Genomic DNA, 129,950 nt, shown 5'->3' on the forward strand with positions numbered 1-129,950 from the left:
TACACGTCTGAAGAACACCAGAGCGAAGGGGGTTGATGGATTGCCGGCCGAGCTATTCAAACACGGCGGCGAATAACTAATAAGGAATATGGATCAACTTCTTTGTAAAATATGGTCGGACGATAGTATGCCCGACGGTTTGAATTTAAGTGTACTCTGCCTAATCCACAAAAAGGGAGACCTCACAATCTGCGCTAACTACCATGCCATAAGTCTCTTAAACATCGCATATAAGTTTCTATCGAGCGTATTGCGTGAAAGATTAAAGTCCACCGTCAACCAACTGAATGGACCTTATTAGTATGGCTTTAGGGCTGGAAGTTCAACAACTGACCAGATATTCACTATGCGCCAAATCGTGGAAAAGACACGTAAAAAGAGAATCGGCACACACGATTTTAAAGTTGCTTTTGACAGCACGAAAAGGAGCTGCCTTTATGCCGTGATGTCTGAATTTGGTATCCCCGCAAAACTAATAAGGGTGTGTAAACTGACATTGAGCAATACCAAAAGTTCCGTCAAGATCGGAAAGGACCTCTCCGAGCCGTTCGATACCAAACGAGGTTTCAGACAAGGCGACTCCCTATCGTGCGACTTCTTCCATCTGCTGCTGGAAGAAATAGTTCCGTCTGCAGAACTTAATCGAGCAGGTACAATCTTTTATAAGAGTGTACAATTGCTGGCATATACCGATGATATTGATATCATGGGCCTCAACACCCGCGCCGTTAGTTCTGCTTTCTCCAGACTGGACAAGGAAGCAAAACAAATGGGTCTGGCAGTGAACTAGAGCAAGACGAAATATCTCCTGTCATCAAACAAACAGTCGTCACACTCGCGACTTGGCACTCACGTCACTGTTGACAGTCATAATTTTGAAGTTGTAGATAATTTCGTCTATCTTGGAACTAGCGTAAACACCACCAATAATGTCAGCCTAGAAATCCAACGCAGGATAACTCTTGCCAACAGGTGCTACTTCGAACTGAGTAGGCAACTGAGAAGTAAAGTCCTCTCTCGACGAACAAAAACCAAACTCTATAACTCACTCATAATTCCCGTTATGGGCTTCTTTCTAGCTAAATGTGAAAGCTTGTCCTCTGTAGGACCACGATGTTGCCTTATCACGTCTGCACATTTTTTGCCTTCGGGCTTATCTTTCTAATTGTTTCTCTGTATGATTGTAGTGACCTCACTATATGTTGGCTGCTCTTTATAACTCAGGTTTTTGGGTTTCTTCGTTGGTGGCAGATATCCATTTTTATCGTTTTCAGTAGAGGATACCTGCGACGCTCTCCCCTCTTTTTGACGGATACTCTGGAATTTCAGCATTGTCGTACAAGCTTATGATACAGCTTACAATATCACGCATAGCTTGATTTCTGCTTGATTTCTATTTCTCTGACCAGTCGTGATGCTTTCGAGTTTGCAAGAAATATTAGCAGATTCACTATTCTGTAGCTTCTCAGATTTGCCGTCTTTGCCTGAGTTAACGACATAGCCTCGCCCCCGGTCACACACACATACTCACATGCATCTTATCTGTAAATACGAGTATATATATCCTAAACAAAGACGAACTATGTACATAGATAGAATATAATAGAACTTGTTTTGACATGCACTATCAGTCGAACAATAGAAATGAACCAACCAAACATGCATTATCTAGAAATGCATTTTCGACATATAAAATACAGACATCTGGCAATGGAATAATCCACTGCAATAACCACCTCCGCATCTCAACAATAACAAACAAGTGATAGCAAGATAACAGATATCGAATTACAACAAATAAGTTGCAAGCAGATAACAGCAGCCGCATTCCACAAGTATAAATAGCGCTAAGACTATAAAATGTAGTCAGTGAGAAATTATGAATAAAAAAGGCAACACGTATGTAAATAAGCCCAAATAAATATAATTTCTTTTACTAGCGACAAACAGTTTGTTAACTCCTGTTTGGTTGGCATTTTCACATCTGGTCCAACAGCGGTGCATTTCTCATATTTGCCTTTTCGAGATGTCCTCCAAATTTTTGAGCTTCTCCGGCATAACAAAACTTTTACGGGATGAAGCCTTACACCTGTGCTCGCTTTTAGAGAAGTCACGTTCAATGGAGAAAGGTGCGGGACGATTTGTGCCACGTGTGGGACTACACATTCGGCCCAAAAATTTTTAATATTAATGACATATTATTGTACAACTTTTGAAGTACATTAAAAAAAATGTTCAATGATAAATATTAATAAATAAGCCGGTGACGTTTAATCTCCAGAAGCGCCTTGAAAAAAAGTGGTGAACATTATAACTCGTTACCGGATCATTTGAAACAATAAAATTGATAAGCGTTTTAAAGGTTTTACACACAAGTCATAAATTTACAAATGTACACTTGAATGCTTCAATACATACAAATATTTACACATACCCATATATTTAGTTATTTAAGATAGTTTCCTAAAATAGTATATAAGCAATGAAAATATGAAAAATTAGAATGAATAAATTCTCCCTCGATATACTATCATTGCCCCCCACCAGCGATAAGGTTTGTTAGAAACTGCATTGAGGTAATAACATTAGGTTCTATTGAGAATAAAAAAAAAAGCTCAGTGAAATTCAAAAAAGTCCTGAAAAAAAAAAAAATACAGGCAAAATCAAATTATAAGACGGGTGTATGCCAGAATAATTGACTAAATAAAAATAATAATTGTAAGACGGGTGTATATTTCCGCATATTGAACCGATCACATAAGCCGTTTTAGCACGGACTAAACGCAGTGATCTAACTGCTATCCAAGAAATAGTCGGGGGCTGTAAATCAAGGCGCAGCAAGGTCAAATAGGCGACCAACGATTTCTTTGGAGAATACCAGCAGTTACACAAATACGAAAAGTATTGCGGAAAAAATCATGAGTATTAGCAGAAAAAGAATTCTGTATGCTCAAGCGGATTTATCCGAAACGGTGTTGCACACGTCCAACACTTTTCCAACAAAGCAATTGCGGAATGCCATGACAAATGGCCGAACAAAAATATATACATTTGATTTTGATTATGGAATCCACATATTGTTATTCTTCTTCTTAATTAGCGTAGACACCACTTACGCGATTATAGCCGAGTTAACAACAGCGCGCCAGTCGTTTCTTCTTTTCGCTACGTGGCGCCAATTAGATATTCCAAGCGAGGCCAGGCCCTTCACCACCTGGTTCTTCCAACGGAGTGGAGGTCTTCCTCTTCTTCTGCTTTCCCCGGCGGTTACTGCGTCGAATACTTTCAGAGCTGGAGTGTTTTCGCCCATTCGGACCACATGACCTAGCCAACGTAGCCGCTGTCTCTTAATTCGCTGAACTATGTCAATGTCGTCGTATAACTCATACAGCTCATCGTTCCATCGAATGCGAAATTCGCCGTAGCCAACGCGCAAAAAGCCTAAATCTTTCGCGAAACTTTTCTCTCGAAAATTCACAACGTCGACTCATCGATTGTTGTCGTCGTCCATGGCTCTGCACCATATAGAAGAACGGGGATAATGAGTGACAGGAAGTCGTCTTGTCGAACGGCACGGTGAGGCCCTTCCCGATCCTGACGGAGCTTTGGGTGTTGCTCAACGTTAGTTTACATAGTCGTATTAGTTTTGCGGGGATACCAAATTCAGACATCTTTATGCCGTGATGTCTCCTTTTCGTACGAAGAGATGGTGTGTGCCGATTATATTTTTACGAGTCTTTTCCACGATTTGGCGCATAGTGAATATCTGGTCAGTTTTTGATCTTCCAGCCCAAAAGCCATACCGATAAGGTCCATTCAGTTGGTTGTCGGTGGACTTTAATCTTTCACGCAATACTCTCGGTAAAAACTTATATGCGATGTTTAAGAGACTTATGCCATGATAGTTAGCGCAGATTGTGGGGTCTCCCTTTTTGTGGATTAGGCAGAGTACACTTAAATTCAAACCGTCGGGCATGCTATCGTCCGACCATATTTTACAAAGAAGCTGATGCAATGCTCTTTATAAGTTCTCCGCTCTGGTGTTCTTCAGACGGGTAATTGCTATTCGAACTTCTTCTCGGTCGTGCAATGGAACGTGTGCTCCATCGTCATCGATTGGGGAAGTAGGTTCGCCTTCTCCTGGCGTTAAGCTTTCACTGCCAATCGCGAAAACTATAAGTTTGGGCCGGCAATAATATATTTTTTATTTATTTTTTTTTTTTATTTATAAAAGCTTATACAATGTTAATAACATATGTACAACCTAAAAAAAATATGCACTAGCTTCAGAGACTATCAGCTGTCCGTTGAATAAATGTGTTGGCTTAAATTCTCCTCAATAGATCACATTCTTTAAGGTACTTAACAATATTTGAGTTTTTAGTAATTCTATATCTAATATATTGACAATGTTGTTTGAATGCATATTTACTATCTAGAATTAATCCAAGACTTAAGTGTAGGAGAACATGAAATATTTACATTGCTGAATGAAATCGGTGGAAAATGACAATTATGTTTTTTACAAATGTGGAGTAAACTGGATTTTAAGTACGGTATTGATGCGCCTGCAGAAAGGGACCATAGGGATAGTTGAGAAAGGATTTCTTCAAAGGTAGAGGATATAGAACTAAGGTCAGAAGATTTTGAAAATAGAAGGAGATCATCAGCATATAATTGATGCTGAATATTAGGGAAGGAAGAAAGGATAGAGCTGATTACATCAAATGCTATGGTGAACAGAATAACTGATAGCGGTGATCCCTGAGGAGTGCCGTTATCCAAAGGAAGAGTCGGTGAAGATGTGCCGGAAATAAGAACTTTGATTTTATGTTTAGAGAGAAAGGATTTAACAAACCTAAATATACGGGGGCCAACCTCCATTTGATTAAATGTCTTAAAACTACGTGTAAAAATTTGGCGAATTCTAAAGCTATATCCTGTGGATATAGTAGATTGCCTTGAGAGGAGTTGAGTGAGTATGCGGTATACTTCTCTTATTCAGGATTGCAATAAGGAAGGAAGGTTATTAAAATGACCAGTATAGGCTTTTGGAGTATGAGCTGATATATTGTTTGCAATATGTGTTTCGTTTAATAATATTACAGAGGGGTTATATATTTTAATTAAAATTTCAAGTTCAAAGTAGTTATTAATGTATCCGTTAATATTCCATTGAAGAAAAGTAAACATAGAAAAAATAAAGAAAATTAAAGTACGTATGTATGAAAAATGTAAGTTTTAATTGGAATTTAATATCTAGAATTATGTATCTATGGGAACTTGGGTATGTGATTGTGGATGGGAGGAGGGTACAGGTGAAGTTGTGGAACGGGTTATAGTGGTAGGAGAAGTAGTTGTGAAAAGGGGTGAGAAGGGTGGAGAAGGAGAATTGTATGGGGAAGAAATGGAGGGAGAAGGAGTTTCGGGGCAATCATTATGGATTGAATGTATGTTGGTAGGAGATGAAGCATTATTATTTGAAGTTGTAGCTTTAATATTGTCATTAGAATCATTAGTGTTTGAGGTTTTTTTCGATGTTGATGTATTTTTTGAGTAGGTATTGTTCTTGGAAGCTGATACATTAGCATAAGAGAATGGTGAGGGAGTAGAAGGCATTTGAGATTTGTATAAATTGATGGCTTCACGCATCGAACACTTGTGGATAGTTTTAATTTTGAGTATCTCTTTAGACTGGACATATTTTGAACAGGCGTTAAAGAAAGAAGGGTGTTCACCATCGCAGTTAACACATTTGACTCTAGAGCATTCAGTGGGAGGGGTATGATTTGGGGGTAGGTTGCAGATAGCACAAGATGGGGTCTTATTACAATTGACAATTCTTGCAGCGCATGGGATTAGGATAGTACGGACGGACATCGAGGGTACACCAAGCAACTTCAATACGACTAGGTAAAGTATATTTATCAAAAGTTAATAATAAAGCAACAGTAGGTACACGATCACCATTGTTTATCTTGGTAAATTTATAAACACCACATACTCCTTGTTCTCTTAGACCAGTGGTTCCCAAACTTATTTTGTCTACCGCCCACTTTGAGAATAAATATTTTTTTAGTGCCCCCATTTTTTCACCTATTTAAAAACCACTATAACTTCGAATTAATTATTGTGACCTATATATGTATATTAACGTAGAATTCTAAACGAAACTTTTACTATAACCAGCAACTTGAAACCTGGGCGCAGTAGGTAACATACAACGGTGCTTAGGTCTCAAGTTAACTCTTACGGGCTCCATCTGCCAATAGGAATTGATTTTGAATCACAACTTTATAGTATTAAAACAGAGAATCTTTTATTAAAAATAAAACTAAAATAATCGATCCATTTATAAAAACTAATGTGAAGGATGAATCTGATGCTGTTTAATAAGTTTGTTAATATCAGGTTCCAATTTACTCAAGAACAGTCGCAAGTCGCCACGTTCGGTAACAAGCAAACGATTTCTATTTTTAGTAATCAGTGTTGTCCCAGCACGAAATCTACGTTCTCACAAATATGACGATGGGAATGCTATCAAGAATCGTTGAACGATTGACCACAATCCAGGGTACAATTGCAAGGTCGGTCTTTGTAGCCAAAATTCTTGGTAACCATTTTTGAACTTGATTTTTATTTCCTCGTTTGTTGTCAATTCTATAAGTTCTTCTTCCAGCTGAGGTGACATTGCTGTGTTGACATTTGAAAACGGATCCAACACCCAGTCTGGTATTTCCAAGTTCAAAATGTCCTGGTATCGTTCGGTGAAGTCAATGTGGAGGTTTTCCAAATGTTGGCAGTAGGCAAACAACTGGTCGTTACTGCATGATACTGATAAATTCGGAAAATTGTGAAACTCACGCCTGCCCAGATTCTTTTTGTGTAGAAGCAGTTTGGCTGCGAAAGCAGCAACGACGTTTTTTCTTTTAATTAAATTTAGTTTATCGCCTTGCAGTTGGAGATTCATGTCGTTGAACAATTTATACAGGTCTCTCATGTAAGCTATATCATTCTTTGATGTTATGAGCTCTCTTACCGCCCCCCTTGACACCTGCAACGCCACAAGGGGCGTTATCGCCCACTTTGGGAAACACTGTCTTAGACCATCAATTATTTCGTCATCAGCAAACTGACAGATAAATGGAGCGTAAATTGTACCCTTTAGTGAGTTCAGAGAGTTGTGAAGAGATATCTCAACAACACCAGCTCCGGGAAGATGTTTGGTTTGTAAAAATTTGTCAGCGATTTTTTGGTTCTTGACCAAAAGTAGTAGGCTGCTGTCACGAAGCGATGTGATTTTGTTAATGTCTTTGCTTATGGCCTGAATACCTTTATGTACTGCAAAGCAAGAAGTGGATGCAATAGATTTTCTGGCGTCCTGTGATTTTTTATTCCAAATTTTCGCCTGCGGCGCTTGTTTCAATGTAGTATATTATGCTGAAAATATATTCAAAATTTGAAAAAAAAGATCGCGCGATGAAAACCCAATTTTATTATTTAGGGGGTCTTGTATAAATGGTTGGTTGGGTTATCTTGGTACTTCAACTACTTGTATGCATTATTACCGATGCATATACAATTTTTAATTTTTAGTGTTTTTATTATTTAAATAAAGTGGATTTCCACTTTAATTCATTGAAATAATAAAAATAATAAACATAGAGTCACTCTATGCGTAAAAATACACAAATTTTATAATAATTAGTGAAAATTGTATGGAAAAACTACGATTTTACGCCATTTTCAGGAGGCTGCCCTAGAGCCCCCCAGGGTCCAGGGGGAAGGGTGGTATTATTCAAAAGTTCCATTCATTACCTTTCAAATGAGGGGGGTAGCCAGCCCCCCGCCCCCTCCACCTTTGCGCAAAACCTCTTCAAAATGAGATACTAAACTAAACATTCCCCCGGCTTTTTTTATGAAATTCAAAAATTTTTTCATATTTTTTATTTGTTGATAATTTTCGACAACTCGTTTCTCTTTCTACATTAGGACAAAGAAATTTCAGTGTGTGAATATATAATTAGGTGTAAGGTCAGTGTAAAATTTATCTAGAGAGCTGCTATTGTCTGTGGAGACCTTCTATTATGCATACATTGAACGTACTTTTTAGAAATCAGACTGTTGAGTTTTCGATAAGAGTCTTCTATATCTAGATAGGAACTGTTCTTATTTACATATCTTTTTTCTGTGTTCTGTTTTTGTAGAATGCAAAAACGAATTGCTTAAAAAAATACGGTAGTACAATGGCAATTATCTTCAAGGTTCAAAGTGATTCTATCCAAAGTGTTAATAAGAGTGTAATCAGCAGTATTTCGTCTAAAAATATAGTTGCGTATAGTGTGAGTGATGAATTAGATGCCGGCAGTCACATCTATGTGTGCGATGTCATATCACCCTGGCAAATATATAGTGTGACTAATACGAAGAACCTTATAAAAGTCCTGGAATGGAATAGCAGTGGAGAACTTTTACTGGCAGGTTATAACAATGGACTTGTTGAAATATGGTCTACAGATAAGGTCCTTAATATCTGGTATCAAGTATATAAAGTAAATTTTCATGGCGAGGACATAATAGCCGCAAATTTCTTTCACAACGGAAAGAGTATATTTTTTCACTCTCAAAAGAAAGACTTACCAACATATGCTGACAAGTTTGAACGTTTGGAGTATCGTCCGACGTTGGAACATTTTGGAAGTGCCCCAGCTGAAGGCGTTGTCGTTATTACCTCGTCGGGATTAGTAGGTGCTTTTATAACTCCACTTAAAAAATTAAATGAAACAAATAACCATACCATCGAACTGAAAGGCGTTACTCAAAGTATAGGTCTTTCTCGCTTTTACGTATCGTTGTGCAGCATGTCTCATTGTTCTAGTGGTAAGCTTAATGTTGCCCTAACATACAGTTGTAGACCCAAAATTGTTTACTGTTTTAAAGTGGCTTTAAATATGGATAATGACAATTTGTTTCTAAAATGTGAAGCTCTTCCTAGTATATTCTTTAATGCTGTTAATTACAAGCAAATCTCACACATGGGTTGGATTTCTTCAAATAAGGAAGACGTTCTATATATCGGATACAATACTATAGAGGGGAGTTTGCTCGAGCAATGGCATTTAAGCAAGAAACATCAAGCCGTTCATAAATTACTCCAGAAAAATAAAGGAGATTTCGTTCAGAGTGAAACGTGGGAAAACATTGCTAAGGTTCCTTTCGGAATGGGTATTGCAAATGTATGCAGTTCCAAACTTTTAACACAGACTACACAAATATTTGTAATTTTAAAAGATAATACCATACAAATTGTTGAACCTGGTTTAAAGAAAGTGGCTTTGGTTATATCGGACCGATTAATGACTGAAGATCGGTATAGTCTCTGCAAATTTGTGTCAGCAGACATAACACATATGAATCAATTACTTGTTCTCTTCGATAATTATGGTCAAATGTACGCAATGCAAGTAACAAATCCGATAGCAGACAAAAATTACAAATTGAACACATTATCTTTACAAACATCGCTGTTGGAGTATTGTATAATAACTGGCGTGGATGCAAGTGATATACTTATGTTAAATTTAAGTAACTTGGAAATACTTATTGAAAAGCTAACAGAAAATTTTACGAAACAATCTACAATAATACGTCATTTCTACTATTCTAATTTCTTGTGTATGAAGAGCAATATGTGTAGAATTCAATCACGACAACAAGATTTTGATAATTTAATAATTTTGCATACCATATCCATAACTTTCAAAAGTTTACTACGCCCGGCAGATCTAAGTTGCCAGGATAAGGGCCCTGGGGATAATTTAGCCATGATACTGCAGGATCCTTCTACAGATATAGATAAAGTATTATTCAGTTTAGATGGCAAAGATTTCGCTGTTGAGCCTATAACATTACAAAGTTTACAGCAACTCATACAATGGGTATCTGATTTGGCATTAAATATTCTGAAAAAGCTTCCGAATGAAGTTATTAAAGCGAAGATGAGTAAAAAACAAGGGTATGACATAAGCAGAGACAGCGTAGCTATTAGTAGCATAAGAGAGCTTTTGGTAATGACGCGAATATGGGGTCTCTTAAATCCACAATGCTTACCCACATATACAAAGTCGGTCGAAAACATTGATGTTTTAGCTACCTTATTTAGACTTCTAACCCGTTTGGCACAAAATACTGCAGAACCTGATGACTTTTTATTAGATGAATGTAGTCTTTTATCTACTCAAGTCCTCATTCCTCAAAAACAGTTTAATAATCCAGCTACATTATTAAATAATCATTTATCACTTTATAAATCATATCCATTTATATTTGTGGCATCGACGGAGCCAAGTTGGTTGAAGGATGTCAGTTATGAAGAAGTTGTATTTATTAACGATATGAAAGATGGTGTCAGTAATTTGCACTTAGGAGCAAAAGTAAATGCACTTAGACATTGCATAAGATGTGGATTGATAAATAGTTTACAAAATGTATCTAAAACATCTGCTATGAAAGCGTGGTGTCAAAGGTGGCTATACTGCCATTGTGGGGGTTATTGGAAAAAAATGTAAACAATAAATTGAAAGTTGAATAAAAGAATTTATTATTGACAAAATTAAAAGTTGTTATCTATGTACCGAATAAGAAACTATGCTTTTTATTACGACGGGTGCTTCTTAATTAAAACTTTAAACTTAAACTATTTCATATATTTCAATTTAAAAGCAATTGATTTACGTTGTAATTAATTATATCCTAGCATTTGATTGTAATCTGATGGAGTTCTAAAATACCGATTTAATAGTAAAGATGTTCTGTTTCCCAAGCGATATGTGCAATTGTTCCATGGGTTAAACCTACTTATAACTTCTTCCACATCTCCTTTGTTGAACTTATGTTTAGATACTTGGAAAGGTACTTGGGGTTCATACACTGCAATATATCTATAATCGTTAATAAGAAATTATTCTATCTTCGTATATGTTGAAAAATCTTACTTGTCATTCGCACCATAAATGCGTAAGGGATATCTGGCAATAAAAAGCCGTATTGCAATTGTCACAGCAATAAAGCCAAAAGAAAAATACCAAAGGTCATCTGGATGTGACACTAACCCCATAGATTCAAAACTGGGTGTAGAAAGTTTATACTCATTCGTTAAAGTATAGATAGTTGCAGAAGAAATTATTGTTGCTGTTATTGTAGATATATTCTTTGCAACTGTAATATATATTCCCATTGGTGCCCGGTATATCAGTTCATACTCTGAAGGCACATTGTCTTTTTTTATAAAAACATCTCGTTTTTTAATAACTGATTTGTTATTATGAAAGTGATTGCAGAGATTGTGTCCAACAAAACTACTAAGATTGCAATTAATTAAATGTTTCCAAATTAATTTTTGTAAGAACTTGCCTATTCTTAATGGTATTTATTGATTTTAAAAATCTGTGCTGCAACGATAGTAAACGCATTGTAATAAATAAGAACTAATTCAAACAAAACTTCGTAAGTTACACTATATAATGTAACAATAGTTACACGAATAAATGAGTAGTCCCTGCACAAATTTAACGTGAGTAGATTTTAGTAAAGTGAGATTTCAGTGAACACACAGCTTACAGTGTTGCCAAGATGGTATAGATCCTCTACCGTGGTTGCCAAGTACGTTTTCTTGTCTTATGTAATTAATAGCCGCCTATTGTGAGGTTTTCCATATCCTGAGTTGATTTCAAAAGCACAACTGCTCCCAATTACCTAAAAAATTTATGATGTCTTAAAGTAAACCTCACAATGCAAAATTAGTTGTGTTTAATATGTTGATTTCAATATTTTCAAGGAAATTTGCAATTATTTTGGTTTAAAAGAATGAAGGAAATATTCCAAAGGCGTTATCTATAATAAATATAAGTATTTGCATATTACAATAAATGGCTGCGAATTAGAATAGCATCACCCGATTTCGGGGTTAAAATGGCTATGTACGGATAGAGGAGGTGCTCCAGATCAAGATTATATAGTTGCCGCTGAGTTATGGTTTTTAAGATATTTCCATTTAAATTTCAAAAAATCATTTATTTTATATTAAATAGTGCAAAAGAACTTTAATTTCATATCAGGAGTGTTCAATTTATTATGTAATATAAAATAAATGGTTAGAAACGATTAATGGAGTGTTGGTGTACATAAAAGTTAAAACTTAAATTGTAAAATTCATTATAAATACAAACACGCATTTTAAATTGGCGAATTTTTCAACTTTAAATGCAAATATCTCAAAAACAATAAGTCAGCGGAAATTATATATATACTTTTTCTTGATCTTGAGGATAATACCGTGGTCGTCTTGCCTCTTGACAACGTCTTGTGCAGTCTAGCTGCCTCTGGGGTCGAGGAAACGTTGTAGGTTGTTAGGTATTGCATATAATTCTCCCAGTGCACGGGCAATTTGCAACAAGCTTGGCTTTATTAAACAACTGCCGTGGCCGTCTCCCCTGGAAAGTAGGCGGATGCAAGGACGGAGTCTGAACCTTCACCTGCACCGCCACCAGATCCTACGTTAGAAACTCTGAAATACGGAAAAAGTCTATATCGGTTCTAACAACTACACAAGTACGTGGTCTCTCGCTAGAGATATCCCAAATCACCTTGTGGTTCCTCGAATTGACGCCTCTTCCCTCTCCTCTATAAACCCATAGTTCCTGGATTAAAAGGAAGGTTAACAGAGTTGAACAGGTGGTGCAGGTTCACCTGGGCAACTTCTCTGCCGGAGCTGGAGTTCACAGAATTGGCTCGAGGGGAGACAGGTCTTCGTCTCAACCATCCTCACCAAACTGCACAGCCGAGATAGTAACCTGCAACCACAGCGACAGTCGCAACCTGCACAGCTGAGTTGGCGTCGGAGTGCGTCGGTAACTCGTCCGCCCGCATTGCTGGTTCCTGGCTTACCGTAGGCGTTGCCATGGCCGCATCGCCATTTTGCTGAACCAGAAGTTGAGCCGGAACCACTTCTGCCGAATGAACTTATATGACTCTTAGTTGATCGTTATGTTGAGATTCCACCCTCTCTCCTCAACGCTGCTCGCTACCGCCTTCCACGCCGAGGTACATAAGCCCTCGTTTTGGTTCTTAACTAAACCAAACGTGAAGTTGTATGGTTTGTCTGTGTTATGAAATATTGTAAATCTGGGCATCACTATACTTCTTATTCCTTTTATACTGTTCTTATGTACATTAAGTGCTGAACACAATGACAGCGACAGACTGCAGCAGCACGACAGTGAACTGAAAACGGCGTTGTGCATCCTACTACATGAACGCATGTACACAAGACAACACAGCTCTCCATTTCGTTGTGGTCATACTAATACCTTGCACTTCAATGAAATTTTAATATTTTGTTAAAAATGAAATGTTTTATGCAAAAAATAAGTAAATAGGCATATATTTTTGTTTTAAATTATCAATTGTAATTACAAATGATATAATAGAGCTATATATTATATATATATATTTATTTTTATTTATATATTTTACATTTTACATATTAGTGGCATCACCACTCTCCTTCATCTCTCTACCATCAATTATATTGTCAATTCTTCTGTCGTCCTACTGTCGTTGGCAAATATAGGAATATATTGAAGTTAGCGAGAGCGACAACCGTCGGCCTGCAGTCGTGTAGTCGTGCAGCTGTCAAAATAACAGAGTCCGTAAGAACGTGTGTATTTTAATTTTTGACAGATGTCGTTTGCAGTCTGTCGCCGTCATTGTGTTCAGCATATTATATTCAATAAAGTCAGTCGTCATTTAACACATTGTATAAACCCTCAAATAACAAATCCTATCATATACCTACACAGGCGAAAGCTTGTAGAATGACAGAAATTACATTAGGAATGCAATAGAATGAGGGAAGACTCAGGGCAAAGCCCAGGCAGTTCGTTAGGGCTTCCTAAATATTCAACTACTAAAACGTCCAAATGCCTTAGAAAAGGAACGAGTGTGTTGCCGTGTTATGCTATCCAATTTATTATGTTAAGTACGTTTTTATTAAATTTTCAAATATATTTCGATTATTAAAATTCATAAAGATTAAATTTACCTAGTTTTGATCAAAATTTTATTTATTGTATCAAAATATTGGTAAATCTTTTTTATTTTATTAAAAATATTTGAAGAATCTATCTATTTTTTTTTAAATTTTTACAAAGAGTTTTGTTTAGTATCGTATATTTTATATGTGTGAAAACAGGCCTCTTGTGGAACCTAAAACCTAAAAAATATTGCTAACGCGCCTATACTGAAATAGTCTAAGAGCCCGTGACATCCAGACCTTCGTCATTTTATAAAAGCTGAAAGTTTGTTGAAGTATGCTTTGAACATAGGTAAGAACGATGGCAAAATGTGAAATTCAAGTCATCGTGGCTTTGGGGGGTAGCGGGTGGGACAGGTGCATAAAATAACAGCCAACTTTCGTTATTTTATAAAGCGTAATTTTTTAATATGTTATTCGGAATAACATTACAAACCATCTTATTTATTGCCAGACACTTTTTATGGTGGCAATCCCTTGCCAGACACCCTAAAACTTTAATAAATTTTAATTCTACTTTCGTTATAGTATTAAAGTTAAAATTTATACATGTTATTTGGGTGACTATTAGAAGATGTTTTCTCAGTTGCCAGACAGTTTCGACAGTTCCTACCTAGGCCAGACAAACATATTGGGTCCCAATACCAAGGGTATAGGTACGAGCGCGAGGCAATATACAATCGTATAGGTGCGAGTGAGATAGCGCGTCAGGAGCGATCGAATGATGTTATTGTGTAATTATTTACGACTTAATAATTAAATAAAAGTTTATAAATTAACCTATTTGGTAAATTACTAAATAAAGTGTAAATTTAATGCGAAATTAAACTTCTCATTCAAATTTGATTGCATAGCTAATACATAAAAGGAATGAAAATATTTCTTTTGTAATTACGACATATAGGCTATAGAAATTATTTATCATATCTAATTAATAGAAATATTTATTTAAATTTTCAAAGAAGCGCATTGTTTCTTTTGAAATTTACAAAATTATAAACATTCTTCATAGCTTTCATTATTAATATTGATTTCGTAATTTTCTTCATACTCTTCATCACTGCTGCACCATATTTCTTCTGGCTCATTGTCAGTGTCATCTTCTTCGTTAGTTTCTGTAAAAAAAGTTACACAATTATGAAAAGTAAAAATTTATGTATAATAATTTGAAGTAATATGTATATACCTGATGTAGTTTGCAGTGCATCACTGACAAAATTCGGTAACTGATCGCCTTCAAACCATTTAAAATTGTATTGGCTGTTAACTTGTACCCAACCATTGTTTGCTGGTTCATGTATTGATGGAATTTTCTTATGAGCATTATTCCAAATGCTGGATATATAATTAGCACGTCGAAATTGTTGGAATAGCTCTGATTTACAGGGTGGCAGACTGTTCCCATCAAAATTGCATATTTTTTTTCGCTGAAACGCTTCATTAACATCGCAGACCGTATAATTATTAATAAACAATTGAAGACGGGCAGCATCAACATCAATTATCGTACCAACATTATATATATCACATATGAACTGCTGTTTTATGTCAAAAGTGCTTTGTATTTCACTACGACCATATGATTCTTTTGTTACATGTATGTTTCTACGAGCTCTATTTGTGTGGTTTACAGTTGCATAAAATATTCATCTTGGAATTAAATCAAGAGTGCATAGTCGAACTTAATTAATTGTTGCCGATAAAGTGTTTATAGATGGTATGGTGAATCGAAGTTGTAGATCACTCCAAGACGAATTTTGTTAAGGTCGTCCAAAATCAGTTCTTGTTCAGGAAACTATTGATTCTGTGCGCAAACTGATATTGCAAGATCGTCATGTGACCTATTATGTGATTTAGACAACTATAGGCATTAGTGGGACTAGCTAATGATGAGCGATATTTCACTACCGGTGATTTTTTCACTGTGATTGAAAAATCGCAAATCGCAACTGCGATCACATTTTATAAATAGCAGTTCGCTTCTATGAACTGCGATTGCGATCGCAGTTCGAAACTGTGATCGCAGTTCGAACCTGTAAATTGCGATCGCAGTTCGAACCTGTGAATTACGATCACAACAGCAAATAGCAGAAAAGTAACAACTTTCTTCAGGGTATTGTACATAAATATATATCGTATATGCGGTTTGAAGTTTTTACTGTAACGCTCTTATAATTTTTAATAATGAGGAAATGTATCAAGGAAAAGAAGTGAAGTATAGCAGATGTTTGAAGTGGTAGATGAAATGTAAGCAAAATGGAATTATGGAATATTTTAATTTGTTTTAATTAAAGTTTTAATTTTACTTATTGTTAAAACCAAATATGAAAGCTTTTTGTGATGAAAACAAGAATTGTAACTAATTAATTTCAGAAAAAATTATGGAATAACAAAATTACCGGGTTTTAATATTTTCCCAAAGATTAGGAAACTCTCGTTAATTATTAGATCTTGAAAATATTAAAAGCGGGTATTCTAAACAAACAAATTATCACCACACTAATGGTAATTCCTTCTAAGAAATGTGTGAAACCATCATACCAACATACAAATGGACTATGCTATACGGACTAAGTGTCAGGTTGCCGAACCGCTCCAACATTCGCGAAAATGTAGTGAAAAGAAAGACGGAAAAACTTGACTCGAGTTACAGGAGCCAAAAGAGAATTTGCCGCCAATAACGACAAAATGTTTTCGTCGTTCCCACGACAGTCGGGTCTACGTAAGTGGAGCAGATCAGGACTTTTATTCGGCCAAACAGTGTCAAATTGGCAGAATCTGCCGCTACAACAACAACAACGACGTTTTAACGTCGACTTAGTTGCGATCGCAATAGCAATATAAAATCACAGTGATTTAAAAATAGCAATCACTGAAATCACAGATATCGAAATCACCATATCGCTCATCTCTAGGACTAGCATAAATTCAATATTGCGTGAACATTTGATTGTAGAAAAAAAATTTCACGTGGTAGCCCCTACAAAATATTGATCGCTCAAAAAAGGCTGTTGTTGATTGGTTGAGAGCAGAGAACGTATAATATAGAGAAGGTTCAATTGCGGACAGGTGTGTGAACTGTCAAAAGCTGACAAAATCCTATTAGTGGATTTCACCGAGAAGGAGAAATTTTAACAGTGCTGAGCGAACAGAGCTGAGCCAGAGAACGTAAAACATAGAGAAGGTGCAGGTTCGATGTCGAACATTTTATAGAATTGTGACAGGGAATTCACTTCACAGCCACAGAATTCACTATGTGAAATGTTAACATTTTTAACAGTTCTCCACATATTCAACAAAGAATATGAAGAGAAAGAAATATATGTATTTTCGGCATATAATGACATGGCATATATGCCAAAGCAGAAAGCGAAAAATGTGTGCAAAACACATTATGTTCTCTGTCTCACATACCCAAGAATATGAAGAGACATAAATATACATACATATGTATGCATGAATATGAATGTGAAGATATAAACATATGCATGCATGCTCCTTATGATCTCCCAACAACAGCATTGTGATATTTTCATGCTTAAATTTTTCAACTTGGGAACCGCAATGTATGCAAATATGTACATATGCTTTTGCGTTTTGCCGTCGGCAATTGAATATTGACATGTAAACATAATTATGATATGAGTATAATTTTGTATGAATGCATGCATAGTAATATTTATAGTCAATTTGGAATTGCATATTTAATAATTTTCTTTGATTTTTACATAATATGCTATACTAATAAATATTTTTGTATTATATTTCCTACTAATAGAAATTAAATTTATCACAACAATATATATGTATGTACATACATCATATTATCTTATGTCTCTGCACATGCTCATATCATAATCTTATTATCTGCTCATATGATTGCATGTATACGCATGTGCGCGTTCATATAATCAAATCATGATTTTACCACTTATCAATATATTATATATGCGCGAGTTAATTTTTACCAGAAGTAAAAATTACTCAAAAGAATATATTTTGAGCTGCACCAAAATGAGTACTCTTTATTTATACTCTTGAGACTAACTTATTACATCGTTCTTACTTCTATTTATACTAACTAGTATGTTTACTTATTACTTAATAGTTGATAGTTTGTCTAGATACAGATTAATTATCTGTTTAGGTTTGTTTACATATATATTGTTTGCTTAGATACATTTTCTTTGTTTTAAGATAAGTTTGTTGTTGTATTCAAACTCAATGTTGTTTTGATACTTTGTTTAGGGTTGTTTGTTATAGTGATAGTGCATTTCAATTGTTCCAACTCACGGTTGTTTTGATGCATTCTATTTACTGAAACTAAAGGTTGTTTTGTTGTTTGCTACTATTATAAGGAATACGTTCCTTAACTCGCGCATTGATCTGCATGTCCATACATTCATATATACTTATATGTACATATATTTGTATACACTTCCGAACAAATAATGCACAAGAATACATACAAACATACATACTTATTCGTACACATGCGAATATGTCACCAACAAAAAATTGAAGCATTGTTCTATAAAAACAACAATTGTCTAAATAGCAGAAGCACGGCAAGTCAATATGGCAGCCGAATTGGCGAAGCCCAAATGTAGTAAATTTTACAACAAAAACGATTTCATTCATAAACGCAGGCGCATATGCCACAAGCGACCTCGCTTCATTCATAAAAACAGACGCCGTAACATCTCCCCGAGTACGCCTTTGCCAACAAGTGTCTTTTCGCGACGATGGCAAAAACTAAAAATCATAAATTGAACAACTTTCTGATGATTCTTCACACAAAGAAGTGAGAAAAATGGCAATATAGCTCTTGTCGATTTACAATATTTGTCAATTCTAAAATAAGTATTTTTCCGTGGCTCGCAAAAATTTTCGTCGATATGTATGCAAGTTCATACTTATGCACACATATTTACGCTAGATCGTAGGCGAAGCCGTTACAGCGGCAAGGGAAGCGGTAACAATCGGCAATCCTTTGTTAGTTTCTTTCGCGTCTCGTCGCGTCAGTGCTTCGACAGATTGATGTGCTGAACACATAGAACGCGACAGACTGCAAGCGCCATCTGAATCTGATATTGAAATACACACATTCTTATGGACACAGTTATTTAGACAGCTGCACAACTACATAACTGTGTCCATATGAACGTGTATATTTTAATATTTGACAGATGTCGCTTGCAGTCTGCCCCGCTCAATGTGTTCAGCATTTGACTCTTTGAAAAAACGCCTGTTTCGGCCATTGGTTGACCGTGAAAACGGAGATGCGTTCGACACTTGTTACTATGAAGGTATGTACATATGTATGTATGTATGTGGCTCGTATTTGTGTTCGTAAACATACAGACAAATGTGCCAAAGAAATAATATACATATGTATGTATATGCCTTAGAAATTCTATTGGTACAAATATGGAAATGATAACGAAATAATGCGAATATGCATATTTCATGAAGGTCATCAATTTTCTTTGAAGAAGTGAAGATCATTTTGCACATCTTCACTTTGTAATAGTCGAAATAAATATTAATTTATTTAAAAATTAAAAAATAAAAATAAAGAGAAATAAAATAAAAATAATTTTTCCTACTTTTTCCCGATTTTGTAAAAAAAAATTAAAATTTTTACCATTTTTCGGAAAAAATGGTACATTTGATACAAAATAATCACGCATATGTGACAATGGTTCATACATATAATACAATAAAGCATGCATATGTCACTCAGAGAATGCTTTTTACATTCTCTGTGTGTTCTTTGTATATTTTTTCTCAAAACAACATACGCCCATGAAAGGACGACGTTACGCTTCTCTTGACGAGATAAAGACGGCATCGAAGGAGGAGCTGAAGAAGATAAAAAAAAATTATTTTTTGAAGTGCTTCGAAGATTGGAAAAACCGTTGGCACAAGTGTATAAGGGGCCATCCATAAATTACGTCACACCTTGAAGGGGGGGTAGGGTATCATTCAGAAGTGACATTGTGTGACAAGGGGCAGGGGCTGTCAAAAGCTTTGTGACATCACATTTCAAAATTTGTGATGTACAAATGTAAGTAAACAAAAAATATTAAACATATTAAAACGAAACTTCGAAAGGGCGGGCAATGTGTTGGCTGACATTTGGAGCAAGTTAGTCATTGATAATTTTCCAGTCGCTGCTGAATGTGTTGCACCAACTGTTACCGGACTGGATATTGAACAGGCTATGATGTTGAAAAATAATGCTACTTGGTATTCTAATCATGTACATGAGTCACAATATTTTTTACAAATAGTTAAATGTGAAACTATTGCATGTGGCGGTGTAAGACGTTGTAGTCTTTGGAAATTATTAACAGAAGGATTTTTACCACCACCTGTGTTAATTAAACAGACATCAGAGAGTTATGGAGTCACAGGGAGTGATGACAACGACGCTAAGTTTGCTCCATCCATCATCCCATCTGAAACAAGTTCCATATGATAGTCATTGCCCTAGTGTCGAGTCATAGGGGATGTTCGAGTCTCAATCACTGCGGCAATATTGCAAAGCATCATATTCGACGCAAAAATATGGCAACTTTTGCAAATGTCAAGCGTTCGAAAAACTCAAATATTGACATTTCGTGCGCGCAAAAGTGACAAAATCGGCATCAACAAAATTCGTGATGGAGGAAATGAGGTAAGCGAAATCACTCTTTATTTTTGTTTATAACTAATTATTTTTATTAATTATGTGTACTAATGAATAATATTATATTATTTTTTATTTTAAACATCATTTCCAGCCCGAAGCTATGTCACAATTTTACCAAGCTCCTCGTGAGATGCCGGCTCGAAATGGAGCACGAATTTTCTGCGGGGAAACGTAAAAAGTCGGTATTATGGGCAAAAGTGGTCAACAAAATGAGCTTGGTCAATAAGGATGTTCCGCAATCAAAGGACCTTATGCAGAGAAAGTTTTTAAATTTATTTGCGACATACAAACGAATAAAGAAACGAAATGGGCAGACTGGGAGAGAGGCAACAAGCTGGGAGTTCTTTGAAGAGTTCGACGAGGTGTACGGTAGGCGGCATTCCATACAACCGCCAGCCAAAAACCTTCAAGGCTCCATAGTGGATAGCGCCGAAGTATGTGAATGGAGTGGGGATGAAAAGACTGACGACTCTTACGAGGGTCAACTCGTAAACGAACGACGAAAGCGTCCAAAAACTGCCGCCAATGAAGCATTGGAATTTTTAAAGAATGAGGCTCTAAAAGAACAAGCACGTCATGAAGAAGTGCTACAATTTGAAAAAGAAAAATTGAATTTTGAAAAAGAAAAAATAAACGTAATGATGAAGCTGCGGGAAACTTTAGAAAAGTTAACCGAAAAGTAAAAAAAAAAAACAATTTAATGTAAACCTGATCTCTAATTATAATTTTTTATTACTGTTGTGACCTGTACTTGAAGTAGTTGAAATGAAATAAAATATCACATGTACATATATTTATTTACTAACATTTTTATTTAAAAAATAAAAAATTTAAGAAACAAACAACATTTTTAAATTATTTCTTTTGATAATACCTTCGTTAGTATCATTTATGTTTTCATGCATTTCAGCATCGTTTTCATTAAATATTTCGAAATTTTCCAATGGATAATTGATTTCAGAATCATTAAAATTGTTCCGCATTATTAAATTATGCAAAATTACACAAGCTAATACTACTTTTGATACCTCTTCCATATTTTGAATATCAATATGATTTAAAATTTTGAATTTTCCCCTCAAAATCCCAAAAGCTTGTTCTATGAATACCCGAGTTGAACTTAAATAATAATTAAATTGTTTCTCCTCTCTCAACAGATGTCCATTATCTCTATAAGGCGCGATCAAATATTTTGAAAGAGGATAAGCTGAGTCAGCTAAAATTATAGCATCTTTTGCAAGTTGTATCTCTCCACACGTAATTCCTTTGTATATCGGACTATTTTTCCATACGTTGGCGTCATGGCAGCTCCCTGGGTAGCCGATAAAAACATCCAAGAAACGAAATGTGCTGTCGCATATGCCCTAAACATTGCAAATGTTTTATGTTTTTAAAATAGTTCTAGCTTAACCATCACCATATGTACATACCTGCATAATAATGGAATAGTTCCCCTTTCGGTCATAGTAGCTAATTGCATCCTTCTTCGGTGTGTTTATTTTAAAATGTGTCCCATCCAAACAGCCGACTACGAAAGGAAATGCATTCGGCCGGCTCGCTTGGAAACGCTCCATTATTGTTTGCTGTTGGGAAATTGATGGCCAACATATTTCATGCTTCAACTGACAAATTGCATTGATCGTTTTAAGAAAAATTTTGTGGGCAGTCCCTTTTGAAACATCAAATTTATCTGATAATTCACGATAAGTGACTCTGCTGTTACTAAGCTTCCACAGGGTAATATGCAAGGCCTGATCCATTGAATATTCCCCTCGTGACGTTATCCAAAAAGGCTCCAAGGCGCTCTTTAATTCCTACGAAGTATATACATATATATGTGTTTATTTAGATTATTTAAATCAGAAAACTTACCGCAAATGTTTCACGAGACATCCGAAAATGTGACAAATATATGTCCGGAGGATAAAATGGAATTGTCTTGAAAAAATTTTGCGATTTCACTATCGTCCTCTTTTTTAAAATTTCAGTCAACAGCCATTTCTTTTTACGCGCAAAACTTTCTTTCCTTTTTTGTTTGTATTTCAAAAGTAAAGCACTCTCACTCTCCACCATGCTATCAACTGTTAAATTTATTAAAAAATTCATTTTAGAAACTTTTTAACTCCACTTGTTCAATTTACTTGCATGCCGCGCAAAATATTTGCAAAATATATGCATAAGTACCAGCTGAGCATCTGCAAAAAAACATCAGGGTTGCAATATTGCCGCAGTTATTTGCTTGCTCGAACATCCCCATACTTATTTAAAAGATCGTGTAGCATATGTGGCCTATATTTTTCTTCATATAAAGTCACCAATCAACACAAACAATCACATAAAAACAAGAGCTGTTACCTATCGCGAAAATTCGTCCTCAAAGAATTGCGGCTAGACGTGCCCAAGAGATTCTCTGTTTAATGAATGATGACGATGCTTTATGGATGGAAGAAGACGATGTTAATACGAAAGATGTTGGGTCAAAAGTCCATGGACACAAGGTGATTAAGTTTTGTATTTTTAATTAGCATAATTATCTATTATTTCTTGACTAGTCATTCGTTGTGTCTGTACTTTAATATTTAACTAAATGTTGATTTTATTTAAGATTATTCAATAAATCTAAGAATAAATAGAATAACCTGTTTTTTTTTCTAATGAATCCATAAAATTGGAAAATGTGTGACGTCACGAAAGGGGGGCTGCTTCAAAATGTGACAACTTGTGACAAGCATGTCGAACGAGAGTTTTAGCTAGTTGGCTGGTATGGCCGCCAGTATGCCGGTGCAAGCCTTTTGAATGGCCTCTACGTCTGCATAACGCTTTCCTTTCATGAGCAAATGCATTTTTCCGAAAAAGAAGAAGTCGCACGGTGCCATATCAAGTGAATACGCGGAGTGGTTAGTGGTTAAAATGTGGTTTTTGGTCAAATAATCGGTCACAAGCGTCCTTCAAATGTTAGATTCTGAACAATTTTTGGTCGTCAGTCAATTTGTGCGGAACAAACCGTGCACACACCTTTCGTAAGCCCAAATGTTCGGTCAAACTGCAATAAACCGATGGTTTGGAGATGTTCAATTCCATTTCCATGAATTTCAATAATGATTTCGGCTGATTTTTGATGAATTCTCGCCCAGTTTCGATGGAATTTCCGATGATTTTACAACTTATGAAGTTATCATTTATGCATTATTTACAACTTATGAAGTTAATTTTGTAAAATCAGTTGTCAAAGGGTATTGTTGAATACAGTTTACGTTTAATTGCGAAACATTTCGATTTCGGGGTTAAAATGGCAAATTAATTTATAGATATGGGTAGAGAAGGTTCCCCAGATCAAGAAAATATACATATATGTATATACAGTGACTACTGACTTATGGTTTTTGAGGCATTTGTTTTAAAAGTTCAAAAATTCAACTATTTAAAATGCGTTTTCACCGATTTATAATGAATTTAATATTTATATATAATATTTATAGAATATTTTATTCTAATTTGTTTAACTTTTATATCTACTAACACTTTACTAATTCGGTTCTACATATTTGTTTTGCAGTAAATAATGCAAAAATAACTTTAATTTCTTATTTAAAATCCATTCATTCATACAAAAAGAAAATGGCAAACAAGCAAAAAATTAGTGTTGCCATATTTTGTAATCGAATAAAAAAGTAAAAAGTATTTATTTATTTAAATATGACCTGTAAATAAATTTACAGACATACTAGAAAACAAGAGAAAACTAGCTGCTTAGGCCTTCGTCCCATTTTGTATAGATACATACATATTGTTACGAATTTACTCTTGCTAGTTTACTTTGTTAGGTTCGTATCTCTGGATTGACAAATAAAATCAACACTGTTTAATTTAATTCAACAACTCTTTATTTCACAACTCGTCTACACTATAGCAGTTTACTCTTAGCACTGATTGATTACGTTGGCGCTGCCACGGCTTATATAGCCACGCACTTCTCGCTGATGCCGACGTGTCCTTCTAGAATATCGCGTCTGGAAATTACCAGAACATACGGCTATACGGCGCCAGACGCAAGCAGACAGTCGCGGCGCCAGACTCAGCAATTGTTTAACTAGACAAGCAGACAGTGCGGCGCCAGATGTCTACAACAAGACAAATGCTATTCCATATACCTACAGCTATTGTTCATAATCAGGGATGCATATAGTAATACAAATACAACTTAATACTACTTTTTGTAACACTGCCCTCCACTAAAGCCTAATCGTCCCGATTAGGCACAAATCCTCTTGAACCAAATGGGGCGAGCCTCTCCAAATGTACTACTTTCATTTTACATCGTGCTTTCCCATTTCTTTGTATGCGGTATACCACGTCATTAAGTCGTTTCATCACCATATAGGGTCCTTCCCAGGCTGTCTGCAGTTTCGGGGACAAGCCTTTCTTTCGAAGTGGATTGTACAACAGGACCAGATCACCTTCTTCAAAACCTTTTGAATTTGCCGCTTGATCGAACCGGTCCTTCATCTTATTGCTCATAAGATGCGTATGCTGTCTTACCATTAGATGCAATTCATTCATTTCTTCCTTTAAGGCAGAACAATAATCTCCATCATTTCTTACAGCTGTAGGATTCGTTCCAAACTTAAGATCAGCAGGGAGTCGCAGATCAGATCCGAAAATAATCTTTGCTGGCGTCTCTCTACCATCCCATCTGATTGTGGGTGTAACGCTGTTGTCCGTGTCTTGTGGATGCCCAATAATGTACAGACTTCTTGGAAAATGGAAGATTCGAAATTTCTGCCTTGATCTGAGTGTAATTCGACGGGCACTCCGAACCTTGTTATCCAATTTTCTACGAACGCTTCGGCTATTGTCTTCGCTTCTTGGTTTGGTAAGGCATATACTTCTGGCCATTTACTGAAATAGTCCATGACAACCAGTAGATATTTGTTTCCGGCCGTACTGGTTGGAAACGGACCTGCAACATCCATTGCGACTCGTTCAAATGGTGATCCCACGTTGTACTGTTGTAGCCTACCGCGACTTTTGGCTTTAGGACCTTTAGCTGCCATGCACTCTACGCAATTACTTATCCATTCTGCTATGGAATCTCGACAACCGATCCAGTAGAACCGTTGTTTAATCTTCTCTATAGTTTTTGTAATTCCAAGGTGCCCTCCACTAGGTCCATTGTGATATTCTTTCAATACTTTCGGGATCATGGACTTCGGCACTATGATCAGCAGACGAGACTGTTTGCCATCTTCGCTTTCCCAGGTACGATGAAGGTATCCATTAACGAGGTTTATGCTGTTCCATTGGGCCCAATATGCTTTTGCAGTTGGACTCTCGCTACTTATTTGTTCCTTTGGTGGTCGTACCCCATTTTCTTTGGCCATTACCAGCTTTGCAAGATCAGGGTCCTCCAGCTGATTGATTCTGATGCGATGAGGAGTCCAATCATCTTCAGGTTCTATATTCAGTGATCGCACGTCGATTATACCTTCTTTTCCTTCTGATTTGGAGCAATGTTTAAATTCCAGTGGACAAGGGCGATGTGATAATGCATCCGCATTTTTGTGGTGAATCCTCTTTCGGTGTTCTGTTGGTTGTTTCCATTTTGATGGGTTTACTTTTATCTTGCAATTTCGGGCAAAGTGACCCGCTTTTCTACAGTTGAAACATCTGCCTGTTGTATTTACTCGCTGTGCAGCAATTGTCTTCAGAGTCTTCAATATTTCTTCCATCAGCGCCGGTTGTTCCATTTCAACCCTTTGTACTTTGTGTGCTGGTTTACTTAGTAGAGAAGCTGTTTCCTGTGTGAGGGCGTGCGAAACCGTTTCAGCAAACGTTCTTTTTGGCAATGCATATGTGGCGCGTTTGGTGTCCACATCACGAATTCCATTTATGAAACATTGAATTTTTACCCTCTCAATGTAATCCACAGGTGCATCTGCATTTGCCAAATGAGCCAGTCGTTCTATTTCAGTTGCGAACTCTTGCAATGACTCGTTCATTTTCTGACCCCTATTTTGCAGTTCGATCTGGTATATTTGTTTCCGGTGCTCACTACCATATCGTCTTTCTATCGCACTCATCAATGCCTCATAGTTGTCCCGTTCACAGTCTGGAATAGTCTGAAGGATTTCTGCCGCAGGCCCTTTCAATGATACAAACAAGGACGCCACTTTGTCCGCTGCATTCCAGTTATTGGCCACTGCTGTCTTTTCAAACTGAAGTTTGAAAATTTGAAATGGAATACTTCCATCGAATGTGGGTGCCTTCAATCTTTGATTATTTGTTGATGGTGCAGGGCCATGTAGTTGCAGTTCTCGCACACGATTACTTAACTGAAGAACTTCTGATTTTAAATTTTCTTCGTCATTTTTTAAAGTGCTTAATTCGTCTTCAAATTTTGAAAATTTCTCTTGCACTTGTGTATTATTTTCTGTAATCTGTTGTGCCAAACGCTTTTCTAACTGCGTATTATTTTCAGTCATTTGTTGTGTAAGGCGAGACTCTAACTGTGATGTATTTTCAGCTATTTGCGTTATTTGCTGTGCCAGACGATTTTCTGTTTGCACTACATTCTCGGCTATTTGCTGTGCCAGACGATTTTCTGTTTGCACTGCATTTTCTGTTATTTGTGATATATTTTCAGCTATTATTTGCTTAAAAGCCACTAACAGCATGTTCATGTCTGCACTTGATGATGTTCGTTGTTCTTCTACTTTTTCTTCTACCTTTGTAGAAGTTTCTGGTCCATCAAATTCGAACTCGTCCACATTAATTCCATCCGCTTCCATTGCTTCACGTAATCGTGCCTGCAGATCCGCCTTTTGCCCGCTTATCGGCAATTTACGCTCCTCCAGTTCCTTTTTCAATTGCTGAATTCTCAATTCTCCGAATTTAACCATCTTGAATTTGGATTATTTGACAATCCCACTTCTGACACCAATTGTTACGAATTTACTCTTGCTAGTTTACTTTGTTAGGTTCGTATCTCTGGATTGACAAATAAAATCAACACTGTTTAATTTAATTCAACAACTCTTTATTTCACAACTCGTCTACACTATAGCAGTTTACTCTTAGCACTGATTGATTACGTTGGCGCTGCCACGGCTTATATAGCCACGCACTTCTCGCTGATGCCGACGTGTCCTTCTAGAATATCGCGTCTGGAAATTACCAGAACATACGGCTATACGGCGCCAGACGCAAGCAGACAGTCGTGGCGCCAGACTCAGCAAATGTTTAACTAGACAAGCAGACAGTGCGGCGCCAGATGTCTACAACAAGACAAATGTTATTCCATATACCTACAGCTATTGTTCATAATCAGGGATGCATATAGTAATACAAATACAACTTAATACTACTTTTTGTAACAATATGTACATATTAATTTATTTATGTGTACATTTAAATTCTAAATTAATTTTATTAGTATAGGAGGTATTTGCTTATATTTTCGTAGTACAGTTTTGCTATAGTGGTATGCAAATCAACATTTTGCGATGTGTTGTAGCAGTTTATTAGGTATCTCACCTTTTTATATCTTTTTCGGTGTAGTTGTTGTTTAAAAAAGTCTGTGGGTGTGTGCGTCTTTTGCTAATTAATCGGCGCATTCGTTGCCTGTAATGTTTACATGGGCTGGCGTATATAAAATTTTTATGTATGAGAGTCTCTTTGACCCTACGTCTGACAATATCGCTAATATTCGCTGATTTTAAAGCGTCGGTGCATATTATTAGATTACGGCCATTGGGATTTAATTTTGCGGCTTCTTCAATTGCTATTATTTCCAAGGTGAAGATATCCGTGTTGCTAGGCAAAAACCCATTTTTGATTAGTTCGTCCCATTTTGTATAGATTCATACCAAATTAATTAACTTATGTGCACATTTCAATTCTAAATTAATTTTAGTAGTATAGGAGGTAGGTGTCTTCTTATATTTTCGTGGTCCAGTGTTGCTATAGCGGTATGCATTCTGTAGTAATAGCAAAGGTGTTTTCGACTTTATTTGAACCATCATAGTGCCAACCTTACAAGATAGGCAATAGTTAAGTAACTGTTGATCGATAGGTTATCAGTAATTAATGTCTTCGTTATCCGTTAGGTTATTTTTGTTCTAGCCTCGGGAAAAAAGTAACCTCTCTCCTCTTTCACTACACGTCGGTGTGATTAGCTTACTTGATTGATTTTGCGCATCAGTTTGGTGAGCCATCTTTTACTAAAAATAGTTTGTTTGGTTATTGTTAAGGTGTTACAAAAACTGGTTTTGTTATGCGTTTTGTTTCGTTATTCATTGGTCACAGAAAACTGGTGCAACGGTCATCGCGACACTTGCTATGGGCCATTTGTTTGGTTATTTATTGGTCACCACTGTCTGTCGTAACAGTCACTTTTCTTTATATAAAACAATTGTAATTTTTATTCTATTTATTTATATTTAATTTTTTTTGAAGTTCACATGTTTACACATAACAGTTATATTTTTCCTTTCTATTTTTATAAACTTTCACAAGTTTTTTAGGTTTAGTTTCGATATATTACCATTTATGTATATATACATTACAAAGTGGATTTTTCTTCTTGCAATCATTTTTACAAAATTTTAGTAATTTTTTTAGGTTAGCTTTTAAACATTAACATTTATATATACATATCGTCACCTGAAATGCAAAATAACGTAACTACATTTTCGGAAATTTACAGTGGCATGAAACGAAAAACGAAATAAAATGGAATAACTGAAACAAAATTTTATTATTGGTTAAAACTGGTTTATATCTGACCGCAGAACATGAAAATGTTGAACATATGTAATATTATGTATGTATGTAATTTGAAGTAAAGAAGAAGATGTAATTTGAAGTAGTGAAGCGTAATCAATAAGACACTCAATTTCGAATTTCTTGATGATACGCTATTTTGCATTTCAGGTGACGATATATACATTACTAACGGAATTTTATTCTTTACAATCAATTGTTTGGCAACATTTATGTGTGGTATTTACTAGGTTAGGTTAGGTTAGGTTAGATTGCTGATCAAGAGATTGCACATGGACTAGTAGAAGTAGTCCTTTGTGAAGCCATTGATAACGAACTCCCGTGTTCGGACTTAGATATCGGCAAACCGTTTAGTATCCAATACAAATCAGCAGAGGCGCTTAATTTCTATGCCCGCCAGGTCGGCGGGTATTCTGAAGCTATGTGCCCCCAAGTGTCTAAGTCTTGACCTCCCAAAAGCAGGGCAGTCAAGAAGGAAGTGCTGGCTAGTTTCTACTGCATCTTCTTCCAAGCAGCTTCTGCATGCGGCGTCCAGTAAGATTCCCAGTCTTACAGCATGTATGCCAATAGGGCAGTGGCCCGTCAGGAGCCCCATCATTAATGAGAGGCTAGCCTTACTAAGGGCAAAGAGATCACCAGATCTTCTGCGATCTATCTTGGGCCAAAAGGCCTTTGCGACCGCACAGGTTCCAATGCTGGACCATCGCTGACCGAGCAGTCGCGAGGTCCAGCCATCCAGTAGTAGAGAACAGGAGGATGCAGGAGCACCTACCCGTTCCCATTCTACCGATAGCGATTCTAGGGTGCCTTTCCTTGCCAGCTCATCAGCCTTGCAGTTACCTATTTACTATATTGACATTATTCTTTTGGTAAAAAGATTATATTTGGTTTATATAGAATTTATATTGTTATACATTGTATAATTTACAATACTAAATACATCTATTTCGTAACTCGTAATACTCATACAATTTGTGCATTTGGAAACTATTTAACAATAATTTTCTTAATTAATTTAGAACTATTAGTATTGAGTAGTTTTAATATTTCTTAGAAATTCGGTTTGGCTGATTGGTCAAGTTTCATCTATGATTTTTGCGTTTTTGGTTGCTATAATGGATTCATTTTTCATCACCAGTCACAAAAACGTTCAAATAGCATTTAAACGAGTTGCTAGGGCTGCTTGAGTGACTCCCAAACATTCTGTGAGGGTTTCTTATGTTTGTAGCAATCTTTATCGAAAAAGGCCACTCAGGACGTTCTTAGTCTATTTAGTCCAAATCACCCCTTTTAAATGGTACACACCACGTCTAGCTCGCAAGCTCAGGTGGTACATGGTCACCATAAACTTCCACCAAAATAGATGACTTTCGGTCATATATAATCCAAATTTTGAAACTTTGACAATGAGAAAATGGGTTTGTTGAACTTATACTCGTAGTAGCCTTAACCTTCAAGCGGGCGCGCGGTTATTTGTAACGGGAGCGGGCGCGCGTAACCGAAAAGACGTTTGAGATGAATAAAAGAAATAAAGCACTAATTATTCAGTAATTATTTATTTATTTGTACTTAGATATATTATCATTGTCCTTAAAGTCTATTTTGTCAAAAAAAGTAATTAAAATTATTAAAAATGTAATGTGTAATAACAGTAACATAAACGTAAATGTACTAAGCGTCGTCGATTCGACTACGCGCGCCCGCTTGAAGGTTAAATAGTTAATCTGCTATTTATGCGATATTTAGTAATCAAATGTTTAACTATTGAGTAATTGTTGTTAACTCACATTCTCCCACTTTATTGTAAATGTCATCAATATATTCGTCAAGTTTTGTTTTATCACCTTCAGACATTTGTAAATCACTCTTTTTTACGCATTCCGCCGACGGACTCGTCGCAATGCCTGACTACTTGTGCCTCCGCGTTGGTCTAAAGACAAATACTTGAAAATATGTTAAGAAATTTTCGGGAACCTTACACTGACAATAGTTAATTGCTCGTCCGCAAATGCTGTACAAAAATTTGTTCCATTTGTTGTTCAAAGGGTTCAGCCAACATTTTGTGATATATTTTATTTTGTTCTGGCCATGGCCATTAAACGAACAATTAGCATAATTATTGCAACCATGGTGTTGTTGAATCGTATTTTGGCAAAGGCACTACTAATGCAGTGCAATTGGCCAAGCGACGCACATTTTGTATAACTGCACACATCAGAATTTCTATCTGCAATTATGAACAATTTAGTTCTTTCTCCTCTTTTATGGATCCTAGTCGTTAACGACCTTCTTAAGAAACTAGAGGATCTGGGCTGCCGGGTGATTGCCTATGCAGACGATGTAGCACTTATGGTCAAAGAAAAGTTCCTTAGCCCCGTATATGAGCTGACGCAGGGATATCTTGACGTTGTAACCAAATGGGCGGTCGAAAGTGGACTCGCCATCAACCCGAATAAAACAGAAATGGTTTTATTCAGTAGAAGATATAAGATCCAAGTGACATCGTTGCCGCAAATGGGAGGTATTCGCCTGCAACCGGCGGATACAGTGAAGTATCTAGGACTCATCCTGGATAAGAAGCTTTCATGGAAGCTGAAGATCGAGGAGAGAGCCAAAAAGGCATCGATTGCCCTTTACTGCTGTAGAGGAGCTATCGGCGAAAGGTGGGGCCTCTCACCGCAGGTGGTCCTCTGGCTCTATGACACCAAAATAAAGCCCATAATGTTCTATGGAGTCTTTATGTGGTGGAGGGCTTTACAGAAGACCACACTTGCTAAGAAACTCGAAAGCATTCAACGGGCGGCGCTTATCAGCATGTGCGGTGCATTAAGGGCCACTCCAACCGTTGCACTTAATGCAATTCTGAACATAACGCCCGTGGACATTGCCGGAAGATGTATGGCCGCAAAAGTGGCTATTAAGCTCAGGGAATCTGGGTTCCTAAAGGAGCGTGTTTCTGAGCACTCAGACATCCTTACAAGCTTTGACTGCATCCCGGATCATCTGGATCATGGAGTCGTCATATCAAACTCCCGCGGTTTCTTCTCTACCCATATACCGAAGAGGGAGTTATGGGTGGGAAGAAGCCGTTGGAGAAGAGGGGCAGTAAGCTTCTTTACGGATGGGTCAAAGCTTAGGGGGAAGGTTGGTGGAGGGGTTTACTGTCGGAAGCTCTCTATCAGCTTTAGTTTCAGACTTCCCGACTACTGCAGTGTCTTCCAGGCTGAGGTTGCAGCCATCAAGGTAGCAGCAGATCTGCTACTCCGGAAGGTGTCCACGATACTAACCCTGAATTGATTCACGTTGCGTTCAGGGCTGGTTGAGGAGTGTCTGGCGGCACTGTCCCTGGCGGCGACAGTATTCACTATAAGGCTTGTATGGGTACCGGCCACAGCGGAATAGCGGGTAATTGCAAAGCTGATGAGCAAGCAAGGAAAGGCACCCTAGAGTCACTATCGGTAGAATGGGAGCGGGTCGGTGCTCCGGTGTCCTCTTGTGTCCTACTACTGGAAATCTGGGCCTCGCGGATGCTTGGTTAACGCTGGGCAAGCACTGGTACTTGCGCGGTCGCAAAAGCATTCTGGCCCAAGATAGATCACAGAAGGTCTAACGATCTCTTCGCCCTCAGTAAGGCTAGCCTCTTTTTAGTAGTGGGCCATTGCCTTTTTGGCACACATGCTGTAAGACTAGGAATATTACCGGATGCCGCTAGCAAAAGTTGCTTAGAAGAAGATGCGGCAGAAACTAGCCAGCACTTCCTTCTTGACTGTCGTGCATTCGGGAGGTTAAGACTTAGACACTTGGGGGCACATACCTTCAGACATCCTACCGAACTGGTGGGTGTAAATATCAAACCCCTTTCCAAATTTGTATCGGCTACCAAGCATTTTGCCGATCTGTAAGTCCGAACAAGGGAGTTATATTTTCTATGGCATCACAAAGGACTACGTATAGTCCACGCGCGATCTTTGATCAGCCATCTAACCTAACCTAACCATATTAACAGTGGCAGTAAATAAAGAACGCACAATTTGCAATTCATTCTCCAATACCCTTAATTTTTACGCACACTTTTTCGCTTTACAATCAAGTATTGCTTTTAATTACACTTTATTATCTTTTAACATTAATAAAGGACTTTTTTTGCTAAATTTATATTGGTTTTCCAAAAATACCAAATTTGCCATTAATTTCCTCGTATCCATTTATATTTCACTTGATTTTCAATAAGTAAACAAATTTCAACATCAGTTGTCTAAATGCACAAGTCTGCGGTCTGTTCTTCTTCTTTACTGGCGTAGACACCGCTTACGCGATTATAGCCGAGTCAACAACAGCGCGCCAGTCGTTTCTTCTCTTCGCTACGCGGCGCCAATTGGATATTCCAAGCGAAGCCAGGTCCTTCTCCACTTGGTCCTTCCAACGGAGTGGAGGTCTTCCTCTTCCTCTGCTTCCCGCGGCGGGTACTGCGTCGAATACTTTCAGAGCTGGAGTGTTTTCATCCATCCGTACAACATGACCTAGCCAGCGTAGCCGCTGTCTTTTAATTCGCTGAACTATGTCAATGTCGTCGTATATCTCGTACAGCTCATCGTTCCATCGAATGCGATATTCGCCGTGGCCAACGCGCAGAGGACCGTAAATCTTTCGCAGAACTTTTCTCTCGAAAACTCGCAACGTCGACTCATCAGTTGTTGTCATCGTCCAAGCCTCTGCACCATATAGCAGGACGGGAATTATGGGCGACTTATAGAGTTTGGCTTTTGTTTGTCGAGAGAGGACTTTACTTTTCAATTGCCTGCTCAGTCCAAAGTGGCACCTGTTGGCAAGAGTAATCCTACGTTGGATTTCCAGGCTGACATTATTGATGGTGTTAATGCTGGCTCCTAAATAGACAAAATTATCTACAACTTCAAAGTTATGACTGTCAACAGTGACGTGGGAGCCAAGTCGCGAGTGCGACGACTGTTTGTTTGATGACAGAGATATTTCGTCTTGCCCTCATTCACTGCCAAACCCATTTGCGTTGCTTCCTTGTACAGTCTGGAGAAAGCAGAACTAACGGCGCGGGTGTTGTGGCATACGCAAGCAGCTGTACACTCTTATAAAAGATTGTACCTGCTCGATTAAGTTCTGCAGCTCGAATAATTTTCACCAGCAGCAGATTGAAGAAGTCGCACGATACGGAGTCGCCTTGTCTGAAACCTCGTTTGGTATCGAACGGCTCGGAGAGGTCCTTCTCGATCCCGACGGAACTTTTGGTGCTGCTCAACGTCAGCTTACACAGCCGTATTAGTTTTGAGGGGATACCAAATTCAGACATCGCGGCATAAAGGCAGCTCCTTTTCGTGCTGTCGAAAGCAGTTTTGAAATCGACGAAGAGGTGGTATGTGTCGATTCTCTTTTCACGGGTCTTTTCCAAGATTTGGCGCATGGTGAATATCTGGTCGGTTGTTGATTTACCAGGTCTAAAGCCACACTGATAAGGTCCAATCAGTTTGTTGACGATGGGCTTTAATTTTTCACATAATACGCTCGATAGAACCGTATATGCGATGTTGAGGAGGCTAATCCCACGGTAGTTGGCGCAGATTGTGAGGTCTCTTTTTTTATGGATTGGGCATAGCACACTTAAATTCCAATCGTTGGGCTTACTTTCGTCCGACCATATTTTGTAAAGAAGCTGATGCATGCACCTTATCAGCTCTTCGCCGCCGTGTTTGAATAGCTCGGCCGGCAATACATCGGCCCCTGCCGCTTTGTTGTTTTTTCAGGCGGGTAATTGCTATTCGAACTTCTTCATGGTCGGGCAATGGAATGTCTGCTCCATCGTCATCGATAGGGGTATCGGGTTCGCCTTCTCTTGGTGTTGTGCGTTCACTGCCATTCAGCAGGCTGGAGAAGTGTTCCCTCCATAATTTAAGTATGCTCTGGGCATCGGTGGCTAGATCACCTTGGGGGGTTCTACAAGAGTATGCTCCGGTCTTGAAACCTTCTGTAAGTCGCCGCATCTTTTCGTAGAATTTTCGAGCATTACCCCTGTGGAGGCTGAATTTACCGACCGTAGTGCCAAAGATACCTTCTTTGCCCACCTTGGCGTTGAAGTCGCCAAGCACGATTTTGACATTGTGGCGGTGGCATCTCTCATAAGTGCGCTCCAAGCACTCATAAAAAGCATCTTTGGTCACATCGTCCTTCTCTTCCGTCGGAGCGTAGGTGCAAATCAGCGATATGTTGAAGAACCTCGCTTTGATGCGGATTGTGGCTAGACGTTCATTCTCCGGAGTGAATGATAGTACTCGGCGACGGAGTCTCTCTCCCACCACGAATCCAACACCAAACTTGCGCTCCTTTATATGGCCACTGTAGTAAATGTCACAAGGACCTACTTGTCATTTCTTGGACGGCGGTGATGTCAGCCTTTTTTTTCACGAGGACATCAACCAGCTGAGCAGCGGCACCTTTCCACTTAAGGGACCGGACATTTCAGGTGCGTGCACTCAATTCGTAGTCCTTATTTCGTTTGCCATGGTCGTCATCGAAAGAGGGGTCTCTCATCCGAGGCTGATTGTTGGTTTTCATTGGGGGTGTTTTTTTACGTGGCGGGTCCCAAACCCAGCGCACAACCCTAGGTAGGGAATATTTCGCCTTCTCACTTTAGCTCGCCTTCAAACGGATGTTCTTAGGCTACCCAGAGGATACTTGGTCAAAGACCGGAAGTCGTGAGCTGCTTGAGTCATATGTAAATGAATCGTTTCTGGCCACTCCCAAGTGAATGGCGATCAGAGAACTTTCCTCACTTGCGTGAACTTCTACACATGACTCCATCCTCCAGTCTGTTACCATAAAATTTCAATGCGCATTAAGCAACTTAATGCTCATTAATTTTGCTCGTCTGTCAGGGCTAGTCTAAAAGTGCATAAAAACACTAATGCTCGGGTTCACAGTCCATACTTATGTTGTGCCCAAATAAAATCTTAGCTAAGCATTGTTGCAGACTGAGTGGTCGTTTTTATTTTATTATGATATATGGCAACGTTATGGGTAACGTCTGTTTCACAAACGCATCCATAAAAATATGTTTGAAATATTTAAATTACAACAGACAATACATAAATTTGCGAGGAAAGTTATATCGAAAATGGATAACAACATCAAAAGAACCCGAATTTCACCCAATCCGATTCCATATTTTTTCACAAAAAATAATTCCTTATTTCTCATTATTATTCTTTTGACAAATAATTGAAATTTCAAAACAATTCAAAACAAAAATCTGCTGTCACTTAAGCCCTGCTTAAAGCTCCAGTTATGCATGCTTGACTTGACCTAGCCAGACTTGAGAACTGTCACATAAAAGATCTGTTTAATGAGCCTTGCATGTATTTGATTACCGAACGCTTGACTTGACTTGAAAGTCTGTTGAATTTAGAATTTCAAGTTACGTTGACATTTCAGAGAGTGGCATCTTTGCTCTCTCCCTTTATTTTGACATTTCAGAGAGTGTCAGCTCGGTTCTTTCCCTCGCTTTTTTACATAGCACGCTTCATTTCATTTTCATCATTTCATTTTAATCGTCTCTTTTAATTTTCTAAATTTAATTTGCCAGAAATAAATAATCGAAATAATCACAATGAATGATGAAAAATTAATAGAAGAAGTGCGTGCGCGGGAAATTTTGTATAACAAGGCCTGCGTAGGCTACCGGGTGCCGGGCAAGAAGAAGGCTGCGTGGGTAAGCGTGGCAAAGGAGCTAGGTGCTACTGGTAAGTAATTGTTATTATTATTTATTAGATTTTAATATATTTTGTATATATGTATATATAGAGGTAGAATTTAATAGTTTATGTTGGGTTTATTTTACAGATGAGCAATGTTCGAAGAGGTGGCTGACTCTAAGGGAGAGATTCAGTAGGGAAGTAAGGAAAATGGAGTCACCATCAGGAAGTGGGGCGAGTAACACCGATAATATGAGCTTTTTAAAACTATATATACAGCCCAGACCGTAAGTTAATCTTTTTTTTAATATTTTATACGTATTAAATATTTATTTCCCTTTTACAGAAATCGCTGCACCACAAACATTTTAGAAGATATGTATTCGCAGGAGCTGTTGGAGCCATTTAGTTTTGAAAGTTCTCCGACTATTTTATCGTCGCCTTCGGAGTTGTCGACTTCAACTCCGATCCGGAAAAGAGTCAAGAAAACAAACAGCGACGACGACAGCTGTTTCAAAGAAGCGTGCGAGCTATACAAAAGCATGTGTGCAGAGAGGAGCAATTGCAGCGAGGCCGTGAGGTCGTTGACCTCTATCATGAACGGTATGAGCGAGGTAAAGCAAATGAAAGCAATACAAGTTTTAAAAAATTCGTTATTTGCTATATGGATCGTCGGGTTGGTGTAACCAGTATAGATCTTCTTTAGTTAGAATAAAAACACGTGTTTCAACTTCTTGGTTAAGGTAAAATTCTTTATTTGGTAAAATGGCGTGTTCTAGTTGACTATGCGCGAAAGAATGGCGTGATCTTTGTACGACGATTGAATAATGACAGTTCTGCTAACTGCGATGCAGATACATAAAATAATAAGTGCTGCCAAACCATCGAATTGATGGTGCTGCCCTTGGCTGATAGGTGTGTTCGCGTACTACATTGCCACAGGTGTGTTCGCGCACTACACTGCCACAAGTGTGTTCGCGTACTACACTGCCACAACCAGTCACGTCGGGGTCACCAGTATGGATCTTCGGGTTGGTGTAACCAGTATAGATCTTCTTTAGTTAGAATAAAAACACGTGTTTCAACTTCTTGGTTAAGGTAAAATTCTTTATTTGGTAAAATGGCGTGTTCTAGTTGACTATGCGCGAAAGAATGGCGTGATCTTTGTACGACGATAGAATAATGACAGTTCTGCTAACTGCGATGCAGATACATAAAATAATAAGTGCTGCCAAACCATCGAATTGATGGTGCTGCCCTTGGCTGATAGGTGTGTTCGCGTACTACATTGCCACAGGTGTGTTCGCGCACTACACTGCCACAAGTGTGTTCGCGTACTACACTGCCACAGCTATTAACTCGGAACCCGAATAATTTTTTTTTTTATTTTTAAATCATTTGTTTGTTGTTTTATACATATATTGAATTAATATGTAAAAATGTTTGAAACGCTTGTTACCTAGACATAAGAAACAACAATGTACCTCATTTTTCAAAAATAGTTTTAAAATGTTTAAAACGCTTGTTACCTAGACATAAGAAACAACAATGTACCTCATTTTTCAAAAATAGTTTTAAAATGTTTAAAAGGCTTGTTACCTAGACATAAGAAACAACAATGTATCTCATTTTTCAAAAATAGTTTTAAAATTTTTAAAATATTATTTTTTTTAAATAGTTTTAAGAATGTTCAAAAGGGTTTTAAGAATGTTTTTGAAAAAATAAAATAATTTGTTTTTATAACTCTTTAATTTTGTATGTCTTTTATTTATTGTGTGCTATGTTGGTAGTGATTAATGATTGGAAGGTTGTTGTCATTGTGTAGTTGCAAAAAACATTCACCAAATATTTTTAAAGAATGATAGAGTTTTGATAGGGAAAACTTATCCTATTTTGCCTAAAGTATGTACTTGTGATTATACGGCCTATGCCTTATTTACTAATTACATACCGTCATAATCATGATATATTGTCGGTAAATAAAATATATATGTTTTCGTTAGAAGCATTACTTTACAGAATTCATTTGCCATATGCCTGTGTAATCTTCCTAATACAGATATGTAATTACCATTTTTCAGTAAATAAAACAATATTTATAGATATATCCATGGTTTAATAAAATATCACAAAAAAGTTAACGTAACAAAAAGTATAGTATAAAGGTACTTAGATTACAATTTTATACATAAAATATGTATATATTTCAAATGTATAAAATACACAAACATTGCTATACATTAAATACGATCTTCTTGAAATGAAACCGCTCCCTGATTTATAAAATAATCTGCCAAAAAATCCCTTACACGGAATGCGAAACTAGATGCATTGCGTCGAGTTGTACTTATTGAATTTAATGCACCTCCAACACTCTCTAAATCTTCACGCCATTCTCCCTCCAATATTCCATGGTCTGCGGTGTCTGTGTCTACAAATGTATCTGGACAATACCAACAATCATGGTCATTGAACATTACAAAATTGTGAAGAACCAAGCAGGTTAACACAATTGTTTCGCAGTTCTTTGGGCTAAAGTCTATTACCTTTCGTAGAACACGCCATCGAGCATTTAAAATACCAAAGCTATTTTCGATTACTCTACGTGCTCGGGATAACCGGTAATTGAAAATTGCTTTGTTTCGTGGCAGCTGTGCACCGGGGTAAGGTCGCATTAAGTTTTCCTTCAATGGGAACGCTGCGTCGGCCACAAAAAAATGTGGAAAATCTGTTGAGGATTCATTCCATAATGGAGCTCTTGGTGGTAGTGGCAATTTGTTTTCCAAGAGTGCTTGACCAAATTTAGTTTGCTGAAAGACACCTTGAAATAAAATAAAAATAAGTAAATATTGAAATATTGCAAATCTTTTAAAATACCTCCGTCACTTTGTCCGCCATAGCTACCAATACTGGCAGAGGTGAACGTACGAGTATACCTAGCGTCGCAGGATGCCATTAAAACTATACTATAAAACTCTTTATAGTTATAAAATAACGAGCCTGAATTTTGTGGACGAATAATAGCTATATGCTTCCCGTCAATTGCTCCGACACAGTTGGGTATATTCCACAGTTCTAAAAAATTTGCAGCAATGTCTTTATATTGTGCGGTAGTTGGCCCGCTAAGGTATGTCGGGCACAGGTGTAACCAAAATATTTCACACGTTTCAAGTACGATATTCCGCACTGTTGTTTTCCCTAATTTATGCATCGAGGCTATGATCTGAAAAGGTGTTCCATAAGCGAGGTACCTAAAAAATAAATGAGAATACAATTAAATGAATATATGTACTTCAAGGATTGTTTTACTTACATTAAAGTTATAACCACTCGCTCCTCGACGCCAATTTGTTGTTTTGGTTTTTTTAAAAACGGACTAATAATATTTAAAAGAAGGTTGTATACTGGCCGATTCATCCGTGTTAAAGCAAATAGTTTTTGGTCGTCTTCTTTTAATTTTAAAAAGTTCTTCCAGAAGAAACAATTTGGGTTTCTATACTGATTTGCTGGATGAACGGACCAGCTGCGTTTACGCCTTCTTAATACTTTTCTCCTTTGAAGGCGAAGAATATTTAAATATAATAGTTCATGGAATAAATCACTATCCATTATTAAAGTTAATATATTCGGCAAACCAATTTGTTTTAATATTGATTAAATTTTCACAAGCTTCACATATCAAGTAAAATGTCACATTTGTGTGCTCTCTCAACATTCAAGAACAGCTGATTTCTACGCGCTGTGTTTAGTATTGTTACAAAAAGTAGTATTAAGTTTTATTTGTATTGCTATATGCATCCCTGATTATGAACAATAGCTGTAGGTATATGGAATAGCATTTGTCTTGTTGTAGACATCTGGCGCCACGGCTGTCTGCTTGTCGAAACAATAGACATCTGGCGCCGCACTGTCTGCTTGTCTAGTTAAACAATTGCTGAGTCTGGCGCCGTATAGCCGTATGTTCTGGTAATTTCCAGACGTGATATTCTAGAAGGACACGTCGGCATCAGCGAGAAGTGCGTGGCTATATAAGCCGTGGCAGCGCCAACGTAATCAATCAGTGCTAAGAGTAAACTGCTATAGTGTAGACGAGTTGTGAAATAAAGAGTTGTTGAATTAAATTAAACAGTGTTGATTTTATTTGTCAATCCAGAGATACGAACCTAACAAAGTAAACTAGCAAGCAGTAAACTCGTAACAGTATAATTGCAGTTACGTTTCACAAGTCACCTTTTTCGAAGCTGAGTTGAGTCAAGCATGCATAACTAGAGCTTAAGTCTCCCATTCTCAGCATCTTAAGCATAACTTAAGTACGAACTGTAAAGAACTATTTTCCTGTTTTATCTTACAGCCCTATTCTCATGCCCTCACAAAAGTCACCAACCTCACTACAGTGATGTTTCTCGCAGTAGTGAGGGTTACCTTATTCTGGCGAAAATTCGAAAGCTCAAATGCTCACTATTACCACAAATATCTGTGACGTGTGAAAGCAGCCATCATAATAGAAAACATCTGTGTTTGTTTTGTTTTAAATCAATATTTTGCATTTTTTAAAAAATATTTGAGCATAGAGGAACTGTTCTTTGTATATGTAGAAGTCGAATATATCTTTTATCTGCGTTTCCTGGCGTGTTTGTATTTTTACGGGCATGGCTCTTACCAAAAATGCGTTGGTAATAGTTATACGATGCTCTCTATGAGCCAATCCTCCGTAAAAATAAATATATACATATATACATATATGTAAGTTACTTACTGTCACTGTACATTTTACTTCCTCTAAGAATGAATAAAAAGACATCTACATATGTATGTTTAAATAATTCATTTTATTTTATTTCATTTTTTTATTTTTTTACATTTTTATTATTACTTATTTAATTATTATATATATGAAATTATTGTATGTATATATATGTATTATTACAATATGCAAAATTACTTACATATGCTGATTGTCCATTTTTGTATGCTTATTTTTATTAAAAAAGCTGTTTGACAGCAAAAAGCTTTTTACCTCACGTGGTGACTTTTTTTAAGCTTTTTTAAGCTTTTTTCTTATGAGGTTTGAGCAAGAATAGCCTCACAAATTATGCCTCACAAGAAATCTCTCAAATATTTTCTCTCAAACGATTGTCGTTTTTTTATATGTTGTAAGCAGCTCAAACACGAAAAGGTTAAAAATAAATCAATTTTACATAAATTTCAGAAATATTATGAAACAAGGTGAACAAAAATTCCATTTTTATTTATAATTATATTCTTTGACTATGTTAAAGAAAATTTAATTTTTGTTATCGACATAATTATTTTCATTCAAGTGTAAAAACATCTCTGAATGATGAAATGTAATAGATTTTGTGACTATCACTTACAGAATAGCAAAATCGTCTCAAGTCTCAAAAATTGTCTCTAACTTGAAATCTCAAATTTAGAGACTGTCTCACGTTACAGAATCGCACGGTAAGACTCATCCAAATCTAACAACATATGTATGTCGAATTGTTGCCTGGTATTCGTGGAATCCACGATCTTCTAATAACGCCATTAACTATATCTTTAAGTTTTTCTTATTGAACCAGTCTGTGAATCTATTACTATTGGTGGCAGATTTGAGTTGATCGCAATTGCGTACATTGACTGCTAGTAGCGATAGGCGATGTTGTGACTTTTAAGAAACACTGCTACTTGTGACTTTGACTTTGTAGTAGCATTGATTTTAAACTGTGACTGTAATAAATATTGTAACAGACAAAGGACAATAAGAGAAAAAAGTAGAAGAAAATTCTTTCCTTTTTCATTTACGTGCAATGTACATATTTATTAGAATAAACCTAAATTAAAATAGTAAATTCAGTTTTAGAAAATCAGCAAATATGAAATATACACAAACCTACATAAAAGATAAAATTAAATAGTGTTAAAAATAATTATATCAAATGGAAAAGACGGCCAAAGCATTATGTTTATAAATATTTTCCATTTGTATTAAAAAACAACAATATTTCAGTATTCCTTTCGCTTAATCTTGACCGACGATCACTTACAGTTCGCCCCGCTTTGGAAAAAATTCTCTCGCAAGGAACGGAGGAGGCCAAAACACATAAATACCATTGATAATACTGCCATTTTAGGGTATCTGTATTTATTTTCAAGCCACCAATGAAATGGATTGCTACTACGGAAAACCAGCCCATCTTCCAAATACCACTGAATTTCATATGGCTTCTACGTTACTATGTGGTTTATGTTCATTAGAGTATTTATCGAAAGAACTCCATGTTGATACTGAGTTTTCTATATTTTCTTCTGTTCTTTCAGTCTTAAATTCTATTTCTTCCCTTTGCATTTCTATTAGATGACGTTTTATAATTTTTTTTTGTGTTACGTGCTGCCGATTCATCAGCCAACGCCACTAATTTGAATCTGGTGTCGAGAAAAGTAGCTACCGTAAGTGTATCGCTGTGTTGTAAACTGCTAAAACGTTCCCTAATTCCATTTAAAATAATTTCAATCACTTTTTGTATGGTGTTTGAAAATATTTCAGTTCGCAAGTGTCTACACACATGTAATAGACCATTTGCGATTGGTATCACCAGCAAACCCGTGCAATATGTTTCACCACTAATGCTTACTGTAGCTTCTCTAAATGGTATGCAAATTTTTCACAAAGCAGCAACAATCGCCCAATCGTCGCTGGTTAATATAGGTACCTACATTTTTGTTTATAATTACCAAAGTACATTTCACTGCTTCCTCCAACTCCGAAAAACGCTTCATTCTAGGGACGTCGGAAATAGAATAAAGTATCGATATATATTGTATCGGTCATTTTTGAATATATCAATATCGACATTGATACTTTTATTTAAAAATATCGATATATCGGTATGATATTGTTGCGAATTTGCTCCTTGCTAGTTTGCTTTACTAGGTTCGTATCTCTGGAGTGACAAATAAAACCAAAAGCCGTTTAATTCAATTCAACAAAATCTCTTTATTTTACAACTCGTCTACACTATAGCAGTTTACTCTTAGCACTGGTTGATTACGTTGGCGCTGCCACGGCTTATATAGCCACGCACTCCTCGCTAATGCCGACGTGTCCTTCTAGAATATTGCGTCTGGAAATTATAAGAACATAATGCTATACGGCGCCAAATGCAGCTATTGTTTAGACAAGCAGACAGCCACGGCGCCAGACTCAGTAATTGTTTAAGTAGACAAGCAGACAGCTGCGGCGCCAGATGTCTATTGTTTAAACAAGCAGACAGCCGCGGCGCCAGATGTCTACAACAAGACAAATGCTATTCCATATACCTACAGCTATAATAACGGGCCGTCTCGACAGGATAAAATCTATGTCTTACTAACTGGTTTTCCCTGCCTATTGCCTGTGGAGACTCCATATTGCTTATTTCTTACAATATATGACAAACTAATTAGTTTACCATATATTGTAAGCAATAAGCTGTCACTTCAGCAGTTTGACAGCGCAGTTTTCATTTCTATGAAAATTTCGAAGAGGCAACATATCCCATTTACACATATGCCGACGGCATTTTCATTTCGGTAATATGAAATTTAGAAGATCGAATATTAAGACGATTGTGTTATGTTATAAAAATAAAGTACATGTTCAAAATAACATTTTCTCAAAAAATTAATATTTAGTTTAATATTGTTAATTTACAGAAAAATTATGGAATGAGCGAAGTCTTAAATTTAATCAACTTATACAAGCATAAATAATCATTTCTCAATTTAAATTTATTATTTTAATTGGTATATAAAATTTATGCCAGAATTATTATATAGTAGTCCAAAAATATGAATTCTTATTTTCTCAGAAATACATTTGTAAAAAAGGGATCTTCATCCTTTTCTTATTATCTTATTTTTCCAAGAAATACATTTGTGAGCAAAGGATCTTTACCCTTTTCTTATTATTTTATTTGTCCCAGTAATACATTTGTAAAGGATCTTTATCTTTTTTTATTTTCCTCATAAAATATTTAAACAGTTCAAGAGCTCAAAACATGCGCTACATCAGCTACCTACCCGACGGCATTTCGCAATATGATAAAATAAATTTTTCAAGAGCTCAAATACGCTACATCAGCTCGAACCTACCTACCCTGCGCCTTTGCGCAAATGATTATGTTATGATAACAAATGCCCACATACAGATTTGGCAATGGCAATAGCAATAGATTTGACAGTTAGTAAGACATATATTTTATCCTGTCGAGACGGAGCGTAAGGGACAATATTGTTACAAAAGTAGTATTAAGTTGTATTTGTATTACTATATGCATCCCTGATTATGAACAATAGCTGTAGGTATATGGAATAACATTTGTCTTGTTGTAGACATCTGGCGCCACGGCTGTCTGCTTGTCGAAACATTAGACGTCTGGCGCCGCGACTTTCTGCTTGCGTCTGGCGCCGTATAGCCGTATGTTCTGGTAATTTCCAGACGCGATATTCTAGAAGGACACGTCGGCATCAGCGAGAAGTGCGTGGCTATATAAGCCGTGGCAGCGCCAACGTAATCAATCAGTGCTAAGAGTAAACTGTTATAGTGTAGACGAGTTGTGAAATAAAGAGTTGTTGAATTAAATTAAACAGTGTTGATTTTATTTGTCAATCCAGAGATACGAACCTAACAAAGTAAACTAGCAAGAGTAAATTCGTAACAATTGGTGTCAGAAGTGGGATTGTCAAATAATCCAAATTCAAAATGGTTAAATTCGGAGAATTGAGAATTCAGCAATTAAAAAAGGAACTGGAGGGGCGTAATTTGCCGATAAGCGGGCAAAAGGCGGATCTGCAGGCACGATTACGTGAAGCAATGGAAGCGGATGGAATTAATGTCGACGAATTCGAATTTGATGGCCCAGAAACTTCTACAAAGGTAGAAGAAAAAGTAGAAGAACAACGAACATCATCAAGTGTGGACATGAACATGCTGTTAGTGGCTATTAAGCAAATGGCAGAGAATGCAGTGCAAACAGAAAATCGTCTGGCACAGCAAATAGCTGAAAATACATCACAAATAGCAGACAATGCAGTGCAAACCGAAAATCGTCTGGCACAGCAAATAGCTGAAAATACATCACAGTTAGAGTCTCGCCTTACACAACAACATCGTTTGGTACAACAGATCACGGAAAATACTACACAACTACAAAAACAAGTGCAAGAGAAATTTTCAAAATTTGAAGACGAATTAAGCACTTTAAAAAATGACGAAGAAAATTTAAAAGCAGAAGTTCTTCAATTAAGTAATCGTGTGCGAGAACTGCAACTGCATGGCCCTGCACCATCAACAAATAATCAAAGATTGAAGGCACCCACATTCGATGGAAGTATTCCATTTCAAATTTTCAAACTTCAGTTTGAAAAGACAGCAACGGCCAATAACTGGAATGCAGCGGACAAAGTGGCGTCCTTGTTTGTATCATTGAAAGGACCGGCAGCAGAAATCCTTCAGACTATTCCAGACTGTGAACGGGACAACTATGAGGCATTGATGAGTGCAATAGAAAGACGTTATGGTAGTGAGCACCGGAAACAAATATACCAGATCGAACTGCAAAATAGGGGTCAGAAGATGAACGAGTCATTGCAAGAGTTCGCAACTGAAATAGAACGACTGGCTCATTTGGCAAATGCAGATGCACCTGTGGATTACATTGAGAGGGTAAAAATTCAATGTTTCATAAATGGAATTCGTGATGTGGACACCAAACGCGCCACATATGCAATGCCAAAAAGAACGTTTGCTGAAACGGTTTCGCACGCCCTCACACAGGAAACAGCTTCCCTACTAAGTAAACCAGCACCCAAAGTACAAAGGGTTGAAATGGAACAACCGGCGCTGATGGAGGAAATATTGAAGACTCTGAAGACAATTGCTGCACCGCGAGTAAATACAACAGGCAGATGTTTCAACTGTGGAAAAGCGGGTCACTTTGCCCGAAATTGCAATATAAAAGTAAACCCATCAAAACGGAAACAACCAACAGATAACGAGGACGGAGCATCCACATCTCACAAGTCGTTAAACTAAAACGGAACAGTTCAAAGGGGCGTGAGCTGGTTCCCACAACTATTTGCCCCACCATCTCGATATCACAAATAGGTCGCCATGACAACAATCTTACTATCAACGGTATCGTAAATGGACGACTGTCAACGCTTACTTTGGATACTGGTGCCACACATTCAATTATCCGACCGGATGTGGTAAGAGGAACGGTTGAACCATTAGTCGGTTGCAAGCTTCGAACGGCCACCGGAGAGGAAGCAGCTGTCGCGGGAAAAGTGTTTTGCGAAGTGATGATTGGTACCCTGGAAGTTAATCACACCTTCATCGTAGCAGAAATCACGGATGAAATTATAATGGGAGTAGATTTCATGATTGATCACGGGGTTACTTTGGATTTAAACAAGCAAATGCTGTTTTGCCAGAACATGGAGATGCCTATAAACACCGGATATGTGACCAACGTTGAAAGTAAGAGGGTGATTGTTGATGATAATCAGAGTATTCCACCAAAATCTGAGGCGATTGTATGGGCTAAAGTGAATGGAGGAGGTGGGACTGAAGAGTTGTGGATTGTGGAACCAACAAAAATAGATACACCCATATTGGTAGGAAGAACGCTTGTGAAAACTAGAGAAGACGCCACCATTCCGGTCAGAGTAGTGAATGAATTCAACACGCCTATAAGTCTGAAGAAAGGAGCAGTAATTGGACAGTGCCATAATATAAGTGCAATAGCACGATGCGAACGGTCACAACAGAAGCCTACTATTGAGCCACAGCAGATAAGTCCTACACTCCTAAACAATTTGCTGAATGAGGTGCATGGAAATGAAAAATTAAAAGCAGAAAAACTATTAGAAAAATACGCATCCATATTTGCAAACGAAGGAAACAACACAGGAAGAACCGGCATTGTCAAACATCGCATAAATACTGGAGACGCTAAACCAATCCGACAATCTCCGCGTAGGGTTCCACTAGCAAAACGTGAGGATGCTAACAAAATTATTGAAGACATGCACAAAAACGGTGTAATCGAACCTTCAATAAGTCCATGGAGCTCACCTATCGTCTTAGTTAAAAAGAAAGATGGTAGCACCCGTTTCTGCGTAGATTATAGGAAGTTGAATGATGTCACAAAGAAAGACAGTTATCCTCTACCAAGAATCGACGATACATTAGACACCTTGTCTGGAGCGAAATGGTTTTCTACATTAGATCTACAAAGTGGATATTGGCAAGTCGAGATTGATGAACGTGACCGTGAAAAGACCGCTTTCAGTATGGGCGACGGGTTATGGGAATTCTCGGTGATGCCATTTGGGTTATGTAATGCGCCTGCAACGTTCGAGCGACTGATGGAACATGTGTTAAAAGGACTCAACTGGAAGACATGTTTGGTGTATCTTGATGACATTATCATCATGGGAAAAAGTTTTGATGATCATCTGAAAAATCTAGAGGAAGTCTTTCAGCGAATAGCATCAGCCGGATTACGCTTGAATCCCAAAAAGTGTTCATTATGGAAGAAGCAGGTCACATATCTCGGACATAAAGTGTCAACTGAGGGGATTCACACCGAGGAGGGAAAAATAAAAGCAGTTAAAGATTGGCCTCAACCCACCAACATACATGAACTCCGCAGCTTCCTCGGCTTATGCACGTATTACCGCCGTTTTGTACCTGGATTTGTGAACGTGGCTAGAAGTTTACATGATTTAACAAAGAAGAATCGCCCGTTTGTATGGCAGTTGGAACAAGAAAAAGCGTTTGAGCAGCTTAAAGAACTACTTTGTACGGCGCCGATGTTGGCTTATCCAATACCTGGAAAGAAATTCATCCTGGATACAGATGCGAGCGCTTATGGAATTGGAGGTGTCCTGTCTCAGCTCATCGACGGACAAGAAAGAGTAATTGGGTATTACAGCAGAGTGCTCGGGAAACCAGAGAAAAACTACTGTGTGACGCGAAAAGAACTACTAGCTGTGGTGGAATGTGTAAAACATTTCCACAAGTATTTGTATGGACAACGATTCTTGCTGAGGACTGATCATGCAGCATTAAAATGGTTATTACAGTTTAGGAATCCGGAAGGCCAAATTGCACGATGGATCGAAAGATTACAGAATTACGACTTCGAAACGGAACATCGAAAGGGGATTCACCACAAAAATGCGGATGCATTATCACGTCGCCCTTGTCCACTGGAATGTAAACATTGCTCCAAATCAGAAGGAAAAGAAGGTATAATCGACGTGCGATTACTGAATATAGAACCTGAAGATGATTGGACTCCTCACCGCATCAGAATCAATCAGCTGGAGGACCCTGATCTTGCAAAGCTGATAATAGCCAAAGAAAATGGGGTACGACCACCAAAGGAACAAATAAGTAGCGAGAGTCCAACGGCAAAAGCATATTGGGCCCAATGGAACAGCATAAACCTCGTTAATGGATACCTTCATCGTACCTGGGAAAGCGAAGATGGCAAACAGTCTCGTCTGCTTATCATAGTACCGAAGTCCATGATCCCGAAAGTATTGAAAGAATATCACAATGGACCTAGTGGAGGGCACCTTGGGATTACAAAAACTATAGAGAAGATTAAACAACGGTTCTACTGGATCGGTTGTCGAGATTCCATAGCAGAATGGATAAATAATTGCGTAGAGTGCATGGCAGCTAAAGGCCCTAAAGCCAAAAGTCGCGGTAGGCTACAACAGTACAACGTGGGATCACCATTTGAACGAGTCGCAATGGATGTTGCAGGTCCGTTTCCAACCAGTACGGCCGGAAACAAATATCTACTGGTTGTCATGGACTATTTCAGTAAATGGCCAGAAGTATATGCCTTATCAAACCAAGAAGCGAAGACAGTAGCCGAAGCGTTTGTAGAAAATTGGATAACAAGGTTCGGAGTGCCCGTCGAATTACACTCAGATCAAGGCAGGAATTTCGAATCTTCCATTTTCCAAGAAGTCTGTACATTATTGGGCATCCACAAGACACGGACAACAGCGTTACATCCACAATCAGATGGAATGGTGGAGAGATTCAACCGAACGCTCGAAGAACATCTGCGGAAAATCGTTGATAAAGATCAACGGAATTGGGACAAGTGCATCCAGATGTTCCTGCTGGCGTATCGTTCAGCGAAGCACGAGACAACTGGTTACACGCCAGCAAAGATTATTTTCGGATCTGATCTGCGACTCCCTGCTGATCTTAAGTTTGGAACGAATCCTACAGCTGTAAGAAATGATGGAGATTATTGTTCTGCCTTAAAGGAAGAAATGAATGAATTGCATCTAATGGTAAGACAGCATACGCATCTGATGAGCAATAAGATGAAGGACCGGTTCGATCAAGCGGCAAATTCAAAAGGTTTTGAAGAAGGTGATCTGGTCCTGTTGTACAATCCACTTCGAAAGAAAGGCTTGTCCCCGAAACTGCAGACAGCCTGGGAAGGACCCTATATGGTGATGAAACGACTTAATGACGTGGTATACCGCATACAAAGAAATGGAAAAGCACGATGTAAAATGAAAGTAGTACATTTGGAGAGGCTCGCCCCATTTGGTTCAAGAGGATTTGTGCCTAATCGGGACGATTAGGCTTTAGTGGAGGGCAGTGTTACAAAAGTAGTATTAAGTTGTATTTGTATTACTATATGCATCCCTGATTATGAACAATAGCTGTAGGTATATGGAATAACATTTGTCTTGTTGTAGACATCTGGCGCCACGGCTGTCTGCTTGTCGAAACATTAGACGTCTGGCGCCGCGACTTTCTGCTTGCGTCTGGCGCCGTATAGCCGTATGTTCTGGTAATTTCCAGACGCGATATTCTAGAAGGACACGTCGGCATCAGCGAGAAGTGCGTGGCTATATAAGCCGTGGCAGCGCCAACGTAATCAATCAGTGCTAAGAGTAAACTGTTATAGTGTAGACGAGTTGTGAAATAAAGAGTTGTTGAATTAAATTAAACAGTGTTGATTTTATTTGTCAATCCAGAGATACGAACCTAACAAAGTAAATTAGCAAGAGTAAATTCGTAACAATATGAAAAAAAAATATTTGGCCTAATCTACTTTAATCATCTTACCTTACTAGATAAATACTAACCAATAGACATAATTTTTAATAAATCAAGAACAACAATTAAAACATTAATAATTTATTAATCAAACCAATACTTATCTGATACAGACGTAAGAAAAACTCTTTGATTTACGTGCTCGGCTGTAAGCCGACTTCTGTTCTGCGAGATTCACAGCAAATGCCACTCTCTCCGAGGAAACCGAGGACGCAGGCGATATCAAATACTTTAGAGCTATGTCGGAAAGGACTGGGGTAAAATGACGACAATCAAACCAGAATTTTGTTGGATTCTATAGATATTGCTTTAGTTCGCTGGGCATGCCATCACTGGTTGAAGTTGAAAGTAAAGAGTTTGCTGAAGCTGCAGCAATATCTATCATAATTATTTCATGTCCGGATGGCGCACTGTTGTTTTCCGTATTCACTGTTTTTCACTCCTATGTTGTTAAAATGAAGATTACTTTTATTAAAGCCAACACTTGTACTTATTATTTATTGAAGCTAATTTTTCAACACTTGCACTCTTCTTGGCGTCTGAACAATAAGTGACGCTTCTAGAAACTACGAATTAAGTATTCAGTTGAAACTGTGAATTTCTAAGAAGAATAATTGACGAACAGTGTGCCCACAGTCCTTTTTCTCCTCTTTCGCCTGTTGAGTGAAGTTGGGGCGGTTGATATTCCTCTGCATTAAGCTTCTATTACTTTATGAATTTGTGGGAGTAATGCAGAGGAGTATTTGTTTAGATTAAACAGTTAGTATAAAAAAGGATTTAAAATTTTTTGATCATGAAAATATCGTTTTTATACCTTTTCAATACTTATAATATTATATCGATACCTCGATATATCGAAACAATAAATATCGCTCAAAAATATCCTTATATTGAAAAAATTATATCGATATATCGATGTATCGATATTTTTTCGACAACCCTACTTCATTCGCTGAAGTACTTTTCTTGAAGTGAGCAATTATTACTCTAACTTTATCAGCAGGGATAATGGGATGCCCAACTTATTCCAGTGTGAGAGCGCCTCAAAATAAGCGTTTTTTATAACATTTTCCATTATGGCCAGATCGAACAAAATAAGAATTTTTGGGCATTTTAAATTAAAATACCCAACATTATTTACGATTGCAAATTATTATATATTGGACTTTTAATATATGGCGAAACTACTTAATTCCTTTTTTATGATTTTATGGTATTTTAAAACAACTGACTTTCGATCTTTCAATACTTAATAAGGTGAATTAAGCCTGTTAGTTCTCAATTAATAAATGTTTTTAATCAATTGTAATAGAAAATTAATTCTATTATGCTTCAAATTACAAAACGTTTCATGAAATATATTTAAATTTCGCATTTTCTTTGATTTTCATTGTTTTAAATTTTTATTAGCCATCTTGAACGGCGGCACCAAATCCCTTCGTTTTCATATTTTTTTGGTAAGATTTCAGTCTGGCCATCGCTCGTTTCCAATTGCTAAACGTCAAAACCTCCTCAATCCAGTCAACTGTCAAAGTTAAGGTGGTTTTGACGTTTAGCAATTGTTCTCTCACTTCCAGTGAGAGAGGAGTTGGACATCTCATTATCTCTGTTTATCAGTTACTTGTTCCATTTCAGGAATGCGCAATCCTTCTGTTACGATTAAATTAATTGTGTGAGCCATACATCCAAAATGCTTCCAATCTAACTTATTAATCTCTTGCTCTTGCAGAGTCCTTGTACAGTGCAAGAATTGCAGATTTTTCCACCTAATACAACGGCACAACAACAAGCACACGCAAATATTTGCAATGGCTGTAATATATTTCAGATCAAAACCCATGTTTATTTGCGTGCAATGTCACGCAAAAATATAATTGTAACCCTGTTTTAGCTGTCATTTTGCATGAAGACATATTTTAACGTTAAATTGTTCAGGAAGGCAAATTTTAAATAGATCTCATAATTTCTATTTAAATTATAAAGATTTGATACAGTTTTTTTGTTAAGAATAAATGCAGAAGTTGCGCTCATTCACAATAGTCATTTACAATAAATTGACCGAATCAGCCGTTCATATATCACTAGATTCTGCAATGGGAGCTCTCGTTCCCTTGTATATTGTTACAAAAAGTAGTATTAAGTTTTATTTGTATTGCTATATGCATCCCTGATTATGAACAATAGCTGTAGGTATATGGAATAGCATTTGTCTTGTTGTAGACATCTGGCGCCACGGCTGTCTGCTTGTCGAAACAATAGACATCTGGCGCCGCACTGTCTGCTTGTCTAGGTAAACAATTGCTGAGTCTGGCGCCGCGACTGTCTGCTTACGTCTGGCGCCGTATAGCCGTATGTTCTGGTAATTTCCAGACGCGATATTCTAGAAGGACACGTCGGCATCAGCGAGAAGTGCGTGGCTATATAAGCCGTGGCAGCGCCAACGTAATCAATCAGTGCTAAGAGTAAACTGCTATAGTGTAGACGAGTTGTGAAATAAAGAGTTGTTGAATTAAATTAAACAGTGTTGATTTTATTTGTCAATCCAGAGATACGAACCTAACAAAGTAAACTAGCAAGAGTAAATTCGTAACAATTGGTGTCAGAAGTGGGATTGTCAAATAATCCAAATTCAAGATGGTTAAATTCGGAGAATTGAGAATTCAGCAATTGAAAAAGGAACTGGAGGAGCGTAAATTGCCGATAAGCGGGCAAAAGGCGGATCTGCAGGCACGATTACGTGAAGCAATGGAAGCAGATGGAATTAATGTGGACGAGTTCGAATTTGATGGGCCAGAAACTTCTACAAAGGTAGAAGAAAAAGTAGAAGAACAACGAACATCATCAAGTGGAGACATGAACATGCTGTTAGTGGCTTTTAAGCAAATAATAGCTGAAAATATATCACAAATAACAGAAAATGCAGTGCAAACAGAAAATCGTCTGGCACAGCAAATAGCCGAAAATGCAAAAAATGCAGTGCAGGCAGAAAATCGTCTGGCACAGCAAATAACGCAAATAGCTGAAAATACATCACAGTTAGAGTCTTGCCTTACACAACAAATAACTGAAAATAATACGCAGTTAGAAAAGCGTTTGGTACAACAGATTACAGAAAATAATACACAAGTGCAAGAGAAATTTTCAAAATTTGAAGACGAATTAAGCACAATAAAAAATGACGAAGAAAATTTAAGATCAGAATTTCTTCAACTGAATAATCGTGTGCGAGAACTGCAACTACATGGCCCTGCACCATCAACAAATAATCAAAGATTGAAGGCACCCACATTCGATGGAAGTATTCCATTTCAAATTTTCAAACTTCAGTTTGAAAAGACAGCAATGGCCAATAATTGGAATGCAGCGGACAAGGTGGCGTCCTTGTTTGTATCATTGAAAGGACCTGCGGCAGAAATCCTTCAGACTATTCCAGACTGTGAACGGGACAACTATGAGGCATTGATGAGTGCGATAGAAAGACGATATGGTAGTGAGCACCGGAAACAAATATACCAGATCGAACTGCAAAATAGGGGTCAGAAGATGAACGAGTCATTACAAGAGTTCGCAACTGAAATCGAACGACTGGCTCATTTGGCAAATGCAGATGCACCTGTGGAATACATTGAGAGGGTAAAAATTCAATGTTTCATAAATGGAATTCGTGATGTGGACACCAAACGCGCCACATATGCATTGCCAAAAAGAACGTTTGCTGAAACGGTTTCGCACGCCCTCACACAGGAAACAGCTTCCCTACTAAGTAAACCAGCACACAAAGTACAAAGAGTTGAAATGGAACAACCGGCGCTGATGGAAGAAATATTGAAGACTCTGAAGACAATTGCTGCACCGCGAGTAAATACAACAGGAAGATGTTTCAACTGTGGAAAAGCGGGTCACTTTGCCCGAAATTGCAATATAAAAGTAAACCCATCAAAACGGAAACAACCAACAGATAACGAGGACGGGGCATCCACATCTCACAAGTCGTTAAACTAAAACGGAACAGTTCAAAGGGACGTGAGCTGGTTCCCACAACTATTTGCCCCGCCATCTCAATATCACAAATAGGTCGCCATGACAACAATCTTACTATCAATGGCATCGTAAATGGACGACTGTCAACGCTTACTTTGGATACTGGTGCCACACATTCAATTATCCGACCGGATGTGGTAAGAGGAACGGTTGAACCATTAGTCGGTTGCAAGCTTCGAACGGCCACCGGAGAGGAAGCAGCTGTCGCGGGAAAAGTGTTTTGCGAAGTGATGATTGGTACCCTGGAAGTTAATCACACCTTCATCGTAGCAGAAATCACGGATGAAATTATAATGGGAGTAGATTTCATGATTGATCACGGGGTTACTTTGGATTTAAACAAGCAAATGCTGTTTTGCCAGAACATGGAGATGCCTATAAACACCGGATATGTGCCCAACGTTGAAAGTAAGAGGGTGATTGTTGATGATAATCAGAGCATTCCACCAAAATCTGAGGCGATTGTATGGGCTAAAGTGAATGGAGGAGGTGGGACTGAAGAGTTGTGGATTGTGGAACCAACAAAAATAGATACACCCATATTGGTAGGAAGAACGCTTGTGAAAACTAGAGAAGACGCCACCATTCCGGTCAGAGTAGTGAATGAATTCAACACGCCTATAAGGCTGAAGAAAGGAGCAGTAATTGGACAGTGCCAGAATGTAAGTGCAATAGCACGATGCGAACGGTCAGAACAGAAGCCTACTATTGAGCCACAGCAGATAAGTCCTACACTCCTAAATAATTTACTGAACGAACTGCATGGAAATGAAAAATTAAAAGCAGAAAAACTATTAGAAAAATACGCATCCATATTTGCAAACGAAGGAAACACAGGAAGAACCGGCATTGTCAAACATCGCATAAATACTGGAGACGCTAAACCAATCCGACAAGCTCCGCGTAGGGTTCCACTAGCAAAACGTGAGGATGCTAACAAAATTATTGAAGACATGCACAAAAACGGTGTAATCGAACCTTCAATAAGTCCATGGAGCTCACCTATCGTCTTAGTTAAAAAGAAAGATGGTAGCACCCGTTTCTGCGTAGATTATAGGAAGTTGAATGATGTCACAAAGAAAGACAGTTATCCTCTACCGAGAATCGACGATACCTTAGACACCTTGTCTGGAGCAAAATGGTTTTCTACATTAGATCTACAAAGTGGATATTGGCAAGTCGAGATTGATGAACGTGACCGTGAAAAGACCGCTTTCAGTATGGGCGACGGGTTATGGGAATTCTCTGTGATGCCATTTGGGTTATGTAATGCGCCTGCAACGTTCGAGCGACTGATGGAACATGTGTTAAAAGGACTCAACTGGAAGACATGTTTAGTGTATCTTGATGACATTATCATCATGGGAAAAAGTTTTGATGATCATCTGAAAAATCTAGAGGAAGTCTTTCAGCGAATAGCATCAGCCGGATTACGCTTGAATCCCAAAAAGTGTTCATTGCGGAAGAAGCAGGTCACATATCTAGGACATAAAGTGTCAACTGAGGGGATTCACACCGAGGAAGGAAAAATAAAAGCAGTCAAAGATTGGCCTCGACCCACCAACATACATGAACTCCGCAGCTTCCTTGGCTTATGCACGTATTACCGCCGTTTTGTACCTGGATTTGCGAACGTGGCTAGAAGTTTACATGATTTAACCAAGAAGAATCGCCCATTTGTATGGCAGTTGGAACAAGAAAAAGCATTTGAGCAGCTGAAAGAACTACTTTGTACGGCGCCGATGTTAGCTTATCCAATACCTGGAAAGAAATTCATCCTGGATACAGATGCGAGCGCTTATGGAATTGGAGGTGTCCTGTCTCAGTTCATCGACGGACAAGAAAGAGTAATTGGGTATTACAGCAGAGTGCTCGGGAAACCAGAGAAAAACTACTGTGTGACGCGAAAAGAACTACTAGCTGTGGTGGAATGTGTAAAACATTTCCACAAGTATTTGTATGGACAACGATTCTTGCTGAGGACTGATCATGCAGCATTAAAATGGTTATTACAGTTTAAGAATCCGGAAGGCCAAATTGCACGATGGATCGAAAGATTACAGAATTACGACTTCGAAACGGAACATCGAAAGGGGATTCACCACAAAAATGCGGATGCATTATCACGTCGCCCTTGTCCACTGGAATGTAAACATTGCTCCAAATCAGAAGGAAAAGAAGGTATAATCGACGTGCGATTACTGAATATAGAACCGGAAGATGATTGGACTCCTCACCGCATCAGAATCAATCAGCTGGAGGACCCTGATCTTGCAAAGCTGGTAATGGCCAAAGAAAATGGGGTACGACCACCAAAGGAACAAATAAGTAGCGAGAGTCCAACTGCAAAAGCATATTGGGCCCAATGGAACAGCATAAACCTCGTTAATGGATACCTTCATCGTACCTGGGAAAGCGAAGATGGCAAACAGTCTCGTCTGCTGATCATAGTACCGAAGTCCATGATCCCGAAAGTATTGAAAGAATATCACAATGGACCTAGTGGAGGGCACCTTGGAATTACAAAAACTATAGAGAAGATTAAACAACGGTTCTACTGGATCGGTTGTCGAGATTCCATAGCAGAATGGATAAGTAATTGCGTAGAGTGCATGGCAGCTAAAGGTCCTAAAGCCAAAAGTCGCGGTAGGCTACAACAGTACAACGTGGGATCACCATTTGAACGAGTCGCAATGGATGTTGCAGGTCCGTTCCCAACCAGTACGGCCGGAAACAAATATCTACTGGTTGTCATGGACTATTTCAGTAAATGGCCAGAAGTATATGCCTTACCAAACCAAGAAGCGAAGACAGTAGCCGAAGCGTTTGTAGAAAATTGGATAACAAGGTTCGGAGTGCCCGTCGAATTACACTCAGATCAAGGCAGGAATTTCGAATCTTCCATTTTCCAAGAAGTCTGTACATTATTGGGCATCCACAAGACACGGACAACAGCGTTACACCCACAATCAGATGGGATGGTAGAGAGATTCAACCGAACGCTCGAAGAACATCTGCGGAAAATCGTCGATAAAGATCAACGGAATTGGGACAAGTGCATCCAGATGTTCCTGCTGGCGTATCGTTCAGCGAAGCACGAGACAACTGGTTACACGCCAGCAAAGATTATTTTCGGATCTGATCTGCGACTCCCTGCTGATCTTAAGTTTGGAACGAATCCGACAGCTGTAAGAAATGATGGAGATTATTGTTCTGCCTTAAAGGAAGAAATGAATGAATTGCATCTAATGGTAAGACAGCATACGCATCTGATGAGCAATTAGATGAAGGACCGGTTCGATCAAGCGGCAAATTCAAAAGGTTTCGAAGAAGGTGATCTGGTCCTGTTGTACAATCCACTTCGAAAGAAAGGCTTGTCCCCGAAACTGCAGACAGCCTGGGAAGGACCCTATATGGTGATGAAACGACTTAATGACGTGGTATACCGCATACAAAGAAATGGAAAAGCACGATGTAAAATGAAAGTAGTACATTTGGAGAGGCTCGCCCCATTTGGTTCAAGAGGATTTGTGCCTAATCGGGACGATTAGGCTTTAGTGGAGGGCAGTGTTACAAAAAGTAGTATTAAGTTTTATTTGTATTGCTATATGCATCCCTGATTATGAACAATAGCTGTAGGTATATGGAATAGCATTTGTCTTGTTGTAGACATCTGGCGCCACGGCTGTCTGCTTGTCGAAACAATAGACATCTGGCGCCGCACTGTCTGCTTGTCTAGGTAAACAATTGCTGAGTCTGGCGCCGCGACTGTCTGCTTACGTCTGGCGCCGTATAGCCGTATGTTCTGGTAATTTCCAGACGCGATATTCTAGAAGGACACGTCGGCATCAGCGAGAAGTGCGTGGCTATATAAGCCGTGGCAGCGCCAACGTAATCAATCAGTGCTAAGAGTAAACTGCTATAGTGTAGACGAGTTGTGAAATAAAGAGTTGTTGAATTAAATTAAACAGTGTTGATTTTATTTGTCAATCCAGAGATACGAACCTAACAAAGTAAACTAGCAAGAGTAAATTCGTAACAATATTTTGGTATAGGATTTTTGCAATCTGTAATCTTGGAAAAGAACCCCCTTCTATGTTCCGACCAAAAATTTAAAGGGATTAGATTACATTTAAGCCCTTCACTAATCAGCCCGTTCTCACTGCCGTTGGAAAGATGAAAAAACAGCTGTTTTTGTAATACAAGAATTCACATCGCTTAATATTTATCAAAAGAAAAGATTATCATATAGTATTTTGAAATAAAGGACATATTCTTTTAAATATTTTCCATATAATGGAAATAATGGACACAATTTTTCATTTGTTAAGTCGATTTTCGGGTGAAATTAGATTCATTGGTTGTTTACATTTTTTTCTCTTTGTAGTGTCTAAATCAGCTGTCATAATGTAATAGATTCGCAATGCTGACAAGTAGATGGCGCAAAATCAGAGCCGTATCGAGAGATTTAGCGTGGATCAGTTTCATATCACTTCGATGAAGTGATTTTGAACTGTCATTTTTGTATGGCGAAATCTTGATAAATTTATAGGATTAATAGGATAAACCATTCAACAGCCGATAAGTGTCGGTCTGAACATGATATTACTTGCATTATCCCAAACAGATAGCAATATTTTGTCGTTACCCTGCAAGACGGAGGTAACAGATTGCACAAACACATTGAAACATTTTCAGCTGTTCACTAACACTGTTACATTTTGTGCGATTTTCAATTGCATGGGAGAATACGTAAGTAAGATAGAGAACAACTAACGACATTCTAAACATATTGTAATGTTAACTAGCTAGAATAGGAGAGACGAATACTCAATTTTTCAAGAAGAAGAAAACGAAAAGCGCAGTTTCAAGAATGATAAAAACAAAGATTGTGCAATGACGAGTTCAAATTTTGTTCGTTGTTCGTTGTATTGCAGGCATACAAAATCATGAATATCATCAAAAGTTAACATCAATATAAGTAAATATTAATAAAAGATATCAATATAAGTGAATATTTTATAGTGAACATTTACCTACATATTCATTTAACTGAATTTTCATTGTATTATTTAATTTTGTCTCGTTGCTGTGTTTGTTTCAACCATTTATGTAAATAAAAAGATTGAATATTTTGTAACCAAGTATCAATACCCTAAATGTGTATTTATTGTCTTATTTAATTTTCTTTTTTTACTATACATGTGTTCAAAAAATATGTTTATGTTTTTCAGATATAACCCAAAAGCTGGATGCCATTAAGAGCCGTCTCACTGCAATTTAAAAGTCCCTAACAAACAAAGTAAGTAACGCAGTATTACATTACCAATTTAAAACAGAAGTTAATTTTTATATATTAATTTTCTAGATGCCAGAAGATGCCGCATCACCGGTGACTTGGAGGATGAGCATTACGTGGAGCTCGAGTCGAAATTGCCTATGTCATCGGAAGAGCACGGGTGCTTCGGGGACAAACATTCACAAATGAAAATGGATATTAGTTTTAAGTTGTAAATATTAGTTTTAAGTTTGACATATTAGTATTAAGTTGTAAATATTAGTTCTAAGTTATATATATTAGTTCTAAGTTGAAGTCTCTAAATTTAGTTTTACAAATATGCTTTTTTAACTAATAACTTTTATACTGAAGTAAACTTAATCTTATGTTTAAGTAAATATGATTTTATTATTAAATAAAGCGAAATAATAAAAAAAGACTGAGTTTTATTTAAAAGAATTGAATTTGCTAGAAGAAACAAATGGGTAACAGATAATCTTGTTACTGCTTGTTCTTCCTAACATGCTTATATGTTAAAGGTAACAAACTGATAACCAAAATAATAACACTAACAGATATTCGGGTAACAAATACTTTTTGTTATCCATAACACATGGGTAAGCTAAGCGCTAACAAAATAATTTGTTACCCGTAACATACTGTGAAGAGATTTGCTAACAAATGTGTGTATTCTGTTAGAACAAGGCAGCATGCGATATTTGCCATTGGTTAGAGCGAGATAACCATTGAACATCAAATAGCTATGTGTTACTTTTTTCCCACTCTCTGAACAAAAGTAACAAATATTTTAACGAATGCAAAAGTGAACAATAACAATTCGCTTACACGTTTGCTAACAGCTACCCGTCTTGCAGGGTAATTTTCCAATCTTTTACGATTTGTTGCATCGCCTCACCTAAGTTGTCAGCTGTGTGATTTTGCTTAAGTTGGAGTGACGATAAAAGTGCTGACGTTAGTTCCAAATTTTGGGAGACATAATGTGCCGTTACAGCAATGAAACTAGACGTGTTGCGGCGCGGGCCTAATTTCCGACTATAAAAACATTTTCACAATACCAACTCCAACTGAACAGTAGGATGCCTCCGTTCCATATGTTTTTTTAAAATTTGATGTTGATAATTTGGATTTACAAATATCACATTTTGGGAAAACAGCATCCACCTCGTTAAAAAAATTGCCACACATAACTCATTTTGGTTCTTTTTGATACAGACATCATTTATAGCGGGATTCTGTAACCAGTCTCTAGTCTCTATTTGAGACATTTTGAGGCAAAGTCTCAATTTGAGACTAGTTACTATTCGCTAAACAGTCTCTAGCGTTAGTCTCAAAATATTGAGACCTGGTAGTTAGCCGGTCACAAAACTAAAAAGAGCTCTTTAGCGGGATTCTGTAACCAGTCTCTAGTCTCTATTTGAGACATTTTGAGGCAAAGTCTCAATTTGAGACTAGTTACTATTCACTGAACAGTCTCTAGCGTTAGTCTCAAAATATTGAGACCTGGTAGTTAGCAGGTCACAAAACTAAAAAGAGCTCTTGTCTGCCATTTTGAATATACTGAATAGAGATCATCATAGATATTAATCGATTGTCGTTTCTTTATATTTTGTAAGCAACTCAAACACGAAAACATGAAAAATAAATCAATTTTACATAAATTTCGTAAATATTATGAAACAAAGTCAACATATATTTTTATTTTGATTGATAATTATGTTTTTTGACTATGTTATAGGAAATTTAATATTTGTTATCGACATATTTATTTTCATTCAAGTGTAAAAACATCTCTGAATAATGAAATGTAATAGATTTTGTGACTGTCACTTACAGAATAGCAATATTATCTCAAGTCTCAAAAATTGTCTCTAACTTGAAATCTCAAATTTAGAGACTTGAGACTGTCTCAAGTTACAGAATCGCACGGCTTGTCTGCCATTTTGAATATACTGAATAGAGATCATCATAGATATTAATCGATTGTCGTATTTTTATAAGTTGTAAGCAGCTCAAACACGAAAAGGTTAAAAATAAATCAATTTTACATAAATTTCGTAAATATTATGAAACAAAGTCAACATATATTCTTATTTTTATTGATAACTATGTTTTTTGACGATGTTATAGAAAATTTAATATTTGTTATCGGCATATTTATTTCCATTGAAGTGTAAAAACATCTCTGAATGATGAAATGTAATAGATTTTGTGACTGTCACTTACAGCATAGCAAAATCGTCTCAAGTCTCAAAAATTGTCTCTAACTCAAAATCTCAAATTTAGAGACTTGAGACTGTCTCACGTTACAGAATCGCACGGTTATAATGAATTAATGTAAATGATTCGTTATTTATTAAAAAGCACATTTTTTAAGTTAATTTTGTTCTCAAAATTAGTATCAATAGAATTGTTCAACTTGAACTGTAGATACGTTGAATATCCTTGCGGATGAGAAATGTGATATGTCATGTTGGTATTGCGAAGATAAATATAATACCCTTTTGGGCATTTGGTTGTTGTCAATAGGAATCTTGTGCAAATGGTCTTGCATATTTGCAATTGCAAATGAGCGAGCATATTTTTGCTTTTTTGTACAGCGATGCATCTGCTACACCCTTGCAAAGAAGCAACACTAAAACGCCATTGTCTTATTTGCAACACTGGTTTGCAAATTATCAGCTGTTGTCAAAAATAAAAGCAAACAAAGAAAAAAGATGGAGCAAACAGGTTTAAACAGAAAAAAATTGAACGTGAAAAACCAAACAAAAGTGGAGTGAAAAAGAAATCCAGAGTATGCTGGATTTCTTGCAGGAAGCTCCAGAAGTAGAGGTAAGTGATTTAAGTGATTAATTTCTACAATTTATGTAACAATAATTTTAATAGGAACCAACAGCTCAAATTTTTTATAAAAAAGCTCATTGAGAGCACAAAAATAGACGCAAAGTGGGATTTAATACGGTGGAAAGTGCGGCACCTGAAGGCTTCATACAAAAAAGCAAGCGATTGGCCAATGTCAACAGGAGCAGGCCTTCTTGAGTCTAATGCCGGGACGTCGGGTGTTGAAGGTAAGCGTAATGAATGCGACAAAATTTTGTCTAATGTTTATATTTCAGGCAAAGTGTTGCAGATGTGCTCACTCTTTAATCAGCTTAAACATATTTTTGCGAAAAAAGCCACAAGCGAATTACCATTTGAAGTGGTTGATAATATACGTCCATAATGAATGAAAGCGGCCAGCCAAATACAATACTGGAAATCACTTTTTCTGATGTCGGCGAAGAAATTGCGTCTCCAATTGACATTGCCAATATTGAAAATCTACCACCAGGCAATGTAAGTGAAGTGATTGTTCCTGAAAAAGCAAAAGATTTCGCGGAAAAAATGAAAAAACATGTCCCAAAATCATCTGCTGCAAATCTTGTTGCTTTTGAAGTCGAGCGTAGGCAAATGTTTAAAATGAAAATGGAATAGGAAATCAAATTGAAAAGGAGGAACGCTTGCAAAAGTTCGAAATTGAAATGAAATATAAGTATCCCTCTCACCAGTAATTTTTCTGTACTTTATTTATCTTACCGTGCGATTCTGTAACTTGAGACAGTCTCAAGTCTCTAAATTTGAGATTTTAAGTTAGAGACAATTTTTGATACTTGAGACGATATTGCTATTCTGTAAGTGACAGTCACAAAATCTATTACATTTCATTATTCAGAGATGCTTTTACACTTGAATGAAAATAAATATGTCGATAACAAATATTAAATTTCCTATAACATAGTCAAAAAACATAATTATCAATATAAATAAAAATATATGTTGACTTGATGATTTATTTTTCATCTTTTCGTGTTTGAGTTGCTTACAAAATATAAAGAAACGACAGTCGATTAATATCTATGATGATCTCTATTCAGTATGTTCAAAATGGCAGACAAGAGCTCTTTTTAGTTTTGTGACCTGCTAACTACCAAGCAGAGATAATGAGATGTCCAACTCCTCTCTCACTGGAAGTGAGAGAACAATTGCTAAACGTCAAAACCACCTCAACTTTGACAGTTGACTGGATTGAGGAGGTTTTGACGTTTAGCAATTGGAAACGAGCGATGGCCAGACTGAAATCTTACCAAAAAAATATGAAAACGGAGGGATTTGTTGCCGCCGTTCAAGATGGCTAATAAAAATTTAAAACAATGAAAATCAAAGAAAATGCGAAATTTAAATATATTTCATGAAACGTTTTGTAATTTGATGCATAATAGAATTAATTTTCTATTACAATTGATTAAAAAAATTTATTAATTGAGAACTAACAGGCTTAATTCACCTTATTAAGTATTGAAAGATCGAAAGTCAGTTGTTTTAAAAAATCATAAAATCATAAAAAAGGAATTAAGTAGTTTCGCCATATATTAAAAGTCCAATATATAATAATTTGCAATCGTAAATAATGTTGGGTATTTTAATTTAAAATGCCCAAAAATTCTTATTTTGTTCGATCTGGCCATAATGGAAAATGTTATAAAAAACGCTTATTCTGAGGTGCTCTCACACTGGAATAAGTTGGGCATCCCATTATCCCTGCTACCAAGTCTCAATATTTTGAGACTAACGCTAGAGACTGTTTAGTGAATAGTAACTAGTCTCAAATTGAGACTTTGCCTCAAAATGTCTCAAATAGAGACTAGAGACTGGTTACAGAATCCCGCTATTAATTTAATAATATGTAGTTCCAATTACTGTTGATATGAATACTTATTTAATACGGGTTTTGTGTTTTATTATCTTCTATCATTCAAAGAGTTATCTTTTTCATGTTTGCTTTATACTAAATGTATAAATATATGTAATTATAATTGTTATATATGTAATTAAAAACTGAGAAATGAATTAAAATACATTTAAGAAAACATTAATGTGTATATGGCTTGTCTTTTAGTTTCTCCAACATTGTTAGGTATATGCTCATCAGGCTCAATAGAATCTTCGGTAGTAGTTGATGGGTCTGAACCATCGTCGAACGAAGTGGAACCATTATTAATTACAATGTTGTGGAGAATACAGCAGACAAGAAACCAATCGCAGCATAATTTATGCTTTTTTTTTGTTAGATAAACGCATTCTTAGCTGCTTAAGGCTTCCAAATCTTCCTTTTAAAAGCCCAAAACAATGCTCTACTCTAACCCGGTATTTACTGTGCCGTAAACTAAATGCAATTCGGGCATTTCTATCCAACTGTCTTGCGTTGCTTCTGTAAGGGGTTATTAACGTTGCAGATAAAGGGTATGCCGAGTCTCCAGCAATCCATTGCTGTGAAGAAAAATACTGCTCATTTTGTTGAAAGAGTGAGCTGTTTCGATATTTACGGACATCATGCCAGCACTCAGGGTGACCAACCACAACATGCCGAATTACTCGTTTATAGTCACAAACTATTTGTGCTGTTATTAAATAAATGTGATTTCTGGAGAAGTATTGTTACAAAAGTAGTATTAAGTTATATTTGTATTACTATATGCATCCCTGATTATGAACAATAGCTGTAGGTATATGGAATAGCATTTGTCTTGTTGTAGACATCTGGCGCCACGGCTGTCTGCTCGTCGAAACAATAGACATCTGGCGCCGCACTGTCTGCTTGTCTAGGTAAACAATTGCTGAGTCTGGCGCCGCGACTGTCTGCTTGCGTCTGGCGCCGTATAGCCGTATGTTCTGGTAATTTCCAGACGCGATATTCTAGAAGGACACGTCGGCATCAGCGAGAAGTGCGTGGCTATATAAGCCGTGGCAGCGCCAACGTAATCAATCAGTGCTAAGAGTAAACTGCTATAGTGTAGACGAGTTGTGAAATAAAGAGTTGTTGAATTAAATTAAACAGTGTTGATTTTATTTGTCAATCCAGAGATACGAACCTAACAAAGTAAACTAGCAAGAGTAAATTCGTAACAATTGGTGTCAGAAGTGGGATTGTCAAATAATCCAAATTCAAGATGGTTAAATTCGGAGAATTGAGAATTCTACAAAGGTAGAAGAGAAAGTAGAAGAACAACGAACATCATTAAGTGTAGACATGAACACGTTGTTAGTGGCTATTAAGCAAATGGCAGAAAATGTAGTGCAAACAGAAAATCGTCTGGCACAGCAAATGGCAGAAAATGCAGTGCAAACAGAAAATCGTCTGGCACAGCAAATAGCCAAAAATGCAGAAAATGCAGTGCAGGCAGAAAATCGTCTGGCACAGCAAATTACGCAAATAGCTGAAAATACATCACAGTTAGAGTCTCGCCTTACACAACAAATAACTGAAAATAATACGCAGTTAGAAAAGCGTTTGGTACAACAGATTACAGAAAATAATACACAAGTGCAAGAGAAATTTTCAAAATTTGAAGACGAATTAAGCACAATAAAAAATGACGAAGAAAATTTAAGATCAGAATTTCTTCAACTGAGTAATCGTGTGCGAGAACTGCAACTACATGGCCCTGCACCTTCAATAAATAATCCAAGATTGAAGGCACCCACATTCGATGGAAGTATTCCATTTCAAATTTTCAAACTTCAGTTTGAAAAGACAGCATTGGCCAATAACTGGAATGCAGCGGACAAAGTGGCGTCCTTGTTTGTATCATTGAAAGGACCTGCGGCAGAAATCCTTCAGACTATTCCAGACTGTGAACGGGACAACTATGAGGCATTGATGAGTGCGATAGAAAGACGTTATGGTAGTGAGCACCGGAAACAAATATACCAGATCGAACTGCAAAATAGGGGTCAGAAGATGAACGAGTCATTGCAAGAGTTCGCAACTGAAATAGAACGACTGGCTCATTTGGCAAATGCAGATGCACCTGTGGATTACATTGAGAGGGTAAAAATTCAATGTTTCATAAATGGAATTCGTGATGTGGACACCAAACGCGCCACATATGCATTGCCAAAAAGAACGTTTGCTGAAACGGTTTCGCACGCCCTCACACAGGAAACAGCTTCGCTACTAAGTAAACCAGCACACAAAGTACAAAGGGTTGAAATGGAACAACCGGCGCTGATGGAAGAAATATTGAAGACTCTGAAGACAATTGCTGCACAGCGAGTAAATACAACAGGCAGATGTTTCAACTGTGGAAAAGCGGGTCACTTTGCCCGAAATTGCAAGATAAAAGTAAACCCATCAAAACGGAACCAACCAACAGAACACCGAAAGAGGATTCACCACAAAAATGCGGATGCATTATCGCGTCGCCCTTGTCCACCGGAATGTAAACATTGCTCCAAATCAGAGGGAAAAGAAGGTATAATCGACGTGCGATTACTGAATATAGAACCTGAAGATGATTGGACTCCTCACCGCATCAGAATCAATCAGCTGGAGGACCCTGATCTTGCAAAGCTGATAATAGCCAAAGAAAATGGGGTACGACCACCAAAGGAACAAATAAGTAGCGAGAGTCCAACTGCAAAAGCATATTGGGCCCAATGGAACAGCATAAACCTCGTTAATGGATACCTTCATCGTACCTGGGAAAGCGAAGATGGCAAACATTCTCGTCTGCTGATCATAGTACCGAAGTCCATGATCCCAAAAGTATTGAAAGAATATCACAATGGACCTAGTGGAGGGCACCTTGGAATAACAAAAACTATAGAGAAGATTAAACAACGGTTCTACTGGATCGGTTGTCGAGATTCCATAGCAGAATGGATAAGTAATTGCGTAGAGTGCATGGCAGCTAAAGGTCCTAAAGCCAAAAGTCGCGGTAGGCTACAACAGTACAACGTGGGATCACCATTTGAACGAGTCGCAATGGATATTGCAGGTCCGTTCCCAACCAGTACGGCCGGAAACAAATATCTACTGGTTGTCATGGACTATTTCAGTAAATGGCCAGAAGTATATGCCTTACCAAACCAGGAAGCGAAGACCGTAGCCGAAGCGTTTGTAGAAAATTGGATAACAAGGTTCGGAGTGCCCGTCGAATTACACTCAGATCAAGGCAGGAATTTCGAATCTTCCATTTTCCAAGAAGTCTGTACATTATTGGGCATCCACAAGACACGGACAACAGCGTTACACCCACAATCAGATGGGATGGTAGAGAGATTCAACCGAACGCTCGAAGAACATCTGCGGAAAATCGTTGATAAAGATCAACGGAATTGGGACAAGTGCATCCAGATGTTCCTGCTGGCGTATCGTTCAGCGAAGCACGAGACAACTGGTTACACGCCAGCAAAGATTATTTTCGGATCTGATCTGCGACTCCCTGCTGATCTTAAGTTTGGAACGAATCCGACAGCTGTAAGGAATGATGGAGATTATTGTTCTGCCTTAAAGGAAGAAATGAATGAATTGCATCTAATGGTAAGACAGCATACGCATCTGATGAGCAATAAGATGAAGGACCGGTTCGATCAAGCGGCAAATTCAAAAGGTTTTGAAGAAGGTGATCTGGTCCTGTTGTACAATCCACTTCGAAAGAAAGGCTTGTCCCCGAAACTACAGACAGCCTGGGAAGGACCCTATATGGTGATGAAACGACTTAATGACGTGGTATACCGCATACAAAGAAATGGTAAATCACGTTTTAAAATGTAATTTTTACATTTGGAGAGGCTCGCCCCATTTGGTTCAAGAGGATTTGTGCCTAATCGGGACGATTAGGCTTTAGTGGAGGGCAGTGTTACAAAAGTAGTATTAAGTTATATTTGTATTACTATATGCATCCCTGATTATGAACAATAGCTGTAGGTATATGGAATAGCATTTGTCTTGTTGTAGACATCTGGCGCCACGGCTGTCTGCTCGTCGAAACAATAGACATCTGGCGCCGCACTGTCTGCTTGTCTAGGTAAACAATTGCTGAGTCTGGCGCCGCGACTGTCTGCTTGCGTCTGGCGCCGTATAGCCGTATGTTCTGGTAATTTCCAGACGCGATATTCTAGAAGGACACGTCGGCATCAGCGAGAAGTGCGTGGCTATATAAGCCGTGGCAGCGCCAACGTAATCAATCAGTGCTAAGAGTAAACTGCTATAGTGTAGACGAGTTGTGAAATAAAGAGTTGTTGAATTAAATTAAACAGTGTTGATTTTATTTGTCAATCCAGAGATACGAACCTAACAAAGTAAACTAGCAAGAGTAAATTCGTAACAGTATGATGTATGGTCTTCAATTGGCTAATTTAATCTCTACATGAGTGCGCTTTGTTGAATTCCTCATCGTTTTTTATTAAATCGACCAGCATATTATATTGGTCTCTATCAGAGAGCTGCAACGATCACAATTTTTTCAATCATACCCGATCATTGACTCAGATTTTTTGTGACGGAAAACTTTGCTTCAACAAAAATGAATGATCGTAAGCGAGCGTGCTCGAAGCGAACAATCAGTTTCAATCACTGTTGCTTGTTTCGGCATGATTTTTCTCTATCGAAAGCCTTGTGTGAGCAGCAAAGAATGTTCGAGAATGCTGCTTGCATTCCGATCGATCACAATCATACCGTTTGGTCATACCGGTTGGTTCCTGCCAGCAGCGCAGTCGCTGAGCGTTCTTTTTCTTTAGCTTGAAATATTATAACTGAAAAAAGAAATAGGCTCGGACCATGTTCAGTTGAAAGCTTATTTTTTTTAAATTCATTTTATAAAAGTTTTAGCGATTAAGATTGAAACCAAAAAATAAACCTTTTTTTAATTTTAAGTTTTTGTGGATCTCAATGAAGAAGTGATTAAAATTAGAAATTTGTGTTCCCTAAGCATTACCATTGTTTATTAATTTTAAGCATTAATTGAACTTTAGTTTTAAGCGTTAAAAATGAAGAAATATTTGCAGTAATGTTTTGGTTAATTTTATGCATCGCAACTTGTTTCCGTTAAAACACACAAATATGTACATACAAACTATATATGTATATACATATTCGCAGGGCAATTCTCGATCTGATTGGTCTAATCACAATCAATTCAAACGCAACTTGATCGATGTCTGAGTTTTCGTGCATCGTTGGACTTGATCGTCTTTTTCTGTACAATCATTTCCAATCATTATACCGGAACCAACCAATCAGTTTCAATCAGTAAGCAGAGCAATCCAATCAACTGATCGAACTCCTTCGTTTTGAGCACGAAACTCGATCGAACAATTTTGTTGCGAACCGCTGTGCTGAGTTGTGACCGGTTTGAGCGAGGCTGATCAAACCGGATCGATCATACTCAATGCAGGTCTCTGGTCTCTATCTACTCTTAACATTTGGCGGAATCGGTCTTCGTCCAGTGTTGTCAAAATATTATTGCGCCAAATGTCTGACTTAGGTATTGTGCTATAAACTCCTCGTCGACATTCCATAATAACAGATATATTGTCAGCCAATTCATCTAACACTGCATCCACTGCGTCATCATCACTTTCGATTTCTAGAAGAAAATTGTTATTAACTGAAATTCTGCATAAAAATATTTCATACCTTCAATATCCATAATTTCATCAGCAGCTTCATCAATTAAAGCCTCGGTTAATTTTACTTTAATTCCCAATTTGTGCGACAATTTTGTTTACAAACAATATTTTTCTTCACCGATCAGCTGTAAATTAATGGTATTTGCAAAGGTTGCACAGAAAATATTTGCAATTGCATAATTTTGCAAACTCAAATGCACCAGATTCTGAATTGCCCCAATGTCATATTGAGATGCGTTTTTGCAATGCTATGATATGAGTTTGGAGTTCCACTATTAATATCTGCAAATTATTGTAATTGTTCCAATAGCATTTGATATTCCACTTGATGGGTATGCTTGTGGAGTCAATAGGAGTTACACTAAAGTTATAGCCTTGACAGAGGAGGAAAATTAAAGCGCATTAAAATTTTATGGTGACAGACGGCAGAATTGTGCATTTAACAGCTGATTGTGAAATTTGTTTATTTAAAAAAAGAAGTGAAATAAAAATGGATACGAAGAAATTATGGGCCGGCTTTAGTATACCATCCCACGATTTTAGAGTTATATGGTTGCATAGAGCTGATGCTCCAGATTAAATATATAGATTGTAGCCGCCGCAAACTTATAATTTTCGTTTTTAAATTTGAAAACTTTTCAAATTTTATTTTGCAATTTCTCGATTTATAGTAACTCTTTCTTTAATATTATGCACTTTTTATACACTTATGTATGCTTCACTACATTGTTTGAACATATTTATTTTATAGTAATTATTTAGATATTTGCTTAAAATAAGAGTTTTATATTACACGCACAATAACATAAGTGTTGTCAAATAATAAGTATTGGATTGAATATTTCGTAACCAGTAGATACATATGCATGTATGTATCTCTATTTATACCCTTTTTAAATGGTTCTCACGCACATTCGAAATAAAAGTACCGGGTACACTTGAGTGGTAATATACAATGTAATTTATTAAGAAAGTCTTAATATTTTTACTAATGTTATTTTATTAAGATTAAATGTTTAAATTATTTGGGTAACCAACTTAAACATGAGTATATCGATGGCGCGCCAGATTGCTGTTGCCGAAAAGCTTACTTTAGCGCACGGGACGGGTGTTGTAAGCGGAGAATTCATGTGCGCAGTATATGCGACGAATTGTATGTGCTGGGGAAAGGTTTCGACGCGGCGCAGTGTGTAAACGAATGTGTTAATAAACAGCGATGATCCTATCCTTTTGATAGTTGACATCTGCTGTGGTGAAACCCAATGTGTCCCCAGGTGTGGTGTATTGATGGTGTGGTTTGTGTCTAGCTAGGGTACGCCAGTTTTTCCCGGGTAGAGTGGGTGTAGGCTTAACTCATTTAAACAAGGATTATACCCCAAATACATAAATCATTACCCCTTTTCTTAATATGTCACGATGTTTGATCGCCCAGGGTTATTTTTTTTGAAGCGCGGCCGAAAGCCCCCAACGCAAAAAGGAGTTTTACACGAAAAAACCTGACACACCCCGGCGTTGGATCGGCCAAGGTTATTTTTTTCTGCATTTGAGTTTTTTTTATTTATTTTTATTCTTTTCAATCGTTTGAAAACGGTAACACTTATTGTTTGACGACACGGAACACTTATTATTGTGTACGCAGTGAAATTTGTGTAGAAAATAAAAAAACAAAATTGATTTACAAACCCCAAAGGTGTTAAGACACAACTTGACGAATATATTATAAAGTCGCGGGAGAGTTTCTTAACACTGAGGGTGCTGCATTTATCAACTTCACAGCAAAATTAAGGACTGTTGTATACCAAACGCTCATTCGACATTTCCTTATGCAAACGACATATGTAGTTGTGTTGAAAGCAGTAGCACCTATACAAGTTGGCAAAGAAATTTGCATACCTTATTTGGGTAGGTGTCAGCTGAAGCGCAGCAGACATTCGAGACAAAAAGTAAGCAAATTAGTAGAATTAACTGTTTAATTCCCTAACCTATAACACCAACTTTTTTCTAACTATTTAAGGCTACTACGTCGTTATTTCGAATGTTTTAAAACTTGAATTATATATGGCCGAAAGTCATCTATTGTGAGCATGCACTAGCTGAGCTTGCGAGCTAAAAATGGACTAAAATCCTCCTGGGCGGCCTTAATTGATAAATATTGCTACAAACATAAGAAACTCTCACATAATCTTTAAACACATTTGTATGTTGTGGAATGTAAGTCGTTCGGACCGACAATGTGTGTTTTCGATGAGTTTTCACTGACAACTATCAATACGGGGAATCTCTTGCTCTTGCAAGATGACACAAAATGCAAAAATCCTATACCGAAATATGCAAGGCCAAGAGAGCACCCATTGCAGAATCTACTGATACATGACGGCACGAAAATAAAGATGGGTTTTGGTCTGACATATTTTACAGCCAGTGCAAATAAATTTTTACGTGTGTTTGTTGTGCCGTTGCACCAAGAAGAAAATTCTGCAATTGGTGCACCGTGCAAGGGTTTTGCAAGAACAAGAGAATTCCCTTAACAATGAGCAGCTGTCTTTGTATATGGAATGTGAACAAATATCAAGTGACAATTTAGGTCCGGCAAAATATGTCCTCCAAAAACATCGATTAAACTAGAGCAGGCACCGATTATAATGAGTGGAATGTAAATTTTCAAGTAGTTTTCAGCGAAAACTGTGTTTTCGTTTGACAGGTTTTACATGGACGAAAACACAAGTTTTCGTGCGAAAACCAGTTTTTCCCACGAAAACATGTTTTCGTTGTCGGTCCGAACATAGTATAAACCAATTACTAAAAATTTGTAAAAATGATTGCAAGAGGAAAAATCTTTGTAATGTATATATAAATGGTAATATTTAGAAGCTAATCCTAAATAATTACTGAAAATTTGTAAACATAGAAAGGAAAAATATAACTATTATGAATAAACATTTAAACTTCCAAAATAAATTAAATAAGAAGAAATAAAATAAAAATTTCAATGGTTTTATTTATATAGAAAATGGCTAATTTGGTAGGCAGTGGTAGCAAATGAATAACAAAACAAATGACCCATAGCAGGTGGCGCAATGACGATTGCACCAGTTTTCTATGACCAATGAATAACGAAACAAATAACCTATATAGCGGTTTTCTTTAACCCGTAGGTGACCATAAAACATATATCTATTATATTTCAATAAAAGATGGCTAACAAAACAAATAGTCATTGCAATGGACGCTGTAACCCGAAGAGTAAAAGATAGTTTTTTAAAATAATTTGCAAATTAGAGCAAGAAAATGTATGTGGCATTTGCGCAAAATCAATGAGAGAGAGCGAGTAAGCTAATCACACCGACATGGGATGAAAGAGGAGAAATAGTTACTTATTTCCAGAGGCTAGAGCAAATGTAACCTGTCCGATAATGATTGCATTAATTACTAATAACCTAACGATGACCAGTTACTAAACTTTTAACCGTCTTGAAGGCGGGTATTATTTGTTTTTTTTTCTTTCTTTTAGTTCTTTTGTAAAATATGGGCATAAGTTAAATATTGAATAAAAGTTATAGTGCAAAAGCAGTATTATTTTATCAAGTAAATGAATAGAAACGAATTCATTAAGTGTTAGTGAATATAAAAGTTAAAAGCATAAGTGTCGGAGAAACACGCATTTTAAATAGTTAAATTTTTTAACTTTATAGTATATGCGGAGAGCGTACAAATATTTTTGGCCAACTCCGTCGAGATGCTGAGAACTATATGTATATTGCTACTAGAGGACCCGCCCACCTTTTACTGTGGCTGATACATAGGTAGTACTACTAATACCATCTATATGATTTCTTTTAGTTAGATTATAAGTATTAGTTAAGGAATAATCGCATTTTTTGTGAAGCAACTTGTGTTAGTTTACAAAAAAAAATTAATTAAAAAGCATTTCGTCCGTTAAGAAAGAATTGGTTTTTGGGGTAAAATTACTATTTATTTTTGAGCTGTGCATCAGTGAAATCAATCGAGTCCAATCGATTGTCAGCCTAGTGGACTGCATATTAAGAAACGGTTCTCAAGCGTGGAAAGACAAAAAAATCGGCTGGCAAGGTTATGGCATCAGTCCGCTATTTTTTTATACCAGATTTTTTGCAATTTTAAATTGCCTGTCAAGATACCCCCTCCAATAGTTAGCAGGTATGAAAAAAGTGTTATAGCTACCCATAGATGTATTGAATCACCCAATTTATTACTTAAGAACGAACAACTCTGTCCACATTATGAAAACTTGTCTACAGATGTCGCCTTTTACTTTGGCATCGTTTTGTTTATTGCACGTTTACAGTGAGATTTTTGTCTACCTTGCCGCTGGTGGGGGGATTTGAAAAAAGTCTTTCGTCAAGTGAGAATATATTCATTCTGATTTTATTTCGTATTTTTCTTGCTTATATACAATTTTTAAAACTATCTTAAATAACTAAATATATATGTGTGTGTGTATGTTTTTATGTATTGCAGCATATTTTTTATTGCTGCTTGACATGGGGTTGATTTCAAGTGTACAATTTATTGCAAGTGTGCGTGTGTGTGTTTAATGTTATCTCTGCTGTATATTTATGATTTTTGTCCCATGCATTTTTATTATTATTACTCGTAGATGTGCATTGCATGTAAATGCATTATGTCTATAAATATGTATGTATGTATATTAATATATAAATAGGTATTTCTATTTAGTAGAATTTCAGCTTTGCTGATAAGTAAGCATCTTCAATGATATTTGAACAGTATCCAATGTAAAACATTCCAAAATTAGCAATTAATTATAAATGAAAAATTAACTTAAAAAAACATTTTCCAGTGCACCAAATTGTAAATCTAAACCATCCTCGAATCTCCTTGAACACACACAAAATATTTCATCAAAATCGATCCAGCCGTTTAGGAGCAGTTCAATTACAAACACACGCACAGAAGATTTATATATATAAATATTTATCATGACCATACGAGGTTTGACAATTAAGTAACGAGACTGATTTTATTACCGTACTTGTGGTAAATTCATGACCTTGAAATTCCCTTTTTCTTTTTCCGGCATCTCTCCCCTATTCATTGATATACATATGTACCATCGCTCTAGCTTGTTTAGTTCGCCGGCTGCGTCAAGTTGAGTAGACGTGTGTTTGTAGTGCTCGTCACGAAAATGGAAAAACGAAATCAAGAGCAACGCATCGCGATAAGATTTTGCGCCAGATTGGGCGAAACAGCTTCGGAAACGTACGCTAAAATTGAATCTTCCACAAAGAATTCGTTCCACCGGGGGAAACTGTGAATTAAGTCTACTATTGCCAAGTACTCGAAAAATTGCGAAAACGAGTCAACAGGGTGCGCGCAGACATCGCTCGTAACTCGATCCTTCATCACGACAACGCCCTCAGCGTGCCCCAGTATTTGGCCTCTAAAGGGATCGCCGTGTTGCAACAGCCGCCTTATTCGCCCGACATGTCACAATGTGACTTTTTTCTTTCTTAAAATAAAATCGGTGTCAAAGGAACCCATTTTGAGTCGATTACAGACATCCAGGCGGCCGTGACGAGGGTACTTATTTTGAATTAAAAAAAAAAAAATTACGCTTTTTTCTTAGTTTAACTAGAAGATAAATTATTAAAAAATATGAATCTCTTTGAATTTTTTGTTTCCGATAGAAATTGCGATCTACATCCTGCCCGCCGTCCAAAAAAAGCACATGCGAGACGCATCGAGCAATTGCTTCCCAAAGACAGAAGATCAAAGATTTTGTATTCAAACAATTTGTGAAAGATGTTCATATATATAACTATAAAGCCCAGAAATTTTCGCTGGAATCAATTATTTCTTTCCATCCAAATCTTCAAAAAGTCGATTTTTTGAAGCCTCTAAAGCAGGCTCTCCCCTTAACACTTGCCATTGTTCGTCCGCGATCTTCACTGTTCGGCGACACGAAATAAGATTGCCAAACATTAAAAAGCAAATAAGGTTTTAGGACAAAGGACTGAATATACCCATTGACAGGTGTTCCCAACTATTTTCTGGTAGAGATATGGCCTCTGAAAATAGTTTGGGAAGTACACCAGAGAATCCTTTTCGGAGGAATTCAAAGATTTTGAGAACCCCTCCAAAAGGCAAAAATGAGGAGACCACCGCTGCTGGACCGATAAAAAGTTGTGAAAACGCCGACCAACATAACAAATGCGAAAAACCTGACCAAATGCAGAACGGTGAAGCTGGTAATATTTTTGCAAACTGGGAAAAAAAAATCAAGGAACTTGAAACTATGATGTCTGGTCAGAGGCATATTAATCAAGCTATGCGAGACCTTGTAAGCCTGTACGACAAAACTGAAAGTCCAGAGGAACCGCTGAAAAGAGCTATGGTAGGTAAAGCGTCGCAAGTATCCCCAGAGAAAAGCATTCGCCAAAGAGGGTACGAGAATTATCAGGTTACTTACCACCAACCAAAAACCCTAAAAACGCGAACGATAAAGCGCAGGTGTCATATAGTGAGGTCACTAAGATTGTACCGAAAGGCAGTTCTGTCGATAAGCCCGCATCCGAGAAATGGGTGGACGTGGTAAAGAGGAGAAAGCCGGTTGAAAGCTCTGTCACGCAGCTCGACGTCGCCTATAATGCAATCAAAGTGACGAAAACGAAAACCGTCTCAAAGAAGCTTTTAAAAGCCACAAAAAACTCTTGAAGTCAGCTATAACCCGAAGTCAGCTATAACCCGAATATAGACTCCTGGTGGACTGCTTATAAAATTTGTATGTCCAAATTCAAAAATAAGCGGCAGCAACGCCAACGCGCTCCGTTCATGAAAAAAGTCGTCGAGCATTATTTCCGACGCACGAACCGATTACTAACGCTGAACAACGAAACGAAGCTGCTGAATCACCCCCACTGGTTATAGAAGAAGAACTATTGGCTATAGCCAAAAAAATCAAAAACAACAAAGCGCCTGGTATCGACGGAATACCAAACAGAGCTCTAAAGGTAGCCATAATTTCGAAGCCCACTCGTTTTGCAAAAATGTACAACGCATGCATAAAAGAAGGAATGTTCCCCGATCCCTGGACAGTCCAGCGTCTGGTTTTAATCCCAAAATCAAAAAAAACACCAGATGAACCTTTTTCGTATCGACCTCTGTGTATGCTCGACATAATGGGCAAAGTGTACGAAAGCATAATAAGAAACCGCTTGGAGATTGCAATCCAGAAAGCCGGCGGACTATCAGAAAGACAATACGGCTTCAGAAAGGTCTACTATCGATGCACTGAAAGAAGTTGTCGACACTGCGAAAAGAGCAGTAAGCTGGATGTGAAGAATGCATTCAACTCTGCTGAATAGAAAAATATATTCGAAGCCCTGTATGGAATACGCGCCCCTCAGTAACTCATAAATATCGTTATGAGTTATTTTAAAAATAGAAAGCTGATTTACGTTACCACCGAAGGCATTAAGAGCTACCCTATTACAAGCGGAGTACCACAAGGATCTGTTTTAGGTCCTCTCTTATGGAATCTAGTTTATGATGGGGTGCTAAGAATTCCACAGCCCAAAAACGTTAAGCTAATTGCATACGCGGACGACCTTATAGTGGTAGCAGTAGGTAAACAACTTGATGACCTACAAAATAAATGTAATGAATGCATAAATGGTCTACGCCAGGGATGGGCACATTAGCCCTCAGTGGCATTTTGCCCGTGCGGGCACGAGTGCACATTTTGAGGGCTAGGTGAGGGGATCATCGCGGGCAAACATGAAGAGGGAAGTGAGAGCAACGTTTTACCACTCCCTATTTACAAATGAGAGCAACGTATTTTCCACCACCATTGACTGATCTATCACATGTACAGTGGTGTGAACAAAATAGAAACAACCATAAGGTGTTGTGAAGTTTTAAAATATGTTGTTTTCTTATTAAATAAAACTGTTTTTAGATACATAACATAACATATATACATTTTTTCCTACCAGTGATTAAAATTTCCCACCATGCAAAGGTAAATAAAAACAAACACAACTGTACAATTCCGATATGAAGTAAACTTCCACCCTTAAATTTGTGTACAATGTCAGTATTGCCGCAACCATGGATAATATGATACGAGACTCTCGCATTGGCTCTCATCTTTCCCTCAAACGCGTTCCCTGATTATTTGACAGCCAAGGAGATCAGGGAATTTTTGACAGTTGATTTCAGAAAAGGCGGGATGCCAGAAGTAATAAGCTATAATTACTTGACGAAATTAGTGTGAAATGAAATTTCATTGAACTGTGCGAACATATTTTGGCAAAATAAATGTTTATGTAAATTTATTAATGATTTTGCATTTTACCTTTTATATACGTACGCATTTTCAAAGTGTTTTATTTAGTGTTTTGTACAATTTATTACATACTCAATATATTTTTTTTCAGCAGTGGCATCATTGACAAATGTTATAAAAAATGCGAGTTTTGACAGCTCTCTCTCGAATCAAAGAGTCTCGTATCATATTATCCATGGCCGCAACCACTCTGCGATGAACATCAAGTTACGGAGGAATGTAATTCATTTTTTTCGCATTTTTCTCAACTTGTTATGCCCTTCTCTCCGTAAACTGATATTCCCCTCATCTAGCCCCCGTGCGCACTTTGCTAACTTTGCGGGCTAAAAATGTGCCCATCCCTGGTCTACGCCAATGGTTTTCTTCCAAGAGTTTGGAACTGGCTGAGCATAAAACAGAGGTATTGCTCATAAGCACCAGGAAAATTGAACTCTCACTATAGGAGAGTGCGTAATTACTTCACAACCACAGTTGAAGTATTTAGGGCTAATATTGGACTGACGGTCATGGGGACCTGGATTTATTATTATGGTTATTGTCCCTACTAGAATCATGAAAAAATTCTTTTTTCTTAATTTTTCCCCATGTTTTTTTACATAAATTTTGTCATAACATTGTCAATAAATTATAAAAAATTATGAATCTAGTAGGAACGATAGTCAGGCGTTTTGTGAACATTAAAAAAAAAATTAAGCAAATCGGTTGAGTAGTTCGACCGGAATCATGTACGCCACTTTAAAAAAGAGTGTTTTGAGAAAAACGCGTTTAAAGTTGGTAAAAGAAAATGCAAAAAAAAAAAAAAATACCCTACTGACCCTTTAACAAACATTATGCGTATGGTGTCATATTTATTTGCATACACACATAATTATTATAGAGTATATGTGCGACCTGAATTTGGTATCCCCGCAAAACTAATACGTCTGTGTAAACTGACGTTGAGTAACACTAAAAGCTCCGTCAGGATCGGGAAGGACCTCTCCGAGCCGTTCGATACCAAACGAGGTTTCAGACAAGGCGACTCCCTAACGAGCAACTTCTTCAATCTGCTGCTGCAGAACTTAATCGAGCAGGTACAATCTTTTATAAGAGTGTACAGCTGCTGGCATATGCCGATGATATTGATATCATCGGCGTTCAATACCCGCGCCGTTACTTCTGCTTTCTCCAGACTGGACAAGAAAGCAACGCAAATGGGTCTGGCAGTAAACGAGGGCAAGAGGAAATATATCCTGTCACCAAACAAACAGTATTCGACGCTGTACCCGCCGGGGGAAGCAGAGGAAGGGGATGGAGGAGGAGATGCAGCAAAATACAGGAAGTTAAGAGGAATTGGCACTTAAGTGGAGTACTACTTAACCAGGATTGACTGTACACATATATCAGAGGAATATTGAATATTTCCTTTGAAACATTTCTTGACTTGAAAATCGACAAATAAACTATATTGTCAATTTTATTTCAATATATTTCAATACTTCGGAGAGATGTAATGGCGTCTGCTTTTGTGAATGAATCGAATTTGCTTTTTGAAAGTGCGTTTACGTTCATAAATGAAAGTTTTGTTGTTGTGTAATTTATTACAAATTTTGACGTCACATTATTTGTGTGGAAATATCATATGCGAATACATACATACATGTGTAAGTATGTATATATGTACATATAGAGTGGCGCGCACATATTGTATTATACATATTACTGATAAATGACAATATCTTGATTTGAATTTGAATTGTACTAAGTATTGTTACGAATTTACTCTTGCTAGTTTACTTTGTTAGGTTCGTATCTCTGGATTGACAAATAAAATCAACACTGTTTAATTTAATTCAACAACTCTTTATTTCACAACTCGTCTACACTATAGCAGTTTACTCTTAGCACTGATTGATTACGTTGGCGTTGCCACGGCTTATATAGCCACGCACTTCTCGCTGATGCCGACGTGTCCTTCTAGAATATTGCGTCTGGAAATTACCAGAACATAATGCAATACGGCGCCAGACGCAAGCAGACAAGCAGACAGCCGCGGCGCCAGACTCTGCAATTGTTCAAGCAGACGGCTGTGGCGCCAGATGTCTATTGTTTCGACAAGCAGACAGTGCGGCGCCAGACGTCTATTGTTTCGACAAATGCTATTCCATATACCTACAACTATTGTTCATAATAAGGGATGCATACAGCAATACAAATACAACTTAATACTACTTTTTGTAACACTGCCCTCCACTAAAGCCTAATCGTCCCGATTAGGCACAAATCCTCTTGAACCAAATGGGGCGAGCCTCTCCAACTGTACTACTTTCATTTTACATCGTGCTTTCCCATTTCTTTGTATGCGGTATACCACGTCATTAAGTCGTTTCATCACCATATAGGGTCCTTCCCAGGCTGTCTGCAGTTTCGGGGACAAGCCTTTCTTTCGAAGTGGATTGTACAACAGGACCAGATCACCTTCTTCAAAACCTTTTGAATTTGTCGCTTGATCGAACCGGTCCTTCATCTTATTGCTCATCAGATGCGTATGCTGTCTTACCATTAGATGCAATTCATTCATTTCTTCCTTTAAGGCAGAACAATAATCTCCATCATTTCTTACAGCTGTAGGATTCGTTCCAAACTTAAGATCAGCAGGGAGTCGCAGATCAGATCCAAAAATAATCTTTGCTGGCGTGTAACCAGTTGTCTCGTGCTTTGCTGAACGATACGCCAGCAGGAACATCTGGATGCACTTGTCCCAATTCCGTTGATCTTTATTAACGATTTTCCGCAGATGTTCTTCGAGCGTTCGGTTGAATCTCTCTACCATCCCATCTGATTGTGGGTGTAACGCTGTTGTCCGTGTCTTGTGGATGCCCAATAATGTACAGACTTCTTGGAAAATGGAAGATTCGAAATTCCTGCCTTGATCTGAGTGTAATTCGACGGGCACTCCGAACCTTGTTATCCAATTTTCTACAAACGCTTCGGCTACTGTCTTCGCTTCTTGGTTTGGTAAGGCATATACTTCTGGCCATTTACTGAAATAGTCCATGACAACCAGTAGATATTTGTTTCCGGCCGTACTGGTTGGGAACGGACCTGCAACATCCATTGCGACTCGTTCAAATGGTGATCCCACGTTGTACTGTTGTAGCCTACCGCGACTTTTGGCTTTAGGGCCTTTAGCTGCCATGCACTCTACGCAATTACTTATCCATTCTGCTATGGAATCTCGACAACCGATCCAGTAGAACCGTTGTTTAATCTTCTCTATAGTTTTTGTAATTCCAAGGTGCCCTCCACTAGGTCCATTGAGATATTCTTTCAATACTTTCGGAATCATGGACTTCGGTACTATGATCAGCAGACGAGACTGTTTGCCATCTTCGCTTTCCCAGGTACGATGAAGGTATCCATTAACGAGGTTTATGCTGTTCCATTGGGCCCAATATGCTTTTGCCGTTGGACTCTCGCTACTTATTTGTTCCTTTGGTGGTCGTACCCCATTTTCTTTGGCTATTATCAGCTTTGCAAGATCAGGGTCCTCCAGCTGATTGATTCTGATGCGGTGAGGAGTCCAATCATCTTCAGGTTCTATATTCAGTAATCGCACGTCTATTATACCTTCTTTTCCTTCTGATTTGGAGCAATGTTTACATTCCAGTGGACAAGGGCGACGTGATAATGCATCCGCATTTTTGTGGTGAATCCCCTTTCGATGTTCTGTTTCGAAGTCGTAATTCTGTAATCTTTCGATCCATCGTGCAATTTGGCCTTCCGGATTCTTAAACTGTAATAACCATTTTAATGCTGCATGATCAGTCCTCAGCAAGAATCGTTGTCCATACAAATACTTGTGGAAATGTTTTACACATTCCACCACAGCTAGTAGTTCTTTTCGCGTCACACAGTAGTTTTTCTCTGGTTTCCCGAGCACTCTGCTGTAATACCCAATTACTCTTTCTTGTCCGTCGATGAGCTGAGACAGGACACCTCCAATTCCATAAGCGCTCGCATCTGTATCCAGGATGAATTTCTTTCCAGGTATTGGATAAGCCAACATCGGCGCCGTACAAAGTAGTTCTTTAAGCTGCTCAAACGCTTTTTCTTGTTCCAACTGCCATACAAACGGGCGATTCTTCTTTGTTAAATCATGTAAACTTCTAGCCACGTTCACAAATCCAGGTACAAAACGGCGGTAATACGTGCATAAGCCGAGGAGCTGCGGAGTTCATGTATGTTGGTGGGTTGAGGCCAATCTTTAACTGCTTTTATTTTTCCTTCCTCGGTGTGAATCCCCTCAGTTGACACTTTATGTCCGAGATATGTGACCTGCTTCTTCCATAATGAACACTTTTTGGGATTCAAGCGTAATCCGGCTGATGCTATTCGCTGAAAGACTTCCTCTAGATTTTTCAGATGATCATCAAAACTTTTTCCCATGATGATAATGTCATCAAGATACACCAAACATGTCTTCCAGTTGAGTCCTTTTAACACATGTTCCATCAGTCGCTCGAACGTTGCAGGCGCATTACATAACCCAAATGGCATCACAGAGAATTCCCATAGCCCGTCGCCCATACTGAAAGCGGTCTTTTCACGGTCACGTTCATCAATCTCGACTTGCCAATATCCACTTTGTAGATCTAATGTAGAAAACCATTTCGCTCCAGACAAGGTGTCTAATGTATCGTCGATTCTTGGTAGAGGATAACTGTCTTTCTTTGTGACATCATTCAACTTCCTATAATCTACGCAGAAACGGGTGCTACCATCTTTCTTTTTAACTAAGACGATAGGTGAGCTCCATGGACTTATTGAAGGTTCGATTACACCGTTTTTGTGCATGTCTTCAATAATTTTGTTAGCATCTTCACGTTTTGCTAGTGGAACCCTACGCGGAGCTTGTCGGATTGGTTTAGCGTCTCCAGTATTTATGCGATGTTTGACAATGCCGGTTCTTCCTGTGTTGTTTCCTTCGTTTGCAAATATGGATGCGTATTTTTCTAATAGTTTTTCTGCTTTTAATTTTTCATTTCCATGCACCTCATTCAGCAAATTGTTTAGGAGTGTAGGACTTATCTGCTGTGGCTCAATAGTAGGCTTCTGTTGTGACCGTTCGCATCGTGCTATTGCACTTATATTCTGGCACTGTCCAATTACTGCTCCTTTCTTCAGACTTATAGGCGTGTTGAATTCATTCACTACTCTGACCGGAATGGTGGCGTCTTCTCTAGTTTTCACAAGCGTTCTTCCTACCAATATGGGTGTATCTATTTTTGTTGGTTCCACAATCCACAACTCTTCAGTCCCACCTCCTCCATTCACTTTAGCCCATACAATCGCCTCAGATTTTGGTGGAATGCTCTGATTATCATCAACAATCACCCTCTTACTTTCAACGTTGGTCACATATCCGGTGTTTATAGGCATCTCCATGTTCTGGCAAAACAGCATTTGCTTGTTTAAATCCAAAGTAACCCCGTGATCAATCATGAAATCTACTCCCATTATAATTTCATCCGTGATTTCTGATACGATGAAGGTGTGATTAACTTCCAGGGTACCAATCATCACTTCGCAAAACACTTTTCCCGCGACAGCTGCTTCCTCTCCGGTGGCCGTTCGAAGCTTGCAACCGACTAATGGTTCAACCGTTCCTCTTACCACATCCGGTCGGATAATTGAATGTGTGGCACCAGTATCCAAAGTAAGCGTTGACAGTCGTCCATTTACGATGCCGTTGATAGTAAGATTGTTGTCATGGCGACCTATTTGTGATATCGAGATGGCGGGGCAAATAGTTGTGGGAACCAGCTCACGCCCCTTTGAACTGTTCCGTTTTAGTTTAACGACTTGTGAGATGTGGATGCTCCGTCCTCGTTATCTGTTGGTTGTTTCCGTTTTGATGGGTTTACTTTTATATTGCAATTTCGGGCAAAGTGACCCGCTTTCCCACAGTTGAAACATCTTCCTGTTGTATTTACTCGCGGTGCAGCAATTGTCTTCGATATTTCTTCCATCAGCGCCGGTTGTTCCATTTCAACTCTTTGTACTTTGTGTGCTGGTTTACTTAGTAGGGAAGCTGTTTCCTGTGTGAGGGCGTGCGAAACCGTTTCAGTAAACGTTCTTTTTGGCAATGCATATGTGGCGCGTTTGGTGTCCACATCACGAATTCCATTTATGAAACATTGAATTTTTACCCTCTCAATGTATTCCACAGGTGCATCTGCATTTGCCAAATGAGCCAGTCGTTCGATTTCAGTTGCGAACTCTTGTAATGACTCGTTCATCTTCTGACCCCTATTTTGCAGTTCGATCTGGTATATTTGTTTCCGGTGCTCACTACCATATCGTCTTTCTCTCGCACTTATCAATGCCTCATAGTTGTCCCGTTCACAGTCTGGAATAGTCTGAAGGATTTCTGCCGCAGGTCCTTTTAATGATACAAACAAGGACGCCACCTTGTCCGCTGCATTCCAATTATTGGCCATTGCTGTCTTTTCAAACTGAAGTTTGAAAATTTGAAATGGAATACTTCCATCGAATGTGGGTGCCTTCAATCTTTGATTATTTGTTGATGGTACAGGGCCATGTAGTTGCAGTTCTCGCACACGATTACTCAGTTGAAGAAATTCTGATCTTAAATTTTCTTCGTCATTTTTTATTGTGCTTAATTCGTCTTCAAATTTTGAAAATTTCTCTTGCACTTGTGTATTATTTTCTGTAATCTGTTATACCAAACGCTTTTCTAACTGCGTATTATTTTCAGTTATTTGTTGTGTAAGGCGAGACTCTAACTGTGATGTATTTTCAGCTATTTGCGTTATTTATTTCTGTGCCAGACGATTTTCTGCCTGCACTGCATTTTCTGCATTTTCGGCCAGACGATTTTCTGTTTGCACTGCATTTTCTGCCATTTGCTGTGCCAGACGATTTTCTGTTTGCACTACATTTTCTGCCATTTGCTTAATAGTCACTAACAACGTGTTCATGTCTACACTTGATAATGTTCGTTGTTCTTCTACTTTCTCTTCTACCTTTGTAGAAGTTTCTGGCCCAACAAATTCGAACTCGTCCACATTAATTCCATCCGCTTCCATTGCTTCACGTAATCGTGCCTGCAGATCCGCCTTTTGCCCGCTTATCGGCAAATTACGCTCCTCCAGTTCCTTTTTTAATTGCTGAATTCTCAATTCGCCGAATTTAACCATCTTGAATTTGGATTATTTGACAATCCCACTTCTGACACCAATTGTTACGAATTTACTCTTGCTAGTTTACTTTGTTAGGTTCGTATCTCTGGATTGACAAATAAAATCAACACTGTTTAATTTAATTCAACAACTCTTTATTTCACAACTCGTCTACACTATAGCAGTTTACTCTTAGCACTGATTGATTACGTTGGCGTTGCCACGGCTTATATAGCCACGCACTTCTCGCTGATGCCGACGTGTCCTTCTAGAATATTGCGTCTGGAAATTACCAGAACATAATGCTATACGGCGCCAGACGCAAGCAGACAAGCAGACAGCCGCGGCGCCAGACTCTGCAATTGTTCAAGCAGACGGCTGTGGCGCCAGATGTCTATTGTTTCGACAAGCAGACAGTGCGGCGCCAGACGTCTATTGTTTCGACAAATGCTATTCCATATACCTACAACTATTGTTCATAATAAGGGATGCATACAGCAATACAAATACAACTTAATACTACTTTTTGTAACAGTATTTAAAAATAGCCCATATCCCTATTAACTACAAATATTGTTTGGAGAATTGTATAATTTAACACGTTGACGGACACTTGCGTCTATAGCCGTCAAAGCGAAGTTCACTATGTGGCATGACGGCGACAGCCGTCTAAAACGAAACGGCCATGACGGTTATGGCCGCATAGTGTCAAGTTTCGAACTTTACTTGTTCCTACTGTCCGTCAATGTGTTAATAATAATGTTATAAATTTTCAAAAAATTTTCAAAATGATATTCATATCAATTGATATAATTGCATGTAAACGTATAAAAATATAAGCCAAAAGCCCAACATGTGTATGTACGTCTGTAATAGTAATGTATGTATGTAAGTATATTTCAGAGCATAATTTTCATTGAATGCTCAGCTCTGTTCAGTCATCACTGTTGAACAATTATGCAATAACTTATTAAGTTATTCGGAAATACCAACCTCTCAACTCAAACTATTCCACTTACACTCACATTTGTACGAGTGTTTAAATAGAGGTCAGTGTATTTTTAAAAAGCACAATACTTGTATATTTATAATTATCGTATTTTTTATTTTATTAAAGCTAACATAACAAACAAATTATTATATTAACTATTGTACGCAGCACTAGCATCATAGGCTTTCGGCTGACTGGTGGGATAATAGTTGGGTTCATTAAAAGTTGAGCAGGATCATCATTGTTGATAGAGATTATATAAGCTGTCTTCCATATTGTCTTTTTTTAAAAAGGAAGTCCAGATTAAGGCAATATGTTTTTATCGGAGATGTTGGTAACAAATATTCTTTTTCTTACATATTGACAATGTTGCTTAAATGAATACTTAGAGTCTAATTTTAAGCCTAGGAACTTAAAACTATCTGTACAGATTAAATTTATATTATTAACGGTAAGTGTGGGTGTATTACATTGATGTTTCTTACAAATATGTAATAACTTAGATTTAGAGGAAGAAATTGACGTGCCCGAAGAACCGAACCAAAGGAATAAGAGGGAAAAGATTTTAGAAAAGGAAGACATAAACGGACAAATCGGAGGAATTAGAAAATAATACTAAATCAACAGCATAGTTTTGGTGACTGATATTAGGGATAAAATTGTACTGATTTTGAAGAGCAGATTCTAAGGCTATATCTTGCGGATATAGTAGATTGCCACGAGGAGAATTGAGGAGAGAAATCGAAAAAGGAGGTTAAACTAGTGAACTATTAAAATAACTTAAAGTGAAAGATTAATTAGGAGGGGAATAGGCACAAATAATGATGAGTTTATAAAAGTTAGAGTTCGATGTATTTATTAAGTATCCGTTCATATACCACTGAAGGATGGATAACATGGATAGAAAAATAAAGAAAAAATAATAAAGTGAGGTTATGGGAATTTATTGTTCCATCAACGAGGGTGACGGAGATGAAGGGGAGGAGGAAGTTGGATGGGTGTTGTGATCAAGAGGGGAGATGGCAAAAGATGCCAGGGGAGATAAGGAGTGTGAGGAGGGCGATGAGATGTGGGAAAGTGGAGAGAAAGATGGGGAGGGGGAAGAATCCAAGGATGGAGGGTATAGAAGAGGGGAGTTCTTTGAGGTTTCTGAAAGTTCTATATGATGCAATGGATTGTTGGTGGAGGATGAATCGTTGTTAGTTTTTGTTGTTGTTGCGTTATTATTGAGGTTAGAGTTTTTTGATATTGAAGTATTGTCTTTGTTATTAGGATTTTTTGAATTTGTATTTATATCATTGTTAGTTTGCATTTTAGCCACGTTGGCGAAGGAGGAGGGGGATGGGGTGGAAGGAAATTGATTTTTATACTTGGTAATGGCGTCGCGCATGGTGCATTTGTGTATAGTTTTAATTTTTAATATTTCTTTCGATTGAATAAATTTAGGGCAAGCATTTGAGGACGAGGGGTGTTCACCTGCGCAGTTAGCGCAGTAAACTCTGGTGCAATCAGAAGGAGGAGAGTGGTTAGGAGGAAGGTTGCAAATGACACAGGAAGGAGTTTTTACGCAGTGTTTAGCGGTGTGTCCTAATAGCTGACAAGTTTTGCAGCGCATAGGATTAGGGTAATACGGACGGACATCAAGGGTTCTCCAGGCTACATCAATTCTGTTAGGAAGTGTATATTTATTGAATGTTAATAATACGGCACCAGTAGGTACACGAACGCCTTTAACTATTTTGTTAAACTTGTGGACTGCAGAGACACCTTGTTCCTTGAGACCTTCAATTATTTCATCGTCGCTAAGTTGGCAAATAAAGGGGGCATAAATTGTGCCCTTGACTGAGTTAAGGGTGCTGTGAAGAGCAACTTCAACAGCACCTGCACCGGGTAGATTTTTACAGAGAACGTCTAATATAGAGAAGGTTCACGGGCAGCACTGTTCTACTACATTTCATTTTTTGGAGGGGTACTCGTTTCTATTAGTGGATTTCACCACAAAAGGAGGGGTACTCGTTTCTATAAGCGGATTTCACCAATATTTAACAGGAGCGTCGAAAATAGCAGAATTGAGCATTTTCAGTGTTAAATGAGAAAAAATATGCTAATTTCAATGTACGCTTACAGATTCTCATATTTTCAACGCGCAAGCGACTATGGATATAATTTATAGATATTCTCAATATATTTATATGATAACAAAGCTCATTAGTAAACTTATGGATATGTATGTATGTATGTAAGTGCAATGATGAATTTAATTTAATGATGAATTCCATTAAATTTGCTGAAATGTATAATAAAGTCTTATTTGTATTATTACTTAAATATTTAATTAATATAATTATATGTATGTTTTTTAAGTTATATATTTATATACATACGTACATATGTATTTATTTACTTTGGGCATTTGAAGTTTTGATAAAATCTTAAAAGTCATATGCATATAATTATGTGTACATGTAAACAGATTTCAAAAAATCATACGTATAATGCTCACATATTCATATATGTATGTAATTTTGTGTTCATGTAAACAAATTTAAAATAATCATTCGCATTATGTTTGTAAATTTGTCTATAAACAACTTTGTATGTAAATATACACACCCATTGTTTCATACAAAAACTCCGTTGTCCGGGCAACCAAACTTTGTCAAAAAGTCAATTGTAGAAAATCGGAGCTGTACCGACACCGCTTCCCTTGCCGCTGTACAGCTTCGCCTACAAACCAGCGTAAATATGTATGTTTGTGTGTGAGCTTTCATACATATCAACGCAGCTGCGTAAAAATATTTCAGAATTACAAAATATTTTTTACATTCGTTGACAAATACAGTCAAACCTAGTTATGTGCCACAATCAAAGATACAGATTTTTGTAGTTTGTTAAAAATAAAAATATAATATGGTACATAAGCGACTGCGGATACTCAAATGAGTCGTAGTTAAAACAGTAATTTCTAGGTATTTCAAAAAACAAATCGTGAGATGCGGCAAGATATAATATAGGCTGTTAAGAGTGATGAGGGAGAGATTTGATTTTCATTTAAGCGGAATACTACTTAGCCGGGATTGACTGTACACATGAATCAGAGGATATTTTCTTTGAAACATTTCTTGAATTGAAAAATCAAAATCAACAGCAGCATACACACTTTTACAAACACACATCGCATATGAGCAAGCGCAAAATCAACCCCTATTCGTGTACAACGTGGCACGCGCAAGTCAATATGTCTTCTTTACATATTTGCATACATACATTCCATGACAAATACAGTCAATCCCGGTTACGTGCCACTATCAAACATACACATTTTTGTGGTTTGTTATAATTAAAAATATATTATGGGACATAATCAAGTGTGTATAATTAAGCGGAAGGTACTTAACACTTTGAGCCCCGCGTGCGCCACCGGTGAAATAAATAAAACTAAGTAAACGAATTTTGGTCCCAGCTTGTCAACTAAAGCACAACCCTTCGTCAGTATGCGGGCCACCGATGCAGAAAAAAAAATGACCACGGGTGGACACGCGGGGCTCAAAGTGTTAAACAATAATTTTTATGATATTTTAAAAAACAAAACGCGAGATGCAGCAAGACACAGGCAGTTAAAAAGTATTAGCTTTAAAGCGGAATACTACTTAACCGGGATTAACTGTACACATGAATCAGAAGAATGTTGAATATTTTCGCTGAAAAATATTTAAAATTGAAAACAAGAAATAAACTATGTTGTCATTTTTGTTATAATATATTTTAATACTTATTTTTGCGGGGTTGACACTTTTTCCTTCTCATACATTTCAGAAATATATTCAATTTATGATTTTTGGCTTTTGAAATCGTCGCGAAAAGACGCTTGTAGGCAAGGCATGCTCGGGGAGATGTAATGGCGTCTGCCATTATGAATGAATCGAATATGCTTTTTGAAAGTACGTTTGCGTTCATGAATGAAAATTTTGTTGTTGTGTATTTTACTATAAAGTTTTACGTCGGCAATTGGCTGCCATATTGGTTTCTGATGCTATTTCAAACGATTTTTATTTTTGTAGAACAATATTTGTAATTTTTGCGGGTGACATATCCACATGTGAACGCATGTTAGTATGTATGTTGTGTATGCATTGTGGGAATGTCATACGCACATATGTATTTACGTGTGTACCCATATTGTAAGTATGTGTGTGTGATGATTTTTGAAACTATTGTTGTTTTTCGAGAGGAATGTTTGTATTTTTTGATTTACATGCGTACGAATATATTATTTGTGTGAGAATGTCATACGCACATACAAACATATGTGTGTACGTAAATATAGAGAAGCGCGCGCTTTTTATATTACTGATAAATGATAATATTTTGATTTGAAATTGATTTGTACTTGCATACATATCTGCAGGATAGATGCGTATGAAAGTTTTAAATGATAAGATGTGTGATTTACCTATGTATATTATTATTGTAATATATTATGTTTTTAGGATATTACGATAACATTTCATATACATACATACATGCATACGAAATTATATAATATTATCAAAGATAAGAAATATTAAAAAAGTAGCTTTTATTTGGACATTAACTACAAATGTTACCATGAAAATAGCATAATTTAATAAAAATTTATCAATTTTGCATGAATTCACAAAAATTCGCAAAATCATATTCATATCAATTGATATGATAGCATGTAAACGTATAAAAATATAAGCCAAAAGGCCAACATTCGTCTGTAAAAGCAATGTATATTTCTGAGCATAATTTTCATTGAATGCTCAGCTCTGTTCGCTCATCACTGTTAATGTTTCCCCTGCCGAGCCAAAAGTGGTGAAATCCACTAATAGGATTTTGTTAGCTTTTGACAATTCACACGCTGGTCCGCAATTGAACCTTCTCTATATTAGACGTTCTCTGATTTTTAGTAGAAAGGAATTTATCGGCAATTTTTTGATTTTTTACAAGGAGGAGTAGGCTGCCATCGCGAAGTGACGAGACGTTGTTAATATCTTTACTGATAGATTGAATACCTTTATAAGTCGCGAAGCAGGAGATGGAAGTGATGGGTTTACTGGCATCCCGCGACTTAATGACGAGGTATTTGGGGTCATCCTTCTTTGTAATGGAGAGTTCCGGAAATAGTTCCAACGTTGTTTGCTCAGGCTTTTTTCTTTTAGTCTTCTGGGCTGAGGATAATAGGGCAAACCTATTATCACCCAGATTATTGGCCCCAGGGGGCATTGTGAAAATATTACTTTTTATGTATGCAAAAATTTATAAATGTAGCACCAGTTAACAATAAGAAATAAATACAGCGAGAAATTAACAGTAAAAAAGTTATTTGTGCAAAACTGTAAAGTAGCGTTATAACACAGACACCACTAGAATGACCGCGAGAGAAAAAGAAAAATGCGACCGTACGGTTTGACAACTCGGTTGCGACTGAATTATCGTATTATTATATACATATATTATAAAAGGGTGTTGGTATCGAAGTACAGCCCAATGTTCTACAATGCTATATGTCGGCGCGGGGGCAACGATGTCGATTAGATCAAAAGGTAGTCTTGACACGGCGCAGTATAGATTCGGACGTTGATGCTGCGCGCGGGATGGGTGTTACAACCGGAAAGTGTATCAAAAAATGAATGTAAATGTGCAGCTTGTATAGATCGAATGTGTCCGCAATCCTTTTTTCCAGCCTTTTTGTTATGTGCGTTGATTGATGTGGAGGGGGGTTGAGTTGTGTTGAGTGGTATCAGCTGTGGTGAACTAAGCTTTCTTATTAGTGTGCGCCCGTTTTTCCGCGTAGAGTGGGTGGATGCTTAACTCATTTAAACAACTGTTAAAATTTAACTTTTTCAACTACCCAATATAGTATATATTTTCTTGATCTGGAGGATCTCCTCTATCCGTACATATCCATTGTAACTCCGAAATCGGGGTATACTATTCTAAAATTTACACGTATTTGAAAATTAGATGACAACTGTTGCTGTTTTTGTAGTGGTTGCATAGTTTCCGCTTGAATGGTAAGATACAAGTTGGATGTCACCAGAATCCACTAACGGTAGGCTCAGAGTTGAAGGTCCTTAACCGGATAAAAGTCCCGTTCCCGTTCCTTAGACTCGACTGCCGTGAGAAGAGTAGATCCTATAATGTTATATTTCGATACGACTGAAGGTTCGTATCGCTGTTGTAACGGATGATTCAATAGCCCATTCTGACAGATCACGCGTGAGTCGTGCCAAGCCGTCCTGTATTAGTTGGCATATCTTCATGGAATGACTTACACCAGAATTCGTTATTGTATAATATTCAACCCAATAGACCACGATAAGCATACATTGAAGAAAATATAGCAGCCATAGTCGGAAGTTTACATCAAGACCGTAGAGTGTCAACTAGGCGCCGTTCGCGTTTTCCGTCGAGTTCTTAACTTGAAATCAGAAACACAGTTTACGCAAGAACTGAAGCCCATCGACCTTCTCAAGCGACATCACTTCACTATAGTTTATCCTTTTCGAGCAAAATTTTGTTCAGTGATGATGCCCATTTCTAGTATGTAAACAATCTAAATTTATGCATTTGGGACAAAGAGCAACCTGAATAGATTTAATTTCTTTCAGAAAAACGCAACAGTTTGGTGTGGTTTGTAGGCCGTAATAATCGGTCTATATTTCTTCAAAACTGATGTCGGTGAGAACGTAAACGTCAAGCGCGACCTTTATCGTGCCATGATAACCGATTAATTGAAACTCAAGATATCGGCACAATTACACCCCTATCACGCATTTCGACTTGGATTGAAATTTTCTCCGTTTGGCGACTTTGGTATCATGCGTTCCGTTCCCGTTCAGTTCAACTTCGAAATTTACAATTCTGCCTATCATGCATTTCGATCGTAGCTCCGTTTTGCTAAATTGCAATTTTGTTGGCGGAGAACTTTTTGTGTTTTTATTTTGCTGAGAATTTGTTTTTATTATTTGCGTGATTTTTTTTTAATTTTCTAAAAATGTAAGTAAAACTTGTATTTAAGAGTTGTAAAACACACGACATTTCCAGTTTTAGTGATGTTTTTTGATATGCTTTCAGGTCAAAAACAACAACACCAGAGCAATATGGAAAATTGGCAGATATGATGGAGAGTAAGCTAGATATAGCCAACGGTTTCCACCAGCGTCCTAAGGAAGATGTGCAGGCTTTTTGGAAAGAGGTAGCATCAAATTTACTTGCCGTAGTTTCTTCCGCAAACGTATATAGGACATGTGTCCTTATTCAGGCGAAAGTTTTTCTGAATCTAAATAAGTAAACAAATTGTAAGAAAAATGTCTACTTTCACGTGCAATTATTTACAGCCCGTCATTCATCTGGAAGGGATCGCACATATCTCCTAATCTTCTCCTTTCAATTCTCACCCCAGCATTCTGAGATGCGCTGCTCTCCTCCTCAACCAGTAATATCGCCGCGGATAAAGATTCCATAGTTACGTTTAATAAAAATAATAACAATATAAAAATTTTACTTTTATTTATTTTCTTTGAACAGCAGTAATTTGTGTATTTTTGCTTTGTTATGTTCCAGTTTCACATATTTCAAAGCAAACAGCTGATTTCGAAAGAGTTATAGCTCTTCCTCTTCTTCTTTCAATCCAATCGTAACGCATGATATCTAATTTCGAATCCGGCGGAGCGTAGAGCGGGAATGTAATCGAAATGCATGATAGGGGTGTTAGTTTCAACGAGATGGTGCCACTTCCCACACATCGCATCAATCAATGAATTTATTGAGAGAACACTTCGTGGAGCAGATAACTTCACGTTTTGATGCGGCCAACATTTGAAAGAGATAATCTTCAAAATATAAATGCCAAATAATGCACTTTGGAATGATAATAAACATTCCCCAATAAATTGGAAGTTTCTGTTTTTTCTTTAAAAATTAGTGAATCTCGAAATGGATCACCCTTTATGAGAAATGAGGAAGCCCCTTGGAAAGAAACGAGGAATATCGGATATAGCTGTTTACTGTCGCACACATACCATCGATTCCATTAACTGGCATCAATATTATATATTCAATCAAACGGATGGCTATGTAATTAGTCAGCTAAAATGTAAAAGGATGCTACAAGATTTCAAATTGAAAGACCAAATTCAAATGATGATTGCTGAACTGCTGTAATTATTACGTAGCTCGAACACATGCAATACCTTGTTAGTAAAAAAAAAAAATTATGACAAAAATCATACCTACGGCTTTGGTTATATTGTTAAGGAATGCTGCAGAATTGACAATTTTTTGTTAGGATATAAACCTACACCCGTTACAGTTATTTAGATCCACTTTCAAACGTCGCTCGAAAAATCGATGATTTTTATTCGTATATTGTTATTATAACTACGTTTTGGAAAATCCTCCAGAATGAAGTCAATTTCTTTGTTCGGGTTTATTGTCTGTACACTTTAAATACAAACAATGACAAAATCATGTGAACACTGAGAAATACTTATGAATATGTTATTTATAAGCTATAAAAAATTATTTATACCCCTTTTTACAAATATTATATTAGTAAAGGATGTATCTGTCATTGGTACGATTAATCGATTTCTTTAAGCATTGCATCCAGGTCATCAAAATCACTTCGTACTTCTTTTTTAAATACTTTAGAAGTGTTTAATTGTTCATACAAATTTTCAATATATTTTTTTTCTGAAATCGATACAATTGACGGCATAGACCTTTCAGGTTCAACGGCATTCATTTTCGTATTAATAATCTGCATTTTCACTTGGTCCACGTTTTCATCAAGGTTCTGTAAAGTCATAGTGCTAGACACCTCACCTATTCGATGAACAGAATCGCATAGGTGACCACGAGAGATTCTTTGTCCAAGCTCTACCCCATCTGAAGGCAAAAAAATATATCTAAAGTATGCACGATATTTAAAATCATCATTATCGGAAACTTTGCGTGAATAAATCATTCCCATGTATTTTTCAAGGGGGAATTGAGTTCACGCGAAGTTTGTGATAAGGCTGAATATTTATGACACTTACCATCTGAAACACATGGGAGTGATGACGTACAATTTGAATTGTGTGTTTCATGAAAATCATCCATTTCTATTTTAATGGCGGGAAACTCTGAATCATCGCCATTACCACAAAACGTACTTGAACATTCGTCTTCATAACTGTACTCAGAATCATATTGTTCTTCCTTTATACATTCTAGCGTATAACAATAATTTTTAGTTTGCTAAAAACAATATTTTTATAAATTATAATTTTCTTACCTTCCAGGTATTCAGCTTTCACTAAAACTTTATCATCACTTGTCAAATTTGATTGTATCGGTTTTAGATTATTTGTTATTATGCAATCATTTTTATCTGTTAAATCGGCCACCATTGGTGTACTTTTATTACTTGTTTGATCTTTTTCTAAAGACACGTTTTCAGTAGAATAATTAAACTTTGCTCTACGGAAACGTAAAACAAGAGAGCGGCCTTCGATTTGCAAATTTATACCATGCTTAAAAGCTTCAATTGATTTTTCTACACTTTCAAAACGAATAAAAGCGTATCTAATAGGTTTAGTTTTTGATTTAAAGGCAAGATCATATCTTAGCGCACCTGGAAATTGTCGTTTTATTGTTTCCACCGTTATCGATAAAGGCAAATTTCCAACATATAATGTATAAGGATCTACTTGCTCTGGTTTAGAAGCCGTTGGAGGTTTGGTTGGATCAAACCGTAACTCGGCAGATAAATGACCCTGTCCAAATGGGATTTTTGATATATCTTCAATCACTTTTCCTGCGTCGGCATTTTCTTTCAATCGAACGAAACAAAACCGTGGTGCAGAATTTTTTTGAAAATGAACTGCTTCAATTTGACCTGAAAAACCTTTAACTAATTCAGAATCCAGTGGAATGTCCGGAAAGCGAATGACTAAATATGGAGCAGATGTATTTCGTTTGCATAGTTCCTCTTCAATATCAAGTGCTCGTATAGCGTCGTCTCTAATCCACTTTCTTTTTGGAACATTAACTTTCGTATTTGTTTGAGTGCGACTAGCGTTAGAAACTTGCTGATAATTTATCGGACAATTGAATTGATACGGATGTGGTGGAACTGAAAACTGAGTTGTACTACTAACTACATTATGACGTAAAGAGGCAGTGTTTATTTGCGAACTATTGTTTTGTTGACCAAAATGATATGATGATTGTTGTCCAAACGAGGGTGCTGATAAATGTCGTGGCGGTTGAAACGGCCAATTGTTGCCGTTATTATAAAAATTAGGAGTAATTTGAGGTGCATAAGCCAATGCTATAGGTGCAGAATTATGCGGAGTTCCAGAATTATATAAATGATTTTGCTGTTGATAGCTTTGCGTTTGACAACTTTGTTGTCGATTCTGGTATCTATTAGGTGTAGGAAAAGAGGAATAAGATCTTCTCACATTATACCTTTTTCTCTTTGGCTTCATATTTTCCTTTATTTTAAATACACTTAAAAGGATTGCTTAATATGAATGCAGCAGTTACAAAATCTAGTTATTTACTACGGATAAAAAATTAGTAATACAAACTTTGTATACATATGTATAGTGAATGTACATAGCTGTGATATCGATAAAAGAGAATATCGTAATAATCAGGAATAAATATTTTCTCGATAATTTTAAATTACGGGACATCTCGAAAGCAAAAGTTTATGGCATACTAACTGTCAAATCTATTGCCATTGCCGTTGCCAAAACTGTATGTAGGCATTTGTTATAACATAATGATTTGCGCAAAGGTCGAGTTCCTGAGCTGTTTAAATTTTTATATGTATTTTTTGAGAAAAAAGATTTCATAATTTCGGACTATAACAGCCGGTTTCACGAAACTGATTTAAGTGAAAATTAATTTATTTCAGTTTCACCATTTGACTTAATTTGTATTTAAATGGTCACCCTTTGCCATTTAAATATTAATTAAATACTGTCATATGCAACTATGTTAACGTTTTCCAATCAGCTGATTTGCAAGTAGCAGAAGATAAATACTTATATTGTAAAAAATGACGACAAAAGTGATATGGAGTGCGAGGTTTTAATAAATATATTTATAAATCGTCGCTCTCGTATAATGAGGGAAAGAAAAAATGCACTAGGCTTAGCAAAGTAGAAATGTCACTTGATGAAAGATTCTTGCTTTTAGCTACACTCTCCATTTTTATTAATCAGTACAATTTATTTGTTTACATAAATCAGCTGTTATTCTTACTAACATCCCTGCTTTGTCATTTTTGGGTTGCCAATTATGAATAATGGTGAAACGCTGCAAACTTAAGTGCAAAGTTAAATAAAAATCAAATTTAAAATTAAATGAAACTTAATTTTCAATTAGAAAATTTCGTGAAACCGGCTGTAAGAGTTGTAGCATAAATTTTATATACCAATTAAAAAAATAAAAATTGATATTTTGATTTATGCTTCTATAAGTTTATTAAATTTAATACTTCGCTCATTCTCCATTTATTTAATTTTTCCTCAAATTAATAATATTAAACTAAATATTTATTCTTTGGAAAAACGGGGTCGGCTTTAGTATACGATCCCACGATTTCAGGGTTAAAAGTGGTATGGTTGGATAGAGCTAATGCTCCAGATTAAGAAAATATGTTGCCGCCGCAAACTTATAGTTTTCGAGATATTTGCATTTAAAGTTGAAAATTTTATCTTGCAATTTCTCGATTGCTAGTAATTATTTAATTCATATTATGCACTTTTTATGCACTTACACTTCACTACATTGTTTCTACCTATTTTTTTTTCCAGTAACTATTTAGTTATTTGCTTAAAATAAGCATTTTATATTTTACACAATTTTCATTTCATGCACAATAACAAAAGTATTCCGTGTTGACAGATAATAAGTGTTGCCATAATTACACATTTATCAAACGAATAAAAATGAATAGAAAATAGGACTATACCCCAAATACATAAATCATTGCCCTTTTTCTTGATATATCAAGATTTTTGATACACCCCGGTGTTGGATCGGCCAGGGTTATTTTTTTGAAGCGCGGCCGAAGGCCGCCAACGCGAAAAGAAGTTTTACTTAAAAGAAACCTGATACACCCCGGTGTTGGATCGGCCGGGGTTATTTTTTTGAAGCGCGGCCGAAGGCCGCCAACGCGAAAAGGAGTTTTAATTTAAAAAAAAACTTGATACACCCCGGTGTTGGATTGGCCAGGGTTATTTTTTTTGAAGCGCGGCCGAAGGCCGCCAACGCGAAAAGGAGTTTTACTTAAAAAAAACTTGATACACCCCGGTGTTGGATCGGCCAGGGTTATTTTTTGAAGCGACTCCCGTGCCCATTGGAACTTTGCAGCCAGGAGGTGAATGTGGCTGTATTTTAACGGAGCCTTCCCAACACCGGGCCGAATTGGGAAGTAACGGTAGTCTTACCGCGCCAAGGGGCTCTGGCGTGACGGACCTTCTAGTTCCCCAGCTAGATCATAGACCCGACTGCTCACCCTATTGAGCCAAGGGTCGTACGAAAAAGATGGACAACAACAATACAACACAAAAACAAACACAAATATTGGATTCGATGACGGACAAAGGGCAACGACAGAGAACAACGGAAGCAGAAAAGGGGATCAGGGCAGCGGAAGGTAAGGGGGGTCGAGGGGCTAGGCGGAAGTTTAGCTTCCTCGACGCTCTCACGCCAGAGGAGCGTTCGCTGTTTGAGGAGCACGCCAGGGAGGATGATGACGACGTGCCCTCTTGCAGCGGAGCTCACCTGGTGGTAACGCCTAGTGCCGCAGTAGCAGCAACGAGCGTCGCCAAGACCCCCGCCGGTAGGTACAGTGGGTCGGCCTCGGGCGAGTCGCATCAGGCAGAGCCTGACGGCGCAAGAAGGAGAAGGAGGAGAAGGCGCAGAAGAGGAGGGCAACGCCCCCTCCCAGAAGCTGGCCAACCCGGCGGGTGCGAGGATCCTCATAGAAAAGGGGTGAGTGGTTCCTACGGCACCTCTGTGATGGGAAAACCTCGGAGGCAGCGGAGGCTCTAGCCAGGAGCAAGAGCCAAGGGAGCAACGTATCCCCGGCAAATGGGCACGACAAAAACGTGCCAGCTCGCGCGCAAGGCAGCGGTAACAGCAACCGTGGCCCGGTCAGAACAACTCTGACCGTAAGGCGGGGCGACAGCAGGGCACTGCTCGCGGGCACGTATCCCCAAGCCGAGAAACGGAAGAGCGGCCAAATCACGCCGCAGGAGCCCCCCCGATCCAAAAGGGTGCGGGGCACAGACGCAAAGACAGCCGGGGCCAACCATTTGGACCGGCTCCTCACCGGGTGGAGGAGGGGCGGCGCGGATATGCGGATGCTGTCAGAGGCAAGGTAATAAGAATGGAGGTGGGCGAGGCGTCGGAGCAGTCCTGCGGGAGCAGGTCTGGACAGGCAGTGCCAGTAACGACCACAGACGTCCCCGTTGATGGCCGGAACACGGAGCTACCCTCCACTCAGGAGCTCCTAGGCGGATTTGGAGGCCCAATGGACAGCAGCGCGGTTGACGGCGGGGTAGAGGATTTCTCTTTCCTCGAGCCCAGTAAAGACTTCGTCCTGGCCTCAGCATACTTTCCGGGAGAGGCAGCAACGGCAAGGCTGGTAGAGCACTGCAGACTGCACAAGCTCCCCCTTATCATCGGTTGCGATGCGAACGCTCACCATACGGAATGGGGCAGCACCGACTGCAACGTGAGAGGTGAGTCCCTGTTAGAATATGTAGCAGTAATTTAGCGATAGAGAATGTAGGGTGTGAACCCACATTCATAACTATAAGCAGGAGGGAAGTGTTGGACATCACCCTCGGTTATAAACCTGCAACCGGGCTGGCCTCGCAGTGGAGAGTCTCAACGGAGCCCTCCCTGTCGGACCATAGAATTGTAAGGTTTGCGCTGAGGGCAGGGGTCAAGCTATTCCCTCCTAGACGCAACTCTCGAAGAACCAATTGGAGTGCCTTCAGGGAGAGGCTAGATGAGGGATTGAAGAGGGTAGGGCAGACTGACAGTAGCGCCACGGGCCCGGGAATGGAGTGCAGATTGACCGCGCTTAACGGGTCCATCATTAACGTGTACAATGACAGCTGCCCCTTAGGAGTACCCACAGACAGGCGCAATTGCTCCTGGTGGACAAGAAAGCTCGCAGACCTAAGGAAGAAGGTACGCAGCCTATTTAATAAGGCTAAACGTGCAGGGGTCTGGGAAGAGTATAGGAACAAACTGACACTGTACAATAAAGAGATCCCCACGTCTCCTCCACACCAGAAGCTGCCAGGCTGCACAAAGCTCTGGCTAAAGGGAAGACGGACACAGTGGTAGCCATCAAAAGGAATGACGGGACATTCACGACCAGCGCGAAGGACAGACAGAGCTCTTGCGTGCTCACTTCTCGGAGACTATTCCGGTTTACCGGTGTCTGCCCGTAACTGAACACAGGCCATCCCGCACTGATTGGGCTGTCGCTAAACAATTGTTTACTGCGGACTCGATCAGGTGGGCAATGACCTCGTTCGAAAGGTTCAAGTCTCCGGGAGTGGACGGCGTCTTCCCAGTGCTTCTACAACAGGGTGAGCAGATCCTGATGCCATACCTGATTAGGCTGCTGAGGGAGAGCCTAGCCTTGGACTACATCCCTGAACCATGGAGGACAGCTGAGGTAATCTTAATACCGAAAGTAGGAAGGAAGGACTACTCTTTGGCTAAATCTTTCAGGCCAATTACCCTAACCTCCTTCTTACTGAAAACTATGAAGAAGATAATAGATCATCATTTAAGGTCGAACGCGCGGTAGACTGCACCCCTGCATGCGGCTCAGCATGCATACAGAGCTGGCAGATCAACAAACACGGCTCTGTACCAGTTGACCTCCGAGATAGAGAGTTCACTAGAGAAAGGGGAAGTTGTGCTATGCGCCTTTTTGGATATCGGGGGAGCTTTTGACAACACATCTCATAGAAGTGTAGCCGTGGCACTGGAGGGTAGGAATGTGGCAGCACCGGTGCGTAGATGGATAGAGGCGGTACTGCGCACCACGGCTCCTGAGACCACAGCAGGGTGCATAAAGATTCGTCTCGGCACAACAAGAGGCTGTCCGCAGGGTGGTGTACTACCCCCCTTGCTATGGAGCCTTGTTGTGGACGACCTGTTAGCACTGCTTACCGACAACGGTATCCGCTGCCAAGGATATGCGGACGATATAGTGATTATAGCGAAAGGCAAGTTCGAGGACACTCTCTGTGACCTAGTGCAACGAGGTCTAAACCTGGCAAAGGAGTGGTGCAGGGGAGTTGAAGTGAGTATCAACCCCTCGAAGACTACCATCGTCCCGTTCACGAGGCGTAGATCCCTACCCGGGCTTAGGAACCTCACACTTGGGGGTAGAGAGATCGAGATGACCAGCACGTTAAAATATCTTGGTCTCACGCTGGATTCCACTTTGCGGTGGAAGCAGCATGTGAACCAAACCCTGGTCAAGGCGACAAAGGCACTACTGATGTGCAATCGGCTGGCAGGAAAATCCTGGGGTTGCAAGCCAAGGATTGTCAGGTGGTTGTACACCATGATTGTGCCACCGATAGTCACATATGGAGCGGTATCCTCGGGCTCTGTGGCGGCACAGGCCTCGGTGGTGATGAAACTATCGAAGCTTCAGCGGCTAGCATGCATCTGCATGACGGACGCTATGCGAACCTGCCCAACGGTGGCGCTGGAGGTCCTGCTGGAACTCACACCGCTCCACATAGTGATCGGTCAACTAGCCAAGCATTCACTTCTGCAAATAACGGCAGAGGGATGCGGCAAAGGGAAAACCATCTCGTCCCAGAGGATGGAGATGATACGTGGCAACAATCCAATTGCCCTCCTCCAGAAGGTCGGGATTACAAAAACAATAAATTTCACGAGGAAGTTCAAGGTTACCCTTGGCAGCAAGAGCGAGTGGAATGACTCCACTCTTGAGCTCGTGCTGAGGGATAGTACACTGAAGTGGTACACTGACGGCTCGAAGACGTCGGAAGGTATTGGTGCAGGGATCGCAGGTCCACGCACAAGGCTATCCATACCGATGGGCAGATTCCCCAGTATCTTCCAGGCCGAAGTCTTGGCCATAAGTCGGGGTATAGAGATAAACCTCCATCGCGGCCATCGAAATGAGCGAATAACCATACTCAGCGATAGCCAAGCGGCACTAAAAGCGATCTCCGCTTACGAAATCAAATCGCTGCTAGTGCAGGAGTGTAGAGAACGGCTAAACAGCCTAGCTGAATTGAACCAGGTACACCTAATTTGGGGTGGCCCCCTACACTATAAAGAAGCTGCTCCGTAAGGAAGAAAGAGTGGGTAGAGAAGGTCATTGGCAACGGGCGCATGGTATGCGGCATGCCAAATTGCTAATAGGGGGGTACAACCTTAATAGGTTTAGATCGATAATCAACCTCCCAAGGATTAAACTCAGGCTCTTGGTCGCATTCTATACCGGCCACTGCAAGTTGAAAAGGCACCTATTCAACCTAGGACTAGCCTCTTGCGCTAGCTGCCGGTTCTGCGACAGGGAACCTGAAACCCCGGACCATCTGCTAATCGAACCTTGGAACCATATTTCCGGATAGGGATCACATCGACTCACTAGCTCCCAGCAAAATACTAGAATTTATCGATTTGCTGGGGCTTGGCGAGTCCCTGTGAGTTAGGAGAGGGCGCAATAGACCCAAGGTCGCAGTGCATACCTCAATTAAATTCAATTCATTCCATAAGCAATATGGAGTCTCTACAGGCAATACGGACAGCAATGCAGTTAGTATATAATAAATTTTTGCCTGTCGAGATGCGCCGTTATATTATACCACCTTTGTTGTTGCGGATGGAAGTTGCACATTAACTATAATTGGGAGTAAATATAAAGTCCCCAGAAATCGGCTTGAAATTAATATTAGCTGACTTATGGCTATGGATATTTTTGTATTTAAGCTCCGGGGGAAACTTTAGTACAACATCCCACAATTTCAGGGTTAAAAGTGGTATAGGACTAATGCTCCAGATTAAGAAAATATATAATTATTTATATTTTTACTTATAGTTTTCGAGACGTTTGCATTTAAAATTGAAAATTTTGTAAATTTTCGCTTGCAATTCTCGATTTCTAGTAATTATTTATTTCGTATTATGCACTTAAACTTACTACATTGTTTCTACATATTTATTTTTCGGTAATTATTTATTTATATTTTACACAATAGGGGTATTCTCTTGCTCTTGCAAACCCCGGTGCACGGTGCAAGCATTGCAAATTTACAACGGCACAACAACAAACACACGCAGAAAAATATTTGCAAGGGGTGTGAAATATGTCAGACCTAAACCCGTGTATATTAGCGAGCAATGTCACGCAAAAATAAAATTGCAACCCTGTTGTAGTTGCCATTTTACATAAAGACATATTACGTTGTTAAATTGTTGAGAAAGGTAAGTTTTAAATAGATTTCAAAATTTCTTTTTAATTTCTGAAAAATTTTTACAGTTTTCCACAAATATGAATAGCGAAGTTGCGCCCCCAGCAAAGAGGAAAAGGCAGCAGCCAAACAAGAAGTGGAAGGAGAGTGAGGTGCACTCTATAATTGAGTTTTTAATGGAAGAGCCGGAATTTGAGGTAAGTTGATACGTTTTTTTTGTTTTTAATTTTTTATTTAATTCGGTTTTCTATTATTTCAGGCTCCAACTGCGCAATTGTTTTATAAACGATTTTTACGTAACTCGAAGTTGGATGTCTCATGGGATCTGGTGCGGTGGAAGGTCCGACATTTGAAGGCGCAGTACCGTAAAGCCAATGATTGGCTCGCGTCAACGGGTGCAGGGCTACAAGATGAAGCTGACGGCAGTACCATCGAAGGTTAGTATTATACAGATATTTTCAATTTATTGTAAATAAAACATTTTTTTACTAATTTCAGCAAAAATTGCTAAAATGTGTCCGTACTACGACCAGCTGAGGGAAATATTTGAAAAGCGGTTGCCGGTAATGCAACCGTTACTGGTTGAAAGCAACCTTCCTTCGCCTCAGTTATGTCCAGTTAGTCCTGCACCAGAATTCGAAGCAGAATTCTTGGAAGAATGTGTACCTGCTGCGCCATCAAATGCCGCATCTTCGATTGCACCGATCTCCACACCGGTATCAACATGCCAACGGTCAACAACTCGTCCTCCAAAATCATCCATTGGACAATTGGCGGCTATCCAAGCAGAAAAAATTGCTATGGAAGCGAAAAAACTTGAGTTCGATAAATATAAATTCGAGGAAGAAAAGAAAATTCAAGAAAAAAAGTTAGACATTGAGTCAAAAAAATTAGAAATAGAGTTGAAAAAAATAGAAACTGAGGAAAAAATTAAAATGTTAGAATTAGAAATGAAAGAAAGAGTGGCTATGCATGAAATTGAAAAAAAAATATGAAAATAAAAACAATTAAATATACTAAATAACATTTGTATTTATTTATGAATATTCATGGCAGTTAGATTGTTCCTTTAGGTTTCGTAAGTATGAATTTATAAAAATAGTTATATCAAAAATAGAGTTGGTATACCTAATACCAGTATGTATAACATATGTACATATATTACTAATTAACGTTTTATTGATCACCAAACATTATTGTGTACAAAGATATGCGCTTGGCTTTTGCCTCAGTTATTCGGCGGCCATTTTCATGTGAAGGAAATTCATCTGATTCTTCGTCGTTATCGACAACTATATTGTCTACGTATTCAATATCGTTAGAAGTAGCTCGGAAGATGTTATGCAATATACAGCAAACAATAATCCAGTTGGAACATAGAATATGACTTTGTTCGTCCTGAATACGTATTCTTAATTCTTTAAGGCTGCCAAAGCGTTCTTTTAGAATCCCAAAGCAATGTTCAATCCTCACGCGATATCTGCTATGACGCAAGTTGAATGCTTTACGCTTTGAATAGTCCATTTGTTGTGAATTTGTTCGAAATGGCGTGATAAGAGTGGTCAGCAATGGATAAGCAGAATCTCCTGCCAGCCATTGAGAAGAAGAAAAAAGTGAACCTTCCTGAGTGGAGAGAGCACTAGTACGAAACATGCGAGCATCGTGTACACTACCAAAGTGTCCCGCTACTACATGCCGAATCCTTAACTGTTAATCGCATACAACTTGTGCCTTTATGGAATAGATTCGGCTTTTTGAAAAATAAGCCGAATGGTTAACAACTGGTGCTTCTGCAAGTTTCAATTCAGTACCATCAATATACCCTATGCAATGCGGCAGCTCATTGTACGTTGTTTTAACGATATTTTGTCTTTCATTGGTATCAGGCCAAGTGATATATCTAGATTTTAACTCCAAAATTGACGAAAATACTCTTTTTGTAATCTTGTAAAGCGTTTCACCATCTCCTACACCAAACAGTGTAGCTACTTTCCGAATCGCCGCACTTTCACCCGATGAACCCAAACGATATAAGGTTATAGCTAACTGCATTTCTACTGAAAATTGCCTAATGGATTGAGCGTTGTTAAACTGTGCACTATCTTTGATCAAGGACAATAGCAACGCAAATTGATCTCTTGAGACTCGGAGCATTTGTTGGTAACGTCCTTCGTCTAAATAGTCAAGAACATTAGTCCTCCATTCCAAACACTTAGGCACATTTTGATAATTTCCGTGATGGTTCGATAAGATAATTGCAAGACTTTCATCCAATTCATCCATAGTTTTCCAATAGCTATTGTCGTCTAAAAAGTTCAAATTTTTGATTTTTTAAAGCTTAAAAAAGTGAAATAAACAATTACCATCCAGATTTAGTAATATATTAGAAGCAGCTTCTTCAATTATAAAATTAACAAGTTTTTGTTTCTCAGAAGTTTGTGGCATTTTTAAAAAATAGATTCGTTAATCTTTCGCAATTTGTTTTGTTTTGTTATTTTTTCAATCACAATATTCGTTAAACGAGTCATGCACAATAGACATTCACAAAAGTTTTGCATAATATTCATTCACAATAAATTCACCGAATCAACAGTTCATATATCACCAGATTCTGCAATGGGTGCTCTCGTGCTCTTGTATATTTCGGTGTAGTATTTTTGCAATCTGCAATCCTGTAAGAGCAAGAGAATACCCCTAATTTTCATTCCATGCAAAGTATTCCATGTTGATAGATAATAAGTGTTGCCATAATTACATATTTATCAAACGAATAAAAATTAATATAAAAACTCAAACGCAGGAAACAAATACCATCTGAAAAAAATTTTCCATTGTAATAAAAAACAGTTTTAAGGCTTATAAGTATGTTTAATTGCATTTAATGATTTAACAAAAGGATCATAATGATTATTTGCAATATTGCATATATTTCCTCTTGGTGCACCGGCACAACAACAAACACACGCAGAAAATTATTTGCAATGGCAGTAAAATATGTCAGACCAAAACCCATGTATGTTTGCGTGCAATGTCACGCAAAAATATAATTGCAACCCTGTTTTAGCTGTCATTTTACATAAAGACATATTAGGTCATTAAATTGTTGAGGACGGTAAGTTTTAAATAGATTTTATAATTTTTGTTTAAATTATAAATATTTGTTACAGTTTTTTTGTTAAAAATGTAGGCAGAAGGTGCGCCAATTCACAATAGCCATGCATAATAGTCATTCACAATAAATTGACCGAATCAGCCGTTCATATATCACTAGATTCTTCAATGGGTGCTCTCGTGCCCTTGTATATTTCGGTATAGTATTTTTGCAATCTGCAATCTTGCAAGAGCAAGAGAATACCCCTAATCTATTTAAATGCTTAAGTTATATTTTTATCAATTTAAAACTTATATTACTTACCTGATGAATTTGCACTCATTTTTTTAAAATACACCTTAACTTTTAATAATTAAATATTTATATATATTTAAAGTTTTTGTTGAGATTCCGCTTTATTCAAAGTATTTAACAGGAATGAACAGTTAAAGTGAAAAAATCATAGACCTGTTCGGTTTGTACATTTTTGGTTAGTATGCATATTTGCTGTTACAGAGTCGCATTGGAAACGGACTTATTTTCAACAGTTTTATATACTTTAAATTTGTATCCTGGATGCAGGCATAAACGTGGAATTGAAATTAAATTAATATGAAAATTATTAAAAACGGGAAAAAAGAAACGATACATTGTTTAGTTGTAACAATATCCGTTATAGAAGATGTTTTTTAACATAACTTTTAGATTTCCTTTGTGCATTGGCAGCCTTCGGCCGCGCTTAAAATTAACCCTGGCCGATCCAACACCGGGGTGTGTCAGATTTTTTTTGAGTAAAACTCCTTTTCGCGTTGGCGGCCTTTAGCCTCATTAAAAATATAATAATAATAATAACCCTGGCCGATCCAACACCGGGGTGTGTAAGGTTTTTTTTTAAGTAAAACTCCTTTTTGCGTTGGTGGCCTTCGGCCGCGCTTAAAAAAAATAACCCTGGCCGATCCAACACCGGCGTGTGTCATGTTTTTTTTGAGTAAAATTCCTTTTTGGCGTTGGCGGCCTGCCCTACCAAAAATCATGAAATATCAAGAAAAGGGACAATGATTTATGTATTTGGGGTATAATTCTATTTTTTTTTTAATTTTTATTCGTTTGATAAATGTGTAATTATGGCAACACTTATTATCTGTCAACACGGAATACTTTTGTTATTGTGCATAAAATGAAATTTGTGTAAAATATAAAATGCTTATTTTAAGCAATTAACGAAATAAATTCTAAAAAATAAATATATAGACACAATGTAGTGAAGTGTAAGTGCATAAAAAGTGCATAATATGATATAAATAATTACTAGAAATCGAGAAATTGCAAGATAAAATTTGCAAAATTTTCAAATTTAAATGCAAATATCTCGAAAACTATAAGTACAAATATAAATATATAATTATATATTTTCTTAATCTGGAGCATCAGCTCTATCCAACCATACCACTTTTAACCCAAGCCCCATATCCAGCTCTAAAATAATTGCTCAAGAAAAAAAATTCTTATTTCTTGAGCTGTAGTCAAGTAATTTTGACAGCTGGCATTGTGAATGATCCATATTAGCGGAGCAATATTTTCGGCACAATTCCGATATCTTTGGCGCCGCGATCTGAAGATACCGCTGGAAAGGAAGTCCTCCTGATTATAAAATATGTATATAATCTTATATTTACATTCGTAGTGAGCATCATTTATGTGCAGTGGTGGATCCAGAAATTTTTTTTTTTTTTTACGAAAAGTTTTATTACTCAACGTATTTTTAATATAGCAGTTCCCTCGCGAAAATTCAGATTATAGGACACGTTTTGTCTTATTTACAAAAATAAACGTGATAATAAGGAGCTTGTAAAGTTGACCATGTATTACGTAAAATGGTGTGCAGGGGCAGGTTATAGTGCGCATGGGTGCATAATAATGCGCATGATATATTACTAAAAACGAACATGTTGATGAATATTTTCACAACCAAGCTTCTTTCGTAATATTATTTTTCTCTGAGTTTAGGGGGTGTTTTAACACCAAAACCCCCCGTGGATCCGCCACTGTTTACGTGCTAACAATTATGACGAAACTGAGCGCTGCATATGATAATAAGCAAATATGAGCAATTCGCTGAATTTCTCTGTTTCGATATAATTCCTATTTCTTTATGTAGCAATCTTATTTCTAATAAAAACAAGCGTCTATAAATTTATATTTCAAATTAAAATGAGTATAAACAATCTTTCCATGCATATGGATATTTTCTTATTTAAATTTAATAAACAACTATGTAATATTATTATTTAATACTTCGATTTTTAAAGGAGTATTGTGCAAAATTACCTCAGTCACTCGGAGTATTGACTCGACCAGGGTTATTTTTTTTAAAGTGCGTCCGAAGGCCGCTAGAGTTTTTCTTATTTGTGTATATTAAATATAAATCACATATGTTCACAACTCAATTATAGTTTGAAAAATGTTGCAAAGTATTTTTTATTAAAGTTAATAAAGAAAAAAGAATCACGCGAAAATACAAACAAAGAAAAACCGTTGAGACCTACGCATTTGGTGTTTAAGATGTGGCAACGCTTGTTTTCTTCATATTTGTAAACAATCTAATACCATGTTCAGACCGACACTTAATCACACGATTTCGGCTGTTGAGTGGTTTATCCCACGAATCTTATAAATTCATCAAGATTTCGCCATACAAAAATCATAGTTTAAAACCACTTCATTGAAGTTCAAATCACTGATACACGTTAAATCTCTCTGTGCGACTTTGATTTTGCGCCATCTACTTTAAAGCAATGGATCTAATTACACCTGACACTTCCCAAATGAAAAAATTAGTCTATAATTTCCATTATATGGAAAGTATTTAAAAGAATACGACTTTAATTAAAAAATACTATATTATTTTGATAAATATTGAGCGATGTGAATTCTTGAATGGCAAAAACAGCTGTTTTTCAATCCCTCCAACGGCAATGAGAACGGGCTGATTAGTGAAGGGCTTAAATGTAATCTAATCCTTTCAAATTTTCGGTCTAAACATGGTACCTATTACCTTTTGAACGATGAATGTGTTAAGTGATTTTTAAATTAATAAATTTTGCTAAAATATAACAAAGTGAAATATGAACTTATTTCAATGTTTAGAGTGCATATTTAAATATACAAAGTGAAAAATGTTAAAAAATTTAGTGAAACATTGTGAAATACTTAGTGCTATTAATACAAATTTTTGAATTTTTAATCGGGAATATTTATAAAATATAAGTGTTAGTAACTTTATTTTTGCATATTCCTCTTCTGGAAAAGCTCCCCTATCCGCACATACCCCATTTATAGCGAAATTGGTGTTTTTTACCCGACCGTCAATGTAATCGGAAACGTGCCAAATTTTCATTGCGATTTAAGGAATGTGGATGAAGATTGGTAAGTTTTATACCAAATTTTAAAATGAACTATATTTCATAATATTGATTTTAACTAATTTAGGATGAATTTAACGATCACTTTGAATTTCCTTCAAGAAACAATTGTTGATGTCATGTTTCTTCGCCAAACCTGCGCTGCCATGTTCGCATTTTATTGAAAGAATGTATTAAAAATTAGTACTAGATTTTTTTAGAGCTGCGTATTAGCACAAGAAAATTTTCTGCGGTAAATTAAAGAAAACTGGTACTAATTTTTAATAAATTTTTCCAATAAAATGCGAATATGGCAACGCAGGAAATTTTCTTGACCACTTCTTATACCATGTTCAGACCGAAAATTTAAAAGATTAGATTACATTTAAGCATTTCATAACCCAACAGTGTTCTCACTGCCGTTAAAAAGATCACAGCTGTTATTGTCATTCATGAAGTCACATCGCTCAATATTTATCAAAAGAAAAGATTGTCATATAGTATTTTGCAATAAAAGCCGTTTTTTTCAAATATTTTCCATATAATAGAAATAGTGGATGCATTTTTTCATTTGTTAAGTCGATTTTCAGGTGAAATTAGATTCATTGCTTTAAAAAAAATGTTTCTTTACATTTTTTTCCCTTTGTAGTGTCTAAATCAGCTGTGATAATGTAACAGATTTTCAATGCTGACAAGTAGATGGCGCAAAATCAGAGTCGCACAGACAGATTTTGCGTGAATCAGTTTCAAATCATTTCAATGAAGTGATTTGGAACTTTTGTATGGCGAAATCTTGATATATTTTTAAGATTAGTGGGATAATCCATTCAACAGCCGAATCGTGTGATTAAGTGCCGGTGAAGTTTTTACATTTCTTGAGAACTGAAAACTACCCTTTAGACGTATAACTTTTATTTATTTATTTATTTTATAGTTTATACTTATATAATGCACTCGGCATATATTTACTCCTTACTAAATTGTTTATACATGTTGTTACAAAAAGTAGTATTAAGTTGTATTTGTATTACTATATGCATCCCTGATTATGAACAATAGCTGTAGGTATATGGAATAGCATTTGTCTTGTTGTAGACATCTGGCGCCACACTGTCTGCTCGTCTAGTTAAACAATTGCTGAGTCTGGCGCCGTATAGCCGTATGTTCTGGTAATTTCCAGACGCGATATTCTAGAAGGACACGTCGGCATCAGCGAGAAGTGCGTGGCTATAGCCGTATGTTCTGGTAATTTCCAGACGCGATATTCTAGAAGGACACGTCGGCATCAGCGAGAAGTGCGTGGCTATATAAGCCGTGGCAGCGCCAACGTAATCAATCAGTGCTAAGAGTAAACTGCTATAGTGTAGACGAGTTGTGAAATAAAGAGTTGTTGAATTAAATTAAACAGTGTTGATTTTATTTGTCAATCCAGAGATACGAACCTAACAAAGTAAACTAGCAAGAGTAAATTCGTAACAATTGGTGTCAGAAGTGGGATTGTCAAATAATCCAAATTCAAGATGGTTAAATTCGGAGAATTGAGAATTCAGCAATTAAAAAAGGAACTGGAGGAGCGTAATTTGCCGATAAGCGGGCAAAAGGCGGATCTGCAGGCACGATTACGTGAAGCAATGGAAGCGGATGGAATTAATGTGGACGAGTTCGAATTTGTTGGGCCAGAAACTTCTACAAAGGTAGAAGAGAAAGTAGAAGAACAACGAACATCATCAAGTGTAGACATGAACACGTTGTTAGTGGCTATCAAGCAAATGGCAGAAAATGCAGTGCAAACAGAAAATCGTCTGGCACAGCAAATAGCTGAAAATACATCGCAGTTAAAGTCTTGCCTTACACAACAAATGACTGAAAATAATACGCAGTTAGAAAAGCGTTTGGTACAACAGATTACAGAAAATAATACACAAGTGCAAGAGAAATTTACAAAATTTGAAGACGAATTAAGCACAATAAAAAATGACGAAGAAAATTTAAGATCAGAATTTCTTCAACTGAGTAATCGTATGCGAGAACTGCAACTGCATGGCCCTGCACCATCAACAAATAATCCAAGATTGAAGGCACCCACATTCGATGGAAGTATTCCATTTCAAATTTTCAAACTTCAGTTTGAAAAGACAGCAATGGCCAATAACTGGAATGCAGCGGACAAAGTGGCGTCCTTGTTTGTATCATTGAAAGGGCCTGCGGCAGAAATCCTTCAGACTATTCCAGACTGTGAACGGGACAACTATGAGGCATTGATGAGTGCGATAGAAAGACGATATGGTAGTGAGCACCGGAAACAAATATACCAGATCGAACTGCAAAATAGGGGTCAGAAAATGAACGAGTCATTGCAAGAGTTCGCAACTGAAATAGAACGACTGGCTCATTTGGCAAATGCAGATGCACCTGTGGATTACATTGAGAGGGTAAAAATTCAATGTTTCATAAATGGAATTCGTGATGTGGACACCAAACGCGCCACATATGCATTGCCAAAAAGAACGTTTGCTGAAACGGTTTCGCACGCCCTCACACAGGAAACAGCTTCCCTACTAAGTAAACCAGCACACAAGGTACAAAGGGTTGAAATGGAACAACCGGCGCTGATGGAAGAAATATTGAAGACTCTGAAGACAATTGCTGCACCGCGAGTAAATACAACAGGCAGATGTTTCAACTGTGGAAAAGCGGGTCACTTTGCCCGAAATTGCAATATAAAAGTAAACCCATCAAAACGGAAACAACCAACAGATAATGAGGACGAAGCATCCACATCTCACAAGTCGTTAAACTAAAACGGAACAGTTCAAAGGGGCGTGAGCTGGTTCCCACAACTATTTGCCCCGCCATCTCGATATCACAAATAGGTCGCCATGACAACAATCTTACTATCAACGGCATCGTAAATGGACGACTGTCAACGCTTACTTTGGATACTGGTGCCACACATTCAATTATCAGACCGGATGTGGTAAGAGGAACGGTTGAACCATTTGTCGGTTGCAAGCTTCGAACGGCCACCGGAGAGGAAGCAGCTGTCACGGGAAAAGTGTTTTGCGAAGTGATGATTGGTACCCTGGAAGTTAATCACACCTTCATCGTATCAGAAATCACGGATGAAATTATAATGGGAGTAGATTTCATGATTGATCACGGGGTTACTTTGGATTTAAACAAGCAAATGCTGTTTTGCCAGAACATGGAGATGCCTATAAACACCGGATATGTGACCAACGTTGAAAGTAAGAGGGTGATTGTTGATGATAATCAGAGCATTCCACCAAAATCTGAGGCGATTGTATGGGCTAAAGTGAATGGAGGAGGTGGGACTGAAGAGTTGTGGATTGTGGAACCAACAAAAATAGATACACCCATATTGGTAGGAAGAACGCTTGTGAAAACTAGAGAAGACGCCACCATTCCGGTGAGAGTAGTGAATGAATTCAACGCGCCTATAAGTCTGAAGAAAGGAGCAGTAATTGGACAGTGCCAGAATATAAGTGCAATAGCACGATGCGAACGGTCACAACAGAAGCCTACGATTGAGCCTCAGCAGATAAGTCCTACACTCCTAAATAATTTGCTGAACGAACTGCATGGAAATGAAAAATTAAAAGCAGAAAAACTATTAGAAAAATACGCATCCATATTTGCAAACGAAGGAAACACAGGAAGAACCGGCATTGTCAAACATCGCATAAATACTGGAGACGCTAAACCAATCCGACAAGCTCCGCGTAGGGTTCCACTAGCAAAACGTGAGGATGCTAACAAAATTATTGAAGACATGCACAAAAACGGTGTAATCGAACCTTCAATAAGTCCATGGAGCTCACCTATCGTCTTAGTTAAAAAGAAAGATGGTAGCACCCGTTTCTGCGTAGATTATAGGAAGTTGAATGATGTCACAAAGAAAGACAGTTATCCTCTACCAAGAATCGACGATACATTAGACACCTTGTCTGGAGCGAAATGGTTTTCTACATTAGATCTACAAAGTGGATATTGGCAAGTCGAGATCGATGAATGTGACCGTGAAAAGACCGCTTTCAGTATGGGCGACGGGTTATGGGAATTCTCTGTGATGCCATTTGGGTTATGTAATGCGCCTGCAACGTTCGAGCGACTGATGGAACATGTGTTAAAAGGACTCAACTGGAAGACATGTTTGGTGTATCTTGATGACATTATCATCATGGGAAAAAAGTTTTGATGATCATCTGAAAAATCTAGAGGAAGTCTTTCAGCGAATAGCATCAGCCGGATTACGCTTGAATCCCAAAAAGTGCTCATTATGGAAGAAGCAGGTCACATATCTCGGACATAAAGTGTCAACTGAGGGGATTCACACCGAGGAAGGAAAAATAAATGCAGTTAAAGATTGGCCTCGACCCACCAACATACATGAACTCCGCAGCTTCCTCGGTTTATGCACGTATTACCGCCGTTTTGTACCTGGATTTGCGAACGTGGCTAGAAATTTACATGATTTAACAAAGAAGAATCGCCCGTTTGTATGGCAGTTGGAACAAGAAAAAGCGTTTGAGCAGCTGAAAGAACTACTTTGTACGGCGCCGATGTTAGCTTATCCAATACCTGGAAAGAAATTCATCCTGGATACAGATGCGAGCGCTTATGGAATTGGAGGTGTCCTGTCTCAGCTCATCGACGGACAAGAAAGAGTAATTGGGTATTACAGCAGAGTGCTCGGGAAACCAGAGAAAAACTACTGTGTGACGCGAAAAGAACTACTAGCTGTGGTGGAATGTGTAAAACATTTCCACAAGTATTTGTATGGACAACGATTCTTGCTGAGGACTGATCATGCAGCATTAAAATGGTTATTACAGTTTAAGAATCCGGAAGGCCAAATTGCACGATGGATCGAAAGATTACAGAATTACGACTTCGAAACGGAACATCGAAAGGGGATTCACCACAAAAATGCGGATGCATTATCACGTCGCCCTTGTCCACTGGAATGTAAACATTGCTCCAAATCAGAAGGAAAAGAAGGTATAATCGACGTGCGATTACTGAATATAGAACCTGAAGATGATTGGACTCCTCACCGCATCAGAATCAATCAGCTGGAGGACCCTGATCTTGCAAAGCTGGTAATGGCCAAAGAAAATGGGGTACGACCACCAAAGGAACAAATAAGTAGCGAGAGTCCAACTGCAAAAGCATATTGGGCCCAATGGAACAGCATAAACCTCGTTAATGGATACCTTCATCGTACCTGGGAAAGCGAAGATGGCAAACAGTCTCGTCTGCTGATCATAGTACCGAAGTCCATGATCCCGAAAGTATTGAAAGAATATCACAATGGACCTAGTGGAGGGCACCTTGGAATTACAAAAACTATAGAGAAGATTAAACAACGGTTCTACTGGATCGGTTGTCGAGATTCCATAGTAGAATGGATAAGTAATTGCGTAGAGTGCATGGCAGCTAAAGGTCCTAAAGCCAAAAGTCGCGGTAGGGTACATCAGTACAACGTGGGATCACCATTTGAACGAGTCGCAATGGATATTGCAGGTCCGTTCCCAACCAGTGCGGCCGGAAACAAATATCTACTGGTTGTCATGGACTATTTCAGTAAATGGCCAGAAGTATATGCCTTACCAAACCAGGAAGCGAAGACAGTAGCCGAAGCGTTTGTAGAAAATTGGATAACAAGGTTCGGAGTGCCCGTCGAATTACACTCAGATCAAGGCAGGAATTTCGAATCTTCCATTTTCCAAGAAGTCTGTACATTATTGGGCATCCACAAGACACGGACAACAGCGTTACACCCACAATCAGATGGGATGGTAGAGAGATTCAATCGAACGCTCGAAGAACATCTGCGGAAAATCGTCGATAAAGATCAACGGAATTGGGACAAGTGCATCCAGATGTTCCTGCTGGCGTATCGTTCAGCGAAGCACGAGACAACTGGTTACACGCCAGCAAAGATTATTTTCGGATCTGATCTGCGACTCCCTGCTGATCTTAAGTTTGGTACGAATCCTACAGCTGTAAGAAATGATGGAGATTATTGTTCTGCCTTAAAGGAAGAAATGAATGAATTGCATCTAATGGTAAGACAGCACACGCATCTGATGAGCAATAAGATGAAGGACCGGTTCGATCAAGCGGCAAATTCAAAAGGTTTTGAAGAAGGTGATCTGGTCCTGTTGTACAATCCACTTCGAAAGAAAGGCTTGTCCCCGAAATTGCAGACAGCCTGGGAAGGACCCTATATGGTGATGAAACGACTTAATGACGTGGTATACCGCATACAAAGAAATGGGAAAGCACGATGTAAAATGAAAGTAGTACATTTGGAGAGGCTTGCCCCATTTGGTTCAAGAGGATTTGTGCCTAATCGGGACGATTAGGCTTTAGTGGAGGGCAGTGTTACAAAAAGTAGTATTAAGTTGTATTTGTATTACTATATGCATCCCTGATTATGAACAATAGCTGTAGGTATATGGAATAGCATTTGTCTTGTTGTAGACATCTGGCGCCACACTGTCTGCTCGTCTAGTTAAACAATTGCTGAGTCTGGCGCCGTATAGCCGTATGTTCTGGTAATTTCCAGACGCGATATTCTAGAAGGACACGTCGGCATCAGCGAGAAGTGCGTGGCTATAGCCGTATGTTCTGGTAATTTCCAGACGCGATATTCTAGAAGGACACGTCGGCATCAGCGAGAAGTGCGTGGCTATATAAGCCGTGGCAGCGCCAACGTAATCAATCAGTGCTAAGAGTAAACTGCTATAGTGTAGACGAGTTGTGAAATAAAGAGTTGTTGAATTAAATTAAACAGTGTTGATTTTATTTGTCAATCCAGAGATACGAACCTAATAAAGTAAACTAGCAAGAGTAAATTCGTAACAATATGTATTTAGCAATAATAATTGCGAAATACACTCAATTCTAATCTTTTTTCACAAAGGTCAATATATGACTGTAATATCTAATGTAAACGTTTCGTTAAAAAGAGTTTATTTGTTTAAGCTTAGTACGCAGCTCTCAAGAAACGTAAAAACTTCATATAAAAAAACGCTTAAGAAACGGTCCAGAAACGTTCCTGCGATAAAGTTACTTGTGCTAGTACGCAGCTCTTAAGAAAGCTAGTACTAATTTTTAATACTTTGTTTCAATAAAATGTGAATATGGCAAACCTGGTTTTGCGAAGAAACATCAAATCAACAATTGTTTCTTGCAGGAAATTCGAAGTAATCGTCAAATTCATCCTAAATTAGTTGAAATCATTATTATAAAGTATGTTCCATTTTGAAATGTTGTATAAAACCAACCAATCGTCAACAACATTCCTTAAATCTCAATGAAAATATTTGTGTTACCATACACATACATACATACATACATACGCACAAAGTTTGTTTACTTTGTTTATTCTCTCTTGCTCTTCTAATGTGGATCATTCACGATGCGTAACCAGCTGTCAAAATTACTTCAGAAATAATGTATTTTTGTTCTTGAGCAATTACTTGAGAGCTGCGTACCAACCTTTACTTATAACTTATAACGTATCACTTACCGATTTGTTACCAAAACCAATTTCAATTCTTTTAAATTACTTTCAGTATTTAATATATTATTTTGCTTTATTTAATTGTAGAATCATATTTACTGAAATTCATTGTTAAAATTAATTAATACCATACATACATTGTATCACAAAAATAAGTATTAAATATATCTACAAATTTGCTTCTGCCGTTTTTCAATTGATGTCTCTAGGGTCAAGCACTGGTCGATCAAATCGTTTTACGAGTATATCGATCTTGGACATTTCTGTCAACATTAACCCAACAAAATATTGAGATCTGTTTGCAACCTAAACTTATTCTCAACTGAAAATGTCACTTTTTGAGCCGAATTCTTGACATTTGCGGGAAATTTTGCTTTTCTTTTTTAATTCCAAGAAAAGTGCGGCTGAGGACCCGTCCACTCTTTACTGAGGCTGACGCATACACAGATAATACTATTACTCTACTACTACCATCTATAAAATTTTTATTAGGTATTAAAAAAATATAGAATTTTTGTAAAGCAACTTGTGTAAGTTGACAAAAAAATGGATCATAAAGCATTTCGTGTGTTAATTAAGCATTGCTTTTTGAGGGAGCCTTAAATTTACAAAAAAACAAAAAACGGCGGAAGCAAAGATGTAGACCAATATGTGCGTAAAAAAGACAAATTATTTGCAAAATAAAAATAATATATTTTGTGTTTTTTTTATAAAAAAACAAATTTTCATAATATTGTATTCGCGAATATGACAGACTGAGATCAGGGATAAAGGGAAGCCTAACTTATTCCAGTGTGAGAGCGCCTCAAAATTAGCGTTTTTTATAACATTTTCCATTATGACCACATCGGACAAAATAATTACTTTTGGGCATTTAAATTAAAAGCACTTACATTTATTAAAATTAAATACTACTTTTTAGAGGTAATTTAATACAAGGTCTGTCGCAAAAGAAGCAGAACTTTTTAAATATAACTGTTTTTGGTGGCGCCACCTATTGGTGGGTAAATGAAATAAAAAGTTTGATCTCTTGTTGACATTTCGTAAAAATTTTAAGATAATTGGAAACTACAATCGATGTTATCGATCAAAAAGTGACAGCAGCTTTTGGTCATCGGTCGTAAAATGCATTTTGAACAAAGATCAAATATTAAATTTTGTTTTAAACTTGGGGAAAACGTTTACTGAAACATTTCAAATGATGGAAAAAGTTTATGGTGATCAGTGCCAGTACCGTAGTAATGTGCATGAGTGGTTTAAGCGATTCCAAGAAGGTCGTGAGGATCTCTGTGACGGTCAGAAGTCACCGAAAAAAAGTCGCCTTCAGCAGTCAAAAATTAAGACAATGCTGATTTGTTTTTACGATTCCGAGGGTATTGTACACCGAGAGTTCGTCCCACCTGGCCAAACGATTAATGCTGTATTTTACCTTGGTGTTATGAAGCGTCTTTTGTCACGCATTCGTCGTGCTCGACCACAATACCGTGAGGCAGGGTCCTGGCGCCTGTTGCACGATAATGCGCAGTGTCATCGGTCGACGCTTGTCACTAATTTTTTGACAAAAAACTCCATATTAACCATTAATTACTCACCTTACTCACCTGATCTGGCACCCTGTGATTTTTACCTATTTGGAAAACTTCATTTGCCCATGAAAGGACACTGGTTTCAGGACATTTCAGCTATCCAAAAGGCGACGACCGATATTCTCAAGAGCATTCCGAAAAATGACCTTAAACACTCATTTGAAATGCTAATTGACCGGGCTAAACGCTGTATCGAAGCACAAGGAAACTACTTTGAATAAAAAAATATAACTTTTGAAAAATATTAATTTTTTGTTGTTTTTTTTTAACAGTCCTGTTTCTTTTGCTACAGACCTTGTATATGGCGAAACTATTTAAATATTTTTATGGTATTTTAAAACAATTCACTTTTGACCTTTTAGTACCAAATACAAGGATCTTATTAGCTCTCAATCAATAAATGTTTTTACTCATTATCAATTAAAAATTAATACTATGACGCTTCATATTACAAAACGCTTCATCAACTACATTTAAATTTCATAAATTTATTAAATTTTCAATGTTTTACATTTTTTATTAGTGGTCTTAAAGATTTCAATATGGCCATCCCTCGTTTCCAATTGCTAAACGTCAAAACCTCCATAACTTTGGTAGTTGGTTGAGTTCAGGAGGGGTTTTGACGTTTAGCAATTGCTCTCTCACTTCCAATGAGAGATGAGTTGGGTATCTTTTTATCTCTGCTGATATTATTAACTCCTGCTATATGGTGCAGAGCAGAGATAATGAGATGTCCAACTCCTCTCTCACTGGAAGTGAGAGAAAAATTGCTAAACGTCAAAACGTCCTCAACTTTGACAGTTGACTGGATTGAGGAGGTTTTGACGTTTAGCAATTGGAAACGAGCGATGGCCAGACTGAAATCTTACCAAAAAAATATGAAAACGGAGGGATTTGTTGCCGCCGTTCAAGATGGCTAATAAAAATTTAAAACAATGAAAATCAAAGAAAATGCGAAATTTAAATATATTTCATGGAACGTTTTGTAATTTGATCCATAATAGAATTAATTTTCTATTACAATTGATTAAAAACATTTATTAATTGAGAACTAACAGGCTTAATTCACCTTATTAAGTATTGAAAGATCGAAAGTCAGTTGTTTTAAAATACCATAAAATCATAAAAAAGGAATTAAGTAGTTTCGCCATATATTAAAAGTCCAATATATAATAATTTGCAATCGTAAATAATGTTGGGTATTTTAATTTAAAATGCCCAAAAATTCTTATTTTGTTCGATCTGGCCATAATGGAAAATGTTATAAAAAACGCTTATTTTGAGGCGCTCTCACACTGGAATAAGTTGTGCATCCCATTATCCCTGGTGCAGAGGCTTGGACGATGACAACAACCGATGAGTCGACGTTACGAGTTTTCGAGAGAAAGGTTCTGCGAAAGATTTATGGTCCTTTGCGCATTGGCCACGGCGAATATCGCATTCGATGGAACGATGAGCTGTACGAGATATACGACGACATTGACATAGTTCAGCGAATTAAAAGACAGCGGCTACGCTGGCTAGGTCATGTTGTCCGGATGGACGAAAACACTCCAGCTCTGAAAGTATTCAGTACCCGCCGCGGGAAGTGGAGAAGGACCTGGCTTCGCTTGGAATATCCAATTGGCGCCACGTAGCGAAGAGAAGAAACGACTGGCGCGCTGTTGTTAACTCGGCTATAATCGCGTAAGCGGTGTCTACGCCAGTAAAGAAGAAGAAGATATAATTAAGGTATTCCGTTATTAAGAACCGTTAGATTTTCTCAGTAAATTAAAATTAACTAAATTTCATCGGTAATTTCAATTAAATTCTGATCATGGCGCCGCGCAGCAAAGAACTATCACAAGATTTGAAAGATGTTAGAATAAAACTATATAAAGAAAACAAAATTCAGACGCAAGTTGGAAAATAATTTGTAAAACTAATTCGACTATTTAAAAAATATTAGAAAAATACATAAAAAAGTGAAAAATAAAAACAAAAACGGAAAGATCTGGAGGGCCAAAAATATTTGATTCCAAGGAGCGGCGTATTGTTACATACAAGATAAAGGCTAATCCGACGAAAACTTCACCAAAAGTGCGTATTGAGCTGTTTCTTTTTTTTCTATTGCTTTTAATTAAAATAGGAAATAATGGAACAAAAATAAAAAGTTGTTTGTTATTATTAGTTCTTAGGTATTTTACTGTATGTTCATACATACTTAGCGTGTGAGGAATAATCAATTTTATAAATATGGGTTGTTTTAAAGTTATTAATAGATATCTGTTTTGTAATTTTTAACGTCAACATACATATTATTACAACTTATATAAACAGAATAAAAAAGCAAGTATAGGCATAACTTTAAAACAATAACATTATTGAATTTTTTCCATAACTTTTGGACCTTGCTACTACTCTTAGCTCTTTGTAAGTTTTTGCAATACTTTTTTTCATTTTCTTGTTTTACACACACATAGAAAACCCATTGCGATCTTTTGCCATCTGAAGTCCATATCTTCTTGCCGTAGCGGATCTTCAAGATGAGTTTTAAATTTCTGCAAATTAGAATATTTTTTTTTTATTTTTTCTCTATTAAATTTTTTTATTTGCAATTTGCACCAGATGCATGATATGCTTATACAATTCCGGTCATATATCGATATCGGCCGTTTGTATGGTGTTAAACAATAACTCAGCGAAGCCTTGTCCTTCAACGTTTATTAAATGCATAAGGTCCTGTAAAATTTTGTTGTGCGAGACTAATAATAGAAGTATTTAGTAAACGAAACTTGCCAAAAAATTTATAGAACGGATAACAAATTAATCGCGAACCAATGACTGATCAAAATCAATTTCTTATTATCTTACATATCTTAATAAAATTTATCACGGATTATATTTGCAAGCATCGGTGCAATCTTCGAAGAAATTATCGATGTACACTTTTACGATTGTTTGTTGATTTGCAATTAAGAAAGTTTTAGTTAAAAAAATTGGGTAAATTTTAGAATAGTATCGCCCGATTTCCGGATTAAAATGGGTGTATACGGATAGAGGAGGTCCTCCAGATCAAGAAGATTTACATATATAGTTGCCGGTAACGGCACGATTGCGATTCTTTTGGCTCCGTGAATTGGGGCTATAGGCAGCAGAGGAGGTCCTCAGGATTAAAAAATGTATACATATACCCGTCTCAGACTTATAGTTTTTGAGATATTTGTATTTAAAGTTCAACAATTGCATTTAAGAAATTAACATTCACAGTTTGTGTGTTTACTTCATGAAAACTACTCGTACCAATTGTCACACATGTATTTATTGTGAAAAACTAAACAAACATTTTTCTGTTTACTAGTAAAAAAAAGGGTCAAAAGGAATTTTGTTTCATTCGTATTGATTATACATATTTCACATAGTACTTAATAAATAAAAATAATTTATATACTATTCCACGTATATGTTTTTTTTTTGCTTCAAACAAAATAGCACTGGTCCAACACCGAGATGTTTATAGTTCCATTGTGACTCTGGTCGTTCCAACATCAGAGTTCTTTTGTGTCAAAATTTGTTGATTGTTTTTTCACAACACAAAATGTGGCAACACAAATATTTGCCATAAATTTAAGCACACAAATCTTTTGAAACTGTAAGTATGTAAAATATTTTTTGAAGTAAATTCATTTTCAAAATAATCGTAATTTACTTTTTTCTACAAATGTTCTTCTTCAAAAAGAAATAGATTTCATGTTTAAAGACTTAAATAATTGTAGCAAAATTTGTATTTACCAATTCTTCTTCTTCTTTACTGGCGTAGACACCGCTTACGCGATTATAGCCGAGTCAACAACAGCTCGCCAGTCGTTTCTTCTCTTCGCTATGTGGCGCCAATTGGATATTCCAAGCGAAGCCAGGTCCTTCTCCACTTGGTCCTTCCAACGGAGTGGAGGTCTTCATCTTCCTCTGCTTCACGCGGCGGGTACTGCGTCGAATACTTTCAGAGCTGGAGTGTTTTCATCCATCCGTACAACATGACCTAGCCAGCGTAGCCGCGGCCTTTCAATTCGCTGAACTATGTCAATGTCGTCATACATACATATATCTCATACAGCTCATCGTTCCATCGAATGCGATATTTGCCGTGGCCAACGCGCAACGGACCATAAATCTTTCGCAGAACTTTTCTCTCGAAAACTCGCAACGTCGACTCATCGGTTGTTGTCATCGTCCAAGCCTCTGCACCATATAGCAGGACGGGAATTATGAGCGACTTATAGAGTTTGGCTCTTATTCGTTGAGAGAGGACTTTACTTTTCAATTGCCTATTCAGTCCGAAGTAGCACCTGTTGGCAAGAGTAATCCTGTGTTGGATTTCCAGGCTGAAATTGTTGATGGTGTTAATGCTGGTTCCTAAATAGACGAAATTATCTACAACTTCAAAGTTATGACTGTCAACAGTGACGTGGGAGCCAACTAGCGAATGCGACGACTGTTTGTTTGATGACAGGGGATATTTCGTCTTGCCCTCGTTCACTGCCAGACCCATTTGCGTTGCTTCCTTGTTCTGTCTGGAGAAAGCAGAACTAACGGCGCGGGTGTTGAGACCGATGATATCAATATCAGCGGCATATGCCAGCAGCTGTGCACTCTTATAAAAGATTGTACCTGCCCGATTCAGTTCTGCAGCTCGAATAATTTTCTCCAGCAGCAGATTGAAAAAGTCGCACAATAGGGAGTCGCCTTGTTTGAAATCTCGTTTGGTATCGAACGGCTCGGAGAGGTCCTTCCTGATCCTGACGGAGCTTTTCGTGTTGCTCAACGTCAGTTTACACAGCCGTATTAGTTTTGCGGGGATACTAAATTCAGATATCGCGGCATAAAGGCAGCTCCTTTTCGTGCTGTCGAAAGCAGCTTTGAAATCGAAGAATAGTTGGTGAGTGTCGATTCTCCTTTCACGGGTCTTTTCCAAGATTTGGCGCATGGTGAATATCTGGTCGGTTGTTGATTTACCAGGTCTGAAGCCACACTGATAAGCTTCAATCAGTTTGTTGACGGTGGGCTTTAATCTTTCACACAATACGCTCGATAGAACCTTGTACGCGATGTTGAGGAGGCTTATCCCACGGTAGTTGGCGCAGATTGTGGGGTCTCCTTTTTTATGGATTGGGCATAGTACACTTAAATTCCAATCGTTGGGCATGCTTTCATGCGACCATATTTTACAAAGAAGCTGATGCATGCTCCTTATCAGTTCTTCGCCGCCGTGTTTGATTAGCTCGGCCGGCAATCCATCGGGGTTCGCTTTCTCCTGGTGTTGTGCGTTCACTGCCATTCAGCAGGCTGGAGAAGTGTTCCCTCCATAATTTAAGTATGCTCTGGGCATCGGTGGCTAGATCACCTTGAGGGGTTCTACAAGACTATGCTCCGGTCTTGAAACCTTCTGTAAGTCGCCGCATCTTTTCGTAGAATTTTCGAGCATTACCCCTGTCGGCCAGCTTATCAAGCTCTTCGTACTCACGCATTTCGGCCTCTTTCTTTTTCTGTCTACAAATGCGTCTCGCTTCCCTCTTCAACTCTCGGTATCTATCCCATCCCGCACGTGTTGTGGTCGATCGTAACGTTGCGAGGTAGGCAGCTTGTTTTCTCTCCGCTGCGACACGGCACTCCTCGTCGTACCAGCTGTTCTTTTGCATTTTCCGAAAACCAATGATTTCGGTTGCAGCTATACGTAAAGAGTTTGAAATGCCGTCCCACAGTTCCTTTATACCGAGTTGTTGAGGAGTGCTCTCAGAGAGCAGGAGGGCAAGCCGAGTAGAAAATCGTTCGGCTGTCTGTTGTGATTGCAGCTTCTCGACGTCGAACCTTCCTTGTGTTTGTTGGCGTGCGTTTTTTGCTGCATAGAGGCGGCTGCAACAATATGGTGCTCCGAGTCGATGTTAGGACCTCGGAGCGCACGCACATCTAAAACAGTGGAGACGTGTCTTCCGTCTATCACAACATGATCGATCTGGTTGGTGGTTTGGCGGGGGCAACTCTCATAAGTGCGCTCCAAGCACTCATAAAAGTTACTTTGGTCACATCTTAATTCTCTTCCGCCGGGGCGTGGGCGCAAATCAGCGATATGTTGAAGAACCACGCTTTGATGCGGATTGTGGCTAGACGTTCATTCTCTGGAGTGAATGATAGTACTCGGCGACGGAGTCTCTCTCTCACCACGAATCCAACACCAAACTTGCGCTCCTTTATATGTCACAAGGACCTACTCGTCTCTGTCCTTGTCCCGTCCATCGCATTTCTTGGACGGCGGTGATGTCATCCTTTATTTTCACTAGGACATTAACCAGCTGGGCAGCGTCACCTTCCCAATTAAGGGACCGGACATTCCAGGTGCATGCCCTCAAATCATAGTCCTTAATTCGTTTGCCATGGTCGTCATCAAAAGAGGGGTCACTCATCCGAGGCTTGTTGTTCCTTTTCATTGGTAAGATTTTTTACGTGGCGGGTCCCAAACCCAACGCACATCCCTGCGGAGGGGATGTTTCGCCTTCTCACTTTAGCTCGCCTTCAAACGGATGTTCTTAGGCTACTCAGAGGATACTTGGTCAAAGACCTGAAGTCGTGAACTGCTTGAGTCATATGTAAAAGAATCGTTTCTGGCCACTCCCAAGTGAATGACGATCAGAGAACTTTCCTCACTTGCGTGAACTTCTACACATGACTCCATCCTCCTAGCTGAAATGCCCTAGCAAATTTCGCAAATTTGTCTATAAAAGTAAGGAAGTAACATTTTTTATTTTTGTATATATCTGCGTGAACTATTTCATTTATAACTGATGGTGTTTTCGTTAATTGAAATTTTGGTTTTGAAGGTTTTCTATCATATCCTTTTTTAAATATTTTGTTAAACCATGTGCTACTTTAGCGTAATCTCTTACAAATTTTCTGTAATAACCTGTTATACCTAGGAATGATTTAATTTGCTTTGATGTAGTAGGCAACTTTAGTTTTTGTATGTTTTCGATTTTGCTTAAATTTGGTTGTATCCCTTCTGTTGTTAAAGTGTGACCTAGAAATTCAGTTGTTTTCGCGAAAAATTTGCATTTATCTACCTGAATCTTTAAATTATGTTTTCTTAATGTTGAAAATATTTTGTTGATATTTTGGGTATGTTCTTCAATACTTGAACTAAAATTTAAGATGTCTAAATAAACTACACATATCTTATTGATATATTCCCTAAGAACTGAATTCATTAAACGTTGGAAAGTTGCTGGTGGATTTCTTAGGCCGAAAGGCATTCTTATAAATTCAAAGTGTCCTTGGGGTGTAGAGAAAGCTGTTTTTGGTCTATCTTCTTCTTTTATTAATACTTGATGAAAGCCTTTTGCAAGATCTAATGTTGTAAAATACTGAGCTCTTCCAAGTTTGCTGAGTATTGTTTCTATATTGTATAGTTTCTATATGGAGTATTGGAAATTTGTCATTTATAGTGACTTCGTTTAGCTTCCTGTAGTCAATAACTATTCTCCATTTTTTCTTCATTGGATTGTCTTGCTTTTTTGGTACAATCCAAAGAGGCGAGTTGTACGGGGAATTACTTTCTTTAATTATACCTTGGCGCAACATCTTGTTCATCTGTCTACTAATTTTTTCTTCATGAATTTGGGGATATCTATGAATTTTATTATAAGTGGGTCTACTTGTTTTTGTAACAATGTCATGCTGAATTTCATGAGTATGAGAAAGGTTTTTACCTTCTTGGAAAAATAAATCGCTATTTGCTTTTAGAATGTATTCTAATTTTTGCTTTTCTTCTTCATTCATGTCACTATTTGATAAAATATCTAGCAAATTCTCTTTACATTCTGTAAGTATATTAATATCTTCGTAATTGTAAGGGCATGAGTTTATAAATTTCATTTTGTTGCCGTTTATTTCTACATACTCCTTTTCTAAATTAATTATTGCTTTAATAGGTTTTAAAATATTCTGTCCTATTATAGCATCAAAGTTATTATTTTTTATGTTGGTTAGTTTCCAATGTATATAACTTTTTTCATTGAATTCGTTTGGGGTCGGCTAACTCTTTATTTAGGGAAAAAATTTCCTTAATGGTGCTAAAGTGTATTGGTTTATCAAGCTCAATGCATTCATAATCTTTCAACACATTATATTTCAATAATGATGTTGAAGACCCTGTGTCAATAAGACATTTAATTTTTGAATTTTTTATGGTCACTTCTATTATCGGTAACGATTGTTTTGGGGTGGCAACCGAAAATTTGCTTGTTCTTGAACGTGATCTATTTCCATCGGTTCGGGGGGGTTTTGTCTCCTTTAGACTGAATTATATCTTCTAGATTGTTGAGAATTATTTTGCCTATTTTGTCCAAAGATAAATTGCTCAGAAATATTTTGTCTACTTTGTCCAAAGTTAAATTGTTGATAATTGTCATTTTGGTTAGAATTGTTACGAAATTCTCTCTGCTGATTTTGTCCAAATTGAAAATTATTGGAATTTTGTATATACTGTATATTATTGAAATTGCCAAAATTGTGAGCCAAAGAATTTCTATTTGAAAAATTTCTATAATTATTTCTTTGATAATTGTTTTGTCTTTTATCAAATTGTATTAGCAAACCTGTCTCTTGAAGAACGCTAAAAGCCTCTCTCACTGCTTAAGTTGGGGTGTATCCCATTTAAAAATGTTTAGAATTAAACTTTCGTTGTTAATTGGAGAAAATTCTATATCCTTTATCCTATCGAATTCATGTTTTAAATTTAGTTTATCTAAAATATCTTTTAAATTTTGTTTCGTAGTTACAATCAGGCGGTAAAGGGTGTGGTACGACTACTTTACTCCAAAATTCTTTATGAGTTCTTCTCTCATTTGCTGCCATGTTGGTGTAGGTCCCAAAGGCCGGATGACACTTGCTGTTTCTCCTTTAATTTTTGTTTTGACGTGTCGCTGCGTTACAAATTCCAACATTGATGGGTTGGGGTTGAATAAAGGAAGGATCATGTCAACTTCCCTGATGAACGATGATAAATCTCTGCCGTC

General features: G+C 37.7%; 8 protein-coding genes and 1 long non-coding RNA gene across 16 annotated transcripts; 4 read left to right on the top strand and 5 right to left on the bottom strand.

Moving 5' to 3' along the window:
• Window positions 1-8,246: 8,246 nt before the first annotated feature.
• Window positions 8,247-10,645, top strand: LOC105225768 (mediator of RNA polymerase II transcription subunit 16). The gene has a single exon (XM_011204386.4). It carries the CDS (start codon window positions 8,247-8,249, stop codon window positions 10,566-10,568), a length of 2,322 nt encoding a protein of 773 aa, XP_011202688.1. The 3' UTR covers window positions 10,569-10,645.
• Window positions 10,577-11,600, bottom strand: LOC105225778 (uncharacterized). 2 transcript variants are annotated; one of them, XM_011204405.3, is made up of 3 exons: window positions 11,413-11,600; window positions 10,995-11,357; window positions 10,577-10,940 (listed from the first exon to the last, which is right to left on the bottom strand). In XM_011204405.3, exons 1-3 carry the CDS (start codon window positions 11,469-11,471, stop codon window positions 10,742-10,744), a joined length of 621 nt encoding a protein of 206 aa, XP_011202707.2. In that variant the 5' UTR covers window positions 11,472-11,600; the 3' UTR covers window positions 10,577-10,741. The 2 variants fall into 2 exon arrangements, with proteins under 2 accessions (XP_011202707.2, XP_011202700.2); XM_011204398.4 differs by having other exon boundaries at window positions 10,995-11,360; window positions 11,413-11,599.
• Window positions 11,601-21,574: 9,974 nt separating this feature from the next.
• LOC115065769 (uncharacterized) lies at window positions 21,575-23,024 on the bottom strand. Of its 2 annotated transcripts, none has more exons than XM_049451362.1 (4): window positions 22,931-23,024; window positions 22,662-22,870; window positions 22,220-22,603; window positions 21,575-22,153 (listed from the first exon to the last, which is right to left on the bottom strand). In XM_049451362.1, exons 1-4 carry the CDS (start codon window positions 22,965-22,967, stop codon window positions 21,620-21,622), a joined length of 1,164 nt encoding a protein of 387 aa, XP_049307319.1. In that variant the 5' UTR covers window positions 22,968-23,024; the 3' UTR covers window positions 21,575-21,619. The 2 variants fall into 2 exon arrangements, with proteins under 2 accessions (XP_049307319.1, XP_049307318.1); XM_049451361.1 differs by having other exon boundaries at window positions 22,935-23,020.
• A 14,110-nt stretch (window positions 23,025-37,134) lies between these two features.
• Window positions 37,135-61,125, top strand: LOC125777173 (uncharacterized). Of its 2 annotated transcripts, XM_049451442.1 has the most exons (5): window positions 37,135-37,336; window positions 37,437-37,575; window positions 37,635-37,902; window positions 60,713-60,780; window positions 60,847-61,125. In XM_049451442.1, exons 1-4 carry the CDS (start codon window positions 37,204-37,206, stop codon window positions 60,716-60,718), a joined length of 546 nt encoding a protein of 181 aa, XP_049307399.1. In that variant the 5' UTR covers window positions 37,135-37,203; the 3' UTR covers window positions 60,719-60,780; window positions 60,847-61,125. The 2 variants fall into 2 exon arrangements, with proteins under 2 accessions (XP_049307399.1, XP_049307398.1); XM_049451441.1 differs by lacking the exons at window positions 60,713-60,780; window positions 60,847-61,125 and having other exon boundaries at window positions 37,635-38,994.
• Window positions 39,406-40,991, bottom strand: LOC125777134 (uncharacterized). 2 transcript variants are annotated; one of them, XM_049451359.1, is made up of 4 exons: window positions 40,602-40,991; window positions 40,166-40,539; window positions 39,835-40,109; window positions 39,583-39,731 (listed from the first exon to the last, which is right to left on the bottom strand). In XM_049451359.1, exons 1-4 carry the CDS (start codon window positions 40,895-40,897, stop codon window positions 39,720-39,722), a joined length of 957 nt encoding a protein of 318 aa, XP_049307316.1. In that variant the 5' UTR covers window positions 40,898-40,991; the 3' UTR covers window positions 39,583-39,719. The 2 variants fall into 2 exon arrangements, with proteins under 2 accessions (XP_049307315.1, XP_049307316.1); XM_049451358.1 differs by having other exon boundaries at window positions 39,406-40,109; window positions 40,602-40,988.
• LOC125777130 (uncharacterized) lies at window positions 59,023-114,747 on the top strand. Of its 3 annotated transcripts, none has more exons than XM_049451348.1 (2): window positions 59,023-59,117; window positions 112,831-114,747. In XM_049451348.1, exon 2 carries the CDS (start codon window positions 113,286-113,288, stop codon window positions 114,564-114,566), a length of 1,281 nt encoding a protein of 426 aa, XP_049307305.1. In that variant the 5' UTR covers window positions 59,023-59,117; window positions 112,831-113,285; the 3' UTR covers window positions 114,567-114,747. The 3 variants fall into 3 exon arrangements, with proteins under 3 accessions (XP_049307305.1, XP_049307307.1, XP_049307306.1); XM_049451350.1 differs by lacking the exon at window positions 59,023-59,117 and adding an exon at window positions 66,235-66,417 and having other exon boundaries at window positions 112,892-114,747; XM_049451349.1 differs by lacking the exon at window positions 59,023-59,117 and adding an exon at window positions 69,385-69,623 and having other exon boundaries at window positions 112,892-114,747.
• Window positions 92,311-95,874, bottom strand: LOC125777224 (uncharacterized). Its single transcript, XR_007422184.1, has 2 exons — window positions 95,114-95,874; window positions 92,311-95,057 (listed from the first exon to the last, which is right to left on the bottom strand). It is a non-coding gene; the product is annotated as an uncharacterized LOC125777224 (long non-coding RNA).
• Window positions 96,104-98,388, bottom strand: LOC105223290 (uncharacterized). Its single transcript, XM_011200971.4, has 3 exons — window positions 97,059-98,388; window positions 96,820-96,993; window positions 96,104-96,667 (listed from the first exon to the last, which is right to left on the bottom strand). The coding sequence occupies exons 1-3, from the start codon at window positions 98,254-98,256 to the stop codon at window positions 96,360-96,362; spliced, it is 1,680 nt and encodes a 559-aa protein (XP_011199273.2). The 5' UTR covers window positions 98,257-98,388; the 3' UTR covers window positions 96,104-96,359.
• Window positions 100,704-107,503, top strand: LOC125777159 (uncharacterized). Of its 2 annotated transcripts, XM_049451417.1 has the most exons (5): window positions 100,704-101,529; window positions 105,061-105,286; window positions 105,342-105,470; window positions 105,533-105,710; window positions 105,772-107,503. In XM_049451417.1, exons 3-5 carry the CDS (start codon window positions 105,354-105,356, stop codon window positions 106,266-106,268), a joined length of 792 nt encoding a protein of 263 aa, XP_049307374.1. In that variant the 5' UTR covers window positions 100,704-101,529; window positions 105,061-105,286; window positions 105,342-105,353; the 3' UTR covers window positions 106,269-107,503. The 2 variants fall into 2 exon arrangements, with proteins under 2 accessions (XP_049307374.1, XP_049307375.1); XM_049451418.1 differs by lacking the exons at window positions 100,704-101,529; window positions 105,061-105,286 and having other exon boundaries at window positions 105,297-105,470.
• Window positions 114,748-129,950: the final 15,203 nt, after the last annotated feature.

This window comes from Bactrocera dorsalis, chromosome 3, assembly GCF_023373825.1.
Source record: "Bactrocera dorsalis isolate Fly_Bdor chromosome 3, ASM2337382v1, whole genome shotgun sequence".
Lineage (NCBI taxonomy): Eukaryota > Metazoa > Arthropoda > Insecta > Diptera > Tephritidae > Bactrocera > Bactrocera dorsalis.

Excerpts from the sequence above, each read along its gene's own strand:
- LOC105225768 (XM_011204386.4), top strand. The coding sequence starts at position 8,247 with ATGGCAATTATCTTCAAGGTTCAAAGTGATTCTATCCAAAGTGTTAAT.
- LOC105225778 (XM_011204398.4), bottom strand. The coding sequence starts at position 11,471 with ATGCGTTTACTATCGTTGCAGCACAGATTTTTAAAATCAATAAATACC. Across the intron at positions 11,361-11,412 it reads ATAAATACCATTAAGAATAG|TAGTTTTGTTGGACACAATC; the intron begins GCAAGTTCTTAC and ends TTGCAATCTTAG. Across the intron at positions 10,941-10,994 it reads ATTTATGGTGCGAATGACAA|ATATATTGCAGTGTATGAAC; the intron begins GTAAGATTTTTC and ends TAACGATTATAG.
- LOC115065769 (XM_049451361.1), bottom strand. The coding sequence starts at position 22,998 with ATGTTTTTTTGCAGATGCTCAGCTGGTACTTATGCATATATTTTGCAA. Across the intron at positions 22,871-22,934 it reads GCAAATATTTTGCGCGGCAT|TTGATAGCATGGTGGAGAGT; the intron begins GCAAGTAAATTG and ends TAAATTTAACAG. Across the intron at positions 22,604-22,661 it reads TGTCTCGTGAAACATTTGCG|GAATTAAAGAGCGCCTTGGA; the intron begins GTAAGTTTTCTG and ends TATACTTCGTAG.
- LOC125777173 (XM_049451441.1), top strand. The coding sequence starts at position 37,204 with ATGAATGATGAAAAATTAATAGAAGAAGTGCGTGCGCGGGAAATTTTG. Across the intron at positions 37,337-37,436 it reads AAAGGAGCTAGGTGCTACTG|ATGAGCAATGTTCGAAGAGG; the intron begins GTAAGTAATTGT and ends TTTATTTTACAG. Across the intron at positions 37,576-37,634 it reads CTATATATACAGCCCAGACC|AAATCGCTGCACCACAAACA; the intron begins GTAAGTTAATCT and ends TCCCTTTTACAG.
- LOC125777134 (XM_049451358.1), bottom strand. The coding sequence starts at position 40,897 with ATGGATAGTGATTTATTCCATGAACTATTATATTTAAATATTCTTCGC. Across the intron at positions 40,540-40,601 it reads CGAGTGGTTATAACTTTAAT|GTACCTCGCTTATGGAACAC; the intron begins GTAAGTAAAACA and ends TTTATTTTTTAG. Across the intron at positions 40,110-40,165 it reads TGGCGGACAAAGTGACGGAG|GTGTCTTTCAGCAAACTAAA; the intron begins GTATTTTAAAAG and ends TTTTATTTCAAG.
- LOC105223290 (XM_011200971.4), bottom strand. The coding sequence starts at position 98,256 with ATGAAGCCAAAGAGAAAAAGGTATAATGTGAGAAGATCTTATTCCTCT. Across the intron at positions 96,994-97,058 it reads GAAAGCTGAATACCTGGAAG|AATGTATAAAGGAAGAACAA; the intron begins GTAAGAAAATTA and ends GTTATACGCTAG. Across the intron at positions 96,668-96,819 it reads ACTCCCATGTGTTTCAGATG|ATGGGGTAGAGCTTGGACAA; the intron begins GTAAGTGTCATA and ends TTTTGCCTTCAG.
- LOC125777159 (XM_049451417.1), top strand. The coding sequence starts at position 105,354 with ATGAATAGCGAAGTTGCGCCCCCAGCAAAGAGGAAAAGGCAGCAGCCA. Across the intron at positions 105,471-105,532 it reads TGGAAGAGCCGGAATTTGAG|GCTCCAACTGCGCAATTGTT; the intron begins GTAAGTTGATAC and ends CTATTATTTCAG. Across the intron at positions 105,711-105,771 it reads TGACGGCAGTACCATCGAAG|CAAAAATTGCTAAAATGTGT; the intron begins GTTAGTATTATA and ends TACTAATTTCAG.
- LOC125777130 (XM_049451348.1), top strand. The coding sequence starts at position 113,286 with ATGGTTAAATTCGGAGAATTGAGAATTCAGCAATTAAAAAAGGAACTG.